The 129,404-nt window shown below is 33.2% G+C and overlaps 2 protein-coding genes across 2 annotated transcripts; one reads left to right on the forward strand and one right to left on the reverse strand.

Moving 5' to 3' along the window:
- Window positions 1-25,141: 25,141 nt before the first annotated feature.
- LOC123714073 (lachesin-like) lies at window positions 25,142-104,054 on the forward strand. Its single transcript, XM_045668167.1, has 9 exons — window positions 25,142-25,293; window positions 60,788-60,870; window positions 63,275-63,396; window positions 69,699-69,884; window positions 73,024-73,213; window positions 100,507-100,638; window positions 100,801-100,920; window positions 102,413-102,592; window positions 102,989-104,054. The coding sequence occupies exons 2-9, from the start codon at window positions 60,792-60,794 to the stop codon at window positions 103,171-103,173; spliced, it is 1,194 nt and encodes a 397-aa protein (XP_045524123.1). The 5' UTR covers window positions 25,142-25,293; window positions 60,788-60,791; the 3' UTR covers window positions 103,174-104,054.
- Window positions 25,630-33,095, reverse strand: LOC123714071. The gene is made up of 2 exons (XM_045668166.1): window positions 32,649-33,095; window positions 25,630-27,571 (listed from the first exon to the last, which is right to left on the reverse strand). Coding segments are annotated over exons 1-2 (1,689 nt in total). The 5' UTR covers window positions 32,651-33,095; the 3' UTR covers window positions 25,630-25,884.
- Window positions 104,055-129,404: the final 25,350 nt, after the last annotated feature.

Genomic DNA, 129,404 nt, shown 5'->3' on the forward strand with positions numbered 1-129,404 from the left:
TACAAACTCTTCGATAACATACTAACAATTTTACAACTTTAAAAACATTTACTTTACACTGAACATTGTAAATGTTGAATCGTTTATCAGTTGAAAAGCGGCGAGCGCATTATCGATCATTTAAAATAAATTATAAAACGTAAACGTCATTAAAATGAAATGCCGTAAGTGAAAATAAAATCGAGCATAATTTACGAGCGTTATATTAAACGCATAATGGTATTAAATCGGTAGAACGTGAAAACTGCCGAGTCGGGAAATAACGCTTGCAATTTTCCTGATATAATACTCTTACTGACAATAACTGTCTCATTATGCAATCTGTTTGTTCACCTTCAGTCATGTCGGTATAGAAAATATATCAATTGATATTATTAGACCACAGCATTACTTAAGACACTTCTTGCCACACTCTATCAGCCGCCACTCCAGGTATTAACAAAGCGTGATGACTTAGTACTCTTCAAGAGAATTCATACTGCCTTAAAGGCCAGCAACGAATTAGCAAGCCGCCAGGTGTTGCTGGTATCCATAATGTAATGCATATGGCAGGATAGCACATTCTAAATCTTGCCCTTAATATCATAAAAAACAAATGCAAAAGTACGATTGGCTATTGTTTTAGTCCCATAGCTTAAGGCAAATACATTTCTGCGACAGTTACAGCAAATCGAACGAACGATCGACGAATCCAGGACTTGCAGTTTATACGGGAAGAAAGACCTGTCTAAAACTGTGACCGCCGGCGAAGATTAATTGTATACAGACTACTCCTATTTCATAATTATTTTCTCAATCTTATTTTATTAAGAGAAGATATAGTCAGATGCTACATGGAGTTAATATTGTAACCATGGCAACCAATATGGCAACTAAGCAACGATAGTTTAGATAAACATTTCTGCCGATTCTTTTGCAGCGCTATTCGTAAGGCTGGCAATGCGTCATATACGTGAACGGGAGCTACTTTTGGTGACTGGTCGTACTTTAATTCGTGTATGCGGTGATGTTAGTTATTTCGACTATGTATTTGCGCGTTGTTCCCACGAGAATGAAAGTGCCTGCTCCTTTTTAAACAAACCTCCTGCTGATAGATGACAAATCTTTGTTTTTAATTTATTTAATAATTTCTTATGATGTCATGTGGAACATGGTGTAATGGTTGCAGCTCCTTACAAACATAGTCCTAACAAAAAACTTGGCGATTCAATACAGTGGCGGAGAGTTTATTGCCAGTTCTTCTCTTATGTATGCCGTTTATTTGAGAACTGGCAGTAAATATAAATTAGAAGCATTTAAAATGTATTTCTTTCTTGACGTTTATAAGTATACCTATACGATTTTGATTTGATTTGGGAGGAAGTACAGTCCATCCATTAAGTTCAGTGATCAAAACGCAATTATGAATGTACTAATAAAATAATACGGGAGTTACGTAACCTAACATTAGTTAAGTGTCATATGTATAATTTAGTTAATAATTACAAACGCAAACAAAATGTAAACTATCATCGCACAGTTGAAGCCAATATGAGCCCATTTGTTTTTACCACACTCATAAATTGTAATTTAACATTCTCGTTTGCGGTAATGTCCAATGACATAAGTGTCACTTAGATTTACTCTGAACTCTTCAATAAGTCAAGAAAGTTTTTGTTAAATCAGTATCGCAAGCCTTTTATTGTTATCTTAGTTATAAGCTCATATTTCAAACAATCAAATCTAGTTGTTACCGGGCTTCAAACAAACTTTTTCATTTAACATATATATGAACAACCAACCAACCGCCTACAAACTGAATTCGGGTCCAATTCGAAAAAAATGGATAAATATGGATACTTTTTATATTTTATATCAATGAAGCAGTAATGTTCTCCGAGTCTTAAATAAACCGGCATTTTGCCCTAATTTCATAGGTGTACTTAAGAGCGTCTTAACTCTGCCTATGACAGTTTAATTAAGTTACCCACTACGGCTAACATCGCTTATCTCTATTGGTACGTCACATGTGATTTACGAGACTTTGGGTATATTATAAATGCTACACTTCAAATGATGAAATGTTTCCATATATTTTAGTTGAGCAGTACAGGCAGAGTCATAAGTAATATAATTTTGTTGAATATGAAAAGTGTGCTGTTCCTCCAACATAAAGGGAGGAAGTTTCTAGAAGACTAATGTCAATATTCATATGTATATCGGTCAGAAATACTTCGATAGCGGTCTTCTGATTAGTACTGATTGTTGAAGTTATGTTGTTCAATAGTGTTGATGGCCGCCGCAACAAAATGTTGAAATTATTTCAATTTTGAGGCTCTGAATGAAAGAAAGGCGTATGTAATTTTGATCAAGTCAACCACTATACCATAATAAATTTTAATTACAAATGTTACGCGCCCTCAACGATTTTGTATTTTTGTCTGACCTGTGTTGACTGGTACCTAGGACCTACCCTACCTACAAGGAACCTATATTTAAGCATTTCGTATATTATTTAAATTTTATTGTTTATTTTTTGTTATGTAGTGCATTTCAAAACAACAACTGCAGATGCATCGTTTCGTTTGACCAATGATACAAAATGCGTGATCATTCGTCTTTTGTCAATATGTTATTATTTGTTAATATGTCTGGTGGGACCATAGTTGTATAAGATACTTTATTTAATTGATTCCAATTAATTAATTACGAACCATATGATAAAACTAAATAAATTTGCTTGAAATGTTGCAATTTAAAGCTTGGTAAATGCGTTTAAATTGATTCATACGCTACATAATTACGTACGCCATTTATTAAAAAAATATTTCAAATGAAATTTGATATATATTCAAAGTAAATAAAGTTGCGGACCGCATGATTCTACTATAAATATACATAATCTAAAATACTTATCGTCGAGCGATATATATAACCAAGAATTTTCAATATGAGAAAGATGCTTTAAAATCTGTAAATTAAAATAGTTATGTACAAAAGTAAAATGTATTGAAGAACACCCTGCTCCTGAATGGGAAGTAAGACGACATCACTCCTTCCTTCAGCATAGTCAACAGCAGAGTCACAGCCGGCCATGGGAATCGAGTCCACTACCATGCAGTTAAATCGCGGAGGTCTGTTCAGTCGCCGCAGCACACTGCATCACCCCGATTCACTGGAGCAACATCTTAGATCAACCTCTTTATTTGTCGAGGATCTTCCCTTTAGATTGGAGGAACAGCGCACATATATAAACTACTACATTTATTTATTTCAGTCGTAAAAGAACGTAAAGTCTTTAAAAAACTTGTATTTTTTAACAACTTACCCATCTTTTTATAATACTTGTTTTTGATTGAGCCACAACAAAAACAGACACATAAGAACAGTTGTATTTGAAATTCTAAGTCATTGCAGTCGCTAAGTAAATATCTTCTTTAAAATCGTAATTTTTCTTAGTCTGCAATAGATAACACATCCCACGGGTTGCGGCACACATCGACAAAGCAATTAAAGTTTGTTTTTAATTTAAAAATAATCGTTAGAGTTTTATAACGCTTCGAATTGAGAAATTACGAGACGTTTCAGTTTCAATAGCGAGAAAATCGAGCTGGTACGTTTGCTATTCTATATTGCCGAGTATAGTTTTTTAGGAGCATGTTGTTCAGAACTTTTTATTCTGGTATGCACATTAGTCATACTTAATTATTTACTACTTCAAGTTAATATCCCTGAAGTCGTAGATTCCATCACGTCTGTACACTTGTTTTTGCCGTTGTGCAACGGCAAGCCTTAGACCCAAAAAGTCGCCAGCGTGTATCGTAAAAAGGCTGATTACCTACTTGCCATAGATATAGAAATCTGAGTGCCGGATCTAAATTGTTCTAGCGCAACTGGTTGTAATATATAGCAACAAAATTCGTTCTCCAGGATCACTCGGCAGTGAGAGCTGGTTTTTATCGAAACTGACCATTTACACAGACGATGTAGTGTACAAGTGTTTGCGCATACGCAAGTGCAGTCTTTATGCTAATTTAAAACCGCGATTTAGAGCTGTGTTGTACTAGTATCTTCAGCGTTCGACTCTCACACCTCAGATCGTAGGTATGATCCCCGAATGCGCACTAATGGAATTTATATCTATGTGCGCTTTTAAAATTCGCTCGAATGGTGTAGAAATCATCGTGAAGACCTTGCCTTAGACCCAAAACGTCGACGGCATGTCAGTGACACTTGCCTATTAGATTAACAAATGATGATGAAACAGATACAGACCCAGACCTAAAAAGGTTGTAGCGCCACTGACTTCATTATTAAAATTTTGACCTCAACATAAGATTTAACACCAGAGACTTGCTAACGTATAATAGCAATACCGACAGCTATCCACAGCAGCTATCAGTAATGAATTTTTGTACTGCGCGGTATCGAGAGTATGTACACAGTACTCGAAGTCAGCGACTCTCGCGTTTAAGTTAATGAATTCAACTCAAAGAACTTAACTAAATTCATTATTACAAATGAGAATTAACGTTGAGATCTAGCTTGGACTAGACAATGTTACGGTTATATGGACATTTACTACAAGGGGCGATGGCAGCGCGTAATGACACACGTTTGTAGCGGCTTGTGGGATGGTTAGCGGTTTGGAGACATGTCACATTCTTGCTGGACATTCAAGTGCTGACGCTTAAATAGATACCAAGTAGGTTTAAATTTTAGCTTAATTTTCCGTTAGAAGGTAGATTAAATTAAAACCTCTGTTAACAAAGGTATTATTAAAGAAATGCTCTTTAATGATTTGAATTTTATTTATTAATAATAACATCACCTGACCACATCGTATCCCTAACTTTCTTACTAATTACTAACTGACGTGAGACTTATCTTAAATTATCGTGATTTGTGTGTCTTTTTACTTTTATTTTTAATGTATCATCTTTTTAGTTTAGTTTGTTTTTTTTTCCTGTTTAGTTTTTTCTTAATAACTTTGTATAACATGTTATTTTGCACTTCTTGCCTATCTTATGTAATTTAATACTTTTTTTCCTTTACTCACAATGGTTGCCTGAAAGAGATCGCTCGAAAGCGATAAGGCCGCCAGTTGCCCTCCTTTTGATTTAATTACGCACAATATTTTTTTATTGTAATGTAACGAAGTGTTAATAAATAAATAAATTTACTAGATATATTTACATGAGGTTGTATAGAGTGTGCTAATTCTATCCGGTTATGTATTTACTTTGTTTGTCTTGGGTATGCTAGAAACAAGTTAGAGTGATTCTATATTTTTGTAAGATCCTTAGTGGTAAATAATGCGGAAATATTGGAGAGATTGGGGCTGGGAGCGCCAAATAATCAAACTCGACCTTGGAAGCGATCGCAAATGGTAGAAGTGCCGAGACCGCGTACACATTTACTTAGGGAAGTTTTGTATAAAAAAGTTTTCTACTTTATTAGTATTAAGTTACTGTAAGAATAGAAACACATAAATTTTTTTAGTTAGTTAACTTAAGCGTTGGAGAATCGGTACGACAAATGAATTATGGTTAATGTAAACACATATTTTTTTAACTAATTTTGTTATAAGGTTGAACTAATTTACTTATTAATTACTGTTTAACAATGATAACATGATGTAATGAGTTTCGTGGCGTCCATTTTAATAATAATAATAATCAGTGGCGCGACATCATTTTTAGGTTTTAGATTTCTGTATCTGTTTCATGATCATTTGTCAATCTAATAGTCAAGTAAGTGATTCTCCTGTGCCTGACACACGCCGTCAACTTTATAGGTCTATGGCAAAAGCTGGTTTCTTTACAATGTTTTCTTTCACTGTTCGAGCGAAAGTTAAATGCGGACTAAGAAAGAAAGTCCATTAGAGTACAGCTGGGGATCGAACCTACGACCTAAGAGATGAGAGTCGCAAGCTGAAGCCACTAGGCCAACTCTGCTCTCACTGTTGTTCATTTTATTTTCAACTTGGTGAAATGATAGTGAACAGCTCCTCTAACCTAGAAGGAGCACCTTTAACCAGTCTAAGCACCTACTAGCCTTGCCGAAGTCTCAAGTAGGTAAGGCCGAGAAGTTGTATATATCCTTAGCCGCCGGAATAGCTTTGTTAGCGCGTTTCAGCGTATGTCGTTGCCGCAGTGATTGCAGCCGTAGAATACAGGTTCTCTAATGACAGACTACAACCACTATACTTCAATACAGTGTAAAGAATCGTCGACCGTCGTTCTACAACTGAACGATTCTTATTCATATCGTTTCCGTTTTCCACTGAAGTATTTCCGAACCAATTCGTCTTAGGGTCCTTCAAGAAAAGAGCGTACCTATTCTTGAAAGGCTGGCAGCGTGCTTGTGAGCCTTCTGGCAGCGTGAGTGTCCATGGCGGTATCACTTAAACAGGTGAGCCTCCTGCCCGTTTATCCCGTTCTTTAAAAATAAAAATTAAAAGGCCGGTAAAGCACTCGCAAGCCCTCTGGCAGTATGAGTGTCCATGGGTAACTGTATCACTTAACATCAGATGAGCCTCCTGCAATATAAACAAAACAATTTACGTCTTTAAGCGTAAGCAAGAAACTAATTTTATATATAAACATACCGGCTTTATTTTTATCCGTAATACATTATTTAGACTTTAAATAACATTTTTAAATATATTCATGTATTATAATAATATCGAAACAATTATACTAATTCCTTTAAACTTCACAGTGAGATTTAATTCTTCCCAAGAATACTTTGAAAGACAAATCCAATCTGAGCTTGCCTGACTACAACGCAGTTGCAACTGAAACAATGAATAAAGTTTAAATGGAGATTGTAGACGAGTCAAAGGTTTTCGCTGTTTTCGAAAAGCTTAACATTATGCCTGAAGAAGGCACGATAGTGGTTTTCTTTGGGTAATATGTAACTAGTATAAGTAAACTAAATAATAAATTAAGTATAATATTTTAGGTAATAATTACCTAATATATTGGGAGAAATTGAGCCCATTAATGTTTTAATTGTTAATGTAATATGTTTATTGTTAATAAAGTTTTTTTTGTATTTTATACAGGGGCCTACCATGAGTTTTAACAAAAATCATCCAGTGGAGATGCTGTAAAGTATTTTTAAACGTTTGTGTCAAATTTTGATAGGAGCTTTCAATATTTTGGTGTTTACAATATTTCAGTTTTATAAATATAGTTTTACAAATTGTTTAACTTTACAAATATGATTTTTCCAAATTTGTTTTCCAAAAATAAATTACTATATCGAAGTGAATTCCTGATATAAACAAACCCCTTTTGTATAAGATATTACAAATACTTATAACTTGAAAGTCATAAATAGTTACTTACATATACAGTTATAATAAAAATGAATTCCTCAAAATTGTACGTATACAAATTTAGTTTATACGTTAACTAATTCATATAATAAAAATACTTTTTTCATAGTTTTAACCTGAACAACTCGCTAAATTAATTGACAGTTTGGGAAAGAAGATCCCCAATAAATATATGAATATATGTTTATACGCGTCGATGGCGTCAGTGTAACTAAATAAGTACTGTTATTTGATTTTTTTCAAATGGCTTATTATTTACATATTATCAATTTGAAAAATACCTGTTTATTTAAACTAATATAAAAATACCGAGGAGAATAATAGAAATCATGTATATTAAGTTGGGGAAAAATTCTTTCGCATGATAGTATGCATGAACTTGTCATAAAATCTCTTTGACTATGCTATTTGTATCTGACTGATTTTGGTGTAATTAAAAGTTTAAATTTTAAAGAAGATTCCAAATTCAAATCAGGAAAATGTGTGATTTTTATTTATTTTTCGTATTGTTCTGATAAGTGAATCTAATGAAGAAATTCGATACATTTTAAAATTTTACTACAAAAATGGGAAAAATGAAACGCAAGCCGCGAAAAAAATTTGCGATGTTTATGGACCTAATGCATTGTCTGTGAGAGTAGCACAAATTCGGTTTCAGCGTTTTTAATCCGGAAGTTACTTACTTACTTACATCAAGTAAGATGCACGTCGCTCTGGTCGCCCTATTACAGATAGAATGGATGCCATTTTTGAAAAAGTGCAGCAAGATCGGCATATCAGTAGTTACGACGTAGCTGAAGAACTGGGAATTGACAACAAACAGTTTTGGCGCATTTTGAAAAGACTGGGTACACAAAAATGCTCGATAATTTGCTCACTGATAGAAGTTTCCACCTGTTTCGGTCTCTTCAGAATTCTTTAGGCAGTGCCAGGTTAATATCACGAGAGGACTGCCAAATCGAATTGTCGAGGTATTTTGATCAGAAGCCCCAAAATTTCTATAGCAATGGGATCATGTCCAACCAACAAGATGGCAAAAAGTTATCGAACAAAATGGTACCTACATACATTAAAAAATGTGAATTTTCTTTAAAAATGCGAAGAAACTTTTTCCTCAACCTATTATAATAAGGAAAATATATATATAGCACATATATTTATATATATATAATACAGATTCTTAATAAAGGTTTAGGTGTGTAAATCATTAATCACGCTTTATTTAATACACTGAACAATCGTTGAGGAAGTCGCAAGAGACTTCGGCAAAATACACGTAATCAACGTGGGCGGGAGCTGGTTTGAAATAAAATATGATATATTGGGGAATTATATTTTGTTATATAATATGCCTAATTAATTAATAATATTCTTAAACATTGTTTCTGCAATTATTTGTAGGTACACTGAAATCTTCAACGAATCAAATTCGTTGATCTAAAGCAAATTAGAAACTTGATATCTTCGAAGTCAGTAGAAGGGCACTGCCGTCTCGTTTCTCATCTCCGTCGATATTTTAATCATTTATTTACACTTTTTAAACTTAAAAATACCCGAAATATACAATTGTTATTTTATTTCCTGTATTAGACATAGTAGACATACATCTTATTATTGTTTACTTTATGAACAAGTTTAATAATAATATTGAATTTTATATGTTCTAAACTATTATTTGGATATTTTGATACAAAAATGTTGGACTAAGCGTAACGTTTTTAGAATCGGTTATTCTCTCATAATTTAAAGGGCCAACGATCAATTTTTTTTGAGTCGAGAGGTCATACAAATTGAATGAACAAAATCCAATTACCGGTAAGGTCACGTGAAAACATAAACTGTCATGTTTTTTCGATGTCATGGAACGAATAAGCGATGCATTTTTATAGGTTGTCAATAGGCTTGCAATAAGAGCTCACGGTAGTCCCCCACATCCAAAATCAAGGGCGAGTAGCAGCCGTGTTGAACTGACAAGATGCTCTCCTCCAATCTCTTAAATATCCAAGTTTTGGTGTAGAAGAAAATTTTAAGAAACGCCAGGCTTCACTTGACATGTTGAAACAGAATAATAAAGTAACAAAAATACGCACTTACATTATAATGGTTGGCTGGAAGTGATCGCTCTTAAGCGATAAGGCCGCCAGTTGCCCTCCTTTTCATTTAATTATATCAATTGTATTATATTTCTGTATGCAACGAAGTGATAATAAATAAATAAATGTAGTGAGAATAAAACACCAACATGTTGTCGAACACAAACGCTTCTTTAGAATAAATAAAAATTAAACACTTAATACTATAAAAATATATTAATATTATAATAATTAATATGAAATTTCCATGCCTATATTTATGTGTCTGATTGTGCGGTTTTTTTATAATTATTCAATATACCACTTTCTTTGCATATAAACGATTGATTATTACTACATTGAATAATGATATAAAATATTTGTCCATACAGATAAAGATTATTAATATTCAGGCGAAAGTCATTGTTACTAACGCTGCCATTTTCATCATTTTACGAATATGACGGTAATGGATTCCCATAAGTATAATGACTAACTGGTTCTATATACTCTATACGTACTTCCTTTAAGAAATAGAAAATATCGTACAAGTGATAAATGTGTAAACAACGTCAAGAAAATATATTTATTGTGACTGTAAAGCTGCTAACAGCGGACTCATTTTAAGATTTGTTAGAGATTTTTAAAGCTACGAAACACTTTGCCCCAGAACGAAATTGTATTCTGTAAGCTGGACGGATAACACTCCTTACAATATTCTAAATTGGAGTAATGCAATTTGCATGTCAACCGCATAACTGCTATTTGTATTGCGATTTGTATTTATACGCAAATCGTAGACCATATTTTATATCCTCAGTTACTTTCAGTGTCTTATTTCCATTTAAATATACTTCGATATTTTCATTCGATTTTTGTCACGACTATTATATTATTGTACTATTTCCGACGACCTGCATGTTTTTTTACCCAAAAAGTCGATGGAAAGTGCCGAACACAGAAGCCGGAAGAATTCAAGGTCAATAATAATAATTAGCCGTTAGTAATATTACATGATCACGAAACCGATCCAGAAATCACTGGACAAGAGCTAAAAGGTTATACCACTGGTTCTTTTTAATGTGCAATAATCGAATTATAACCTTACACTGTGTTTAATACTTAAAATAATATTACATAGTATACGGGATAAAGATAACAATGACACTAGTAGTCACAAAAAGGCAGCTATTTTTGTAATAGTTTTGTACCTAGGTACTTCTTATTATCCAGTCTAGCTAGACCTTTACGTATATAAATTTACAGAAATATATCCATGGTTCTACAACTTTTTTAGGCCTTCGATTTTTGTATATGTTTCATGATTATTTGTCAATATAATATGCAAGTGACTGATCAGCCTCCTGTGCTCGAGCAAACTTCGTCGAGCTTTAAGTCTACCTCACGACGTTTTCCATCACCATTCCAGCGAATGTTAAATACGCACATAGAAAAGAGTCCATAGGTGCACAGCTGGGGTACGAACCTACGGGGTGAGAGTCCCACACTGAAGCCACTAGACCAACACAGCTCTAAGCACACGCAATATTTAAAAAATAGAAATATACAAATATAAACGCTGAATGCTTGTTCTGGAACAAACTGTATCCCTACATAAAGGCCGTTGTATTTTATTGTACAAGTCACAGAGCAAACTTGTACGCATACGCCAGGCGATAAATCTTTTGCTCTGCTGACTTTTACGAAAATTCTTGACTTTTATCTGGTATTAAATAGTATATAATTCTCAGAGCGATTTTTACTACATTTATTACGTGTTCACACACTTTAGGATTAGATACATACAGATATACACACACGATAGGATTTAACGATCACTTACGGTATAAAATAAGATTATGGAGCCTATCTCCCATCTGTCTCACAAACATTCAAGAATCGAACATTAAGTTCACAAGCTAATTGGCACTAGATCGTAATAAACGACTCTTATGACCTATTGGTTTTAATACATTTTCAAAATTTTACCTAATAATTTGGCGCATGAAAGAACACGAATAATAAAAAATAAGCTCAAAGATTGGGATATAACAAAGTTTAACACCATGAAGTCAACTTTGAGTTGTTTAGGAGAGGTAACTTATGGGATTAAACTAAATACCGCCTCCATCAAGCTTAAAACGGCTTTGGCTCGAACCGCTTATAAGGTTTTTAACGTGATAAAGGAGCTTGATAATATATTTATATATATACGAATATATAAATATGATCAATTACGCGTCTTATTATATCTTTTATCTGCACTAATACTTTAATATAAAATACATTGATTCAGACAAAGGTCGGCAATACATCCGCTAGATCCCGGCGTGTCCATGTGAGGTGTTTATTATATTCAAAGTACTTGCTCGATTGCTTTCTGTCCCATAAAAGAAGGCTTATTAAAGATTCTTGGCATAAAATTAATTCAAGCTGGTGTATAGAAACAACCTTTACTCTAATAGCGATACCAACAGCAACCCCGATCCCAATAATCTGTTTATTTATTAACACTTCGTTACACTACACTATAAAAAAATTGAACATAATTAAATCAAAAGAAGGGCAACTGGCGGCTTTATCGCTTTCGAGCGATTTCTTCAACCACTGTGAGTAAAGAAAAAAAAATTATGTACCGATCGTTGCGATATCTGCGCCTAAATATTAAGAGAACTACATCTATGTTACATACAAAAACTTCAGAGTAAATATCCCTGTCGCTATTGGAATGTACTGTCTCCTTAATAAATAGCTCTTTGCCCTTGGTGCGACAGACAATCCCTTATGCAAAGGCTGCTAACCCGCAGAGGAATCAGTCATCCACGTACTGCTGGAATGCGTGGATGTGGCTTCCCAACATAATCCGCGGGGTAGTAGGGTCGCCCCGTGAAGCTGAAGGACGCACAACGGTTCAAAGGTGCGGAAACTGAGTTCACACTACATACGCTATTGGAAGATACAGACTAAGGGCACTGATAACAGTGAGACACAGAAATATGTCTACAATATCTAATATTTTATAGTTGTTTTAAAACAAACTCAAATTTGGGACCTTCTCACTGACAATAAAGCTGTGCTGGTAACTGAGCGAATGTTCTCGTAATAATAATGTAAAATAATTTCAATGTGTTATAAAATCACCCATTTCTGACGCCATAATTTATTAATCCATCCATTATACCTACTTTAGATGGAGCTTTACAAAAAATAGTATCGGAAAGCAATTAATTTGCGAATTGGCCAGTTACCGTGGCAGGATGCTCGCGAAAAGCCGACAAATGGGGTACGTCGTTTAATTCAGCTGACCTCATGTTTGTTCCATATTTAAATTGGACTTGAATGTGTGTAACATTTTGCTAAGTGCGCTAAAAGTATGAGCGTAATTTTTCATTCAATAGTAGCACTAAGCGGCCCCGGTGGGAGTTTCCCTGAGACATACGACCTTCAACTCTTCAAAATTCGAGTGTACTATATATATATATATATATATAAGGCCGACAACGCACCCACTAAAATGGGTGTTTGTGTGCCGCGATGACTTTCGGGCGTCCCGTATGCTCATGCTATTATATAAAAAAATCTTAAATTTACGAATTTTTAAAAGGCCGGCAACGTACTCGCGAGCCATCTGGTATTGAGGATAGGAAGGTGTTAACACTTAACATCGGGTTATTGATCCCTGTTCAAAGAAAATGTATTATTACGAAATAAAGTCTGATACAATTCCTTTGTATTATAGAGTAAAGACGTAGTTAATTTTAAAACGCTGTTTAAATAATACAGGTAATATAAACCTAAATATTCATGTAAAATCTATATATAAATATATATAAATGAATCCCTATTTTCCTTGGTCACAGCATAACGCGTAAACGGCTGGATCGATTTCGCTAATTCTTTTTTTTTGGGTTTGTTATTGTCAAGAGAAGGAACTTATGAAATTACAAAAGTGCGAAGAAAATTGAAAAATTTAAGAATACTTAATCACCATATTAAGAAATCCTGACTTTTGTTACGATATCAAAAAAAAATTTTCAGTGCATAGCGCTTTTACTATTCCATTTTTTTTTGATGTAACCTTATGGCGTTTGATATAACATAGCGAAAATGCGTGCTGTAAATATCGTCAAAGAGGACGTAAGAAAAATGAATATCGTTTAAAACATATGCTTTGATCAGAATTATTATATTGGTAATCAATATTCATAGTTAAGACAGGACAACGTCTGTCGGCTCCGCTAGTAAATGATAAAAATTACTAATTACTAGTGTGCCTTGTAACCGGTATTATTTAACGTTGATACGATATATTTCTAGCAGAATACATCTTGTGTATCATTAATGCAGAGTTTCACTAGCTAACGAGCCAACAAATAACTCTTCATAATAGAGTACATGTACCATGAAAGCCTTCTTCACTCTTACTCGCTTTTTGTTAATTATATTTCCTGCTAAATAATGGCTGGTGTAGTGTGCTATATAATATGCTATTATGTAAGTTCTTTGTTACGTTATCTTAGTCTTCATAGTGTTTTTATATTCTTAAGGTTCATTATATGTTTGCTTACATACCTTAGGGACCAGGTATTAAAGAAAATAATAATAATCTTTATTTATTTCTCGCAAACACTTCATACATAAACAAGTTACAGTTATTTATTATTGTACATAAATAATTGTATTTCTTCTTTCTTCACTCTTACTCGCTTTTTGTTAATTATATTTCCTGCTAAATAATGGCTGGTGTAGTGTGCTATGTAATATGCTCTTATGTAAGTTGTTTGTTACGTTATCTTAGTCTTCATAGTGTTTTTATATTCTTAAGGTTCATTATATGTTTGCTTACATACCTTAGGGACCAGGTATTAAAGAAAATAATAATAATCTTTATTTATTTCTCACAAACACTTCATACATAAACAAGTTACAGTTATTTATTATTATACATAAATAATTGTATTTCTTCTATTGAGGGAAATGATTGTGTGAGACTGATGCCTGCTAAAGGTAAGACTACCCGTGTACTCGACAGAAAGTCTTAAAAATAAGAGAAAATCTATGTTGAATAAACTATTATTATTATAATCATTCATCAACTATGACTGTGAATGTGTGGTGTTTCATTACTTAATTTTTAATAAACTTTACACTATTATGTATTAACTGTTTCAAACAAACGTGTTTCATTAATAGTTTTGTAATTATACAACTGTCTTGTATTTACGCATATTATTAGAGCAGTCTGGGTTGTGAAATTCGTACATTAGTTTTGGATTTTTAAGTTAAGGCCTAAAGCCACCAAAATTTATGATTTTAAGCCGCTCATCTCCCTCCGCCCGCTACTGACAAACGCAATCACCGCAGTGTAAAGGTCGCGCATCTTTAGTGAAGAGCCGAACCATATCTATACTAATCATACTTAAAGCTTATATTATTGAAGTGAAACTTCTTTATCGGCGTTGTGAAAAAAAAAACCGTCACATTTTTGGGTTACGCGACACATTCTTCCGTTACGTGCCATCTTTTTCTTGTCCCTACCACGGTTGATTTGAAGAGATTTAGCAGATCATTTTTTGAAAAATAAGGTCATAAAGAGGTTTCACTTCTTACGCGTGTACACTAGTACACGCATACATTTTTTTTAAATTGTATGTAACAGTAATCTCTAAGTATAACTATGCCACTGTCTGTGTGTTATTTTATGTGGTAACAAAAATTATAAGAACGCGTTCTTTTCATATATTATTATTAATTGTTCGTATCATTTGATTTATTTCATATATTTATTGACAACTAAGAGTGGCAACTAAAATTATGTGGCTATCACACAAAATAAATCATAAAGATATAATTTTCAATAAAATCAAAAAGTAGCACCGCACCTATTTAGTTATTATATATAAAATTAAATATTTATGTATAAGATATTCTTATTAATTGTTCGCGCTCAATCGGTGTCATTCAAAGAAGGATGACACTTGTCGATTTGACTTTGACACACGAACCGGAGATGGTAGGTGTCCCGGCGTAATGGCGCAAGGGAGTTAAATTTTAACCGCTGTCGCGTGCGCACTAAATATATATCGCATGCCGTATAGCAATTACTTTTTTTTATTCATCATTGAAGGATCCAGTGTTTGGAGTGAGATACGCCACCGTTGATGGTAAGTGCTAGTTTTAGTCTTATCGATTATTGGATTCCTTTTTTAATTATACTGACGAGCGACAGCCGAGCCAGCGCATATTATTTCACCGAGGGAAGGGAGCATCCTGGATATAGCTTCCGTATAACCAGGCCCACACCTTTAGTTTTTGCACCACTAAGCACTAACAGTCGGCATTTAGCCGGGAATTAACTTCGTCCAGGGGGTAGGTCGAGAAGAAAAACAATCAGCATTTTTACAAATTCAAATTAAATATAATTATAGCTAGTATAAAATGAATTATATTTTATTTATTATAAAACAATACAAAACTAAACTTATGGAAGTCCATAAAATAATTAATATTCATAGTTAATATAAAGTTGCAGTGAATTGAATGAAAGCGTTGTTTAATTCGACGATAAAATGAGCGAAGTTATTGATACGCGCTCGTTTATTAAAACTTTTTCATTGAGAAACTCGCCATTATTGGATAAACATAAATTTTTTGCACATTATTTATTGTATATTTTTTTCTATGACGACAGAGAAAAAATGTTTCTTAGAATTTGTTTCAGTGGTGGAAGTTTTACGAATAGTTTTTGCGAAGACCCGAAAGTTCCAAATTTTTATAACTCGCTGAAGGTTTCATAAGTTTCCAGTCGAATTGCGGCCTAATGTTTAGAACATTTTATTGTTATACTAACCTTCTGTAACTTATGAACAAACTTATTGTATTGTATTTTTTACTCTAGTAAATCAATTCTCGATATTTGTCTTCTTAAAGCGTTTATAAAATCGTGTCATTTGTGTAAATTTGTTAGGTCTATTCGGGTTCATCTCTACATAAGTACCTAAGTGTTATACGGTTATTATTATTTCTGACGGACATCGACAATTTGTCAACAACACAAACATTAATAATGTTATGCCAGCATTAAGGGTACACTGCTATAGGGACCAAACTTTTTAATATGTTTTAGTTATCTATTCATCAATTTTTATTATATTACAATGTAGGTTAAGATTTCAGTTATATTTGTGTATTGGAATTAATATTATTGTTGATAAATATGAAATTACTTTTTATAGCTTGACAAAATATAAACAGTAAAAGATATAAGCACTGAACTTTAAAGACTTTCGTTTCAATGTTTCTGTATATCAGAATCATTTTATAAAAGTATGTTTCCTTGTAAAAATTGGAGTCGTATCTTCGTTTAATTATAATAAATAACTTTTAAACACAATAATTAAATGAGTTAAATACGCTTGAATAAAACAGTACCAATATGTTCCCATTGCATTCATAAAACTTATAAATAAAAAATTAAGATAGGTAAGCCAACAAAATTGTTAAAAATGCGTTCAACTATCAACTTCAGGCAACTGAATTACATGAAGATAGAGAATGAGACGATAGATGAGAAGAATTCGAACGCATTTAGTTTAGAAAATACTAGACTAGACTTTTTATAAGTAAAAAATAAGCAGTGTTATTATTTTTTACTTATTAAAAAATATTCAATGGCGCTAGAACCTTTTTAGGTGTAGGCCTCAGATATCTGTATATGTTTTATGATCTAATAGGCAAGTAGGAGGTAACCCTTCTTTCTGTGCCTGACGCAAGTCGTCGACTTTTCAGTCTAAGGCAAGCCGGTTTTCTCACGATGTTTTCCTTCACCGTTGAAGCCACTGTTAAATGGGCACTGAGGAAGAAAGTCCATTGATGCACAGCCAGGGATCTAACCCATCCTACGACCTCAGGGATGAGAGTCGAACGCCGAAGCCACTAGGCCAACACTACTGTATAACTATTAACTTAATATTATATATATAATTTTTTTTACTTATAACAATTTTAATATTAACACAAACAAGATGGCTTATTCAAGGATAATACTATATTATTGAGTACTATATTATACCGATTTCGCTTCACGTTAGGCTATTGTTCGTGAGTTTAGGCACTTGGAAACAAACTTCTACACTCGAATGTTTGCGCTCTCGGCTCTGGTAAATTGTTATTCATAGCTTTGTATAAACGCCCCTTAAAAGTGCTTCACCATACTTATCAACTACTTCTAAGTAATTCTTGGTCAGCTTTTGTTTAGATTTTATAAGTTTGTCGAAACATAAGAACCTTATGGTCCTGTGATGTGTATCATTCAAGATGTTCTTTGATTTATGCGATACGCTACAACCCTTGTTCTTAGTCTCAAACAGTTTCTTTGGTCATTTTTTTATTTTATTGACTAGTAGGTGATATATGTTTCCTTTGTGATATATGTCATCGATTTTAAGATTTATGACATTATGGTTTCAGAATGTTTTCCTGCAAGTTCTACTTTCAGTTCATGTACATAGACAGAATACACGTGAAGCGAATTTACGACACCACTGCCTAACAATTTATAAACATAATTATCTAACTGATACAAAGGCATAATGGCATTGCTTGTGGAGGTGTCCATGCGTCGGGTTGTTTTTCTCCCTAAAATATGGCGAGGGGGCCGATGGCTGGCCATGCGTCATACTCGTGAACGGGTCCTACTTGTGGTGACTGGTCGTACTTGAATTTGTGTATGCGGTGATGTTAGTTATTTCGACTATGTATTTGCGTGTTGTTTCCACGAGAATGTAAGTGCATGCTCATATTTCACTACGCCTGCAGCAGCAGGCGGATATCAGCAGATAGGGGACAAATCTTTGTTTTTAATTTATTTCATTATTATTAATTACTTAAGATGTCATGTGGAACATAGTGTAATGGTTGCAGCTACTTACAAGCGTTGTGTAAAATAATAACTTGGTGATTAAAAAGAATGGCGAAAAGTTTATTGCCAGTTCTTCTATTCCGTTCTACACCCTTGATTTTAGAACTGGCAGTAATGTAAAATTTAAAGTATTTTATATACATTTCTATTTTTGACGTTCATAGGTGTACATTGTACACCTATATGAATAAATTATTTTGAATTGAAATTTATTAAATGATTTCTTTAAGTGACTCGTTGAAGAAATATTTTAATAACGTATTGCAAAAACATTGCTGCTACTAATTATGCTACAGATTGATATATTAAATATATATTATATACCTATAGATTTTAAAACACAAAATATACACCGGAAACACATATCATTTATTAGGTATACTGTTCATCGCGAGTTTGGTTGGTTCGGGTTTGACTACCAGCGTGGGTGATTGGTTCAGATGGTAATAAGTGGTTGGTTTGGAAAGCTTCGGCTTTGGTTACACCACATAATGCAGCACCTTCTTGCCAATAGCAAATGAACAATATTAATGGAAGAGATTCAGAAATGCCCCATACTTTCGGAGTTTACAAGTACAGTATCAAGAATCACTTGTTGTTGTAGCTATATCTATATACATATTTTTCAATGTGATTTCATTCGATAGTTTTTCTATTTTAAGTTTAGTACCGTCCTTTTACTCAAGTTCTTGAAGAACAATTGAAAAATTATAAAAATTCATTTCCATAACAGGTCGTTAAATCTTAAGAAAGTAGAGTTCAAATTTCTTTTTAATCCTTTCCGTTTTAATATTATCAAACCAAAACTCTTTTATATTGACGTTTTTAATGTAACCTCCTATAGGAATGATATAAATAAAATATTAAATAAATTCACACAGAGCAGTGTTGACCTACTCGTTTCAAAGTTCGATCCTCGGAACCAATGGACTATCTGTCCAAGGGCGCATTTAACACTAGCTTTTACGATGAAGAAAAACATAGCGAGGAAAGAGTTACACCCAAAAGTCGACGGTGTGTGTCGGGCACAGAATGTTGATCACCTACTTGCCTATTAGAAATGATCGTGGAACAGATACAGAAAGCCGAGTCCCAGTCCTAAAAGGCTCTAGCGCCATTGGTATAGATAAATAGTCACACATCCTCTGACATACACACACAACATACGTAAGCTCAGACCCACTGACATTTATAGTCCTCTTTGGTTAGGAATTTCAAATTCAAATTTGTATTTTTTTTCTGTTTTTTTCTGTTAGCGTCACTCATTTTACAAAATGGAAAACTTAAAGTATCGCATTATTTACGAGTACAAGTTCCGCCGTGGCACTAGTGCTGCGGAAACGACTCGAAGGGTGAATGATGTGTATAGCGGTCATGTTGCAAAAGAAAACACAGTTCGTTTTTGGTTCCAACGTTTTCATTCTGGAAATGTTGACCTGCAGAACAAGCCCCGTGGACGGCCTGAGACCCCAAGTTGATGATGAAGTATTGAAGGCTATTGTAGAAACGGATCCATCGCAAACCACGTCCGAGTTAGCTGCAGGCTGCGGTGTTAGTGATAAAACTGTTAATTCACTTGAAGCAAATTGGGAAGATTAAAAAGCTTGAAAGGTGGGTAACTCACGAATAGACTGAAGCAAACCGGCAAACGCGCGTCGACTGCTGCGTTACATTACTGAACCGGCACAATAATGAAGGTATTTTAAACCGAATCATTACCTGTGATGAAAAATTCATTCTTTACGATAATCGGAAGCGCTCAGCGCAATGGTTGGATCCTGGCCAGCCAGCCAAATCCTGCCCCAATCGAAAATTAACCCCAAAAAAGTTACTTGTAAGCGTTTGGTGGAATAGTGCCGGTATTGTTCATTGCGGTTTTCTCAAATCTGGCCAGACTATTACGGCTGATGTCTATTGTCAGCAATTGCAAACCATGATGGAAAACCTAGCGGATAAACCACCTAGGCTGGTCAATCGCTCCATGTCACTGCTACTTCACGACAACGCTAGACCACACACTGCACAACAGACGGCTACCAAATTAGAAGAGCTTCAATTGGAATGTCTAAGACATTCTCCGTACTCCCCGGACCTTACTCCAACAGATTACCATTTTTTTCGAAATTTGGACAACTTCTTGCAAGGGAAAAAATTTAACTCTGATGGGGCAGTCCAAATCGCCTTCACAGATTTTATTGATTCCCGTCCGACTGTTTTTTTTAGTAAAGGAATCAATGAACTGCCTATGAGATGGCAAAAGTGCATAGAAAACAATGGTTCATACTTTGTTAATTAAATATATTATATTTAAAAATATTCGACTTTTTGTTCCTCCCATACAAAACGCCAATTTCATATGTAGGGACCTAATATTTTATATAAGCTGCTACCTCAATAAATAAAAAATATTTTTACTGTTCAATAAAATAAATCAATGGCGCTACAACCGTTTTAAGTCTGGGCCTCAGTTTTTTGTATCTGTTTCATGATAATTTGAAAATCTAATAGGCAAGTAGGAGATCTGTGCCTGACGCACGCCGTCGACTTTTTGGGTCTAAGGCAAGCCGATTTCCTCACGATGTATTTCTGCACCGTCCGAGCGAATGTAAAATGCGCACATAGAGAGTAAGTGCATTGGTGTACAGCCGGGGAACGAACCTACGACCTCAGGGATGACAGTCGCACGCTGAAGGAACTAGGCCAATACTGCTTATTTTCATTGGTCGTTCGGTTAAAAAAACAAGGCAAAATAATTGGATTGATTCACAAATTTGTCTATCGTGGTTAACGCCCTTTGAAAGTGTGGAATATGTATTCTTTCATCAGTATAATTCACACCTGCTACACGTTGGGCGGGGTTCACAGGTAAACCCAACCGTGTACATCTTTGATCATAACGTAGTTAGAAGCTTCAAAACAATTTCTTTATAAAAGGGAAAATTGTTTACAAATTGGATTTTTAACGATTGTCTTCAACACGAGAAGAGCAGTATTGGTATTTCTTACGGCTCACATCCCTGAAGTCATAGATTTGTACTCCGGGAGTGTAACAAACTTTTCATTATATGTGGACTTTTTATACTCGCTCGTACGGTGAAGAATATCATACGGGAACATCGTGAGGTTGCCGGCATGCCTTATACCCAAGTCGACGGCTTGGGCCAGACATTAGGTCAAGACCAAGAGTTGTACTGTTTTTTTTTTTTAACAAGAACATGTTGAATTGATGGTTGAAGACAATAAAATTAATTCACGTGGGTAATTTATTTAGCTCCTAGTTCTCAAATCAAAGGCGTAGAACGAAACATTCAAGAAATTAAGAAAAGCTTGTACCTTAGAAGGCCGACAACACAATTGTGAGGCAGAATTCAAAATTCTATACATACATACAAAATAATAAAACTGGATCAAAATTTTGAAGCAAAGCCATTTTCTAACGATATCTATGAAATTACTATTATGACTATTATTTATACATTCATTCTTGAAGATCAGAAGGATATTTAATCGTTAGGATAAAAAATCAATAGAAAATGATCTATCACACGTCTGTCGCCTCCAAGCGCCCAGATGGACTGAAAGCAGGTAATGTAGTCAACACGAAATATAATATAAAATGACATCAGGTGATGTATTCTGCTCGCCAATGTCCATTACCATTAACAATATCGTCCCTTATTCATTCTCACGGATCAAGAATCTCCCAAAAACCAAGCTAAGAGTTGAGACACCTCTCAATAGAACTGAATAACCGGGAATTAATAAATAATTCTTCGCGAATACAACAAAATAAGGGCTACTTAGTCTATCAGGCCTATCAGGAACCTAATCTGCATTGATAAGCAACTAAGTATTTATAACTGTAGTGACATCATAGTCAGTCACGAATCTAGATCCATCCAGTGTACCGCTCGCAATAAGCAATATATTTTTGTATACCAATTTTTTTTATTGAAATAAGACACTGACTACATCAGTCTTACATTGTTCTTACATTGGTGACCCTGAGAGGAAAACGTAACCTTTTTAATAATGTAAAAAATTCAGACAGGACCAGGAACAATCACAATTCAGATGAAACCTAGAAGATCACCCGATATGGATCCCAAGTCACAAAACTCTACGGAAATGTCCTCAGTAACAGTGTCTTAGCGAATCCTTGAAGTGTTATTTGATCAGACGCATCAGTTACACTTCCAACTACAAATTAAAATCTATAATTTGATGCCGGTGTTTTATAATAATTTATTTATTATTGAAAATTTAATTTGCTAGAAGAACAGATAGAGGCCATATTCCATTTAGTTTATGATTAATAAAATTTTAATTTTTGCACTTTTACGAGCATTCTAACAATTGTAGTTTGTTATATCTTATGTTTACGATGTAGCTTGAGGTTTTACAATAGTAAGAAATATCACTCTTAGAGAATGTTATTTCATATGATTAGGGTGTAACAATTATTATTATATACTATTAGCCTCCGGACAAAAGAACACAAAAATACTGAGGCAAAAGAAATTTATTTTCGTCCTTTGGCTTCTGCTTGCCAACCGTCTACTTGGAACAACTCCTTCACCACGGCGTCTTTCGATTTGATTTTCAGTGATGTCACGCGCGCAGTACGCATTTGCCAATTGGCACGTCAAGATAACTGACTCGCCGTTTTTACTCATATCTTTTAGATGACCAAGCTTTCTGGGCATTCCTTCCAATAAAATACGATTTCCCAAGTTGCTTTCTTCCGCGCTTGTACCCGCGGGTGGCGCCGGGAGCCCCGTTACGCCCAAGAGCTTACGGGGGGGTATCTGTTCGCGCCCCGCTCAACGGCGGGGCGGTCTTTGAGTTGGGCCTGGAGTGTCCCTAGGTCTCGTAGGTGCTGCAGAGCATCCTCGCTCTCGCAGCACTCGCTGGTGTATATGTTTGTCAATGGGGCTGGGAGGCCCCCGCGACGGCGGTAGTGGGGGTAAGGCGCGCACCGGACTCGCGGTCAGACCACTCTGGGTGAGACCCCCGGTAAACCCGAGGGAAGCCCAAGGAAGGACCTGCGGACCCATCTGTTTTAAGATATACTCGGGTCGAAACCGGAGCTTTAAGCGGTATCAAGATCTTCCGCGCGCACTTACTCGCGCGGGAAGGCTCGGCGGTGGTCGTGGGGCCTGGTGTGATGCGGGGCGAGATGCTGGAGGTGCTGGAAGCCAAATACGATTTTCAACAAGTAGATTTTAAATGCACCACGAGTCTTCCAGTACGATACCGCGTTTTAGACTCTTTGTGGCTCCATCTGTTGTACACTTTTCTAACTGAATCTGGTACTTAGCGATTTCGATAGTAAGTTATGTAGGTGTACTTAAGTAGTATATAAGTTAGTAAATACTTTATATTTTCGTATACCTATATAACATAGTAACGACTTTGAAGTCTATTCTCTCTTTCTAATTACTGTGACATTATACGTAAATGTTGTTACATGGATTTCGCGTATATAACGCGGAAAAGGACCACACTCAACCTATTCGGAAGTCGTTACAGGCAAAGGTAAAGATAAAGACACGTACATGTGTATAGTTTGTATTAATTTATTTAAAAAAAAAAACATTTGTACATAGTTATTTTTTATTAAATGATTGTGTGATATTAGTTAGTTTCAACCACATTAGAAGTGGGATCTTATACATCTTGATGTGGTTTTTCTTAATATTTAAGGATTTACATTCAAAGTTTTCTAATATTTTATCTCGATATTTCCCCATTGTAGATATTGATGAATGGAAAACTTTATATACATTGCACAAATCAGCATTGTTTTCACTGTAATTAAATTTTGATATGATTTCCGTCTTTTCTATAATAGTGAACGTGTTCTAGCAGTGATACTTATTCAAAAATTTACTTTATTCCGTTGCTACTCAGCATATCAGTTTGAAATTGACCCGTAAATTTAACTCTGAAACGTAAACGCTTACACCTACCTACTTAGATGATCAATTACCTAAAGGTAAAGGTCTCCATAGTTGCTGACCATCTGTGTGAACGTTAACAAAAGATAATGTAGAATTCATAAAGGTAAATACAGTTTATATGTTAAAAGGAGGCTGCCCACAACACAGGGAATCCTCGTGTTGGGGCCAGTGCACTTTACTTTATGTAAATACCCTGTATATTATATATAATAAAGTTTTTCTTTCTTTCTGATTAGAAATGTTTGTGAAAGAAATAAATATGTGTGTCTTTGGCGGCTGACTCCACTCGCAATACATGCATGGGATATCGAGGAATTTGTTACAAATTATTCATTAAAAACAGTCGCTACACCCGAGCTCGGCGTTACATCAAAAGTCGCTATACATGAATTGTGTACTAAATTATGCTTTAAATTCCAGGGAATTAGATTTAACGTCGTTATAGCTAAATGGTCGCTACAGCTAAGGTCGTAATGAGATCCACTATTTACTTTGCTATAATTATTTATTTCAAAATCCTACAGCTCAAATAAATTATGTACAAATAACAGTTATACTAAAGATATTGCCAAATATCGAATACATACACAAAAAGGTTAAAATATTTACGAAAGCAAAAAATCTGTAAAAAATATTTAATACATTTGACTAAGTAACATAATATGCAAAGTATTATAAAAATCCTTCAATTTCCATACATTTTTAAGGGACACAACGAAAAACTTAAAGTCAGATACTTTCAGAATATTAAAAGCTAGTGGGCAAATAAGAAACGTACGCAACGAAAATGCCGGCCCGGTTTCCTCTGTTAGTTGCTCGGAGCTAGCCAGTGTACAGTGGCGTACGGAGAGCGATGCTTGTCTCTCGGGTCGTTTTTGCCGCTAAAATTTTCCGATTTCCCGCTCTAAACTCCACGTGTTTTAGTGATGAGGAAACTTGACAATTTTTATTCGATATTTAAATTATATTGTGGACTTTGAGGACTGTATAGTCGTGCTATAATTTTTTGTGAAAGTAAGTTATTAGCTAATTTTATAAACATTTTGAAATCGCGATTTCTTAGTTACGTACATGAATGAATATAAATTTTACACTATTCTTATTTTATTTTAAGTAAATCAATATATTTTTTAATTTCGATAGACTTTTCGCTAATTATTAATTGTTATAAATTACAGGAGAAATAAAACATTTAATATGTTTCAAAAGTCACTTGAACCACAGAACTAAATGTATTTAATTAGCCTTAAAGCGATATTTACAAAGGCTTTATAGTTTAAGGGCTCGTAAATTATGAACGTAAACATAATAGATTGTAGAGAGCAAATTACGAATTCGACAGCCCGGACTCCCAAAAAAAACCAATAATTATATAACTACTTTATTAATTAACTTATAATTAGTTTACAAAAACTACATCCGTTATCGATGCTAGATACGAATATAATGCTAACATATTTTATTGAATTATAATTAATAAAATGCGGTGAATGTTGAAACAGCAGAATGATTCCTCGAAGCCGGCACATTGATCATACACGTGCCGCGACGTCAGCGATCTTCTTTAGGGTACCGTATGTAATTCCTCCATCCTCAGAACAGCAACTATTTGAGCACTTTGAGGGAAAAAGTTGCTGGTACTCCAGGGTTTTCAGAACAATCAGGAACAGCATATATAGGGTTGCTTCTTGGTTCTCCTTCTGGTGTAATAAGGTTCTTTCGTAGGTATCGTCGGAGAATATAGACAAGGAAAATTATAACTATACCAGATACAAGTGCATAGAGAGGCAACGTTGTATGGTATAGTGAAGAATCAAAGCGGGCAAGACGTATGGGATTCTGTAGCATAATTCTATTTTCCAGGTGATGTAATTTATCGAGATTTAAAGAATTTAGAGTAATATGTGGAATCTCATCATTTTGAATTTCAGTGAAATTACTTTGTATCTCGGTAATCTTCAGCGGCTGTCCCTTGACTTCATCTTCACTATTGGTTATCTTAAAGATATCTGTTCGTAGTGAACATTCATGGGGAATGGTTGCTAGGTAGCTGCCAGATAAAGATACATATTCGCGCCGTTCACATCGAAGTTCGACTTTCGTAGGCTTTGGGAAGACAATAGTATAGTGTCTATCATCTAGTTGTTCCATAGCTTGTCTTGTGATGGAGACTTCAGTGGGGCTACATGATTTATCTAAAGATTGATGAATGATGATACTCTGGATACAATCTGCGTGCTCTCGTGGCTGATAATAATTTGAACTTTCCTCACAGAGAAGGTATTCGCCAATCTTCGGGCATTCGGTTTGCAAGTACATGAAAAATTTCCCATTGGTTGCTATGAAAGGATGTATAGGTATAAAGGTCTGGCGGAATTTATTAGGAACAATGGAAAGCCTAAATAAGTCGTAACTATCTTTAGATATTATAGGAATTCTAAAAATTATAACAATTCTCTTACCTATAAAATAACTACCTGGTTTTATAAGATTATAATATTCTCTCAAATCAATATCTAAAATTTCATTATTACTATATATTTCTCTTAATCTACTAATCATATATTCTAAGTTATCTATGCTTATCATACTATGATGCGTGCTCGCTGCACGTATAAATCCTAAGATATTCTCTATTCTGATTAACTCTAAATATAAATCATCTGTATTTTCAGTAATAATATCTAATAATTGAGCGAATTTAGCAAACTTAGCTTCCAAAAAATAATGCTTATCCACAACTAATCGCAATGTTTCATTAATTTTAATTTGGTTTTCAGCTAAATTACTAATAAGTTGCGAATATTGGCTCGTCCAATTTTTATTAATACTGATATGGTTATTTAACTCCGAAACTAATTTATTTTCATTTGCTTCTAACAATTGTATAGCTTTATTAAATCTTTCAGCATCTGCATGATCCAAGTTTCCTGTAAGACCTTTAATTAGTGATCCTAATCCATTAATAAGTCCTCTTTTTACCCTAGAAGGTTCCAAAGTTTTTAATTGAGAATCTATTTTTGACAATTTAGTATAAAGATAATCAATCTGAATTTCATATATAGGCAAAGTAGTATTGTCTAGTTGAATTTTAAAATAGTCTAACTGTTCATTTATAGAATTAATACGATTTTCTAGTTCCGAAAGTTCTAAATATTGTATAAAGGTATGATAATGGGATATTAACTTAGCTTGACCAAGTTTAAAAGGTAAAAGTCCAGGTCCATTGTCAAGAGTCTCAAGTTTTATGTCTGCTGCCTTCGTCATTGTCAGTATCAGTATTAGTCGGTACCTGTAACAATTTCGATGACTTTGGTACTCGTTTCAAACGACATTTAGCAATAGGTCCCTTTTTCTTCGAAGTGTAAATGTGTATGGGAAGGTCTGCAAGGACTGTGTCGTGAGTGTATCGCGGTGCTAACTTCTGTCTACTAGCTAGGGGGTTCTTAATAAAAACTTGCTGATCGGGTACATATTCAGTTTCTGGCTCACGATTTTTATTTCTATTAGTCATTAAATTCGTACGGTCAATAGTTGTAGCTTCATTAATTATTTCATATACTGTCTTCATTTGGTCTCTATGCGTTATAATGTACTGTTGCATAAGGTGTTCGGCTAAATTAAGATCTAAAGGGTCTCTAGGATCAAAATGACCTCTAATTATATCGTGTGGTCTACATTTGGTGAAACTATGTACTGAACTGTTATAAGCTAGGATTGCATAAGGTATTTGATTTATTGCAGGCTCATCTTTATTTTTCAGGTGAAGGATACGAAGGTGCTCTAGTAAGGAGGAATGGAATCTTTCAATAATTCCGTTGTCATTAGGCGAATGAGCTAGTGTTCTATGATGATTAATTTTATGTAGCCTAACAAATTCTGCAAAGAGTTGATTAGTGAACTCAGTCCCGTTATCTGTCACAATAGTCAAAGGTAGTCCATGATGAGTGCTGAAATTTAATAGACCTTGGATGATACTTATAGCTGTACCATCTCGTAAGTGGTATGCTTGGCCGTATTTTGAGAAGGAATCTACAAAGGTAAGGTATTTTTCAGCTTGCGCTGTGAATAGGTCCATATGAACTATCTCAAAGGGCTTTGTTGCAGGTGGTACTATGTTAAACTGTGGTCTAATTGGGTTTCTATCATATTTAGTCTGTCCGCAAATTGTACATTCATTTATGTATTTAGTAATTTCTTCCCTCATTTTAGGCCAGTAATAACGACGTGACAAGGCTAAATAACATTCATTGATGCCTCTATGGTTAGTTTTTCCTTCATGATAGTGTTTAATTATTTCTTGCTGCCGTAAGTACTCCTTAACATCTTCTAGCTCGGTTTTTACTAAAACCAGATGCATAGAATTACATTTAAAGTTATTTTGTAAAATTGGAATTAACGAATACATACCTAATGGTGGAGTTATTTTAATGGCAGTCTTTATTTTAGGATTGATGAATTCTTTTACTGCATTTATAACGTCTTGTTCTAATGAAGATTCTGAAACTTGTATATGTGTACGTGTGTGAGTATCAAAAGGTTTAGTTACATGCGGTCTTCTTTTAATGTCACCTACTATAGTCAAGCAAACCTGTCTATGGAATTTGTTCAGAGGTTCATCTGTGATGGGTATTTCAAGAATAGGATTTTCAGCGGATGTATGTGCTGTTGCAGTAGTAGATCCTGGTGGTTCAGGTCTTACAGACACATCTATACCACATTCTTTGAGAAGTGATTCTATTTCCTCATTATTAATTTGTACACGGGATAAAGCGTCAGCGTTAGTATTAAACTTTCCTTTTTTATAAATCACAGTATAGTCAAATTCACTCAATTTTAGTCGCCATCGTGTCAGTCTCGAGTTCGGTTCCTTCAAATTCATAATCCACTGGAGTGGTTTATGGTCAGTTATAATTTTGAATTTCCTACCAAACAAATAGGGTCTAAAATACTTAGTTGCCCATACTATTGCCAAAAGTTCTTTCTCAATTGTACTGTAATTTGATTCACTATCACTTAATGTTCTAGAAGCATAGCAGATCGGTTTGTCATAGCCTACTGTGCCTTGTGAGAGTACTGCTCCTAAAGCTACGTTGGAGGCGTCTGTTGTCAGAATGAACTCTTTATTGAAGTCAGGATATTGTAGTATAGGATCGTTAGTTAATAAGGATTTGCATTTCTCAAAACATTTTATATATTCAGAATCTAAAGTTATTTTGTTAGTCTTTTTAAGACATTTTGTCATTGGTTTCGTCAGTCGTGCAAAATCAGGTATGAATTTCCTATAATAACCTAATAGTCCTAAAAATTGTTTAATTTCTTTTGTTGTTTTAGGTAAAGGATACTTTTCTATGGCTCTAATTTTATCAGGATTCGGTTTAATACCTTCATTACTGATAATATGACCAAGGTAAGCTGTTTCAAGTTTCAAAAATTCAGATTTGTCCATCTGGATCTTGAAATTGGAGTCTCTCAATCTATCAAATACTTTTTCTAAATTAATTATGTGTTCTTGCAAAGATGTACTAAAGACTATGATGTCATCAAGATACACTAGACATATCTCATTTTGTAAACCCTTAAGGATGTTATCCATTACACGCTGAAATGTCGAAGGTGAATTCTTAAGTCCCATTGGCATACGTAGAAATTCAAAATGACCGTGTTCTACGTTAAATGCGGTCTTCGATATGTCTTCGGGATTCATTTCGACTTGGTAAAAGCCAGATGCAAGGTCAAGAGTCGTGAAATACTGACATCTACCTAATTTATCTAAAACGTCCGTGATATTTGGTATTGGGTATTTATCGTCAATAGTCTTGTCATTTAACTTTCTAAAGTCCACTACAAGTCGCCATTTCTGTCTACCAGAAGCATCAGCTTTCTTTGGGACTACCCAAATGGGTGAGCTCCAAGCAGAGTCAGAGGGTCGTATGATACCTTGTTCAAGCATTTTACCTATCTGTTCCCTAACTTCTTGACGGTGTACAAAAGGATATCGATAACTTTTGGTGTATACTGGGGTTTCGTCATAAGTCCTAATGCTATGTTTGATTTTATTAGTGAAAGTTAGTGGTTCACCTTCAATGTAAAATATGTCAGCGTAGCGCTTGCAAAGAGTTTCTAAATTTACTCGTTCTTCGCTATTCAAATGGTCAGTTCTAAGTCTGTCTAAAACTTGGTTTACTCTGTCTGAGTCTGGTTCACTGTAAGAACTTTCAAAGTTAAATAAGTCAAGTTGTAATGGTCTGTCAATTGGAATAACTGTGTCTTCGTCCGTCATGTTTTCGACTTCTACTATACCAGTCTGATCAGTCACATTAGTAATACATTCATGGATAATACAATTACTTATTAATTGTTCTGGTATAAATACGTCACCATCGTCATTATGTATCGGAATACCAACTAAACGAGATGATTTTGCTGGTATTATTTGATCTTTGTATTTCTTACATTGATAACGTAGTAAAGGAATTTTTGCATTCTCAGTAATTAATACATCATCTCTGAAATCAATTCTACAATTTTCTAACAAATCTAACCCTATTAAACCATCAAAATAATTATGAAATTTATAGATAAATAGTTTAATATTTTTACAATCATTAAATTCAGAAAAACTAGGAATAGATATTGAATGTTCATGAATGCTTGTTACTCTAGAATTAGTTACTTCAAAAGGATCATAAGTTTTCGGAATATTATGAAAATACTTATCCACTGCTTCAGGGCTTATAAATGATTGATTTGCTCCTGTATCAATAAGAAATTTTAATGGTGGATTATTAATTTTAATGTAAGGTAATTCTTTTTTTGACTGTATATTTAACTCTATTCTGGTGCGGATTTTTGTTGGCTCTGTTGAAAATCCTGACCTTTTTTACCATTGGAATGTTTCGGTTGAATATCTCTACTGGTTTTACTAGTACTAGGTATATCATAGCGAACATCCTCTACTGGTGGTAAGTCTCGAAGTTCATAGTACTCATTATAGTCATAGTCACAATTAACGTATTGGTCATTATAGTCATTATAGTCATAATCAGTGTTACAATAATTATAGTCAACATAATTATTATCGTATTCATAGTCATCATAATCATAAAATTCATTAAAATTAATTTCTCTGGACTTAAAGTAATTCGATGGAGGAGGATTGCCAAATTTCTGCCAATCATGACCAGGAATTTTAGGTGGTAATGGTTTTGTCACAAAATGACTCACCCCACTCATAGGCTTAGGGCCAGAACTATTTTGTGAAGGATATCTGTAAGGTATCCTAAAACCACTGTTATGGTTAGGCAACGGTGCTCGGAAAATTTGCTGAGTACGTGTTGGATGCATAGGCATGCGCTGATGATTATTAAATTGAGGATTAAAATTAGGTTTTTGCCAACCTGGTACTGGTAAAAATTTAGAAGGATTAAAATTATTATTTATAGGAGGAAATCTAGGCTGTGTAAGTTGTTGGTGTGAGTTGTGTGGTGTCAATGATGATGATGGTTTTCTTAGATCTGTTGCTAAATTATTTCGCTGTTGCAAATACATGACATTAAGTTCATCTTGAACAAATTCCAAAGCCTTCTCAACTGTTTCAGGTCTCATACATCTTATACGGGACCCGAGAGGATCTTTTAAACCTCTTACAAATGCTTGTAAAGTTAACTTACGATATAAAACTCTTTTAGCTTCTATAGTTGTCTCTAATGTCTCGTGTAACGATACATAAGACATTATAGTGCTAAAAAGATTTTGGCATTTGTCATAAAATTCCTGCGGAGTCTCGCTAGATTGTGTCGCTAATGCTAAGTCATTGTAAAGAGCGGTCTCATCCCTTTGGTCAGAAAAATTATTAATTAATGTATTCCTAATTCCTAACCAATTTTCAGGAATTCCGTTTGAGTTTATTGTACGAGCTGCTGGACCAGTAATTTTGTTTAAGATGCCATTGATAACACATAAATTCGATAATTCATATCCTAACTCATCTTTCACGCATTGAATTACGATCTGATCACAAATTCTAATAAATCTAGGAAGAATATGTGGGTTCCCATCAAATTCAGGAACTGGGCGAAGGGCCTTATACACTGTATCAGGATCCATTTTATATTCTAAATTACTTAAATTTAACTTTAAACTTTGAGGGCAATTCAAGCTCTCAGGAAAATTATTTAAACCTACTGAAGGGCGATTCGAGCCTTCACTTAATTGACGATTCAAGTCTTCACTTAATTGACGATTCAAGTCTACTAAACTACCCCTACGAATTTTATGCCTGGAGGACACAGGACTATTTTTCATAGGATGGAAAATTGTGACGAGGAGAAAGCAACACTGATGGAAAAATGATTCAATGTACTCACATAACTCGTCGACTTCCCTGGTTTTCTTTGAGTTGCACTGAAGTTTGAGTACGCCCCGGCTGCTTCTTAGAGATCTTTGATGCTTCGGTGAACGCTTGAGAGCGACAGCTAGAACGACCGCGCGCGGTGTCGAATCTAGACCCCGGATATCTTCTTTATAACGATCGTAGTAGCCCCGAAACTATCCTACCGACTGCGCCAATTACGAATTCGACAGCCCGGACTCCCAAAAAAAACCAATAATTATATAACTACTTTATTAATTAACTTATAATTAGTTTACAAAAACTACATCCGTTATCGATGCTAGATACGAATATAATGCTAACATATTTTATTGAATTATAATTAATAAAATGCGGTGAATGTTGAAACAGCAGAATGATTCCTCGAAGCCGGCACATTGATCATACACGTGCCGCGACGTCAGCGATCTTCTTTAGGGTACCGTATGTAATTAGCACTTGCAAGTCTTTGTATACAATAATAACACTATACACTATACGAAAATAGAAACACTAATATTTCTCCAGTATCCAATAATATTTATATTTAATCTATAATATATTCCTCCAACTTCAATGACATCTTCAAAATAGCTTTGTTCTAGATCTGATTATTCAATTAAAATTATCTTCGCTCTTGGTATACTATTATTATGAATAGTATTGACAAAATACTTATTTGTATAAATTATATACAATAACTAAGTAATATTCCGGAACAGAATAGTTATTGATCAATACCTCAACAGTACCAATTTGAAGTTCAGTAAACTATCTCGCGTACACATAAGATACGATTCAAGCCAAACAAAAAACTATATAAAAATAAACAACTCTAATAATCTACATCCTTGTAAAATATCTTAAGCGCCAAGCGCAGGCTAAAATAAATGTTTTCACTTTGAAAGTAATTTATAGAGCTATGTAGCATATTAAACTGCTAGTACCTAGAATGACAGCCATAGATAAATAAAACCGATGAAGGGACTCCAAGCCCTGATCGTTGCGGTGAGTCGTTTTTTTTTAATTTAAAACAATTACAGTATACGCCACTTTTCGTTCTCATTCACTTCAATATAAACCTATTTATTCCACATTCTTAATTTAAAATATGGAAAAGCATTATTTTTGTTCAAAAAGGTTGCAAGTGCCACTTTGCAACATTTTTAAGTACAGTACTTTCTATACAAAACCCGCGGCCTTGTTAAACATAATTTACTCGAGCTAAATGATTTAAGAGAGGTATTTAGATTTTTAATCCTCGGTTAAACCTTTTTACAAGATTAGACAACTGAACTTAATCTTTGTGTATGAGATTTCTAGTGGATAACATCTCTTACTTTCAATAAATTATTTATTTTAAATATTTAAATATAGTGAATTTAAATGGTAATTCCTTGGTTCGATTTACGAAACTAAACCAGAACTTTAAATCAAACAAAACTACTTTTTACATTAAAATTCTTTTCCAAAGATACCAAGCATTTTTTTATATTCGAGGTGGAAATGCATGCGCATCCCCGGCCCTTAAAGGTTGCAGGGGTATGAGGGACTCGACCCACGCCAAAATCTCTGCTATTCAGAGACTGGGTGAACGATACCCACTAAAACTACCTCAAGTAGTTCCTACAAAGCCGCGTTACAGAGGCTCTGGGGTTGCTGTTGCATTCTACCTGGACCTTAACGGCAAAAGATACCAATCATAGCATTTACATAAAATTGTTTTTTTTAATAGATTCATGTCAATAACTTACGATTATATGAATTACTCAGGCACCAGATTGTCTTAGTTCTTATCTTTCTCTGCTTTTTCTTTACTTCACTTATTCATATTCATAACAACAAATTTGGTCTAATTAAACTGTTTTAAACTGTAAAAAAACCCAGTGGCGCTACATCTGATTTACAAGGTTTGGACATCAGTTTTCTGTATCTGTTTTTCTAATAGGTACGTTATCAGTTACTAAATTGTGTTACGTTGTTATGAAACGAGATTTATTTATTGTATAAATATGATCTTAATAAAAAGCAAGGTGGTGTGGTGGAAACACAAACTGGACACAGTTTTTCTGTGCACCAGGACATCGAACTTAAATAATTAACGTATATACTAAGGCCAGTGACATATACATTTTAACATTATAAACCATCAAACCATTCATATTGCACGTAAAACGTCATAAACTTGTAGATGAGAACTTAAGTTAAGAGTTAGTTAATCCATAATGTGCTTGGTTGTTATGGTAATTACTACACCACATTACTAAAACAAAGATAACAAGAAATAGTATTAAAAAAAATATATTCCCCCGTGAGTGCCTTATTTCTCAAGTTAAAATTGTTCAGTTGAATATATAAACTTCATCCGTCGTTCCACAACTAAGCGTTTTCTAAGGCAGTTTTTGCTGCGCACCACCACTATGTGGAACCAGCTGCCCACTGAAGTATTTCCGAACCAATTCGACTTAGGGTCCTTCAAGAAAAGAGCGTACCAATTCTTGAAAGGCCGGCAACGCACTTGCGAGCCCTCTGGCAATGTGAGTGTCCATGGACGGCGGTATCGCTTAACATCAGGTGACCCTCTTACCCGTTTGCCTGCTATTAAATTATTATTAACATTTAAAAAAATCGTAGGAGTTTTAGTTGTTTCCCGTTAATCCGTCCGTCTCATCCCATTTTAATTTTCTGAAGGTTTCTTCTAAAACAGGTTTGAATAATTTAGGTGATACATCTCTATTTATTTTTTTTCAGCTTCCTACTTTTTCTAGTTTTAGTATAGCGGTACTATTCGTGTCGTATATATTTTTTATTTTTTTTATAATCTCTTTGTCTATGTCATGTTTGTCTATAAGTCTTGTAGACAAACATGACTTCATGACATCTCTTGTCGGATTAAAAATTCTAAATTCTGGTTATTTTACCAATGTATTTTTGCACTTATTGCCTTATCTAATTTAATTGATTTTATCTCTTCTCACAATAGTTGCCTGGAAGAGATCGCTCGAAAGCGATAAGGCCGCCAGTTGCCCTTCTTTTAATTTAATTATGTTCAAATTTTATATTGCAACGAAGTGTTAATAAATAAATAAATGTGTGCCGAGCGTTGGCAAGATTTATCAATACACAAATAAAAATAATAAATAAGAAAGTTTGATAGTTCTCATCTCATCTTATAAATAAATAAGTATTCTGCTTAATACTTTACTCAAAATTTTCTCTTACTTCCGTTGCAATGCAGTATATTGTTTACTGAAACTCTATTCATCGTAAAAACATTTTATTTTATCATTTAAACTCGCGTGACAGTTCAAAACAAAAATGTCATTTGCATCCATTGCATTTGAGTCACAGCAAGAATGCTTTTGTTAAGGAAACAAAAGCGTATACGATGTTCAAGCTTAACATGTATTAATTCAAGAGAACAACAAAATGTGGTGTTGGTCCAATTATAAGCTATAATTTATTAGGCAGAACTAATCGAAATTTCGGGCATTACAATTTGAACAACAAATGGAATTCGAAATTCGAAATTCGACTAAGTTATGGAATTTAGGATGAAATTATGATTTTGACGGTGTTAGATTATACTAATTTACTCCGCTGAGAATTTTCCAGCGCTCCCTGTCCCGTGCCACCTCCCGTCAATTGTTCAGCAAGTCCTCATCCACTCTGTCGAGTCAGCCGAGTACTAGGCCGGCTCAGGTAAGCCTTCTTTACCGCCCGATATTTGCCCATGTGCTCAAGGTTCTCAGCCAGCGCAGTCGATTGGCCGATTGCCTATAACGTGTAGCTCAGCTAACGACTCTTCTATTTCAGTATTATTTTTGTGTTAGATTAATAATTAAAAATAAATCAATTTCGCAATAACCTTTTTAGGTGTGGGCCTTAAATTTCTGTATCAGTTTCATGATCACTTGTTAATCACACACGCCGTCGACTGTCTGGGTTCTAAGACAAGCCGGTTTCCTCACAATGTTTTTCTTCACCGTTCAAGCAAATGTTAAATGCGCACATAGAAAGAAAGCTCATTGGTGCACAGACGGGGATCGAAAGTCGCACGCTGAAGCCACTAGGCCAACACTACTCTTAATAATTAAAAATATATAGTACCAAATGAAGGCAAAATGGAAATTATATGCAAATACTGTTATTTCGAGTTCTATAAAGTTATCGATTGCTACGAAATTGTTTGATAACTTATTGATTGAACAGAATAAACAGTAATTTCAAAGTGAACTTGTATCCCGTGAAATATAAGTTGCAAGAGATAACAAGAAAAGTAAAGAAAAGATCTAACGATACTTTTAGAAAGAAAGCGACGCAATCAGCTGTTAGATAAAGTTGGAGTTGGCGCAGCGCAATCTAAAATTGTAGAACAGTTTAAAAATTGTTGCCACCTGGTCCATGAAAACTATGTCCTAGAATTTGCATGTATCTAGTTAATTTAAAAATCCACTTGGTACTTAAAACTTGGATCTTTCCGATTAAGTGAGTTTTCTCTTTATATTCTCGCCGTCATACATTTAACCGAGGACTTATTTATTGGAATTTTGATTAAAGCGAACAGTTTCATGACTTCAAATTTAAAATATTAATTAAAGGCTCATAAGTGTTAAGTATGTTTGTGTAGGTGTCAGAGGAAAATTAAGCAACAAATAAATGTATTTTTTTGTCTATTTCGCAAGTATATATTTGTTTATTGCCATGTGGGTGATTAGTTTATTGTTGCTGACATGCCGTTTCAGGGTCCGGTAACTGTTCGGGTTATGGCATGCTGGTTTCCTCACGATGTTTTCCTTCACCGTACGAGCGAGTTAAATGCGCACATAGACAGAAAGTCTATTGGTACACAGCGGGGAATCGAACCTACAAGGACAATAGTCAAACGCCCAGCACTGCACTTAGAATTAAAAAACATGGTGAAAAAATTAAATTACCAAATCTGATATTATTAAACAAGTTATGTAATGAAAGTTCCACGCAAATAACATTATTTATAATTCGTTACATAAGTTACATCGTTACATAAGTTAATTGATTGAGAGAGTAATGCAATGCAAAAATTGAGAATTAATGAATTATAATTTTGTTGTATAAACATTTGGTATAATATTCATTTCAAATTTAGAAATTCATTAATTATATTTGCCTGAATATCTTAAGTTTAATAGAAATTTAGTCTGAAATAAATAATATCTTATAAACAGTGGTTTCACCATGTGACTCTCATAGAAATAGGTAGATTTCGATTTTCTATCGATTTGCACATTTAGCACTCGCTAACGTACGTCGAAGGAAGACAATCGTAAGGAAACCGGCATGCCTTAAGCTCAAAAAAGTCGACACCAAAAGTTAGGCACAAATTATCACGAAACAGATACAGAAAACTGAGGCCCAGTCCTAAAAGGTAGTAGCGCCATTGGTATTTTTGCTTACAAAGGTATTATAATTCACTATAAATTTATTAATAGGTAAGACCTAGCTATTAAGCAGTGTTAGCCTAGTAGCTTCAACGTGTGACTCTCATTACTGGGGTCGTAGGTACGATCCCCGGCTGTGCACCAATGGACTTTCTTTCTATCTGCGCATTTAACATTCGCTCGAATTCGCTTTACCCAAAAAAAAGACGGCGTACGTCATCATTTATTCATATAGGTAACACAATGTACACTTCAAAAAAAAAGAATATATACATTAAATGCTTCTAATTTTACATTTACTGCCAGTTCTCAAATCAAGGACGTAGAACGGAAGAGAAGAACTGTCAAAAAACTCTCCGCCATTCTTTTTAATCGCCAAGTTTTTTTTGTACTACACAACGTTTGTAAGGAGCTGCAACCATTACACCATGTTGCACATCTGCAGGAGGCATGGTGAAATAGGAACACGCACTTACATTTTCGTGGGAACAACACGCAAATACATAGTCGAAATAACTAACATCACCGCATACACGAATTCTAGTACGACCAGTCACCACAAGTAGCACCCGTTCACGAGTGTCACGCATGGCCAGCCATCTGTCCATGAAACATACAGAAATCTAATCATGAAACGTACAGAAATCTGAGGCCCAGACCTAAAAAGCGCCACTGATTTATTTATTTTTAAGTCATAACTATTAATTACATTCCAGAGTCTACACTTTATGAACAAGATTGGTTATAAAAAAACCAATCGCTCAAAGAGGTCTCATTGAAACAAAAGCTTTTATTCAGATAAGTCTGGCTGGAAAATATTTAAATGAATTTCGAAAGTTTCGAATTCAATAGTTTCGAAAAGTGCTGAGTCATAGAGTCAAATGTGGCCAATTTAATTTGCACATAGCACAAACATCATGTCCAATTTAATCTCGATGCGAATTCAGACGAGTCATAGTGGTCAGGACCAACAATGCAAACTCTGAAGTTTCTAACTTTATCCCGTTCCCGCCCCCCAAGGACACCTAACGTCACTATGTGGCTAGATTTCGGAGTCCAATTTAACCCTATTTATGCAACACTCAAAGCGCTCCAATTTATTGAACTTTGGATATCGTCTTGATTGATTTTGAATAACAAATACAAGTTTAATTAATATTTATTTCTAACATTTGTCTTTGGCCACGGTTTAAAATGATTTCGCGTTCAAATCGAACTTTTTATCGACACATTTCTAATACTGTTTTTGATATGAAATTTAGACGATGGACTAACAAGAGCCTAACAGGTCCAGTTAATTCTAAGTGTCTGCTCATTTTTATCTTGACCCAAAAAAAAATTGTTATAGTGCAATGTCCTTGCGAAAGTTGGCGATCATCATGGCTGGTTTAATTTTGTATGTAGCACTTCTTAACAATGACTACTCTGACCAAACCATTGTCTTAAGTTTTTCAACCAAGACGTGCGTCTGCGACCTCGTCTCCTTCTATCTGCCACTTTGGCATTCAATCCGTACCAACCTGAATTAGTATTTTACCATTAATCGAACCATTAATATAGATACCGGCAAACATCTTGAACAAATGTCCTTGTTTGCCGGTATCTGTACCTTCGGTACAATATAACGCCTAGATCATGAATTGGGTACGTAAAAACATTAAAACGTCTAATTAATACATAAGTTTCTTGCTTTTACTGCACTCCCTCGCGAGGTGGTGTTTAGTCCTGTTGGAGGCGTATGCCCCCTTCGGGTGGATCGCGCCGCGGCAGCGCCGCAGCACGCGGAGACAGGATGCGCGACTTGCAGCTCGACCATCATGGAATTTCATATTTCATACCAAGCCAGGAAATATTGGATGCCTTCACATGAATATGAATTCTAATATTAATATTATCTCTGTTTGTATTGAAGCACATATTAGCATTTGAACAGTAGGTTTTAACACCAATTAACAAGAATTTTGAAAATAAGGTCGTTCAGGATTAAAATGTTATTTTACCGATTATAGAAGTGCGTCACTTAAAGCGATTCGTAGATATTACGCTTGATATTTTATATTACAGCAACCGTCTTAGATCCGTTAGTCTGCATAATAAATAAATAGGCCTTCATATAATAATTCCACAATTCAACTGTCACGCAATATAATAAATTAATTAAGGTATAATTCACGTTTCATTTCATGCCGTTATGAATTACTGAAAACGTCAAAGCTAATGTAAATCAAATCTTAATATTAAGTATATTGTTGAAAATTTTAAAAATTGTTTAAGTCGAGAGTTTATAAAACCAAATACCTAACATTTTGTTTGTTTAGAGTACATAAAACTAAAATGCGCATTAAACATAAAAATATACAAACATTTAAATTTAGAATTCAACGGTTGCCATGACAACAATTAGTTGTCATCTGTGCGATGAAAATTCACCACTCACGTCAAGTGATGTGCAATCGCGGCGTTGGCAATAGAGGATGCATTGTTACAAGCGCATTGTGCACCTGGGGCCGTCCCATTCGCATCCCGAACTGGGACATACGGACCACGTCTTTTCACTGCAATTGTATTCTGACGCATTGTCGCATCGTTTCATTTATTCCACGTTGTACAATGTGTTTTCCCTTTCTTGGCTTTTATGATTTATGTGGACGGTGAGCTTTAATTCAAAAGCAAAGACGATTTGAATGTTCCACATAATTTCAGTACACTGCTAAATATAATAATTACATATGAAGTATAAGTTATAATTTCAGTACTTTACAACGACGTGCAACGCTATTATCATTAAAAATATTATAATGTTGCTACGAATGCGTTTGATCATAATTTTTTTAAGCAAAACTTATAGCTGTCTCGCTAGCTTGGACTATTCAAAAAATTCAAAATCATGTATTAATATAGGTAATATAAATGTCAAAAAAAGAAATGTATATGAAATGCTTCTAATTTTACATTTACTGCCAGTTCTCAATTACGGTGCGTAGAACGGAAGAGAACTGGCAATAAATTCGAAAATGGAATATTCGTTTCCGGCCAACTAATTATGATTTAACTGAACAAGTACGATTAATATTATATTGGCTTTTAAAATTAAATGAGACATGAGGTTTTTTACCGACAGCCTTTGTTAATTTAAATACTTTAAATGTCATCATTCGAGTGCATATCACAGCACGTTTTGAATAACTGAACTCTGATATTGCTCATCTATCATCGAGATATGACATACCAGTATATTTGTCCATATATTTTTTACCAACAATACACAGAGCGTCCAAGCTACCACACTTTTATTTTTCTATTTGGAAAACGGCTTTTTAATGCGCGCTCTGCTTTTTGATTTGAAATATTTTTGGCAGTTGTCATCGTTTTCAGTTTTAAAATGTGTAATCGATAAATTGATTTAGTTTTTACTTACCTTTAAAGAAGGAACACTATCTTTACCGAAGGGATGCAGTTTTCTTCAATTATTTTTGGTTGGTTTTAAAATTAGAATGTGTATTCGAAGTTTCATGAGTTTTTACTTGTTTAAAAAGCAAACACCATTTACATCTAATATATCTAGTTTTCTTTTCGTATTCAGCCAATTATTTTTGGCAGTTTTTAAAATTAGAATTTGTTATCGATACCTTTCATAAAGTTTCAGTTGTGTTTAAAAAACGAATACGATCTATGCCCAATGGCAACCTTATTTCCTTCTTCACTCGAATGTTTTTGTCAGTTTATAATTACAATGTAAATATCTTCATTCAATATTCACTTGTCTTAAAATACACACAACCTAAAAGAAAAAAAAATTCTTTACACATTCAAGTTTACGGTCAGTTATGTATGGCAGTGTATCAAATATCTGCACAAAGCGGTCACGACTCACTAGGGATACGTATTCTGTCATCAATCACTTGGATATTGCGGGCGGAATCGAATTAAACGCCAGTGCCTTAGGGATTACCTTACAAAGAAAACTATTTGTAACTGTATGCAAAAGTCGACTTGTCTTCTCTAAAACACACAGCTCAAAGTGTTACATGAACTATGACTTTACAGTTATACATAACATACTATATTTCTTAAAGAATAACTCTTTCGCTTTTAAGATATAAAAAAAAATATTAAATAAAGAAATCTGAGAGACTAATTGTTATTTGTATATGCTAGAGAAACCATATACAAGATCCTTTTGATCACAGCCATTGACACTCATGTTTACAATCTCTATGCTTATCTAGATTAACGCTGACCGCTGACAAAGCAGCGTGGTCAGTTACCGAAGCGTTTACAAATGTAGGGGATTTACTCAGGTCCCACAAGAACAAGACTGTAATAAGATTGTAAATTATCGTCCTAGTATTCATGATTAAATTTAGCCTCTATGGTTAAGACATAATCTTAATAGAAGGAATTTAAAAGCTTTATTAAATTAAAAATAAGTGTTACGGAGGGTAGCAAAATATTTACTCCCTTCCCTTACTAGGAAAACATGATATCGCTTGCCCCGGGGAAGAAAGTCATAAAAGTAAATTAAAAAACAACTATGCTATTATTTCTAGGACATATCAAATGAAAGCTTACTTATCCTATTCGACGATATAGTTAGACTGAATTCAAATACATTTATTACATTTATTATATTAATACATTTATTCAAAAGCTACAGCTGGACTTGGGCTTATTGTAACAATAACTAACAAATGTACAAAACAAGGTGAGTCATTCTTTATGACTATTAGATGTTTCTAACCTAGGGACCTAGAAAATTATACGTTATCATATAATTTAGTATCATTTATCACATGATACTACTACTACTGTCCCCGTAGATTGGTTGCTAACACGGCGTATAATATGGAGTTCCTGTTCTGTTCTTCTTAAAACAATAATAAAACTTACGTAGGCGAAAAATTTCAGTAACTAGATGCCTTATTATAAAATTCTCGTGTTACAATATTTGTTCCCATACTCATCCGAAACGGCTCGACCGATGCTTAAGAGTTTTTTATGCATATTCAATAAATCTGAGAATCGGCTACTATCTATCTTTCAAACCCCTAAGTAATAAGGGGTGTCCACCCCAAAAAAAATCTTGTTTTTATTTTATTATGAAACAGCATACAAAAATACATACATACAATGTCACCGCTCACGATCAACCCCTATTTTTAAGCATAGTAGAAGGTTATTTTTATTGAACCAAAAAAATGTTTTCTGGAAATAACGACGTTTGCCGGGTCAGCTAGTAATATATAAATCACACTGCCCCGTGGTACACATCATCCCTACTTTGTTATGCTCACCTTATGTCCAGTAAGGATCACGATAAGCCCCGATCGAATTATCAAAGTACCAACAAGTATACATTTTTCAATTTCTTTCTATTTACAAAACTAAATCAATATTATAACAATGGAAAATCAAAGGAAATTGTGGTCACAAAGTAACGAAACAAAGGGTATATTTGCAAGTCGTCATCCGGGACGTAGTAGTTCTAGTGTAATTCAAATATACGATAACGACCAGTAATCTAAATAAAACAGATATTATAACGATGTATTATTTGTCGTAGAGAAAATGTAAACGTATTAACAAAAAGTATTCAGAGGGCTTAAAACTAAAGACGAAAACGTGCGGACGAACCTACGTAACATCATGACAATTCGTGTGACCGTTCGTTCAACTGACCAATCACAATGAAACGAAACGCGCCATTTGTCTTTTGTTTTACTTTACCACGATATTGACCATGGATTCGTTTTAATCTGTGACTAAATAATAATTAATTAAGTTTTGGAGTATTTATGAAAAGCATACATACAACTTTCCGGTAGTCCTGAGGCTTTCAGCCGATATCTTCGATATGGGACGATACTCTTTAAAAATCCGTTTGAAAATTTTTTTTATAGAAGAGGTGTCAAACGGGCAGCTCACCTGATGTTAAATGATACCGCTGGACTTTCTCAATGCCATAAGGTTCGGGAGTGCGTAGCCAGGCTACTGTTGAAAGCAGGAAGTTTAGCACTTTGTTATATGTAGTGTGGTACTCGTTTTTAAAAAAAAAACAATTATGCTACAACATTTTTAGGTCCGAGCCTCAGATTTCTGTATCTGTTTCATGATCATTTGTTATCTAATAAGCAGTTAGGTGATCAACCTTCTGTGCCTGACGCACGCCATCGACTTTTTTTAGGTCTAAGGCAAGCCGGTTTCCTCACGTTGTTTTCCTTCACCGTTCGAGCTAGTGCTAAATGCGCACATAGAAAGAAAATCAATTGCACAGCCGGGGATCGAACCTACGACCTCAGGGATGAGAGTCGCACGCTGAAGCCCCTAGGCCAACACAACTGCACACTGGTATTATTTTTTACCATAAATAAATATCGTCTTCATTTGCCATGAATAACGGTATAATAGATTGGAAAATAGAATTGCAACGCAACACAATATTCTGCGATAAATGCAACAATATAATTTCACTAATATTTCAATTTTTTTTAGTTTAGTTTGTTTTCTGTTCCTGTTTAGTTTTGTCGTAATAACTAGTCATCACTCGAAAGCGATAAGGCCGTCAGTTTGTCCTCCTTTTAATTTAATTATGTTCAATTTTTATATTGTAATACAACGAAGTTAATAAATAAATAAAACTAATACGCAAATCTGAAGTACCAAGACCTGTGCTGATCGATGCCAATAGCGTACTAGTCAATTGAAACCTGTACGAAACATAATTATTTTTGCTGAGGCGATAGCTGGTGTAATCTTCTACTGTAAATATATAAAGCTATATGTGGTATCGAGTAGATTGGATACAAGTAACGGAAAGCAAAATTCAAATAAACGCCAACAAGACGACGGACGCTGGAAATCGATTTGTTTTCCCGGAATTTGTTATTTATCGCTGAAATTTAATACTGATGTATTTCATGTTGTTTTAAAGCTGTTTTTGAGTACCAATTTCTATTTTGATAGAAATATGTTGTATTTCTTCAGGCATTGTTGTCTAGTCTACATAAAACATACAGGAGAGAATACTGTCCGATTAAAGCTTGAAAATCTGTGATTAATTATTTATTTATAATAGCTTGCCAACACTCGTCACACTAATACATTGGTACAATAACAATTAAATACAAGTATATAATAACAATACATAGCCGTAATCCGTTTAAAAAGTGTTTTCTTAATGTGTAAAAGCTCTGTTAACAAAAGACAATACTAGCTCGTTTATCAGAATGCTCAATATTAAAGTAAGTAGTCTTGATGAACATTTTCGCTCCTTCAAACCAGTTATTTTTAGTTTATTCAATATGTTTTATATCATATACAGTTACTATATACTATACTAAATAATCGCATCAAAGTACCTTATAATAGAATGCCATTCGTAAATCAAATATTATGAAACGAGATGAGATAAATTGTGTGTTGTACAAGTGTTTCATTTCATGTCATGTGGAGTAGGATGTTTTCAAAAATTTAGCAATAAGAAGACGGGGGAAGGTTTCTTGCCAGTTCTTCTTGTCCGTTCTCCCTCGATCTCAGAATTAGCATACTCATAACTCAAAAACCTATGTATTTAGTATGTATATGGTGAGTATTTTTTGTAAAGTAAATGTTATACTGACCTGTGTCATTGCTCAAAAATAAATGTTTGTTATTATTTAAGTTATAATCGAGACAATATTTTAATTAATATGAAATCTTATGTGTAATTTTAATTGTATTTTACACTTACAACGGTCATTAACGTCTGATTAGTTTGATATCTGTTTAATCAAGACGTTTGATTACTGACCGTATGTTAGTGTGTGAGGCTTATACGACGTTTAGAAACCCTAAGCTTTTGATTTGTGATTTCCTACGTGGTCTTATAAGCGAAGCTTTACAATGTCATATACGAGAAACAACAAACGTTTCGAGAATATTTATCACACTACTAACAACATACATTATACATATTAAATTTACCATATTTTTAGATACTAAGAAGTATATAAAACCTTTGCTTACCAATGGAGGATTACGATTCTTATTTCTTGATTTAATAAGGGCATGATTAACTTATAAACTTTCATCAGCATATAACATGAACAGTTCTACCTACCTACCTACGAATTTAATTCTCCTGTTTCTAGAATAATCAAATATGCAATTTAGCGTTCGTAATTAGTATTTAATGTGAGGTTTAGACTGCGGATCCTACAATTAATTATCATTCGGTTTAAACCGTTAGACACTTAATCAGTGAGCAGTGCTTAATCTCGGTTTTTATAGACATAAGTTGACATTTTTCTATTTAATTCGAGGATTAAGCGGGGATTTATTCATGAGTGATTAGCGGAGATCAGGAATGGAATCACGATGTGGGCCTGAAGGGTCTTAGCAGCTCGGCTATGGTTGTTTTGGCGAATGTAGCTTGACCGGCAATGGGGATTTCTCGTGAAAGTAAGTGCTCGATCGCCTGAAGGGCGGACGGACATTGAAATGTATCTGAGACTTCCTGTATAATGTCCGCCCCGGAATCTTACAAATAGAGTCCAATAACCACCCTATAAAGCGATACTATTCTGTCTGTTTGGCCTTTTGTAGACAACGGGTCTTAGGTGCAGGCCAAATAATCCTATAAAGCGATAATATTCTGTCTGTTTGGCCTTTTGTAGACAACGGGTCTTAGGTGCAGGCCAAATAATCGTATATGCAACATATCTATATAACATATCCTATGGGATAATATTGATTTTACTAGAAATTGTTTGTTACGGTATGGTTTGCACAGCTTTGTACGGTTAAATTAGATAATAATATTGATAACAAAAAAAAAAAACATGTATCACAGGCTCATGTGTTTAAATATACATAGTATATTGAATACTTTGTATTCAGGAGCCTTACCAATTACATTTATCGTGTCTCTCTGTCTCTTCAATCGGCAGCTCATGTCTGAGCGCAGTGGTCAGCAAGGAAGCATCTGGAGCGGATCTGGTTCTGTCCAAGGCCTCTCTTATAATAATGTACAGTTTTGAGAACGATGAGTCTTTCGCTTGTGTGTTACTAACCACGATCAGTTTCTCATTTATTGTGGAGCAATAGAAAATTTTTCGGTATATTTCTCGGTCAACTGTGTGACGTCATTGAAGACCTCTTTAGTTGTTACTGTTCAGTATTATATACTTTAAAATGCTATAGCATTTCTTTCTTTAATCAGGGAATCAGGTAAATGTATACTTACAGTGTCAGTTTACTTGTGGCGTATGTGAGAACTACCTAGTATTTCGGAATTGTTTGCACTAATATTATAAAGATGGTTTTTTAATTGTATGTTTGCAACGAATACACTCCATAGCTATTGGAGCAATTTCTAAGTTCCTTTCGCCATTAGAATCCTACATTATTGCTGATGAACATAGGTTATAGGTTTCAAAAAATGTTATGGATTTGTATGAAAACTTTGATAATGTAACTCAAGGTGTGAAATATAAATAAAAACTCCTACTACTACTTACTATTGACGTGAAGTAAATTAATGTACAACAGTTTTATAGAAGACATCAATATCTACATACACGTCTACGGATACGTGTAACATACAATAACATATCATCTATTGGGGCTTAGTAATAATTCATTTACAAAAAAGTTTCAAGTACGCACGAACTTTTATTAAACGACGCGTAACACGTTTAAGTGTTAGTTTATATTATATATTGTAAACACATAGTTGTTTATTTACACTCTTACACTCAATCAGTTATTATTTAACAAAGCTTGTATTCAGCAATATATCGCAAATGAACAAATCAACAAGAAAATTACAACACCTCTGTTGGGTAGGTTTAATTAACCGAATAACAAACAAGATGAATGAACTGTCAGTCGCTAATGCTCTGCTTGGATAAGAAGTGACAAGCCCCTTTCAACGTGTGTGGACGCTTGTATTGGGGAGATAAGCTGTGTTTTTGCAACTGATTTTAAACGGGAAAATAACAAATTGGAACCTTCATTTGTTTTAAAATTCGAAATTTAAAATTGTAAACTCTAAGTATAAAATGACACGCAGTAAGAGAAAATCTAATTTGTATTTTACTCAATTGTTTTGTTATTCCAAATTTTCATCGAGAGACATAATAAAATTATGTTCGTGCTGTAATTTTGTTTAGTTTATTCTATACTAATATTATAAAAAGGAATTTGTAACCCTTGTAACTAATGGACCGATGTCTGATGAATTATTTATTGAGAGCTGAAACTGTTATCAGACGAAAATTAAAAATATGATGTAGCAATTCAAATAGCTGTGTTGACAACTATAACCTTAATTTCTTAGGTATAGGCTGTTGTAACACAGCGCACGCATATAACTCAACCACACTCTCAAATACATGCGCACACACACCCATTAACAAACTCACACATTCAGGCATACTTCGAAGATACTACGCAAAGATACCGACCTTTGTCGTGGAAAGTCTCAAATATATATATAATAAAGTGTATCAAGATACAGTATTGGATCATGTTATGAACCTATACACTTTTTAAATATACCGTGGACTTCCAGCAGGATTCTGCACTTGGTCATAAGGCACGAACTTTACAAATACAATACATGTACATACAAAATACAATGTTTCTTCTTTATAATATTAGTATAGATAATACCAATAAAAAACATATGTTTGTACTTATTTATGTACACTTCTTTGGCTTAACAAGATATTTTTTTAAATACATTTTATATTTCGCCTTATTCTACGTTTGTAGAAAAAACGACACTAACAATAGAAAAAAGTATTTAAAATTTTATTATAACGCATTATCTAGTTAAATAAAGTTTATTTAAACAAAAATTCTAAAATGTTGACTATAGCTAACTTCAGGGTGTCGGTTTTTTTGTGACCTCGCGCGCCTCATTTTTTACAAATTTAAATCTAACGCGTGTACATTAATACACACACGATTCTTTATTTTAATTGTACATACTTAAAGAAGAAAACCTTCTTCTTTCGAACAAAATTGGCCCAAGAAAGCAGAAAATATTATGCGAATGTTAAAAGAATCTTTAATGATTGTCATTCGTATGTTAGTCAAGCGTTACTTGGAAAGGTTTTTGTAAATAAATAATGAAACCAAAAGTTTATCTCATTCAATATTTAAATTGTGATCCATTCTTAAAGCTTCTAAAACAATACCATTGCAAATAAAGTGTAATAGAATTGAAAGCGATAAAGTAACATTGAAAGCCGATTTCCGTTCAACAGCAACTTGTGAATGTATTATAAGCCCCTAAGCTGGTCGCTTCTGTAATGGAAATTTAGAATTGTGAGGTAGAAGCGATAGTACCATAGTAGTTTCGTGTATTGATTTTCTTTATTTTCGCTCGCAGACTTGAAATATGATTTATGATTCCTAGTGAATGATGCAATCAAGTTTTGTCTATACGAACTACGCGAAAACAAAAATCGCAGTAAATGTATAGAATGATTTTTTATTGATTTTGGCAATTTAAAATTTCAATTATACCGTAAATCTAATCTTAGAAGCGCATGTCGGTTTTGATTTGGGTGTAATTTGTGTGGGTCGTATCTCGTCAAGGCATTACCTAGTACCTTTATGGTAGAGTGTTTAGGCTATATTTTTTGACAACAACTATACATATCTTATTATAATGACATTTGTATGCCTATTTTGTATCGATTATTATATTTAATAATGAATTGATTAATTGACGTATAATGAAAAATATATAATGAATCGGACTTTCATCATCGGACGTCGAGGTTGAATACGAAATTCTATTCCTAGGTGATACCTCAACGTCCACCGTTCCACAACTGAGCGTTATTTAAGTTACTGCCGCTCACCACCATTATGTGGAACCGGCTGCCCACTGCAGTATTTCAGACTTAGGGTCCTTCAAGAAAAGTATGTACCTATTTTTAAAAGGCCGGCAGCGCACTCGCGAGACCTCTGACACGCAGTGTGTCATTCAGAGTTCATTCAGAGTGTCCATGGGTATCGGTAACATTAGACGAACCTCCTCCCCGTTATTCATCAGTTCTATTAAAAAAAAAACCTAAAGTAACAGAGTGCTGGCCTATATAACACAAAATCTCGCCTTTTTTACAGAACAAAAACTCATATATTTCTCTCCTTTTTTCTTCTTCATATTTGTATTAACAAAACCTATAGATAATAATTAATAAAGATTCACACTAGATCTGAAAAATTAATAACATAATTTACTTTGACACAAAGTGCTAGTTTCATTTTCTCGTTGGATTTCAATGCTAATGCGCTGTGCCAGGAAAGTGCTAGCCCTGGGCTATAACCAAACAGTTGACACTTACTAAACATAATTGTCATACATCATTATATATATATCATACATACATTAAATTGTGATTATTACTTAAGTCAATATTTGATTCGTGTTTCACCTTTAAAGTAAAATACGAATTTGTCATTGAGGAAGCCTTTGGCCAAAAAAGGTCACACATCAAGGAATGAATGATGAACACATGATAGAAATGTATTTGATTGTACGTATTGTATGAATAAGAGGCTTTTATTATCACAGTTTATTCTATTATGAGCGTTGGACCCCTAGTAAGCTGTTGACCATTTTTTTACGAACTCGGTATTTTTACAGTACCAAGTTTATATAACTTTGAAGCAGTTATGACTGTAAAAAACCATCCAAAATTGTTCAAAATATTCAAAGAAACTTGCCTAAATATACCGAGGGTTCCAACTGTGGGTCCCTGCATGCTCCACCACGATGTATTCAAAAAATTGTTACGTCATGGCTATAAAACTATTTAATCACCTCAAAACCATAAGTTTGACACCAATTGTAAATAACTTAACTGCGACATTATGTTAATGTTCTTATTATATGATATTGTAAAAATTGATATGACATTTGCAAGCCTATTTATTGTGCGGATATTTGTAGTTGATCGATCTAATTGTTATACACTATAGATCAGTTGGCTACTGGTTGCAATTTCCAACTCATCCTGGGGTCTTAGGTTCGAACCCGGCTGTGCGCATTTAACACTCACTCGTGAGGAAACCGACATGCCTTAGACCCAAAAATCCGCAGAAGGCCACCTACTTGAAATGATTACGGAACAAATACAGAATATTTGAGACCCAGACCTAAAAGCTTGTAGTGCCATTAGCATACATATTATTAATACACACGCATATAATATAAAAGTGTAACGCGAAATTTGTTTATAAAATTTTTACCAACCTTTTTAATGAGTTTAAATGATAACAAAGAGTCATTATAATCTTATTTTATTTAAAATTCATTTTAATTCAATGAAAAAACGGCCAACATAAAAAAGACGAATGTTTAATGATTATTATATTATGCATTGGACTACACACTATTATAATTAACGCCTTTTACAAAAAAAGACAACGAGCAGATTTGGATATCACTCAATGAAAATGGAATGAAATTAACTACATAATGACAAATGTTTCCGAATCCATTCCATTATGATTTATGAAGTCCTTAACAATATCAATATCTACAGCAGATCAGCGACACGCTTATACATATTATCGAACGCAAAACCATTAAAAATTTAAAAGCCGGTTACGAATTATTTCTTTCGCCATCCCTCTAATACGAGAAAGAAAACTATTCACACACATATTTACAAAGCATCCTTCACCGGAAAGAGCATTTTTATATGATTTATTTTGTTTATATAACATATTTAACAAAAGCGCCCAGAGCTTAATCGAGCGAATCTAAATATTATCATTCGTACCACAATTGCTTGTAGGTGATGAAGAAGTCGGTTTAGACCGAATCGACTTAATATAAAAAAATTATAATAATAAAAACTTGGCCCATGACAAATAGGTGGTGACAAAATTCATCTATCGCTAGTCCCTACAATTATTCCGTGATACATGCAGGGCAGCAATTATAGTATATAGTATTGTCTTTTGTTAACATGGCTTTTACACATTAATAAAACACTTTTTAAACGGATTGAAGCTATGTATAATACATAATTATAAGTTTATAATAATAATATATAGCTTCAATCCGTTTAAAAAGTGTTTTCTTAATTATAGTATAACCACAAAGGAAACCTTTAGTGATACAACTTGCTTTAGAAGCCCATAATGTAGGTTCTTTCAGAATAACAGATTTGTTAATTCAATGTAAGTAGAGAAATATTTAAGAAAAACACTTTTTGGACGGATTAAAGATATGTATTATTATTAAAACTTATAATTATTTACATAATTCTAAATTTTTAATTTTTTACCGACGTTTCGCGTGCTTTTCAGCGTGCGTGGTCACGGTGACTGAAGACACCGGACAAGGTGTTGAATGTCAAAAGTATCACAGCTGCAGAGAAAGTTGCTTTATCTGTATTTATTGCCCCGAAGTTGGTATCGACTAAAAGATGACGGGTTTTTGCAGAAATGACTCACGGTGTCCTCTATTTTCGCGGATTGTTTGTCTTGGGGTTTTAATTTGGATATTATTGGATCCCAGGTGTTTTTATTTTAGGCCGTCTTCTCTATTGAAATTGGGGTGTTTTTTTTTTATTTCAATGGCTTCGCGTACCAATCTTGGGAAGAATCTTTTTTCTTTCGCAAGTACTTTCGGTTGGTCAAAGCGTATGTATAAGATAAGGCCTATCTAGTGTGTGTTCACAGACTGCTGATTTTGTGTGTCGTCTATGTCTTATGTCTGCAATGTGCTCTAATCCGTGAGTCTGCTTTAATCCGTTCAAAAACTGTTTTTCTTAATGTGTAAAAGCTATTTTAACAAAAGACAATACTAAGAGAAATATTTATCAATTGTAAAGCTGTTGGTGACAGAAAATTGTGACCAATGAAATATTATGTTGCGAGACACCTTGTCATCACTGAAATAGTTGGGTTCAGCTAAAGCGATATGTCAGTTCATATATTACAACGAATAATCGTCCAAGTTTAGTTTTATGTTAATTTAATACAGAATTTACAACATTTTAACCTACATAGTAATCAAAAATTAAATGATTCAAATGCGCGCTTTCATTTTTATTTTTGAAGTCGCATCTCGCTGTTGGCCTTAAGGGCCTTTACAGCTCAGGTCGGCCTGAATTGGCGTTTTTCCCGCGGCTATCGCTAGAGCGTCTCCTGTCAGACTCGAACCTCGGATTGGGCCGTCGCGGGGTGGTCAATCGCCTGACGGGCATGACGGAAGCTCACTGGAGTGAGTGAAGGACGTAAAGGCCCTCGCCTTCCCTGGTGAAAGCGCGTGCTTTCGTCTAGAACACCCACGACGTAGTTGAGGAAAATGAAGAACGATAATTTTGATACAGATAACTTTACCGATTAAATGCAAAAGCGACCAACTATTTGGGATATAGAAAATCTCAGTTATAAAAATAAAGTTTTGAGAAAACGTAATTGAGAGGAGATGGAGTGAAATTTGTTCAGGAATTTGATGATAGGTGAGCTGCTGAACTGAGCCAGATGTAAACAGTATGCAGGACGTCGAGCGCCTGCAAAGCGCGGTGTATGCGTGCCACCAACGCGCGTCAAACGCAACGCCGAGCGCTCAATGTCTACTCGTTGCTAAGGTTGATTTTATTTGCCGAATGGGTATGTGTGCAGCCACAAACCCGTCCCTAAAAGCCTTAAAGGGCATTAAAATATCATACAAAACCAATGTGTCTTTGTCGAATTTATTTCATAATTTATAGCAACAACAGAATCTGGTTCGAAAGGGATTTATTAAGGTTGGCTTTGTTACAATTTATTGAGTATTGTAGCGAAGAAGTAGAAACCTGTCTCTTGAACAAAATTTAATAACCATCGTTAGCTCTTTATCGCTTTGAAATTAATTTAGTTCGGATAGTGGATTTTTGAAATAATGATTCAAATTTATTCTGGTAGCGTGTTCTTTAGATTCAAGGCCGCTTATGTAAATTTGGACGGCAATGTCTATTTACACACTTTATTATATTTAAGCTATTAAATGACAAAGAATAATAATAATATATAGAATGAAAAATATTAAATATATTAAATAATATTCATTTATAATATATTTATTATTATTATTTTTCTCTATAATGTATAACCTATTTCTAACACATAAATATAAAGTATTTACAATATCCTTAATCTACATAGTAATAATAAAAATGAAATAGCCAAATAGAAAATTAAAATAAATTTGAAAAGTTTGGTCCCTGTGGCAATGTACCATTAAGTCGCTGTATTGTGATACTTATATGTTAAGCGAAGACAGCACCAGCTCTAGTGTCACCGGTACTATCTACCAGGCCAGCTTAGTAATTATTCGACTATGGGTACGCACAACAGACAAACACAATTTTGGAAGTTAAACCTCTTTTGGCGCGTTAGGGAAAAATTATGTGTGTCAATTTTTACAAGTTAGCAAAGTCAATATTTAAAAATAGAATTTATTTAATTATATAGAAATAATTAAACCTAATAAACCTAACCAATGTATTAAATACCTTTTTCTATTGATAGTGTAGTTTTTTCTACAAACGTAGAATAAGGCGAATGCAAAAAATTTAAAATGATTTTTCTTGTTACGCAAAGAAGTATAACGTCTAACGCATTTACATAAGTATAGACATGTTTTTTTTTGTATTCTATCGTGCATTTTCGTAGATTTATTGCGACCTCTTTGTCAACAATTATCATATTTCAGTAAAAAACAGCAGCAGAAACTGGTTGGAGATATATGAAAGTTAACATTTGATGACTATACAAAATTATGATGTACAGTATACAGATGAATCCATTATAAAATACCCAAACCTTCCAGGCAGACGTACCTAGGAAAATTTAATAATATGTATGTAAGGATAATATAGTCACAGAAAAATTTATTACATAACGTTATAATTGTACTTTATATCATAATTGTACTCAACTAGAATATAACCTGGTACTTACAGTTTACGATTTATTAGGGGTCTATAATAATAAAATTCAGAATCTTGCCATCTCCGTTTAAAAAACTCAGTCTAAAACTTTAACTTTGCACGAAATGACGTAGGGAGACGTCAAAATCCCATTTGACATTTGAGTCGAACAACGCTGACTCTCTGAATCTCACCCTAGGACCGTAACCCTTCAGCTGGACAAATTAATTTCACATAAATTTTGATTTAATTGAATCAATCCCATTACATAAATAGTTAATGCATAAATTAACATACACCAGTGATATACGGTAATCGCGTTTGCGGATCAGGGATAGATAATTTACATTGATCCTACTTTGTTAGTGTGCTATCAATACGGATAGGGCTGCAATTAGTTCCCCAGGGTTGCCGCAAGATATTTATTCCTTGATGGGAACAATTTGTATTTCCACGGGGAATGTGTCCTAAATGGGAATGTCTATAATTACACATTTACAGCTAATTTTATTAAGAGTTGACAAATACCGAAATTAACACGAGCCTGGTAATAAATTTAGACACGGGAGAATCATACGTGTTAACGCGAAATTTCCAAGAACAAATTGTGATCTTAGTAAAATGTCATACAACGTAATTCTAAGTTTGCAACAACGTCGTATATTAAAATAACTTCAAAAATTATACAGTGTCGATTATTTTTGATTATTTTATAACTATTTTGAATTGTGTAAACGTAACTGAATATCCTAGTTAAAGAATATAAAATTCCCTTGTTTTAATAGTTTTGGCATAAAAGATATTTGATTGCATGAAAATTCCTTTAAAAACTGTAATGTAAATAATCAATTTTCAATTTCAATCTAAAGTTAGAAATTCTTTTTTAATAAAGTCTCAGAAGCTCTTTTGTCTCTGCCTTTTAATAAATTTAAGAAATGTATTAAAGAAAAGCTGTGTAAAAATTCTTACTATAAAATTAACGATTATCTACTTGATATGCTAAAATTTGCGATATTTGTTTTACAATAAGTGTTGTTTACCATTTTGTATGATGGTTTGCTATTTTAAAAGAGTATCGAGAGCTTTTTGGCCGGCTTTTTCTCTCGTCCTACACCCTCTGTCCTCTTTGGTGATGATGATGTGGAATAAGTCATATCTATATCTTATATTCCATAAGATATTTTTTTAACCGTGCATCTAAAAAGGTACGTCATATTTTCATGTCATTTGTTTTCGGATGAACATGGTACGTAAAACGTTGTAAGGTTGACTCCATCGTGCATAAACATGGCGTGTTATTAAAATGTTGAATATCGAATTACAATTTCAAAGCCAAACTTTACTTATGAATAATTTGAAATGATTTTAAAAACCCTGTTAACTTAAAAAAATACATTTCATGACATGCCAAATTTAACCATATCAGTGGCGTATAGCCGGAATTTAAAACATATGAAAAACGGCCTAAAATGAATTCATTAGTCAACGCTTTAACAATAAATACCAAAACCAACGAAAGAGCACAAATCCCCTAAATTGATTCTATTCCAATTTAAATTTACAACTTATTTGAAGAAACTTGAATCTGCGTTTTGGAGGTTGATGATTATTGCAGAATAATTAAGACGGGTTGCCGTCCAAGTCGGAATAACTGTCTGCCTTTGTCCATAATTGCTTCATAATAGCTTAGATTTACGTACTCTTATTTTATGTAGCACTAAGAAATATTTCGGATATTTCAAAACAACAATTCTTTCGCCAAAATTTATTTTTATTAGAATTTTATGAAGAGTATTTACAATGTTCTTAACTTACACAATAATAATTAATAATTGATAAAAATAAAGTTTAAAAAGTTTGGTCCCTATGGCAGTGTGCCTTTAACGCTGGGAGCATTTCCTCGCTGTATTGCGATACTTATTCGTTGAGAAAGCACCAGTGGTTTTGCCTATTTACTATCTATGATGCGCCAACCTTAATATTTAATTAGCGTCTGTGCACTTGAACACCACGGCCCAAGAGTGTAATCCAATTTATTTATAATTTAATACATTAAATACAAATATTTCTTCAGGATTCATATCAAACTAAATCTTTCGTTTTTGTTTTATTTGAAGTACTCTTTCGTCTCTCTCTCTCTAATATTGTTTCCTCTGTGTGATTAAATATTTGTATATATTTCAAGAATAATTTCCGATAAGTAACCTCTCGCGGTAATTAACAGCTTCAAATTATAAATAAATAGACGTTTAATATGTTAACTATTAACATGTGAACTATTAACAATGAAAGAATGAGCATGTTCTTTACATACATACTCAAACACGCACACACAGAGACGCTTTAGATCATTACAGTTGTTTTTTAATCCAATTAATAATCATAATATAATAATGAGTCTTTATTGAGGCGTACAATCCCAGAACAAATTAACATTGTTTAAAGTAAGGGCCATAGCATTATCGTATCAAAATGTAAACATACAGGCAAGAACTAAATTCTCACCTACGGTTATGTTAACGAGAATCGGCAAAGATTTATCGCTAGGCGGTTCCGGCGTCGTTTACACATCGACATTTTAGTAAGAAGATACTTATTTACGAGAAACTCCACTAGTATAAACATTCATCTAGACCTTTTATCGATTGCATCTAATTTATTGATGGCTGAATCGATGTCCAACTTTTTGGGCTTAGTTTTCTTAGTTTGGATTGGCTTTGATGTTAAATCGATTATATCCATAACGGAGTCTAAAATTTTAACACAATAAACTTTCCATTGCGAGTCAATTCTCGCCAAAGTGGAGATCGAGAGGTCTGAATGTTTAGAGACAGAAACTTTTTTATATTCTTTCGATAACGTACAGTCGAGACGAGAAACACTCTCCATATAAATGGGCCTTAAGTATTGTATATTATATATGTAAAAATGACAAAAATATAATATAAATGATAAAAAATCCTTTAAATTTGGCGCTGCGATACTATTTAGTTCACTGAACTGTATAGAAGTTACGAGTGTTTGCGGAATCCACATTCGTTTCCGTTTGATAAATTCTTGTCTTAGAAGAAAATATATAATTAAATCGCCTTCATGCACTGCACTCATGGTAGCAACTGGCCCAAAACCTCAAAATACGATTATTGGTTTTGAAATTCTGTTCACACGGACACAATAAATTTTCCATTGCGAGGCAATTTTCGCCAAAGTTGTGTTGTATTATAAATTATATACGGAAGAGCGAGAGGTGTGAATGTTTAGACGACGAAACTTTTTTATATTCTTTCGATAATCGTACCATCTGAATGTTCCTTAAGTTAATAACGATGTGCGTGTGAGTTGGCTAATGTTTATGACACACGTATCAGCCTCCACAATTTTATTCTTAATCAGGAACATATCAGACGCGCTGCACAAGACATTATACTTAATTCAAAAGCAAATATAAATATTTGTTTGCAAAGGCACACCAAACTTCCATTAGAAAAAACTACCCGTTTATGTCTTCAAAAACCAAGTAACAGATTGTATTGTCTTTTGTTAAAATATCTTTTACACATTAAGAAAAACACTTTAATAACTTATAATTATTTACATAATTCTAAATTTTAATTATTTTCCGACGTTTCGCGTGCTTTTCAGCGTGCGTGGTCACGGTTGTGAAGTTTTTAATAATAATACATAGCTTTAATCCGTTCAAAAAGTGTTTTTCTTCAAGTATCAAATTGTTAGCTTCTAATATTAATTTAATTAAATTCTAAACATTTTTATTAAACATAGTCTTATGAATCTTGCTACAAGTGCGCATTCATTTGACTCGTTCGGTTGTTTACTAGTTGTTACGAATTGACTCGACCATCTTCCCGAAGTGGGATGGTCGAGTCGGAGGAGGGAGTTGTGATTATAAAAGAGGTTGTGACACATGCGCACGGGCCTTTTCTTTGTACAAGTTTGAAGTCATACAGTTCACGTAAAATCAGTGAAGTAAATTATAGTGAATTAAGTCATCATTGAAGTGTTTAATTTCCTACCCTAAGAACTAAATCAACTACCGCTAACAAGATTCTCAAAGCAGACAATGAATATTTAATTTAAGATATTTTTAGTGTTTAATATATAAGTTCACACTGTATTCCACTATCTAACCAATCTGCACCTGTCATCACAGATTTCATGTAAAGTTTTTAACGCATTCTTGATTTCGTCAGTCCACCTCATAGGAGCTACAGAGTCACGCTTCCACGCATTCCACGCTACCAAACAACATTGCGTTTAAGCATATTCACAATTAATTAATTAATCAATGGCGCTACAACCTTTTTAGGACTGGGCCTCAGATTTCTGTATCTGTTTCATGATCACCTGTTAATCTAATAGGCCTTCAACAGCCTTCTGTGCTTGACACATGCCTTGACTTTTTGGCTCTAAGGCAAGCCGGTTTCCTTCACCGTTCGAGCGAATCTTTAATGCGCACATATAAAGAAAGTCCATTGGTGCACAGCCGGGGATCGAATCTACGACCTCAGAGATGAGAGTCGCACACTAAAGGCACTAGGCCAACACTGCTCGCACATAATATTCCATAATATACACCTTTATAAATATATAACTACTATGATCTTAATCTGTAATCTTTACTCCGACATTTTCAATTCCCCTCGCAAACTCTTCATAAAATAGATATCCTTAGAACACTATCAGACATTAAATGTCACTGAATCACGAATTTCAACACGCTTCAGTACACACAAATACATTTATAGATATGAGTGCAGGACATCACTGTTTGCAACATATTCCTCGCGAGTTGTTATTTAAATCAACACTCATTATTATTTTGCCAATGATGTTCTTGAGAATAACCTTTAAAATTTCATTTCAATGAACTTAGTTTTATATTCGTTCTTCTAAAATTCAATTTTAATAAAAAAACAAAGACAAAATTCCGTGAAAGATGACTTAGTAAATTTATTTCGACATGAGATCAAATTAATTTAGTTTTTATTTACGTTAACTAAAAAAAAAATTAAATGCCTTTATAGCCTTATTAAACGAGGATTATGAGTTCATTGTTATTGTTGCCATGTTACCAGGTTACCAATATTGGTGTTTATTGGCGTTGTGTATAGCCTGAGTCTTGAATTATTCCAGCCTAGGCTTTCGAATTATACGATAGACTATTCCAAAGTGTCCACGTATCTACGCACGACTATGGTTTCCATTATTTGTATTTATGTAAGCCCTTAAATGCACGCATGCTTAAAAATACGACATATTAAGTACACACACAAATTATATTATAACATAGAAATTACATAATTCACAATTTTAATGTATTAAAGGAAAACACAAAAGCAAAAACATAAATATAAAAACAGCAACATTAAAAAAAACTTAAACGTCATCAAGAGCAAAATATACAACATTATTATAAATATTGTCATTAATATTCGTGATATAAGTGTAAGAGCGAGATAGCCTATTTCGTAGCCATGGTAACTCTGCCGTCTTAAATGCTCGTTAAAGAAGAAATAATTAATGTTTAGAGAGAGTGTTGTAGTAATAGTTTCAGCGTGCAACACTTATCTCTAAGGTCGTTGGTTCGCTCGACCAGTCCACCAATGGACTTTGGATTGGAAGGAAAATATCGTGAAGAAACCGGCATGCCTTTCCCCACGGTGTGAGGCATAAAATATAGGATGTTTTAGGAATAATAAATTCCCATACACACAATAAATTAAGAATAAAAGAAGAGTTTAGAAAAATAATACATTTAATTGTTTCAGGTTGATGCTTGAAGACCACATGTACTCATCTTCGACGAAAGCGGCCTGCTGGCTGGCCACATTCCTCAGCGTTTTTGTTACTGGTAATTTTAATATATATTAATGAAAAAACAATCTAAAACTTGATTACTGGCAAATACTTTCCTATGCGGATGATACAGCTGTACTTTTCACGGGCCTTAACTGGACTGAAGTAAAAAAATCAACGGAAGTTGGACTGACAACTATTGCTAAGTGGCTTGATTACCTTTTGTCTCTCATAAAAAGAAAACCAACTACATATATATCAGATTTCACCAATTAATTTTTTTTTAAATTAAAATACATAACTGCGATATGCAAAGAGACAGTAACTGCTTGTGTCCTTCAATTACAAAAGTTAGCTCTAACAAATATTTAGGCATTCATATAGACGAGCGACTATCATGGTATAACCATATAGAGTCCATGACTGGTAGAATAAGAAAATTGACAAACATTTTTAAAATTTTGCGTAGCGTAACATCAAATTTAATACTTCTCAGTGCGTTCTAACATATTGTATAAACATATGGGGAGCGGCCAGTAAAACTTTTTTTTTTAAAATTAGAGCGAAGACATAGGACTCTTTTAAAGGTAATGCTGTTCCGGCCATACAGATTCCCATCGGAAGAGCTTTATCATCTCAGCCAATTACATTCAGTTATTAAGCTGTATGTCCGAAGTGTAATTTTAAAACCACACAGAGCGCTCACGTATGATAGTGGGCTGTTTTTAAAAAGAAATAGGGATGTTGTTATCAGTCAGACCGTAAGTGACTAACTTCTCCAGACGCAATATGTAAGCAGACTAGATGTATAATAAATTAAATAGGCTGCTTAACTGGCTTATGAACACACCTTACGCAGTTTTTGAGATGCTTCTGAGACCTAATACGTAGTTTAAACACATTTCATTCATCACTCACGCATTCACTAATTCACTTGCACCCATACACTTAATCATTCACTCACGCGTGTTGAAAACAGTTAAAATAAAAATAAAAGATGTCATTAAAATATATATTATATATATATGCTATGGAAGAGCTGGGAACCCTGACACAGGTATTTTTTTACTTAAAAGGGTTACCACATCTTCCACACATACTTATTCTTAAAAGGCCGGCACCGCACTTGCGAGGTGGCAGTGATCTCCCATGGGCGGTGGTGTCACTTAACAACAGATGCCACCTGCCCGTTCGCCGTCTGTTTTATAAAATAAAGTTTTGGTAAATGACTAGTAGAACTCGTAAAATCTGCGCATTATATATAATATTATATTTTAAAATAAATTGAACACAAAATACATAGCAAAACGTTCTCCTGTATCACAGGGTCAAATTCTTTAAAGCAAGCAACGAGACTCCTTAAACACTTGAAGCAAATATTCCGCTAATCATTTTACAATTCACGACATCGACAAGTTAAGACTCTTTTCTCAACGAAATTGAATATTAATTTGTTGGAAAATCTTTTTCAACTGGATATTTCGGTTCAGCGCGTTTAATAATTCAACGTCGCATAGAAAATCTATGCTTACCATTTGACTTCCAATATTTAATGCAATAGCTGTACGATTTCTAATATTCCACATTCACATATTTAATTAATATTATATAGTTTTTTGTATGACACCAGATGTAATAATCTTCTAGAGATGTGTTAATAAAGAATATTCGTATTTTGAATCAAATTGATATCTTCAACATAAGGACGCAAGAATATATACGTATGTTTTTATGACAATTATGTAAAACTATGTTTATAATTAATATATTGTTTAAATTATTTATAGCGCCATCTAGTAGCAAGTTGCGTTTGAGATTGATTGTGCTAAACATGTTTTAATGCCATCTACCGATACCTATCATAATATTAAAAATTAACATAATTTCATTTTTAATTTTGTAATTAACAAATTATGTTATAATTATATTTCAAGATGACATATTTTTACTCATTTGTCTTTTGTTTCGTAAATGAAAAGTATGACTGATTTTCATAATACGAAAATAATAATTGGTGAACGATTTGGCCAGCGTGAAAACAACTATTCAGTATCCGATTGTCGGTAAATATGTTTGTTAAAATCTTTAAAGCCTCAAGTTATTAAATATTCATTAATGTCTAACGAAATACGCAGACGTTTATCTTACTTAAGTGCCGACAAAAGTTGTTAAACCTAGACTTTAATATTGGAAAGTTAAAAGGAGATTGTATCCAGATGATTGTACAAGTGTTATGGAATTGGCAAACAGTTATAGACTGATATGTTATAAGACTAGTGAGCTTGATTTAGTTTTTGCAAAAACAATTATATTTTCTATATTTCTTTGGATACTTGAATAGGACTTTTTAACTTTTAAGTGTAGTTGGTAATTATATTTCAATGAAAAAAACATTCCATTTCAAATTAGCAAGTCAAATACAATAACGGTCCAGCCATGTCAATTTATTTTAATTTTAGGTGAAATGCCAATTCAAGCTGAGGTTGAACCGGAATTTCTACAGGCATTGGAAAATCACACTGTCACACAGGGTCGGGATGTGCACTTCACGTGTGTTGTCAATCACCTATCACATTACCGGGTAAGTGTATTTTTATTTATTTACCGAAACTTTCCCTGAGTGTTATTCTATACTGAAAAGAAAATACATTTTTAACAGTTTACTTTATATATTACTATTAAAATATTTTAAAAATAATATCCTATCGTGGAGTTACATTTTAATTTCGTAGTAAATAAAAGGAAACCATGTAATGAGTGTTAAACGTCAATAATGATTTGGTTGTTAACAGAAATATCAAACTGTTTATTTATTACTCTATATATAAATATTCACAATGCAATTTTTAGGCCAATACCGAGGTAAATGCCAAAACGTAATATATAGTTTGAAATATGTACTTTTTAAGACCAACACCATTAAACCAATAGTAGAACGCCACCGCGGCAAAAATCGATTAATAATAAATAATAGTTTTTCTTATAGTTGTCGATTATTTCCTAATTTTAATACTGATAGTCTTATTGATTTAATATTCTGATGTTCTATTTATTCTGTGTATTTTCGATGTACTATTTAGTCTGTACATTTCTCCTTGTTTGTGATATGGCGATAATTTTGAATTACCGATTCTAAGATGTCAAAAAGCAATGTTAATATAAAGATACAATACTAATATTTTTTGCTAATGGTCGACTTTAAAGCTAAAAAGTACCAAAAGAGATCCTTCTGATCCCAATTACGGGCTGATACCAGATTCAACTACGCAATTAGGATGAAACGTTGTGTTGGTATGTTGTTTGATATCGTTGTTATCATTAATAACGAAATTTTGGAAAACGTACAAATTGGATCCTGAATTAAATTTAAGAAACATTGGAGATTAAACTTGTTACTTTTTATAAAATCATTTATTTGTAAGATAAATAATCCAAAATATTATTTATAAGATAAGTAAAATAAAATAAATAAATTTTTATTTTTATTCTGCGGTGTTATGTTTCCGCGTAGATTCTTATTACATACTAGGAACGTCTAGAGCTGTATTTGCCAAACTGTTTTGTGCTTTTTTGTGCCCCACTTTAGCCTTTTTAAATTGAAAATGTAAGTAAATTTTCAAAACACATAATGCAAAAGTGAAATTAGATTTCCCCCCATAACTAGAATTGCTTGTGGGGCGAGATCCCCATGTTGGGAAATACTAGTCTAGAGGGTCATTATAATAAAGTCTCGTATAATTTAAAACATAACGGTAATAATTTAAAAAATACTATTTCTGACGATTTTTTTGCAGAATGTATATCATATTTGTTTAACTTAATGAAAAGCGAAACTCATGTTCGTAACTCGTAAAGAGTGACCTATTAATGATTAATAATAAAATAATTAAAAAGTGAAAATTACAAAGATTGTTTTGTTTAATATATTCATTATAACTTCGGCCATAAAACAATATGCTGAAGTTTAAACAAAATTACGCAAATATTTGTACGTAATGGACGAGAAGAATTTGAAATTATAATTTCGCTTATAAAAGGTAAAAGGCTAAACTTTATTTCGTGTCACGTTAATTACGAGCTTTTTCACTGAGACAAGAGTCATAAACTTATTAATGTAGAGTAATTTATCTCCGGCCATAATGAAACGGTCGTATTGTTAAAAACTGAATAATATTTGCTTATTATGTTACAAAGAGCAAGGATCTCAAGAATGATAACCCAATTTTTATTCTCAAATAAGGTTAATTAGAGTCATAATTTTGTTTTGTTATCTTACAATGACAGCAGTTCTCGGAGGCGTTCATTACAGTTACAAGCCACGCTTAAATAAGTTCACCATAGGGCTTTATTCATCATCAGTCGTTAACTACTCGGATATAAAGTTAGAGTGTACTCCTCTCTTAAAGGCCGTCAACGCACCCACTAAAAAAAAAGTCAATGGGCTGCGATGACTGTCCTTTTTCAGCGTCCCGTAGGCTCGTTTGCCCCCATATTATATAAAAAAAATGTTATTAATACAAAGTTAGTGCTTACACTTATTCCTGTTATTTCCAAAAATACTATACATGTCAGCTGTTATATATTTACTCGCTAATTCATTTTTATGTTCTAATTTCGTTGAAGTATGTGTAAATTTTGTAATGTCATATTCTCTTTAATTTTTTTAACTTATTAAGTTCTAAGACCGAATGCATGCTTTTTTTTAATCTTCACTCACACAAAGAATGAAACGATAATCACTTAATAAGTCAATAATTAGACCCGTAATATTTAAAAAAAACGTCGTCATAGCAACTTTTGCCTGATTCATCCTGTAATACCTACCTGTCTAATAAAAAATCCAAAACTTATTGAAAAAAGAACTAGACAGTTAATCATACGATCTTGAAATAAAAATCTCGTAGTTCTTATTAAATTGTCAAGCGAGAATAACAGCTACGTCTGATTAAATTATTACAAGATTATAAGATATACCTAACCAATATCTAGATACATATATAGTTTAAAAAAAGAGCATGCTCAAATGCATTGCAATTCATTAAAAGGATTATTATTTTAATCCTCTGATGTTAAGCGAGACCATGGTCACACTCCATGCCAGTGGCAGGGTCCGCGAGTTCTTTGCCGGCCTTTGTCCATGCGATGACATTAGTTTTCATACTAAAATATAAAGCTAATGAACTCGCACTCATTTTGCAAAAACCGCTTTTGCGTTGCAACTTTTAACTGAAACTTGATAATCGTAAATGCTGAATATTAAATAATGCCTAGAAATTAAAGTTGATCTCATGTACAAATTGGATAATGGAAGATAAGTGAGCAGTAATTACGCTTCTGCCAACGTCGTCGTTGGTCATTACGTTCTGAATTAAATGAAACCAGATAAAAACTTTTTCAAATAAAAATTATTTTCACAGAAACTTTTTACGTCGTTCAGTCGTTCAGACAGTCGTTCAAGACGCCTGTTGCTTTTTTAAGTACGTGCCTCCGAGTGCTAATAGATCCCTATAACATAGCTAAAGCAAAATCAGTGCGTTTGGGTACGGAAACACGGCTGTCCTCCGAACAGTTCCAGGAGTTAATCTTACAATGGCACTATTTCACACTTAGGCACGTATTTAACAATTTTAATATTTCTTGTCCAGATATACTAAAATTAATAAAAATTACTTTCTAAAATACTATACTTCTGCAACTATATCTGAAAATGTCTTTAAAATTAGCACAGTTAGGTAATTTAAAATATCTCCAGCACATGTACAGAAGAAAACACAATAAATAGGAGAAATTGTACAAAAGACAGTGTCGTAACGGCACACGTCGTTCCAGAACAATACGTTAATAATAACGTTGGTGCACGGAAGCGGGACTGGCTTCAGTCGGAAATAATTTTCACAAACAATGAAATTGTTACTAATTTATTTTCCAACCACAACAAAGCGAGATGTCATATGAAAAATGTGCGGAAACAGTGCGGAGACGTACATTCCTTGAGCGTTTTACTTACAGCAACCTCCATGTTTCACCTCTACAGTACCATTAAGTTTTGCTACAAACAATGTGACCAATTAAAAACTTCGAAGCAAGTAAGTATTAGGCACAAGTTATTATATTAATTGTACATCGTTTCAAGCGTCGTATTTCAAATTATAGTTTAATGTTAATTGTGATTGTAATAAATATAACTTTGAAATTTAACGACGTTACATGGACTATTAGCGGATAAATGAGCAAGATTTTTTTATTTGTACAGTTGGTGTATGGCTGCACAGAGATGTAACTTACGCGTACATTACCTAATTATTTATTTATGAACGCTCTCAATCCCAATACATAAATTGTTGAGGAGGAAACAGGCGGCCTTATCGCTAACAAGCTATCTTTGATGGGCAACCATAGTAAGGAAAAATAAAATACTAAACTTAAAGTGCATATAAAATTAACAAAAAGAAAATAACTTAGAAAAAACTGTGACATAAAATAAATAAAAAAATGTAGGAGTCATAAAATATAAATAAAATACACATTTACTATCACAAAAAATAGTATAATTACAAAAGTCTGGGTAGTTTTGTTAAGTTTAACAGCGACAGAATTCACACGCCGTAAGAGTTGCATTGTCTATTATTTTTTTATGAAAAGGTTCCACTTTTTTATTTCATCAATACTTCGTCAAAAACTTCAGATTTAAGACATGCTTTTCTGTCATTTATTGACATAGTAATAGCTTATTAAATAAATGTATCAAATAAAACAAAAGAGATCCCATATTTATTATAATTGACAGGAAATATTTATGTATTATGTAATATTTATAGCTTATAACGTTATTGAAATCTACTAAATTAAACGTAAATTTGTGAGAAAAGGAAAATCCCTCGGTAACAATACTTTATAATCAGAACGATTTAGATATCTCAGAAGAGTTCAAGCATCCAGCACAGACTAATCTATCTACATAACAAAATTTTTGAGTAAATCTACTACAACTATAACTAACATAAATAAATAAAATAAATTATAATTTATACTAACAAATTCGAGAAATTGTTGACTAAATATTTTCATATCGTAGAAAAGATTCAACTAAACCAAATCAAATGTTTGAATGAATTTTCTCTGTCAAAAATTATTTTACTCAAGTAACGCCACGTTCTTACATGTATACGCTAGTGTGCGGCTCCCGTGTGATAAATATTATCACAATGCCACACGGCAGTAAAGTTATTATTTCAATATATAAATAGGACATGCGACATTTTAAAAGGCAAGGCAATCACAATTTTCACATTTGCGTTGAGTTGACACCCTCATGAAGTGGCAAATTTCGGAATTGAAATCGGAATCGCTTTTGATAACGTCAACGTAGTGAGCCTGCTGTGTTAATCGACTGTGATTTCACTTAACATCGTAGCTTTGTACTATAAAATAGCTTCTTAAACAGAATTATTAACATACACAAAAACAATTATTAACAACACAGAAACAGTATTCTCAATGTATTAGTTACAATGTATATTCGTAGTACAGAATTTTAATACTGATATGTTGTCTGACAACATATTGTCATTGGTAAATAATTGTAAATTTGTACGACTGTCCTGTACAGAAAAAACTATTGTTACGAAGACGGGTCGACTGCATGTTTCTAGATTTTTTCCACTAGTTAGAGAACTTTTCAGCAGGCTGTAATATGATTTCTGACCGTTTCAGGAGAGGGTCAATCACATATTAGAAAATTGTAATTTTCATAATGTTACCCTAGTTTTCAGGAAGCTGAAACATTTTTTCAGTCCGTTTCAGAACATGTGTAGTCGAGTGGTGCAGTTTTCAGGAGACCCGTTTTCAGGCGTTTTCAGGCCTAGTTATACCCCTTTGATGAAGGAATATTCTAGACCGAACTTTCTAGGTGTGAGACAAGGACGAAATGATACGAGAGAGAGAGAGAGAAGATCAGAACTTTCTCAAAACTAGACGAGCACTCTAGAACGCCGTACGACAAGGACGGCGTTCTTCGCTCTTCGGCGTTTTCGCAACGTGCGAAAGAGACAAAGAGTGCGGACGTTCTAGGATTGTGCAATCGCTACTCAGTAGCAAGCCCGCCTAGAAAGTTCTCGAATATTGTTTAGAATTATTCCCAGGGATATATAAGCGAGCCGAAACGCGACTAGTCGCCTTTAGCTTGGAATGCGATAACAAGAGCAAAACACCGAAGCGATAAAGTGCGAACAAAGTGAATACAAGTGATAAATTACAGTGTAAAGTGTGCATAAGTGAAGTAATTAGTGATTGTTTTGTGTGTGTAATTAGTGCATCTCTGCGGTTAATTTGTGCCCATAAATTCCTCATTGATTTACCAAGAAATAAACCCTTGAATAAATCTACGGCATTTTCTATCCGATCCCCTAGCTCGTAACACTATGTTACACTTGGTTTCCTTTGTGTTTGTGGTAGCAGGGTTATGTAAGACGACCCACACCAGAGTTTTTATTCAGAGACTAGGTGAGCAATGCCCATTAAAACACATCAGCTAGTTCCTACAATGCCGTATTAGAGAGGCTACGGGTTCGCTCTCGCAATCTACCGGGGCTAAAAAAAGGCCAGAATGTTGATACAGTTTCTACCAGATATTATCCTTGTTTAGTATGCGGCACTTCCTTAGAAATTCGACCGTGTCCAAGTATGGTTTTACTACCATATCCACCCCTATCTAAGGCAGAGAACAAATTGAAATTTTAATAAACTTTTGCTCCGACCGGGTCTCGAACCCGATACGAGCGATTCAGTCGCCTAATAAGACAGTTACAAGGCCTTTGACAATATACTTCTCTAAACTATGTATATAATAATAAATAAATAATCTAATATTTTCCTTTCTCACAGGTGGCGTGGATAAAATCTGATTCGAAAGCAATCCTCGCTATTCATACAAACATGGTGGCTTTAAACCCACGACTGTCAGTCACATATAACAATCACAACACGTGGAAATTGCACGTCAGCAATGTGCAGGCGAGCGATTCAGGCACTTATATGTGCCAGGTCAACACAGACCCGATGAAAAGCCAGGTAAAATTAGTTCTAGTTAGTGTGGAAAGTGATTCGTAGATCGCTTCTTGGCACAGATTAGAAGGGAAATTCAAATGGTTGAGCTCAATTGTTTTTTATTTACGCTAGTTGAGGAAACACTTTTACTGAATATATTTTTATAAAAAGCTAGGAATTTCTGCCAGCTTAATGCTACACTATAGGGACCAAACTTATAAATTTGTGTTAGTTTTTTATTTGAATTATTATTTATACTATGTAGGTTAAGAATGATATGATTAAATTAAATACCGTTATAATAGTTGAAGGCGATTTAGCAAATATTTTTCATTTATGTATGATGTATGATTAACCTGAGTAATATATTACTTTCTGCATATGTGTACTTATAGACAACATTTATTTGCTTTTGATAGATAAAAGATAGTAGGTAGTGTGTCTTCCAATCCGAGTACAATATTTTTGCACACATAACGAACGGTTTCCAGTGTAATAATGTAGACTATATCACAGTTTTTCACTTTAACTGTGAATATTTATATTTTAAAGTCACAAGTATGGTACAATTATCTATGGTATAACTTACAATTTGAAACTTATGACAAGGTGAAGATAAAATTTACTAAAAAAAAATTGTTATAGATTTAACTTATTATTAAGAAATACTTATTCGGCTCAGGATACTTAAAAAGTATTGAAGAAAAAATGATATTTCTTTATTATATTATCCCATTTGTCTCTTTCCAAAGAAATGATTCCGATTTCCAGACTGAGCATTCTTATAAACGAGCTAGGTCTGGATATACATAGATGCTACCCCCAAAACCTTGGATATAAATTCTCCTTTACTTTTAATAAAATAAAATATTCGTGTTTTGTTGGTGCTTGTGCTACTAAGTGCTTGTCAAATTACATCTTGTATCTAATTTTTCTATATGTACGAATGCATCATTGTGGCAAGCGTTGGCAAGCTTTTGTTAATACAAAAATGCAATTAGGTGTCCAATTTTTGAACCAATTACCGTCTAAAATTCGTAATATTGGCGCGTATAACAATTTCAAAATGGCATTATAGATACGTGTCAGAATGAGCCTGGTAGACAAATTAGGACGACTGCGGGCGACGTGTATCTCGTTCGTATATATTAAGTATAAAGCCGTCACAAAAAGCCGACACCCGCATACCGTCACAGAAAACCGACACCCTGACGTTAGCATAGTTAACTTTTAAAAATAAAAAAATGTCCATTGCTTTAATTATGTAGAAATAATTACTTTGTGATATTTAAATAAACATTATTTAACTAGATAATGCGTTATAAAAAAACTTTCAATGAATACAAACTTTATTTACTTTCAAAATACCTTTTTTCTATTGTTAGTATCGTTTTTTCTACAAACGTAGAATAAGGTCAATGGTAAAATTTTAAAAAGATTTTTATCTTGTTACGCCAAAGTATAACTTCTAACGCTTGTACACACATATGTTTTTTTGTAATGAGAAATAAAGTCTTTAAACATTAAAAATAATTATATAACAACCTACAATTTTTAACCAGCGCCACTGAAATTAGGCTCAACCGCCATTAATGATCTAACATTTACATACAAATATTTGAAGCTCACGATACGATCGCATGAAATAGTTTGACAAATTTTACAGCCCTGTAAAACTTGTACTAAAGATTGTATCGAGATTGTAGTACCATGTTTTTATAGCATGGTAACATATAGTTTTATAATAACTATGAAATTCAAACAAGTTCTATCACAATTTGTTGCTATCGACCCCTGCATTATTGGAGTTTACGTATCATTTGTTAGGCTCAAATCAAACGCAAAATTAATTTTATCATTACAACGTTGTTTTCATTTCGTCGAATTGAACTTGTGTCAATAGATGGTTAATTACTATTCAAAGTTTAGATTGCATTTTGAGTCGAAAGAGTTATTATTTAGTTTTAGAAACTACCTAGTGTGTGTATGGAAAGAGAACAGATCTGAGGTTGTAGCAGTACTAACTTACATCTTTTGTTTAGAACACTGATAATCATGATCATATAAAAAGCAAATGGACATAGTTTTTTAACGTTACGTAACGGACTATTTCATGCATACCCTTTTACTAAAACTTGATTAGTATCCGATATGTTAATCTACTAATTAATATGAATAAAGATCTTCGTCAGTCCATTATCACATATATGATCGTACTAGATCGTAAGAAAGAATTGACCCAAAAAAGCACAGTAATTTAATGTAATAAAAGTTCCGTAAAGTTACTGGCCAGTTGTTGTTCGTTCTACGCCTTTGATTTGAGAACTGGTATTAAATTAAGAGACAAACAAAAAATATAGTATTTACAATATTCTTAACCTACGTATAATAATTTAACATGTATGAATAGAAAACTGAAATAAATTTTAAAAGTTTGGTCCCCGTGGCAGTACTATTAATTGTGTATTGCGATACATATACGTTCAGGGTGGAGAGCACCAGGGATCTACCTGCCGCCAACTAAAATCTTTATCGTCTGTTTACCGGAATCCCACGGCCCAAGAGTCTCTGCTAGTAGATGAGAACAAAATGATTTAAATATTAATAAATAAAGATTAAATTATATTTGATTTTCATTTAATAACTAAGCCGCCTTATTATAAAATAAAGAATCAACCGTTAAAAGCCATTTATTGCATAGTAAATGCCGTTTTAGTAATATTTTTGTATGGCTATCCCAAGGCCAATTATAATATATCGTTAAATAGCCGATAACTTTTTTTGCTGACATCAGATTTAAATATAATTCCTAAATGTTGCTACTGCATATTAATAAATGGAAAAGCTTTTGTTATTGTTTTGCAAATAAACAAAACTTTTATGTAACCTTTTCTAAGTGGTTAATACAAACGATACATCTGTTTAATTGTAATAGTAATCGTCTCGCTTGTCCATCAACAGTTTTGTTCAACAACAATTAAATGTCTATAATTTGTTCATGTTGTTGTATTATTTATAAAATTATGCGTCTATCAACTATACTTTGGATTGTATTGGATCAAAATCATAGCAAATTATTGTTAAAGGTTAACTTTTAGTTACGGCTATGGCTTGTGGGTTTTAAACTAAGACTATGCACTGACTTAAGTTGTATACTTGACAGATGGGTCAACTAGCAGTGCTGATCCCACCAGATATAGTAGACAGTGCGGCTGAAGGCAGCTCAGCAAGAGAAGGTGGAAATATTCGTCTAACCTGCACGGCAACCGGCGTTCCCGCGCCCACTGTCATGTGGAGGAGGGAACATAACCAACCCATCGTCTTTAGACACGACGGAGGAAGGGAGAAAAAAGGTAAGTGTCTTATTATATGAATTTATTTGATAAAACACCATCAGTTGACAATATATAAATGACACAAGTATCGAAAAATGATGCGGTGTTTTATATTACAAACTACCGGATCCGACAGACGTTGTCCCGTCTTAACTGAATATGGATTACCAATATAATAACTCCGATCAAAGCATTTATTTTTAACGATATTCATTTCTTGTACGTCCTCTATGACGATATTTGCTGCACGCATTCTGGCAATGTGATGTCAAACGCCATAAGGTTACATCAAAAAGTTTAAATAGTAAAAGCGCTATGCACTGAAAAAAACTTGAAAGTAATTTAAGTATTCTTATATTTTCCGCGCACTTTTCTTTTTTTTTCTTTCATAAGAACCTTCTCCTGACCGTAACAAGCACAAAAAAAAGAATAAGCGAAATTGGTCCAGCCGTTCTGGCGTGATGCCGTGACCAAGGGAAATAGGGATTCATTATTACATATATAGATTATTAATACATATTAAAACAGCATACAAACAACATACAATATAAGACCCTAATAAAGTAGAAATATGAAAACGATAATCACAAACATCAGTCGCAAATGTTCATAACGCATCAGTGAATTTATGCTAGATTGTAACGCCATGGTTATTGATCAAGGCAAGTCGTTGGCTATACAACCCCTTATGGGCCCTAGCGTCTATACAATCTATCTAATACCTCCTCCACCCAATTTCGAAATATTGTTTCTAAGTCCTTGAATTACTCCAGCTCCAGTCTACCGGTTTTTTTTTGGTAGCCAGTTTGTGAGCTCAATAAGGACCTTGTGGAGGCACATGTACACTTGTACCTATTATATTTATTTGTGTTGAACACTACAGCTTACCGTATTGTATCTTCCCCTGCTTCTGCTACTTTTATATCACGTCCGTTAACTTAGCTACGGAGGCGATTAGATAAATGCTATAATAATTGTTTGAAATTATTTCTAGTTAGTGTCGTTGTAGGATTTTAATCTATACACATAAAAATGTAACCCAAAGTATGTTGCTAAACTCAAAACGCAAATACGGGTGGACCAATTCCAGTATTTTTTTTATATTTCTTCAACTCTGCGGAAGGTTTTTATGGAGAGCTTTATTTAGTACTTAGGTTTTTATTCCGGTAAAGCGAACAACAGTCTATAGGGTAGCATAGTTAAATTTTCCGTTTGTTGTTACTAAAAAGTCTGAAGTGTGAGTGAAAAAATATAAAAGCGAAACGATGTTCGTGGGGCATCTAGTCTAATATATTTATCTAGAAGTGAAATTGAAAAGAATCTAATATTAAGTTATCTGCGCAGGCTACCAATCCTATAATGAGGCATAGACAAAAATTGTATCATTGTAATATCCTTCTCGAAATAATATTTTAATCAAGAAGAGCGTAATGCTAGGGTTGCCTGGAAGAGATCGCTTATTAGCGATAAGGCCGCCCGTTGCATCCCTTGTCATTTTTATGTATTGTGCTTTTTATGTTTTTTGTTGAATAAATAAATAAATAAACTCATCGCCTAACTAGATGAAATAAAACCTATTATAACAAAATATATTTAATCCTTTGTAGGTTCTTGTACTGAATTATAAATTGCTTCATTTAATAAAGGCTCCACTATAACAAGAATGTTTTCGGAAATTTTTTATATTGCGGCTCTCACTGTCCAAACCTGTACCGTAACAACATAGAAGCCCATGAATCTACCTGAATAAAAGTAGCAAACAATTTGTACTCCACAATGGCGTCTAGCGGCGAACGTAATAGCTTGGAAAATATCCTGGATCATAAGGCTGCCTTGTTTTCGAGTTGCCTCAATTGGACGTTGATTTCATACTATTCTACATTTACACTGATACTAGGAAATGTGGGATTGTACGAACATGAATCATGAACAACTTATATGAAGAAATGTTTATCCTTTTTGCCTTTATATTATTACTTTATGTTGTAGGACGTGAACTAGAGACAGAGCCGAATACCAAATATACATATCACCTCTACACCTAAGCGATTCTTAAAACAGATTTTGCCGCGCAACACCACAATGCGTGTTGCCCTCCCCAGTATTTCCGAACCAATTTGACTTAAAGTCCTTCAAAAAAAACGTATCAATTCTTAAAAGGCCGGCAAGGCTTTTGTGAGCCTTCTGGCAATATCCATCGGCGGCGGTATCACTGACATACATCAGGTGAGACACTTGCCAGTTTTCTCCTTGTTATATAAAAACTCTTTTGGTCAAATTTTGTCGAGCTTTTGTTTACATTTCATTCCACGCAAATGTAAAATTTATGAAGAATCATAAATCATGCGTATATTTTGTTATGTACCTGTCTAATAAGTAAGCTGTGAGAGAACATCTCTTTGTCACTATTGTATTACCGCGACCATTATGAGGAACCAGCTTCCCGACGAGATGCTTTACGACTTCCTTCACCTAGAGAACAGACCAATTCTTAAAAATTCGGCGAGAAGCGCGAAGATTCTGGCAGGGTCAGTGTCTATATACGTTCTAATAGAAACGTTGTGTAAACTACCGTAAAATTTATTACATTTGTCAAGTAATTATACAATCTAATAAGTGGCACTTATTACAGCCTCAGCACAAGTACTTTGTCTGTACCTTCAAACTCGAAATAATAACAATAAAAGTGTATACTATTTCTTTTTTAATAAATTTGTGCGAAAAAAAATTTGAACCATTAAAACACGTTAATAGGTATGTATTATTGATTATTCAATGGGTAATTAAATAATAATCTGTGGATCTAGAAATAACAAATGCAACAAAATACTATTTTTGTCCAAGATGATGTCATCTTTTAGTCGATATCAACTCCGGGGAAATAAATACAGATAATAAAACTTTCTCTACAGCTGTGATACTTTTTGACATTCAACACCTTTTGTCTTCAGTCACCGTGACCACGCACGCTGTAAATCACGCGAAACGTCCGAAAAATTTAAAATGAACATGTAAATTAACATTATGTTAACAAAAGACAATACTAATAACAGATGATATGCCTGATTAATTTTTCATTCGTAATCTTACATGACGAAATGTAAGCCGTAGAATTGACGAACATACTGTTGTTCCACACTTGTGTTATTTTCTTACAACACTCGCTTTGAATGCATAGAGTTCTTCCGCTTTATCTTTTCTTTCACCATTTTCTAACGAGAATGTGAATAGACTTTTAATAGATAAGCGTATCCCAGACCATTTTTATTTGCTCGGCTCGAGGGTAAGAGTTCACTTATAAACGGTAAATCTAGCTTACCTTAAAGTAGGATTTTAAAAAATAAAGAGAGTAATGTCTTTAAAATAGTACTTTCGGAGATATATTCAATAGTTGGAAGTCTTTGAAGCTACATTTCTAAACATTCACTTATTGGAAACCAGTTTAAGTGAATCAAGATTTGATATTTTTTATTAACTTATAGTGAAGGTGTCTTAAGTACTTTCCAGACACATTGTTCCGAGAACCGAGTGTGTGTGACGCGGTGTTTGTGATAACACCGAAAATGCTTGATTTATCTTTTAGTGTACTTCGATGTTTGAGATGCACGAAACATAATATGTCGTTCTGTACACTGTAAATTTTAAATTACTTAAGCTGGGAATTTATAAAATAGTACTAATATTTGTCAACTATATACCCAAAACTGGAAACCGGATTTATTTTATAATTATTTTTGCACGTTAAAAAATATCTTAAAAATTTGATATTCTAGCTCGAATTTGCTCAAAATACCGCACAAGACCGACTTTATTTGCGTTCATTTTGTTTTTATTTCTTAATTGCCCTGTTATTTAGAGCATGTTAATATAAACTGAAATTTTGTGCGAATTCGAACTACTTTTATATTTAACGGTTTTTATTTAATCTGATACAAAAATCTTTTCTAATCTCACATAATTCCGTAATATTTAAATTTAAATATTTCGTCTTTCTATCCTCAAAACCTCACATACTAAACTTTCAAAGTATTACCCCGAAGAATACTAATAAAATTTACAAATGTACGGAACATTTTATTAAGAAATATTCATGAGTCCCGGAATCGTTGAATTAATTGTGAGAGCTTTCCCAGTCAGGATCTCAGCTCGTTAGATCCAGGATTCGCATAAAGCAAATACTTTTTAAACACCCTAGAACAGATATTGTTCCGTCGTACTTTCCTTTGTACTAAAGAATTTTTCATTTCACCTTTCTATTGCAGAATATTTTCCAAACGACCTTGCTTATTTTACAGTAAATTAATGTAAAATGTTAGTAAATTTTACGTTTGAGTGTGGAATATATTTAAAAAAAACATAAATGTACGTTAGTCACGACGTATTTTGAATCTGAGCTTTATTGAATTACTGACGTAATTAATTCACACGAATTCAGAGAACGCTTCCGGACCTAAAACTATTTCAGTTGAATTCTTTCTAATGATCCCATATAAACTTAGTCTGGCCATAAATACTGTTACAATTGAAAATTAACAAAATATTACATTTGAATTTAGAAGCTGTCATTTTTTAAAAGATTGTGTACCGGGCTATTGATAGGTACAACGAGACCTCCTCCGTTTGTGACAGAAGATCTGGCCGTCCACGTACTATTTGTTCGAAATAGGTGGTCAAAACAGTAAGGTAAAAAATTCGAAGAAAATCTGTCCGAAAGCAAAAGATTTTATCTCGGCAGATGAATAAAACACCTGGAACCAGGTCGCGTATTTTAAAAGATGACTTAGGATTTGTAGCATATAAGAGACGTACTAGTCATTTCTTAACTGATATTAAAAAAGGAGGTCACAGAATACTTTGGTTTACACATGAGAAAAGTTTTACAATTGAGCAACATTTTAACAAACAATATGACCGTATTTATGCTGAAAGCTCTAAGGAAGCTTTCCAATTAGTCGACAGAGTCCAACGTGGGCACTTTCCGACTTCAGTGACTGAGGTATCAAAACAACGGCACAAGTGTATCAAGACCTTTCTTTAAAAGGTAGTGAAACCCCTTAACAACACCATGTTCATTAACCAAGAATGGTCCTTCCAGCAAGACTAGGCGCCGGGTATAAAGCTCGGTCTACGCAGTCTTGGTTGGAAACGAACGTTTCGGACTTCATCAGAGCTGAAGACTGGCCGTCGTCTATTTCCGATCTTAATCCGCTGGATTATGATTTATGGTCAGTTTTAGAGAGTAGGAGTTGCTCTAAACATCATGATAATTTGGAGTCTCTAACACAATCCGTACGATTGGCATTGAAGAGTTTTCCCATGGAAAGAGTGCGTGCTTCTATTGATATCTGGCCTCATCGTTTAAATGACTGTAATGCAGCCAATGGAGATTACTTCAAATAAGCTTTTTATATTTTAAATTGTTTCATATCTATGTAATTCTAATTTCTACTTCCGTTGATAATTTAGTCCTACTTTGCTATACATGCCATCAATGTTTAGGTCGGGTAATTCAGATTCCTCAAGTGTTAATGGGCATTTGACTTTTTTTTTAAAATTTTATTTTTTGATGAAAAATTAAGTGTTATTGGGAGTAATAAATAAGCGTTAAGTCAGTCACGTGACGTATCAAAGGTCAGAGATTAGTCGAATCGATCTTTGCCTTTCTAATCCTAGCTTTGATTTAAAAGTCTGTTATCAATCGAAAAATAATGTGTATAAGTGTAATTTAAGAATGGTAATTAACACTTAAAAGTTGCTTAGATAAACGTTGGGCGGGTAACTACAATTATGAATGTAAAAAAAGGCAAAGATACATGCAATCTGAAACTTTGTTTTTTATTTACAGCTAATATATTACAGAATTAAAAAAAACATATTTGTATAGGTTCCATAGTCACTAATGAATAGTCTATAATGGTTTTTTAAAATAGACAAAATTTTATCTGTGTACATAGGAAGAAAATTTAGTTTGTACATAGCTGGCGCTCACGTTTAGAGGTTGAGAAACGGTAACAAAGTCAACTTGAAATAGGCATTAGTGCCTGTGTACTTGAACCCCACGGCCCAGTCTACTCCAAAGGAAACATAATCGAAGTTGGAGATAAGACTCTTATATATCAATAAATATATTTAGAAGGTTTGGAAGCGTTGGCCTCGCGCCCTTCCGTCCGATCGAACTAGGCGCAACTTCACGTAAATTTATAATACTATTAATATATATTCGTTATAGATTTGTATATGTTTTATAGAAGTATTTAAAATTAAAAAAAAAAGATAATTTAGAGTCCGATACCAGTGAAGAGCGACAGTCATCGCGATGTCACGTTATAAAAGATATTTTTATAATCAGTTTTTGTGATTTTAATGTAAAGATGAAATTAATGTCAGTTTACGTTTATTAATTCTTTAGCTTAAAATAAGTAATAAGGATTGCTAATTATTAAAAAAAAAAAATTAATACACTCGAAGTTTTCCCTATGATTATAGGGTTACGGCTCATAATTAATAAAAAAAGCAAACTTATGTATTAGTAAATGACTCCTGAATATCAAAAATTGGATTCGTGGATTTCTGTCTATTAATTGTCTTCTGACTACTAAGTATGTAGTCAGAAGACTACATAAATACTATAAATTTTGTCTATATAAATGCTTAACGTAAGTGGACATACATTGGAATAACCTTTCGACATTTATTGAATAAAATTGTTCGTAAAATTATATTTCACGATTCAATCGTTACAGCCTTTATTAACTTTTCCGAGAAGCTTTTTATAACTGAATGGCCGTGTTATAATTAAATATTAATCGACATCTATTACTTAAGACTAGGTGTGGCCTGCGATTTTGCTCACTGGTATGTTTAAATACTAATTTAATTTAAAGAAGTTATTATAAAATATAAAGTGAATTAATAAAAGGCATTTATAATGAAACTACAGTCAAAAATTCAAATTTCGAACCCCTATCTAAAAATAATAGCTATTAGACTAAAATTTTTACTTTTACACACGTATAATTGTTTGTTATACGGTTCCCTGGGGCAATGTTCAATTTTTAACAAGTGTGTTTTAATAATTTCAAATTTGGAACCTGTTTAAATAGATGACGTTGCAAATAATACACTAGTTGAAAATAAGCAACGTAAACATGCTACGAATGTACAGTGCAAAATTGAGTCGTCCTAACGTAAAACGAAACAAAGTCGTGACAAAATTAGAGTGCAATTTCACATTTAGGAAGCATCACGGACATTGTTCTTATTTTTAACCCTTTTTCTTCCCCCGGGTACTGAAAGCTTATTGAGAGACTTCCAATTCAATCTACTTTGCATTGTCCCTCGAATGAAACACCTACTGTCAACTCCATGCACTTAAGGTTTTATACGAGGCAGCTTTATTACGAATCTACGTCTACGCTATATGTACATATCTAACATCGCATACAGTTATCAGGGCAGGATATATATTATATTTTAGTAGCTTCATCTTGCCTAGTACCTTTTTTCGAACATTTTCAACAAGAATTTATATCAAATATATAAATTGTTAAACACCTTTTAACGTTAATATTAGACAAAATGAGAATTAAGTTTTTTTTAATTTGCTTTTATTACCTGTGGTTAAAATCTTGTACCTACCTTATAGGGTACGGAGTACTCTCATTTCTCCGGCTTCTCTATAACATTTACTAACGCCACAGGGCCGCATACGATATTGGCTTAAACACTATTTGAAAGAGGGGAATTCTGTGTACACCTAGTGGCTTTACATATCCATTATGTAAAGTACATTATATGTATACTGAAATTTTTATATACTATTTATATTATAATTATTTATATAGAGCAGTGTTGGCCTTGTGGCTTCAGCGTGCGACTCTCATCCCTGAGCTCGTAGGTTCGATCCCCGGCTGTGCACCAATAGATTTTCTTTCTGTGATTTAAACATTACCTTGAACGGTGAAGAAAAACATCGTGAGGAAACCGGATTGCCTTAGACCCTTAGACGTCGACGGCTTGCGTCAGGCACAGAAGACTGATCACTCACTTGCCTATCCGATCAACAAATGATCATGAAACAAATACAGAAATCTGAGGCCCAGACCTAAAGAGGTTGTAGTGCCATTGATTTATTTATTATTTAATTATTACTATTTTATTTAAAGCGCTCGTTACATTCGCTTCGCCTATCTACAAAGGCTAGCTTTAACTTTAGTTCGGAGTTTCAATTGTATTTTATTTATGAAATATTGTGTCACCATTTGAATCAAACTAAAAGCCAAGAATATTTTGTTTCTATTACATTACTAAAAACACGAGTACTGTTAGTTTTAATATATTTTATAAATTATCCGTTATACTGATTCATGTTGGTTAAAATTATATGCATGTATAGATTACCCAAGAGAGAGGTTTAATACATATATCGGCGAAGCTTGAAGACAATAAGAGAAGACAGATATATATAAAAGCTTTGAGTTACTTTCCGTTCCTTTTAGTGAAATTCCTTTGAATCGAATAATTTGCGGACTTATGTTTATCGTCGGATTTTTATTCGTAAAGTGTTTTAATGACTGAACATTATAAAGAGATATTGTGATCATTTTCCTCTTTCGCGCGATCATGTCAGTGCCCTTGTTTAATATAAATACACAAGATTTTATCTAATAAGAGAATTGTAGAGTTTTTATTACACTTATTGATCACCGCCAGTGAGATTTGCACATGTTTTGCACTGCTTTGGTTATAATGAACCTTGTTAGTGTTCACAATATTAATATTGTGAACAACATAATATCATTAATAGATAAGACGTCTGTTTGAGGTGGTGGTTAACAGAAACTATATTTTATGTTTCCATCAGACTACTTGTACGGTTCTTGCGTCATCAACTAAGAAAGCCAGAGAGTTTATGTAGAGCCTTGGATAGTATATTACTATAAACACTCTTTTTATAAACTACTTATATAATCATAATAAAAAATAAATCAATGAGGCGTTAGGTTCTATTCTTAACAGCAATCGCTTACGATTAGGACGGCGATTTGATCCACAGACGCAGAAAAGGGATTGTCCTATGGTTTGCACAACCTTTCATATATCTAGTTTTTTTTGTCACATATAAGTCTCCAAAAATCATTAATATAAGTTATAGCTAGCTATATTAATTTTCGTTTTATGTTAAACATTAACATTCAAAATTTGTGTTATATTAAGTATACAACATGGATTTATTTGACATTATTCGATTTATTTTTTATCTTCATAAACGGCTAGAACTCATGACGCTTGACAAGTCAATATAGAACAAAATTGTCCAGGTGAAGCATTCTGCTAAACGAGCTAAGTCTGGATATCCATAGTTGCTCCCCTCACACTTCATAATCGATTTTCGTTATATTTTGTATTTTTAATTATTTTGTTTAATATTTGTATCATCTCTTCGTGTATGTCACGTTTGCCTACAAATGCTTGTCACATTAAAAATTGTATAATGTGTATCAGTGTGCCCATCGTTGGCAAGATTTATCAATTTAAAAAAACACTTGCAATTATTGCTATTATTTTGGAGCATAATACGCCACATACCATAATTACGCTTGTTGAATATTTAAAAATGTAACACTTTTAAAGTTCAAAATAGTTTACATTAAAGTCACTAGAAACTTCTGTGAAAGCACGAGCTTTTTAAACATCATTTACAAAACGTAATATAGGCACTCTCGCCTATGTAACTTTAATCGACTTCTTCGAAGTTTCTGTCGGACTTCTACATCGAGCCGTAGTAGACGAAAAAGGACAACTCTGAGAGGTATTTTATGAATTTTTGTTTGCCTCTTTTATGTAGGCGAAGTTACAGCACCGCGGGCATCTGGAATTATAGCGTATAATATAAAATTCGCTAATGATATTTCTTTATTTTAAAAGCCATTTCATTTCAGGGGCTTTACGTTCGTTGCTTCTGTTGAGAATTGAGTTGAAGAAACTTTCCTCTTTTTTATATTAAGTTTTATATTTTGAGATACGTTTTAACAATAGAGTCCTTATGTGTAATGTCGTATAGGGTAATAATAATATGCACTCAGAATAAATAAATACTATAATATATTTAAATAAAACGAAATAGGCAATACATTACACAAATTTAAAATTATTTCTAAAATCATGAACTTTTCCTTATAATAAATATATTCCTTAGTTATTAGCAATATTATGAGTAAATTTAGGGCAGTGTTGGCCTAGTGGGTTCAGTGTGCGACTCTCATCACTGAGGTCATAGGTTCGATCCCCGGCAGTGCACCAATGGACTTTCTATGTGCGCATTTAACATTCGTTCGAACGGTGAAGGAAAACATCGTGAGGAAATCGGCTTGCCTTAGACCCAAAAAGTCGACGGCGTGCATCAGGCACAGGTTTGGTTGATCACCTACTAGCTAGATTAAGAAATGATGATGATAGAATGAATGAACAGATATGTAGGGGTATTTATATATATACTATATAGTTGTATCCATCCATGCCATCCGGGTAGTCACCCGGAGGCAAACATACCCCGGCATCCCCCACATCTACAGATATATACATCTGTGGCCCAGGCCTAAAAAGATTGAAGCGCCATTGATTTATTTATTTTATAAGTAAATTTCGACACATTTTAAGACATTCATATATAAAAATCGTATTAATATTTCACCGTAACAAGTCTATTGTTTCCGCAGTTACGCGTTATAACGTCGACATTAAAACCTATCCAATATATTTTTATTAGCTAACACATTGAGCGAACCCATCTGTAATAGACATAATTCCGGCCTAATAGTGCTTCCTCCATTGTTGTTGGGACATTTATTTGTCACCAGGCCGTGGCGTGACTCGTTACCCAATATGAAACTTATCTTGTCAATGCACAATAAACATTCTTTAAACAATAGCGTAAACCAAACAATCGACTAATAATGTCTCTTAGCAAACTGGAGGACAAAATGGATATTTCTAAACCAGTTGCCATTGGCTTAATGTGTGGCGTTTCCCGACGTGTGTGTAATTCCAAATTGCTTGTTTGTTTTCGTTTGAACATCGGCATTTATTTGTACGTGGATTAAATTTGTACCTTTAATTAAACACGGACGATTTAAATTCTATCTTTTTTATTAGCGAGATTCGATCGTCTTAAAATTGGAAACGTTAATTGGGAATTGTATCATGCTGCAGAAACTTAATTAAAAGGATAAACGATGAGCCTTAGCTATCTTATATCTTAACACTTAAGAGATAATGGGATGGGGAAAAAGCAGTTGGTTCGCCGGTTGCCCGGCACGTTTTATTCCAGACTATTTTGAATATGGTATAGGGTATGGCTGAAGCATCTTCAGTGCCTATCTGAGGTCGTATTGGAAATCACTCTGGTTTTGAACGGTGTACTGTATCTCTGTTTGCTGCGATACTTGAGAAGTTATGCATTACCAAAAAACCGTCTCGATGTTAAACGAGTTGTGTTATTTTCGTGAAAGACGCCACAATTATATATTTAAGAAATGGCTCCTAAAACGTTAGAATCACCAATTTTATAAGTTTCGTATCCGTGCGAACGTCACCGCAGTAACCATAACGTTTTAGTACTCGTTTACCCGTCGTTGGAACACTTCGTATTTTTAATAAAATCGCAATATAGTTTTCCGCGCTAGGAATAAAGAGAAAAGCACGGAGTCTTGGAATTTTCAATTTTAAAAAATTAAATCGCTTCAGACAATTGTCAACAATGATGCGCTCAGCGAATGTTAGATGCTTTATTAGAAATAGCAAGTAAATTACTTCATCTCTTGAAGATGTCGAGATTAAAACTTGTTTATTTATAAAATACAGATTGAAGAATATTTAAATGATCATTTTCAAGCGAGCTTTATAGAATATAAATCAATTAATGTTACTAAGAATTGTATGATAAAATATTAGTCTTAAAAGGCTTTAAAATTAGCATATCTCAATTAGTTTTAGTATATTATTAATTTTAGTTAATCCGTTAAACAATCCAAAATTTACCTAAGTATTTCAGCTATGTATACACGCTTAACAAATATGAGAGCCGAGTAAAACATTTGTTTATATTAAAACACGTTAATTAATGTTATGATTTCCAGCGCATATAATATTAAAGATGTAAGCTGCAAGGGACGTAAAATGGAGCATAAACTGCTACGTATAACAATAAAAATAAATTAAATAAAAGCTCGCAATGAAACTTCACCCATTACTCTGGCAGCGAAACACAATTTCATGAGTGTGTCGGATTTAATTATAGCAAATACTAAAATCTCATTAACTTTTGAGAACTAAACTGTTACTCTGAAGTACTAGGGTTTACGCTAATACTTATCCTATTAGTTATTTTAATTTTAAACCAGCCCCGCATATACCGAGCGAGTTAGCTCAATTGTAGAGGGTGGATCAAGATACAGCTTTTTAAAGCTGCATCTTAAATTCAGTTTTATCCGAGATCTGAGTGACTTTTAAGCTTGCAGTTTTAACATTGATTTTCTTATATGGAAACCTAATCTAAAATATGTAATGAAGATAATTTCTACATGAATTTTATTACTAATAACCAGATTATACTGAGATACTGTATATTATAGTTTGTAATTAATATATATAAAACTAAATAATTTTAATTTTACAAATTCATTGATTTAAATGTATATACAGTCTAAAATATTGTTCATACGTACACTGACATGAACATTATTTTACCGGTTTAGAAATAGTTTCCCGATGTATAGTAAACATACTATATATGTACATCAATGGTGGGATTTTTCTTCTTCTTTGTCAGATTTTTGTGTTTCGCGATTGTTTGTTTTTTTTTATTGGCAAGTAGTTAATCAGCCTTATACATTTGACACATGTCGTCGATTTTTTAATCTGGAACATGCCGATTTCCTCACGATGTTTTCCTCCACCGTACGCACAAGTGTTAAACGCGCACAATATATTAACTTATTATGGCAATATATTAACTTACAAAAAAATTAACAGTAGCTAAAGTGGCCTAGCCTAATTATAAGGAATATATTAATAAACGTTACAGATCATATAATAGAGCCATCATAAACAAGTCAAATTTCATTTATTTATTTACTTTGTTACCATAATATACATAATTATACAAAGAAAAAACAAAAAGTAAGTAGGTTACATAAGTTATTAGGCAACGAGCGGCCTTATCGCTAACAAGCGATTTCTTCCAGGCAACCCTAATATGGGAGAATAAAAAAAAGAAACACCTACAGAGGGTAAAATACAAGAAGTGCATAATCGATTAACAAAAAAAACTCGAATAACATGCAAGTATAACTAAAAATAAATCCAAAGAAAAAATATAAATAAAAATATGTGTAAACAGGTATGTAAAAGCTCTGTCAAAGGTTAATTGACTTACAATTAATATATATAAGTAGTAGCTAATTACGAGGCAGAAGAAAAATTATCAAAAAGAAGATTTTTGAATAAATTTAGAGACTGAGCTCGTCTGATATCAACTGGTAAGGAATTCCAAAGTAGGATACTTTGCACAAGGAAGGAGGAGTGATAGAAATCAGTTTTATGAATAGGAGTTTCAAGAATTAGATTATCTAAGGAACGCAAAATAAAATTTTGTTTTAAGTAACTAGGAGTTTTAGGATTAAAAAGAACCTTATAGAGAAGTTTTAAAATGTGCATCTTACGCCGCAATTGAATGGATAGCCAACTAAGCTTTCTTCGGAACTCCGAAATATGATCAAATTTACGAAATTCCAAATATGAATCTGATGCAAACATTCATGTCATTTATTTATACGTATAATATAATTATTTTCTCTATAATAGCTCTGTATAGTTTAATATTGACTATAATACAATTAGATGTATAGTACCCGCGACCCGAGAGCTGGTGCTTTACTCGTTTAACGAATAAGTATGGCAATATAACGAGGAAATGCTGCCAGCATTAAAGATAAAACCGCCACAGGGACCAAACTTTTTAAATTTAATTCAATTTTCTATTTATCAATCTTTAATTATTATTATAAATGTTGTAAATACTGCATATTTGTGTGTTGCAAAATCATTATGATGACATTAGATGCATTAAATTGCAAGTGAACCATTTGCAGTTGCAGGAAGGCGAGTCTAGCTCCGAAATTACCGCAATAATTGCAATTTCCCGCTGAAAATACTCGTCTTCATTCGCTAATTCTGATTTAGTGTTTCTTATCGTACTGTAAACCTCTCGGATTCCACACACGTTCCATAAAAGCCTTTTCATAAAGGTGCGCTGTAATTTGTTTTAATTTATGATAGTATACAGTAAAAAACTTTATACTCGTCTAGGTTACGACAGATATATGTTCTATATGTGTATGTGTAACTAAATTACAATTATATGGTGCATAAATAAAACAATGTTTTTAATTAGTTTTAGTGTTACAGCTAATCAAACACAAGTCGTATACGACATGAAATATCCGTGAATGTGTGAGTATCCGAATGGCTGTGTATGTATTTGAGAGTGTAACTGAGAGTTGTTATAGTTGTGTGCTGTCTGTGTTAGTTTTTGGAACCTCAGAGTCATGTCAAAATACGTACGCCTTTGTACATTCGAAATCCAATACGGCTTGCGTATTTTTTATGTATTTTGTGAGTTTGTATCTGTTTAGTGTAGATAGTATAATTAAAAAGGTTTCTTCTACAAACAATTAAATTTCATGATTTGCATGTATGGGTTTAAGTTTCAGATTTAAAGTGAAGATTTAACATGCTAAATTGCTAGAAAACATAGTCATATCTACAGTATATTTATTACTATCAACTAGTGGTTGTCTGAAAAAGTTGTCTTTTCATTTAAATTAACAATCGTATTATATCTCTGTATACAACGAAGTGTTAATGAAATAAAACAAAGCCACACGAAGCAGACAGTAGACCTATAAAAGCGGAAATAGTTTTTAAAACTTATTTTTTATACAATTGATTAAACTACAGAGTTTTCTTAAGCTGCTTTGAAGAAAACGTACAAAAGCATTACAATAATATTTCCCGCTACCATATTTTACAAGATCACAAGTAAACTTGAGCCACGAAAGCTTTGAACTTTACTTGAAGTTAAATATAACGACGTTGTTCCACTATTCTCAGAAATATACTAGTTTTCAGAAAATTACCTCAAAAATTGTCTACTAACACACGCATCCAATATACAAGTTGAAGTGGGTTCTATGAATAGTCCATAGAAATTTAACGCCTGTTAGCTTCCATGCTCAATAACCTTTATATACATATAGAAACCATTTACGGGTTTGTTATCATCCTTCACGAAAAGAGCGTAACAATTATTAAAAGGCCGGCAACGCACTCGCTATCACTTTGGCATTGAGTGTCCATGGGCGGTATCACTTAACATCAGATGAGTCTCCTGCCTGGTTACACCGTTGTATAAAAAATAAAATAAAAAGGCCGACCAAGCACTCGCGATCTCTCTGGCGTTAAGTGTCTATGGACGGGCTGTATCACTTAACATCAGATGAGCCTCATACCCGTATAGGGTACTATATATTTTTTATTAACATAAATATATATATTAATATATGTATTAAATATATTAAAAAATGTATACTGTTAAGAATATATATAGGCTATATGCCGTTGTCTGAGTTTAGCCGTGTCCTCCTAAGCGTTACCGGGCGTCCGCGTGTATATCTAATATCTACGAGTATACTGATATTATAAAGAGGAAACATTCGTGTTTTTGTTTGTATGTTTGTAATGTTTTCACACAAGTCACCCTAGTCGGAGCTTCAAAACATGAAACTTTTTTGCTGCCACAAAACAAAACTACGTCAAATGTTGTGTATGAGGAAGGTCTACAAATAAATCTCTTCTCTAATATTATAGAAGAAAGTTTTGAATTTTGAATTTTTATTTTTAACAATTTATCAATCTAAATTCCTGGACTGATTAAAAAATCTTTTATTACCTTGAATCAATAATTTTTCAATACCTGTAAAGTGTTTTTAAATTGACTAATGTCGACCATTCTACGTAAGTTATTTTACGAATTTAAAAAGATATTATTTTATTTTATTTATTAACACTTCATTACACTACAGAAAATAAAAAAATAGAACATAATTAAATGAAAAGGAGCGCAACTGGCGGCCTTATCGCTTTCGAGCGATCTCTTCCAGGCAACCACTGTGAGTAAAGAAAAAAAATGTATTAAATTACCTAAGATAATAAGGCAAGTAGTGCAAAATACATGTTATACACACTTATTAAGACAAAAACGAAACAGGAACAAAAAAAACTAAACTAAAAAAATGATACATCAAAAATAGAAAGTAAAATGTATACATTCTTTAGTATTATTAGATATATATTCTTTGTAAAGTAAAATATGTATTTTGATTAAATTATCAATGTAAGTGTAAATAATCTGAAAGAAAGTAATTAAAAAACTAAGTAAAATAAAAGTTTTATGATAACAAAAATATATCTATAAGTCCACCTACTACCACGACATCGGGATCTAAGCGAGTGAAACTACTGGGCTTTTCTAGAATTTTAATTATTGTTGAAATAAACTTCATAAAGTTGGTATTAAAGTTACTTAAGCTTCTCTCATTAATGTGTTAAATCTACGCGAGAATAGTATTAAGATTTAAGTAATATATTCGCATCACTTATTCATTTTTAACACGCTTAGCCAACTTTGCGGAAGGCTGTATATAAAGAAATTTGTAGCAGATTAATTTTGATAAGCTTAAAAACTTTTAGTTAAATTTAAGCTTATTTAAAATGTAATGCCTTATGTACTACATTTAAATAAAATTGTTAACCAGAAAGAAAAGCGAATTTATTACATTATTTACATAAGTAGACGTTTCGAGTATTCAGAGGCTTTAGAATAAGCTTCAGCAACGGGACTTTTGACGCTAATTTTGACTCCCGTACGTCAAAATGTATGATTATTGGATTTAGTTCTATGACTTCTGTATGAATAATAAAATTGAAAAAGAATATATTTAGAGCGAACTATAGAATTTGGTCAAGTATTCTAAAATTCCGTAGTGTTGGCCTAGTGGCTACAACGTGCGACTCTAAACCCTGAGGTTGTAGGTTCGATACCCGGCTTTGCACTTATGAACTTTCTATCTATTTGCGCATTTAATATTCGCGTGAACAATGAAGGAACAGGCTTATTTTCGATCCAAAAAGTCGACGGCGTGTATCAGGCACAGAAGGCTGATCACCTACTTGCCTGTTAGATTGACAAATGATCATAAAGAAGATGCTGAAATCTCAGGCCCAGACCTAAAAAGGTTGTAGCGCCTCTGATTTTTTATAATTCTTATATTATAATTTAGGCTTTGAAGTGTAATTTTCAAAAACTAGCTATCATTATAAACATTTAGAAAATACTTCAATTTTACGTATTACGACACAATTGTGGTATCGCTTGTTACGGAAATTTAAAAATACAGTCTGCATAAAAATAAATAATACGAAATATTACTAATTAATACTGTGAGAACTTTTCTATTGAACATGGACTGAATCTGAAAACTAGGTGAAACTGAGAAGTAGTTTGTAAAAGAGCTGCATTGAACTAAACAGTCGGTATTACCCCTATAAATGTCCTTACTTTGAGCTCTCAATTTACTAAGTTATAATTTTATTTGCCGAATAAAATTACTTAGTAAGGAATATATCAATTATATCCTCGTGTAATGTTATATGAAAACGTTAATCAGAACCACAAATAAATTTTGAAGAGTATTTTTGATTGAATCAAATATTTTCATTAATAACTTGGACGAAACATAGTGGCCTTGAAAGTACCTTTTTAACATTACTTACCGCTTAGCTTCCCGGTCGTCATAGAGTATATTATTAAACCGCATTCAAGCAAAATGTATATTCATTAATTAAACCTTCAGTCTTACGAAGACACATGAATGATAACAATTTATATAGATCGCTTACAGATTAGGTATTATTAATATTGTCAACAGTAATTGTGACGCGATCCCTATGATTAAACAGTAAAATCCATGTCAAATCTAAATTGTACACAATATTCGGCTATACGTTTGATAAGCTCAGATACATTCACAACGTGACAGGAATGTAATAATGTGTAATGTGTATGTCACCTAACGTTACATTTAATATCAGATGAGAAAATGTCTGCCACGAATAAACAGAATAATATTAGAAAACATATTTTGATACATTAATGTAAAGCAATCAATTGGTAATTCATAAGAGAGCGTTATAATAATGAAAGTCTTTAGGAAGAAAATAATCTTTTTTTAAATCACTATCGTTACAATCCTGACATTTCTGTATCTGTTTCATGATCATTTTCCTAATAGGAAAGTGACACACACGCCATCGATGATTACGATAGCGTCCTTCACCATACGAGCGAGTTCAAATGCGCACATAGAAAGAAAAATCGTCTAGTGCACAGCCGTGGTTAAAACAAGAGTACGTACATTCAAGCCGTTTGCCCAACACTGCTATAATATGAAATTTGTTTTTATTAAAAATATTTTAACGTATAAATAACTAGATTCTAGATCCAACAATATTACTACCAACACATATATATGTACAGAAAGACATTGTTATATACATTACGCAGGCACTTTATTTGATTTTATACATCGAAGCTCTCTCTTGTTAATTTTTTTTTAGTGTAGTAAACGGGTAGTTGGTGTTAAGTGACACCAAGGATACTAAAACTGCCAGAACGCTTGCAAGTTGCAACCTTTTAAGAATTGGTACTCTCTGTTCTTGAAGTACTCTAAGTAATTGGTTCGGAAATACTTCAGTAAACTAAAACTGCCAAACTTCCAAAAGTTGAAGACATCACATTGCTGTTGTTCAACAGAACAGGAACGAGAACGGGATAAACGTTCAGGACGGTTACCTGGTATTAAGTGAACCACGCCCGTGGACACAATATACACATAGAATTGATACGCTCTTTTACCAAGGACCCTAAGTTTAATTGGTACCGAAATACTTCAGTAGCTGGGTTCACATAGTGGTGGTTCGCGGCACCGCAATGCGATGCGCCAAAATGCCTTAAGGCTGAGGGCCTTAAGGCATTGCTGTGTCAGTGTCTCAGGTTGGACTGCGATACGCAATGGAGAGCTGGAGGCCGGCCGTAATAACAATTAGTTATGTAAAACATTAAATGAATGTAATTTGTCATTTTTTTTCTGAAATGGATTCCTTGGCTTGCGATAAAATATATCGTGTAAATTTCATAATCATGTTCGAAGTTATTTTAATCGTGTATCGATCTTTCAAAATAGATACATAAACTACTCAACTCCACTATATATTTGTTCTATTCGCCACACTTCAAGAGACGATGACAAAAAATGGAAAGAAACCATGTGCTTTTTTGGAGTGCAACCGTATAGCATCCTAAAAAACGCTCACATGGAACGAAGGACGTGTGGTGAAACGGGAGGAATGACAATACCCATATTAACCAAACAAACTATAACTCAATGTACATTTTAGGAGATTATTAAAATACATTTAACGTAACAATTTCCGCTGCGAACGGCAAGTAATAATGGGTCGCGTTTAATTTGCTAATTTAAAATAATTAGCATTAAATTTAATTGAATTAACAACCGTGATATCGAAACGTAATTTCATTTGAATTATATAAAGCTTCATTCGATTATTTCGTTTCCTTTACATTTTCATCAATTTATAATAATGATTAAATCACTTAAAATAAATCGCAACAGTGCTCAGGCAAAATTATTACATTCGGGTTTCTTTATTTTGTGCATCCGGCATCATAAAGATGCTGGAGCCCACGAAGAAAGGCTCATCGTCAACACGTGAACGTCAAGGCTATTGAACTCTTTGATACTGACATTCGAATTATTGAAGTAGTGCGAGTTCATGTTGGTCCAAAGTGCTAAACAGTGGAAAGTGAAAACACAGAACACGAGAACAGTGTGTTTCCCTTAATAGAGACTAAGTAATGTTACTGGACTAATCTTATGTTGAATATCCTTTTTAGTAAACTAGGTTAGACTTAATCTACTACTTAGTCTTAAGTGAGGGTAGATCATAATGTCAAATGATGACTTTGTGCAGAGACAAAGAAAATATAGCATCATATATATACCTGCTACCAAGCCAATATCGATAAATAGCGAAAGTTCAAAATTATTTCAGAATTTCCAGATAACATCTTAATATTGATATTTTTTTGGAGATGACGGTAGTTTAAAAAAATACTCAAAGTTCGTGAATCCTTATCACGATTATTATGAGCGCTATCTTAGAGATTTTTCGTCATTCGTGGCTACACACTGAAACGCACTCTAATGGATTTGGCATGTAAATTGCATTTGTTACTTCGCGTAGCAGGAAAATGAGGTCTGTTAGCGATTCTTAGGAAAATAAATTTACAATTTCGGAGGTAGCAGTACCAAATCTGCATACCTGGTTCATTAGCCGCTTTTGAACATTAATTATTAATGACGCGTGCATGTAATACATGCATTTTAGTTTTTTCGACAGTTTTATTGTATGACAAATGTTGTCACGTGTCACTCTCTTAACTGTCATATTATTAATTCTAAACTAACGTGCCAGTCCATAAGCAATAAAGCACAACCAAAACAAGAAAAAAAATTTATAGTCTAGCGACAGCTGAATAAATAGATAGGATCTTACGATTTAAAAGTAGAACGCAATATTAAAATTAACTAGCTCCCCGGTATATCCGAGTTATATGGTTTACTCGTTAATGGGAGTATCCAATCCAGCAAAGTTCAATTAAATCCAGTGATAAATGCTTAAAAAATTCAACCAAATACACAAAAATGTTTCTTTCATTATTTCGAATAATATGGTGGATGAAGTCTTCACTTAGTACCTCAGACATACTAAAACCATTTATTTGCAATCGAACCTTAGAACTTGTACGTATTTTACACGGAGACGATCGTGAAGTGAAGCAGTTGAAATTAGTTTCTTAATTATTTAGGGCAAAGAACGACATGTACGTCTAGTACATAAAGATACTTTAGTGACTAATAATAAGCGCTTTATTTATTTTTATATGCAAACAAAACAATTAAAAGATAAGAACGTACCTTACCTAAAGCACGGCAACGCACTTGCAGACCTCCTGGAGTTAAACACACGTTTGACTCCTGAACCATAAAAAACAGAATCGAGGTATACGCTTCTGAATTCCTTATCATAATTTATTCGCGACTGACAGTTTTTATATTTGTGTAGAGAAATTTCCGGAATTGCGTACACAAGTCACGTACTTTTGGGCAACTTAATACGCCCAACGTATACCTTTAGATAAGATTTTGGAGACTGATTGTCCCATTTTTGCTTAATTTTACCCTCTTTATAAGCGATGAACAACTAAGTTGATGTAAGGCAAGTTTTAAAATGTATTTAAAACTTATTTGTTTAAATTTGTCAACGTATTGAAATTTCTCGACTCTATGTAAAACTCGTATAATTCGGTATATATTTTTTAAATTGTTAAACCATTGAAACTGATATAATTTATTTGCATACAATAAAATTCATCATTTGCGCCAATTAAATTCTGAAAATTTTAAGTAAGAATTTACATTTCACTAGAACAAAACGAATGGCATCAAAACAGCAAAATCCCGCGCATTCGGAAATGCGTAAAAATGTTAATATTTAATATGCCCCATAGATGGCGCGCTTCGTATTTGTGTTCCGATAATTCGCAACAAAAAATTAAAACCATCTCTTAGTTAACTATTAGAGATAAATATTTATTCTGGTTTAATTAATTTAAGTGTTTAAATAAATAATTTTTTGACAACTTCAACGAAGCATAATGCTTTAATTTTAGCTGTCATGAATGCAAATAATTTGTTATTTAAAATAAGCACGAATAAATAATCCTTTTAATCTGCTACTTTTAAGTAAAAAAATTACTAAATGATTAAGTATTAATAAATCAAATAATATCTGAACACATAATTAAAAAGATACATAAAATTACCAAATCATATTTTAATTACTTAATTCGTCCTTAGTTTTAGTTATCTGTAAGCGCACGACTACATATTTTTTAAATTATTATGAATTAAAGTACATGAAAGTATGTGAATATTAATAACAAACAAGGTGCTGCGATTTTAATATATTTAATATAACGTAACACAATTTTAAGTAAGATTCTTATGTATAAATCAATAACTGCCTATCATGTCATCGAGTCATAATACTATAGGCAGTTAGTTTACAATTTCACACACAGATGGCGCCACACGCAATACCCTTATTTCTCAAACGCGGTATCGAAGTATGGGCTTCATCGTATAAGGTATCAGGGTTTCTCAACTTTCTTTATCGCTCTGCGATTTAGAAGGCACAGAAAAAGGCTGATCACCTTACTTGTAAATATTTTTGCATGAGATTATTGCACGATAGTGCAAATCTCTTAATAATTATGTAGTCAAAGTGAAATACACAAAAGTGATTTCGAGGTTTCTCTCAGGGAGTTTGAAAACTTTTTAATAATGCATTACTATATATATGTGTAACATAAGTCTTATAAAAAAAAACATTTACGAAACCTGGAAATTATTAAAAAAATAAGCGCTCTTCAAGTCTGTAGACAAACTACTTAACTGCATAAATTTGAGTAAGTTCTTAAGGCATTATTCCTGGCTCATAATAATTAAGTTGAAACTAATCCAAATCAAAATAAAGGAAAGTAATTCAAGATAAACAGCTTGGGCTATACCATACCCACTTTTATTGCACTGGTTTTAAGGTCTAGAATAAATTTTACGTCTAAATATTTCAATTTCGGCATCGAGACAAGAGTTTCGGCCAATATACAGTTTCGCAGAGTATATCGGATACACGAATTCAAATAGTAATTTCTATAACTATTATATATATATATATATATATATATATATATGTGTGTGTGTGTGTATCGCTTACTGATGTATTAGTAGTAGTAGTAAGCTCCACTCTAACTGTCTAACAATGAAGATACTTTCATTTTTAATTCGTTCGTATTGAATATATAATGATTATTCATTACACATTTTTATGGTACCGGGGGCAAACGGCAGGCCTCACCTGCCCGCCATGTACACACTGTCAGAAAGCTCGGAAGTGCGTTGCCGGCTTTTAGGTATTGGTTTATGAAGGAATATAAGTCGAATTCGTTCGAAATTATGTGTATTTTGTACTTGGCAATGGTGTGAGCCAGAAAGTGCCTTAAAAACGTCCGGAACTACGGACGATGGAGGTGATGATGATGATGAAATTCTGCTGTAGGTCATAATCCAAATTAAATGCGATGGAAGATCTGATTTGATATTGTGACTGTTTTCTTTTTTAAATCAATAAATTTGTTTACCTATCCATATACGTATGTTGTTGTTGTTTGTTGTTGATAATCAGTATGACTTTGCTGTAGAATGGAAGTCTGATTATCCATATCACAATTTCTTACCTAGTTTGGATGGCAGAAATAAAGTACTTATTATTTGGACTTGGCCCTAACACAACACAATGTCATCAAAATCGGCCCAGTCGTCTAGGTGTTAATTTAAAAAAAACACACATTCACTTGCACGGAACGCAAAAAAAAAACTATAGTTATAAGAACGTGATTTAATTCTATTAAGTGTATTCTTACCTCCTTTGGTTAATTGTTTTTTAAATTTACTGGCATTCGAGAAGTGTACTCTAACAAAAAAAGAAAATATTTATAGACCATGGCTCGATACCAGGACTTTAAGAATTTCTTTATTAATCCTCTTCTGATTCTAACAGTGGAAAGAGTTAAAGGAGGCCGTTGCCACCAGGCACATCGAACTCCGAGGTATACTGAAGTGAAAATACATTAAAGATCACAGATCACAGAGTTTCGGAATATAAAGGCTATATTATTATAGCATTCAATTTAATTCCATTTTGACTGTAATGGCATATAAAATGACTATAAAAACAAATTGAACTGAAAGAATTAAATGTATTAGAAATATTTTACGATGGTCTGTCCACAATAAAAATGGACTAAATCAAAAGGTAATTTAATTTTTATTAGCCTATAATAACATAGTATTAAATAAAGTCCCACGATGTCGATCCCATGTCCCATGGGGCAGTCATGATAGTCACATAAAGTTCATGCCGTTGTACGTGATTTAAGAATTGAAATTTTTGCCTTATTTATTTCGTGTAATTCTGTGTTTATAGTCTGGTTTTTAGTCGTTGCATTGCCGGCCTTTGAGCACTCACTTGTACACTCTTACTTTTAACAGTTGTTGGTCGTATCTCTCAGGGAAGACTACCACCGGAAGTCGAATCCACAGCTCGCTAGTTCGCAAAAGACAGTGTCTCGTGATGCGGATTGTGAAAGACTTCCAGCTATCAAGGTGATGCTGATGAAATTTTGAATTGATACGCCTCGTACGGAGTTGAAACGGGACAGGAGGGTTCCACCCAAAAAAAAAATCGCACAAGTCTATTAGTGCACAGCCGGGGTTTTATTTTTAAACAGGGGGCAAACGGACGCTAGTGAGGTTCGAACTACCTCAGGGATATTATTTGAAAGATGCAGGAATGCAAACTGGATTGCGAGTGTGGCCTGTTTTACAACTGGCTAACTAAATGCAATATGTCCAGCAGACTCAAAGAACACATGGCGGACATAAAACATAGACGACACACAAAATCAGCAGTCTGTGAACACACACTAGATAGGCCATATAAGCTTTGACTAACCGAAAGTATTTGCGAAAGAAAAAAGATTCTTCCCAAGATTGGTACGCGAATCCATTGAAATAAAAAAACACGCCAATTTCAATAGAGAAGACGGCCTAAAATTATCAAACACCTGGGATCCAATAATATCCAAATTAAAACCCGAAGACAAACAATCCGCGAAAATAGAGGACACCCTGAGTCATTTCTGCAAAAACCCGTCATCTTTTAGTCGATACCAACTTCGGGGCAATAAATACAGATAATACAACTTTCTCTACAGCTGTGATAATTTTTGACATTCCTTACCTTTTGTCTTCATTCACCGTGACCACGTACGCTGTAAAGCACGCGAAACGTTGGGAGAAATTTAAAATTATGGAAAATAATTATAAGCATAGCTTCAATCCGGTAAGAAAGTGTTTTCTTTAAATGTGTGAAAATTATGTTAACAAAAGACTAGAAAGAATACTATACCTCAGGGATAATATACGGTCGCACCAACACTACTTTTTTATCCTCTTTATAAATTTTCATCATACTTATTAAGGTATGAATTTAAGTTATCATTTCCGTTGAATTTATAGTTAATTATTTGGGGCTGGCCAAACGCACTAGCTTTAAACTCCTTTAATTACGACATCACATACAAAATCAACCATTCACTCGACTCTAACGTAAATCATAGATACATGTCATAGTAATTACAAGCCTTTGAATGAGCTTTTCGAAATCAGTACCTGCGTTTTGCAAATATTCATTTGCTGAATAAATGCTAGCCTCGTCATATAGTAGATAAATGATTATTTATAGACCTCACTCGCTACGGGTCTTTTGAATATTTTCTAGTGTATAAAGGTAAAAGTCTTATCTTTAATATCTTTGGCGAAATGTAAATGTTACTTACTAAAATAGCTTTGATTTTTATTTTGTACTGAAAAATATATTTCTGTGTAAAGTCGTAAAAAGCTTTAATTAATATCTCATCTTTTTTTCAAGGAAATTGTATTTGTAATTTAATGCGACGTAGAATACTATTTATAAAAGACACTCATACCTACTTTTATACAAATACAGCTGTATTTAAGAAGAAAGGCTCCTCCAACCGACTCCATTTCTCTCTAACTTCCCCACCAACTGTAAGCTTGTCGGCCCACCGTGGAAGAGGGCGACCTTGCTGTTGGCCTGAAGGTTGAGCCTGGCTCGGCTTGGTCTTAGAGAGAGTTAGAAACATAAATAATATGTCTTCATATACAGCTACCTTGCCAATCCCATAATAGGCATATATTAGAATAACAATTAACTACTTGAAATGTATCAATATCAGTTATTGCAAAATAACATCCATCCAAGCCTAAGATGTATATAAACACAATATAATATATATAACAAAGCCAAAGAAAATGGGTGATTTGAAAGCAATTAATTTGGTTGGACCCATTCGTCCTGAAGATTTTCTTAAAGAAAATTCCAATACAAAACCACTCAGCATCCGATAATTTTTCTTTCATCATTTCATAACCGGCCTTCACTCGTTCATTTTTTAAAATACGTTGTTCGACAAATTCACTTAATGCCGCGCTAAATGAACCGTTTTCGCATAATAAAAGATTTTGTACTCAAAAGCGATTTCAGAATGGACGTTATTCGCGTGAAATGGTAAAATTTTGCACTCCGCGCTCGTCTCTTCACTTGTTATATTGTATTATTTTTTTCACGCTCCGCTAGTTTCATACGGAGGAAAGCAATAACGGGAATAAAGTAAGAAATAATACGTTAATATGCCGAGGAATTCAATAAAGGAAAATCTATATGGAATATTTCTAAACTGTTGATTTACGAGATAGTTGTGTACACTGATGTTTCGTTGAAAATTTAATTGGTTCAAAACTCTCGAAAGAACAATGGATTGTTAACGAATGATTCACTTAAAGATAAGGCGGAGTTATAAGATTACATTTTTTATATAACAGAATGTATGCATAAATGACTCCATACATTACAGACAGGTCGTGGTTCCGGTGTTAAATGTTATTATTGACCATATTTTTTCAGCATACAATATTAAATTATTAATATAACATTGTTATCTACACTGCTTAGTCATTGGCAATGACCATGGCGTTAGGTCCTGCGGTAATTAATAATTACAGTCAAAACCGTATTGGACATCGTTTAGAACAACATACCGGTTAGATTGAAAAATAGGTCCCGGCTTCTATTGTATTAGGTAGGTACATAATAACAACGTTATCAGCTGTTACGAGTATCGGTTTTTACGGCAAGATTTGAGTAGTCCCTTCGATGTCGTTATAATAGAAAAAATATATGTGTGTTTGACCAATTTGTGTTTGTGCCCTTCAAACAAGTTAATGGCGGAAATAGTTTGTTTTACTGTTTTTATTTAATTCCTATTATTATAATAAATATACATGTCCACTGTAAAGTAAAATGGGTATCTTATTTTACCGAAACCAATATATAAATTTCTCTTGCAGTCGTAGAGATCCACAAAGGCGAAAGTCTTGAGCTGGCTCACGTGCAGCGCACTGACATGGGTGCATATTACTGCATTGCCAGCAACGGGGTACCGCCCACCGTCAGCCGCCGGTATCACGTGCAAGTACATTGTAAGTCATCCACCTGTCATTTCTATAACGATTTTTAAATTTAGAACGTTCAACTTATATAACTTTTAAAAGAATGTTAGTGGTAATATAAAACGTTCTAAATTTGAAAGTGTTAAATTAAATTCTAATTCCGTATTATATTGTTTTACTATTTTATATCAGTTATACCACAAGTCAAAGCTGCGCTACAATTAGTCGGGGCACCGCTTCGCAGTGACGTAGAACTGCAGTGTTATATTGAAGCCTCTCCGAAAGCTATGAACTCCTGGTACCGGGAAGACGGTAAATTACTTACATTAATTAATTTTGTTAATTTGTTTGCCTTTTCTTTCTTTTTATTAGTGTAGTATTAATTATTAATTAATTATTAGTATATAAATAAACTAAAAGTACAGAAAACGTCTAAAACAACTAAGGGGTTAAACCTTAAATACAAAAAAAACATTACAACAAACAGAGAAAAGAACCTTATCTTAATTGTAATTTTATTCTATTTCTTATTCCACAATTATTTCAACAACAAAAAACACATCGTATCGTTCTCTCCCCCCTCAAATAGGTTCCAAGCCATCAAAAAGACTAACCCAACTTTGCTTTGCTTAGTAAAGCAAGCTAAAGTTGATAGATCCACTTAAATCTTAAACGAAACAAAAACCTAAACATACACAGTATATCACCAAAAATACCTTACGCTTGATGTATTACCAAGCAATCAAGTCCTGTCCCAAACTTAAATAACTCGGTAATGGCCGGCCTTGATTACAGTTGCACATGGTAAAAGACATTTCCGTCTACCACGCGTAAGGTCAATTAACATTAGGTTATCTAGGAGTTGGAATACCGCCAGACAATTGAGAGACAAATTACCGGAGACTAATGCCTGTTCTATCGAGAACTTTGACATCTCTATCGCATTAACGCAGCATTCGTGAATCGAACTTCATATAAGACAGATTATATCTAATCTTTGGAATATTACTCGATAGACTAGAAATTTCTATTTTTATCGCATTCTTCTTTTGAATTTTAAATATTTCTTTTCTATTCTGTGCGATTTAATAACGGTACACTACTAAAGTATAATAAGTCTGGACTTATTGAATTTATTGCTCGGATTTTTCATAGAAAACTGTGGTCAAACAAAAAAGGTTTTACGGAAGGTGGTCTGGATTAATTTTATGAAAGAACTGCCACTTGTAATTGACATAGAGGTTGCGGATTCAATTCTAAGCAAAGGGAGCATTTTCTTGCTTATAAATAATTACTAATATTATTAAAAACTACGTTTACATTTCATAACGTTTGAATTTCTTATATTTGCTAAGTTCCTGGTAACAATGCGACGTTCTAAACTGTACTTATTTATTTCTTAATATGATACTTATAAACACAATATACTTATACTCTATGGTCTTGCCCTCTTTGTGGGTAATTCTTCTAAATAAAAAGACACATAGGCGTATACCCACACGTCCTCGCTTCAGTTATCTGTGAAAACAATAACGGTTTCGGCTTTGTATAAACTAATCACTAAATGCCTTAATTATCTGTGTAGTAAATATGTTTGTTGCTCATAGTAAAGGATAAACTTGAAAAAATCATTTCGAGTTAAGTCGAAAAACTTAGTGCCAATACACCAATGGAAGTGGTATTAGCTAGAACATCTAATTTTGGTATATCGAAACAAAAAACGGTGTTATAACTCTTAAAGTCACATGAACAAAATTTTGGCACAAACTGTAAACAAAGAGAATTTATACATAATGCGTTTCAGCGTTGGTGAGCGATAAACTGCTAGAGAATCCAAAGTTCCGTATAGTGGAGCGCTCGGTGAACGAGTATTCTTTATGGATGAACCTGACTATAAAATCGCTGGCTTTCGGCGATTTTGGCACTTACGTGTGCGCCTCAGTCAACGCGCTCGGAAAGATGGAGAGTCAAGTTAGCTTACACAGTGAGTTATTCTTCGTTTGTGTTTGAAAATCGAACGTTTTTTTATTTCATAGAGCAGTTTATTAAATATGATAGGTATTGCGTTATAGTTTATCTGTATTGCCGTTTAGGAATATTAAATTGGCCTTACGTAATAATAAAGCATTCTAGTATATTAGTATGCAATTTTTCTAAACAAATAAACGTGCAATAATGTCCTTGTAACGTCTACTGACGGTTGGCCTGATTTTTATGAAATTAGTTGATATTTGTTAGGTTGTAAACTTTTTTTTTTTCATTTTTACACTTGAATTACCAATATTTGTAATAGCAATTTTAATACTGTAATAACCTTTACAGTTAAATGTTTGCCTAGTCTATTAAGTCCTTAAATACTTATTTCAATAATTTTTCGCAGAAATCGACGTGAATCTTAACGGTCCAGGGGATGTACCCATGGTATCTGGGGCGGCGTGGCAGCGCGCAAGAAATTTACCAGCCCGAGCACGCGCGTCCCCATCACATTATATCACACAACACCTCGCCCAAATACACGCTATATTACTGACGACTTTAAGATATCTGTATAATGACTTTACTTAGATTTCAACTGCGTAATTCAAAAATCGAACAGAATACTTCGAATTGGGTGAATCAAGTTCTCAATCTGAAAATGGAATCAATCCATAGTTTTACAGAATATCCCTCAAAATCTAAATCTAGCACAGATTAATTAGTTAATTAGACTTTAGAGTCATCACTCTTTTCATTACTGCGTAAACAGAATTGGGCAGATAGAGGCGAACGATTACTTTAGTGTAATTTAGTTTTTAAGAGGTTCTTATTAGAGTCTCAAGATTATCTCGTTTTGAGAGACGTAATGTCAAATATGTCAAACTTCATACAGAGATGACGATTGACAGCTTCTGACAGATTTAAGTTTGAATAGCCTTAGAATACAAAACCATTCCATATATAAAACGTAAAAAATAAGAGTTTAATATTTGTTGACTACTAAATTAATTTATCTCGTGTGTATAATAATGTGATATACGTTAGTATTAAATGATATCATTTAATCTCGTAATGTTAAATAGATATTTATTTTATAGATGTTACATACTATCCTATTTTTTAACTTACACGATCTGGATACAAGTCCTTTCGCCGAAATTTTTTTTAAGTTGCCAGACATAATTTGTAAATAGTATCCTACGGTTGTCATATATACTATGTCGCAATTCTATAAGACATTTGGTCTATATCGTAAAAGTAACTGAATTTAGATGAAACTGTTAATTATGTGTGAATGTTTGTGAATTGTGAATATATCGGAAAATTTCTTATAACCCATAAATTAACCCATTAACCCATAAACAAAAAAAAAATTGTGTTATTATTTTTGAATTAATTATATTAAAAAGCTCTTAACTTTTAGTGAGAACACTTTGAGGGGAAGCTTAAAACTGGAAAAATACTCAATAATACAAATTCCCAAAACTTTCTCCCGAGTCTGGATTAGCTTCTGCAAAGTGTAATTAGTTCGCGAACGTTGAACTTCTTAAAACAGACTAGCCATTTTTCAAAATTCGACACGCACGCATCAGCTTAAAAGCCGTATTAAGACCGCGTGCGAACATGGCATGCAAAAAAAAACAATTAATAGAAACCCATAGACAAGAAATATATGTTCTGTGATTTTGTCAAGTGTCATGAAATTTTTGACATTTGTATGTCAAATTCTATACATGTGTATGTGTTAAGTAAAAATCCGTTATTACTAATTTGACTTTAGGTTTCGTTCGTAAGAATGACTTGACGTCAATTATATATTTTACCTGATGTTAAGCACGTGAATATCAAATTGCCAGAAGGCACGCAAGTGCGTTGCCGGCCAAGTCGAATTGGTTCCGAAATACTTCAGTTGGCAACTGGTTCTGCATAGTGGTGTTTTAACTGCCTTACAGAAAGGTCAGTTGTGTAACCACGGACGTCGAAGTGATAGGGGAAATATATATTAGACAGGAAGTCTAACGCCTCAAATGTAGGTTCAAACTATTATAAAACAACTTTAAAATGTAAATGTCTAATAATATCTGTTGTGTTCAATTTGTCAGATTTAAAAAGCGATAGTTAATAAATGTAACAAAATGTAAACTATTTTAAATTAAATCTAAGCGTATGTATCACTATATTAAATATAAGAACTATGTAAGGGATATAAATTCTGACTTAACTTTAATATTCATATGTATATTACGTTGACTTTGACAATAAAATATGTGTAACTAAATAAATGTCTGATAAAACCATTTCTAGTTTAATTTAAAATATATGTTATAAACAAATATTCGCTTACTTAAATATGCTTTAAGAACCCGTTTCGAGTGCTTTTCCTAAAATCCTTAAGTCTCTTACGACTTGAAACTGAATTTTTTAGATGATATAATTTCTTACGGTTCTTCCGGCTACTTATAGAAACTCTTAAGAGTTTAGTTTTTAGTTTAAAATAACGCTTCCATCTGTCCGAAGCGTATGACATCAAACGATATAACTAATGTGGCTTTAATAATGGTAAGTTTACAAGTACACTCTTAGCTGTCAGAGAGAAAGATGTGTGCGGTATCGCAAACAAAACACATAGGAGTTGGAGATCATCGTGGCTTGATTCTTATCTTAGAACTATTATGAAAAAATATTTAATTCAAAGTCTTAACTAGTTTTTAGAATCCTTTGACAGGGCATAGTCTTCCTGCAACCCCTTCCAGAGCTTAGGCTTGGGCTTGACGGGTCCACGTGCCGCAGACCAGCTGTACCAGCGGCGACAACGCCGATGCGGAATGAGAGCTGAGCCACACAAATATTCCCTTAATAATTCAATGACTGAATGATTGATGAATGATGATGATGATGAATGAATGAATGATTAACTTTAATTGGTCATGTACGAATAAACATAATCATAATATGACTTTTTTATTCACTTATGAACGTCAAAAAAACGTTATAGATAGATAGACAAATAGATTTTCATCGAGTCAAGAGTAGTACGGAAAAGAAAGGCAGTAAATATACTGCGCCTGATCCAGTAATACTCCGGACTATTTATAGCATCAAAGTACTTATCCATTTATTTTTACTGAATAACTAATTTATTTCTAAATTAATTGATTTACAAGTATTTAACGAACGAACGCCTACACGTGAAATACCAAAATAAGTTTACTAAGCAAATAGGTTTTAATTAGTCATAATCAAAATAAAAGGTATTGTCTATTATATGTATAGACAAAATACTTATTGTGTAACAGTAAGGATGCTAAACTTGTCTTAGAACTCTATATCTATTTAAAAAGGTGACTAGCCGTCGTAGCCAAGATTTGTGGTCTAAAAATGCCGTTTTCCTCACGATGTTTTCCATTGTAGGGGAATCTATTTATTATGCACAAATAAAAGAACAAACCACGTCTGGGTTGATCATACGACCTCGTGGTTGATAATTAAACACTTATCCAAAACTAATAAAGTGATCAAGTCTTTGACTTACAAATTTTATACCCGGCCTATCGTATTCAACACCCAACAAAGTATAACTATGTCATACTGTAAATCACGCCGAATGTCTAACATATTGTCAAATAGCCTAAAATATAATCAATGAGACAGGCACAGATGTATGACCGCTAATTTGAAATGAAACTAATATATTGTCGCTAGTAACTGTAACTACATTTGATAAAAAAATAGCTATTATTATTATATACTCTGCTTTAAGTAAAATTTGTTTTGTTATAATTACAATTCTTCACAGTGAGTACAATTCATCGTATTAAGTTCGCTATGATATTTATGATACCTGCCTGTCTTTTACTTATAAGGATCCCCAAGTAAAAAAAATCATGCGTGTACATTGTACATATCTATACTTATACTAATATTATAAAGAAGAAACATTGTGTTTTTATATGTTTGTTTGTAATGTTTCCACACAAAAACTACTCTACCGATTTCAAAAATTATTTAACAATCAGAAAGCTACATCTTCACTGACTGGCAAAGGCTTACATTAAAAAAAATGGAGATCCCTAATAAAAATGCAATAATATAATCCAAGATGTGAAAAAATACCCATAAAAAATCTGGCAACACTTGCGCGGTGGCAACAATTGAAAAAACTAAAAAATGCAATAGTACGTATCAATATCTAAAAGTAATGTTTTACCCATGGGCAAAATTGTATGATAGTCTATCCTGTGTCGGATGTCCAAAACATTAAATTATTTTGCTGCCAAAAAACAAAACTACGTCAAATGTTGTGTATGAAGAACTAAGACACTGATATTATAGAAGAATATTATACTTAAAATTCCTAGACTGATTAAAAAAATTTTTATTACCTACCAGAAATCAAGATTTTTTCAATACGTGTAGAGTATTTTTAAATTTACTACTGTGGGACTTTCTACATAAATGATGTTACTAATTTAAAATTGTATTAGATATATTATTTGTAAAGTAAAATCTATACATTGATTAGATTATGAATGTAAGTGTGTATCTATTAATGTCAAAGGAAGTAATTAAAAACTAAGTAAAATAAAACTTTCATGGTAACAAAAATATATCTATAATCTTAATAGACTCCACTACCACGCGGGTATTGCTAAAAGAATGTAAAGATTAAACACATTTTTAAAATTATCTAAGGACCACAATTTATAACGCCTTACAGTTTATCATTGCACACTCAATAAAACTTGTTATATTTTATGCTCAGCAATTATTGTGCAGTTTCGTTAAACGGCGCGTTAAGAAACGTAGGACAATGATGAATGGGACACCATTAGCTTGCTAATGCATTTTTCGTGTTGCACTCGAATTAATGCGTCAATCTTATACTGTAAATACAGAAAATTACTCTTAAAAATCCTTATTTTTCTGTTGAAACTTTGACGAATGTTAGATATATACTTTGTGCTGTGTACAGTGTGCTAAGCGATAGTACGCTGCGACACAAATCAAGGTAACATTTGAACCTCAGATGAGCTCCATTGAACTTATATGGTAAAGGAAAACATTCCAGGAAATGCACATCAAAGTCCCAACAACATGACCAATATTGATACATAGAAGAAACAAATATCCAAGTAACAAAACGGACGAAACGTATTTCTGAAAATCTTAGTATTCCACGAAGATCTCTATAACAAGTCAAGCTTAATGGAAGGTTTAATGAGAATACTTATATTCACGGATATCGCATTGATATTCTTTACGCGGTTGCCCCGTGTTTGGTTGAAGATACCAATTTTCTTTCCGGCTGAGTTGTTACAATTTACTGATAAACTTTTTAAAAATTATGTAAGAGAACTTGTAAAAATATGCTTTTGACTTTTAAAAGTTGTTACGCATCTAACCGTTAAATGTAAAGTGTGTAATGTGTATGTTATCAACGAAGTTAGCTATGAAATTAAGATTTTTGTCTTTACGAATGTTTTGTTACGTTTCATTAGGTTTCAGTGATCCCGCTTACCACCTCTAAAAAGTATTTGTGTCTCCGTTTATATCTGTTAAATAAATTATTACACATAGGTAGTACGTCAATGAAATCAAGAATCTCACAAACTGTATCACGTATGTTGCGCCGTAGTCGTGCAATTGTGTAACACAGCCGGCAGCTACGATATTTTCCAAATGATTTTAAAATTTTCGAACGATGCGTTATTTTTTTTTAATTCTCGTATAGTTATACCTTATAATTGCTAGGATTACGATACACAATATTAAATCGCAAAAGGTTTTTTATTGTAATTTCACAGAATGAAGTCGTGGTTTGCTGGAATGAAATTTTGCTTTTATCTATCAGATATCTTTTTTTCGTTGATGCACAAAACGTGTTCAGAAATTAAAACAGTCTTAAATTTAATAGAAATAATGCCTCAAATTTTACGATCATATCTATTGATATCTATTATGTCATAATTATCATTTTTAATAGGCAATTAGGAGATCAACCTTTGATGTGTGCCACGCTGTCGACTTATGATTTTGTGAAGTTAAAGATGGATGTGTGTGTTGAAGCCTCACCCGTGTAGAAGCCTTTTGCAATGTACCAAATTAAAATCAAAATGCAGAGGACTAGACGCCATTAATATGTTAATATGTTATCCGAAATCAACAGCATATTTGCACGTAAACTCCATAACTAAAGAGACTGAGAGTTTTAGTTTTAAGGTCATGAAAAGACGAAGTCATAAATTATAAAGGTGCTGATACAGTCTATCTTGTTAGAAATTCAAGTTGATATTACGTGATATGATATCGTTTGAATAACTTTGTTAACTTACGCCCATTATTATAAGCGTGTTTATTTGTTTTATTTTAAAGTTATTTACTTAATGTAATTTATAATAAAATAAAATTTATTTATTTTATTAATGTAATGTAGAAACCGACTTCAAATATCTGTCAATATTATTATAGTTCTGTTACATCTTTTAAAAAAATGTACACAGAAACATTTATACACGTATAATATACCTATAATTAAACTCTTTGCATCCACTATTAACGGATACACAACCTTAAAAAAAGAATACAAATAAACAACAACTAATATTTACCTGAGTTGTCTATATTATACATGTTTTAAATAACTTAGAATATTCCCAAAGATACTGTATACATGATTTAAATCAAAATCGTCATATGACTTTTTTTAAAAACATGCATTACAATGTGCAAGATTTAGGAACCCTTTTAAGTAGAAAAATATCTGTGTATAAAAACTTTTTGTTGAGAAATTTGTAGATATCACACTTGCTTAATTAAGCACGAGTGCTTGGAAGAGTAAGAGCAGTGACTAGTGGCTTCACCGTGTGACTGTAATCCCTGAGGTCGCAGGATCGACGCCGGCTGTGCACGATTAGACTTTGGATGTAGGCATTTAACAATCGCTCGTACGGTGAAGGAAAACATCGTGAGTAAAAGCCGGATGCCTTACACCTAAAAAGTTGACTGGTGGCCTATTAAAAATTATATCACATAACAGAAACAAAAATCTGAGGAAAATCATTACAATGAAATCTCAATTACACAATATATGATACTGAATATGATAGTTACTACAATTTTAATTTATTGGTAATTAATTTTTTATCGAAATTAATAACAAGTCTTATTAATTAATATAATTATTTCCGGTAATTGAGCGTTAACAATAATTGTCCATTTCAAAGGGCGATTTGACTAATTACTAATGTTCTATTCAGGATTTGGTATTCCCAATTACTGAATCACTATTAATGTAACATTTGCTAAGCTCACCTAAAGCTTATGCTTTAAAGTAAATGTTAAACTAGAATTAAAATCTTTGGTCTTAAATCAAATTATTGCATCTGCCATTTTGTATAGATCTAACGGGCGAGCCGAGTGCTCACCTGATTGATCACTCGTGAACACGTCTGTGTACGATACAATGTAAGCAGGATCGCGAATGCGCTGCTGGTCTTTTAAAAATAAATATAGATAAATAGGTAGGAGACACATACGCTGTCTTTGTTTGGATCTGTTTGTCAATAAGACATTAGACTTGGACACCCCTTTCCATAGATTATATGAAACAAATATATGTGTACATAAATTAATACATATATATTAATCTTTGTACTTGTTTGAGGAATAAAGGAGGACGTTGTGTGTAAGTTAAAGTATATCAGTACTTACCGATTATGATTACAGGACTAGCTTAGTCATCCTAAACATTCATATTACATTAATTTGTAACTTCCAATAACGAAAGTGATACCCTGTCGCTTTGGCTTGTAACTTTGATATACATAGTTCTCTCAAGATCCGTACCGACGATTTCGCTATATTGCGTGAGTCAATAACTAAATAGAATCAGTTAGATTGAAAACAGGATCATAATCGTAATCGTTCGAGTAGTTGTGTAGTAGAATTATATGTTTTTTTTTATTATTATTGTAAATTATTCGAGATGTCATACGTAGATGGATCTCCTTAAATCTTGCACATTAAAAGGAGTCACGGAGTGTTTTTTAATTCGTCATAGTAACGTGCAAGTCTACGCCCATGACCTGAGAACTGGGTGTAGTTAAAAAAAATGATTTATAAAATTCGAAAGATGTATTAAATATATCCATATAAATAAATGTTAATCTATATAAATAAAAATGAATCCCTATTTCCCTTCGTCACGGCATCACGCGTGAACGGCTGGACCAGTTTCCCTAATTATTTTATTGTAGTGTTTGTTATTGACAGGAGGTTCTTATGAAAGAAAAAATTAAGAAAATTTGAAAATTTAACAAAAGGTAAGTTTTTTACGATAGCAAATTTTTGTTCATTGCATAGCGCCTTAACAATTTAAATTTTTTTCATGTAACCTTATGGCATTTGACATAACATTGACAGAATGCGTGCTGCAAATATCGTCAAAAAGGATGTAAGAAAAATGAGTATCGTTTAAAATAAATGCTTCTATCGGATTTCTTATATTGATAAAATACATATAAAATAATTACAGTCGCTAATTGTTTGTGGCATTAATCTTGAAAATCCATGTTTGTCACATGGCAGTTATATGTCGCCTATTCCCATGTCGGAATATCAACATATACGCGCCAGAAAAACAAACAAAGAATGTTGTTTATCATAAAGCATTTTTAGTTACTTACACCAATTCGAATTCAATATTCATAGTTAAGACAGAACAACGTCTATCGGCCCGCTAGTACTAATTAAAAACTACACATAAATACGTCTATAATACATATACGTAAAAGCCAGTGGTTTGACAGAGCCCTATTTGGAGGCATCAATAGAAAGTTCACGTGCTACCGATAAGGCTCAAGAGTCTAGTTGAGAGTTCCATCAACATAATTTATGCGGAGCAGCAACTAAAGTGCCCCGTACGGACGATACGGTTATTTTTTCCTAACTCGGTGAATTTTGTCCCGCGCATTTTTCACGAAAACTTTGATTGCGGAACGCAGTCACGTAGTTTTTTAGCATCACTTGAGTGGAGATGCGCTTGAGTTTAATAATGTCGTGTGTGATACTGAATATCTTAATGAAATTCTCATTTTCGACGTGTTAGCTTTGAATGAAAATTTACTGAATTACTATGACTCGGTTTAATTATTATGTGGAATGTACGAAGCATTACACAGTTGGTACTCAAATAAAATTATGTATAATTTTTTCGTAGTTACACAATTAAAAATCATAAAAGTTTTTATTGCTTACATTATATACCTAGTCCAGCCATAAGTTCTGTTAGAAATAAAAATGTTTTTTTTTTTAAATAATATACGAGTTCCAAATTGAAAATAATTAACAATTTGAAAAAAGAAATCTTTTTATGTAAAAGTATTTATGACCAGACTAGTTATATAATATAACAAATTTTTAATATGAGTATATTAGTTTTGAATTTGGAACACGTATATTAATTTAAAAACTTCTTTCAATTTTGCGTTGCAAAACAAACATTTGCAGCTGATGTACTGTACTATCAAGTTTATGATATTATTACGTATTATTTATTCTAGTAACGCAAGAAGCTCGTGAATAATTAATGGAGAGGAATTGGTGCAAGAGTTTTCCAAGTGCAATGCGTGATCACAATCACAGATTTTTCATTTAAAGAATAAAATGGTGGGATTCGAATCGGCGAAAATGAAACCTTTCAAATTCACTCAAATGTTTATTTTATCCTTTATCTATGTATGACATAATTCCATGGTTGTAATCTCGCTTATAATAAATTATGGTATTCATCACGACACATATAATGTTTGCACATCGTGAAACGCGTTACTCCGCGGGGGTACACTGTGATGTGACAGCTAGGTACGGTTATAGGGATTTGCAACCACCTAAAACCCAACACTCCTCCAGACTGGATATAAGCGGAACGATGTCTGCGCCTCGCTACGCGATCTTCTGCTTTTGTTAATTATCCGGCCTTGTATAGGCCTTGCACTGGTTATTCTCAATCCCCCAATCAATCCCCCCCTGTCTTAGAATGTTCAGCTTGGCGCCAGACCTTGCAGACATCCAAACAAACCCAAGTCGTTTCCTTGGTTTGGCTGGGTTGTTTGATGAAGAGTGTCTTTGCCAGCCAATTAAATTATTATTGATCACGTTATTTAGTTGGGGCTGGACATAAATAAATCAATGGCGCTACAACCATTTTAGGTTTGGGTCTTAGATTTCTATATCTGTTTCATGGTTATTTGTTAATCTAATAGGCAAGTAGATGATCACCCCAGATTTCCTCCTCCGATTATCCTTCTGTGCCTGACGCACGCTATCGACTTCTTGGGTAAGGCAAGCAAGACGTTTTACTTCACCGTTCGAGCGAATGTTAAATCCGCACATAGAAAGAAAGTCTATTGGTGCACAGCCGGGGATCGAACCTACGACTTCAGGGATGAAAGTCACACTGTAGTCACTAGGCCAACACTGCTTCCGAAATCTATAAAACGATAAATAATAAAATCTATGACAATGCACAACTGCACACAGTCACGAACACTCACGATTCCCAGCCAATAAATCTCTCAAAAAGCCGAAAAAACAAACAGAACCATTGTGATTTGCGGTACACGTTACAATTGTATGCAACGTACATACCGACAATGTGCTAGTGCGCTGTCATGCGATTGTAATTCTTTGAAAACGCTCATGACAGCTTTTTCACGAGAGAAACGGATTTAGCACATCACTCGCGTTAGTTGCTGTCGCTGTTGAAGTTTTATGTGCTAAAAACATAATTTTGTCTTTGTAGTTTCGGAGTTTTACTTGAGACAGCCTGACCATAAATCTGGTTGCTAAAGAGAAACAAAATTCAATTCTTTTTACAAGTGATTTTTAATTAACTTACGATGGATGGAGGTCTAAGGATAAAAAATTTATTGATTAAGGTCTAGTTTTGCTAAATATAGAACACATTCTGTCTTCTTTCGCTAGAGGTTGTTTTTAAAACTCGTAATATTTAAATATTTTAATGTAATGGAAGGCAAAATTGATGTTAAGTGATACCGCCGCTTATGGACTCTCAAATTGCCAGAAGGCTCGCAAGTAAGTCTTGAAGAGTCCTATGTCGAATTGGTCCGGAAATACTTCAGTGGGCAGCTGGTTCCACATAGTGGTGGTGCGCGGCATAAATGCTTAAAGAAACGCTCAGTTGTGGAACGACGTGCCTTGACGTCCGATGATGAAACTCAGCTGTATTAGGCCGAAAAACTTCTCTGAACACTCTCCATGTTATATATATGTATTACACCTCTACGCTACGCCAAGGGAAATAGATCTGATGTGTCTGCATCGCGAGCATCGTACTCCATCACAACAATAATGATTATATATAGAAGTAATAATAGTACAGCTCGTAGTACCTTCTAAATAAACCATAGAAAATGTACATATTTTCTAATACATATTTACATGTATATAACAACTTATCTATGTTGACTCTCTATGTCAACTCTTAAAATGTCAAATTCAAGTTTTTTATACCATTAAAATTACAGCGTATCAAGAGACTCATTTCAGCAGCTAAAAGTAACTTTTTTTATCTTAATAAAAGAATATTTATATTGTCGTAGTTCTGATCTAAAATTAGTTACACGTAGGATATGGGACGCGAGGGCGGGAGTAGGGACCTCAATTCGAAAGGTGATCAATCTACAACTCACTGCGGGACGACGTATGGACAGCCAAAATATCGATGGCCTGCTGAACGCATAATAAGATTTTGGATAACCATTTATTGCATGAGGAAATAGTCTTTTACGGATTTTTTGTTGTTTATTGTTGGTTGTTCAAATGCGTGAGACTTATAACCCTAAGGTCGTCCCACTCACCTATAAATGTATCAGAACAGGAATAGAAATATGGACTACGTATATTATTGGAGAAGTGGCGTCATCCCTTGCGTGAGTTTCATTTCATTATAAAATATATGAATCAAATTAGGTCAAATTTTTACAAAAATCCTAAAGTGTGTGTTTAATCCCTGGCTGTGTATAGTTTTTAGCTTTCTCCATGCTCGTACGATAGAGGAAAACGTCATAAATATGTCTTATATTAAAAAAAACGATGTGAAGGCACGCTCATGAAATAACAAAAGTATATTTGATTTTATGTTTCTTACTTGTAGATAGCGAACCTAACCCGTAGCTTTTAACGAACATTTAAATGAAAAACAGTAAAATGACTTTGTATTTCGGGTCTAAGCGCACAGCTCCAACGACTCAATAAATGGCGGCATGTACCGTTACTAAACAAAACTGCCAGTCATTAGCGTGAACGGAGAAAATATTCCCTCCAATTATCTCCGCGCGGTCAGGAAAAACGTTACGAGCGTACCTAATGACGATGTCAACCAGCCCATCAATCTATTAGGGCCTTAAGACCTAAATATCGTCTCGAAAAATCCGATCTTGAAACAAATTTAACCTGTCTGAGAAAATTATTTACGAGCCGCTCGCTTTTAGAATTAGCGCGTCATATTTTATTTAGTACCCACTTAAACAAAATGGAAATGGGAAATTATTTAGAACAATGAAGTTTCTTAAAGTCTTACACGATTAGTGAATAGGCAGTTTGTTTTAAAAATCGTTTTAGCTTATTCTTAAGTATTGGTTTAATAAATTCAAATTAAACATTCATAACCTCAAGGACCTATCAAAACGCTTCATTCCAAGATGGCGTCGCTTCAGCGCCTATGCTAACCATCATGTTTCTACAGACGTAAAGAAACTACATGTGTTTTATGGTAATTAATTCTCAAATAATATAAATTTATATTTAATTTCCAACGAAATCAAACTTTAAAGTTTGAGTTGCTGCCATAGGATTCAGACAAACACAACTACGTTATCTTCAACTAATTTGTCAATATTTTTAATTCAGGAGTATCTATTAAAATCACGATTATTGAAAGGTATTGAATCACTATCAATTTTCGAAGCAATGTTCTATATAGGTAGAGGACGTCACCACAAACAAAAGCTCCACCAAGACGCGAATGTCGAGGGTACTCAACTTTTTGACACCGCGAGCCTAGTAAGAAGATTGAAGATTGAATAAGGACAAAACTATCGAATTAGTAAATTAGTGTTATTGGTTAAGTAGTTATTCGACACTTTCTTATGTTAAATATCAGATAAATTACTTATTAGTATTAAGTTAGGCTAGATCGTAATGTAAAATGATGTGTTTGTGCAGAAACAATGTATTAAATGAAAATGTCCTATCGAAATTAAATTACTCTCAATAATATTGCTTACAGTTAAATTATGCAGTATACATTATATATAACTAGGAAAGGTCAACGGACATAATTTCTGCTTGTAAGCTAGTGGCCGAGACTCAAGATGCCAGCTGCAAGTTCAAATGAGAAAATTATTTTTCATTAACGCTTCGGTGCGTCCCAACGTACTCCAAGTTGAATTAAAATCAATTACTTCCAACTGAACAAACTAGAAATTTCTCCCGATACTAATGTTCCTTTACTATCGATTTATTTGGATTGGTTAGCGGAATACAGTTGTTGGTTTTGTAATTAGTGGTAAATAGTATCGTGTAGCTGATTCTTTCGGTAGATGAACGTAGTAAACAGAATTTCGGATGGGATTTCTAGACTTTTTGTTATATTGATTGATTCCCCATACTTTAACCGACGACCAGAAACACCTTCGCATGGACTGGTGTTGCCAAATGTAGATAAGTTCAACGGCGGTGACTCAAATGTTGTATTTGACATCGTCACAGGTGATGAAAGCTGATATCGTGATGAACCAAAAGACAATCAGCTCAGTGAGTGTTTCCTTTTGAGGATCGGCCAAGTAAGGTAAAGAAAGGATGAAGTCAAGGAAAAAAGATGATTGCCTTATTCTTTTGTCGGAAAGGTCATTTCACGATTTAGTTGTGTTAGATGATAGAAGGACAGTTGCTGAGGACCGGTATGTCAATAGCTGTTTACCTGTTGTCTTCGACAGCAGCGCCCCCGAAGCAGGATCCCCTCCTTCACCACGACAATGCTTCAGTACACTTCTCACACCGGACTATTGAATATTTTAGTATGGGAGGTCTCGAGATAATGAGTCATCGGCCATGCAGTCCTGACCTGGCGCCCTGCGACTTCCATATATTCCCAAGAACTAAAGATAAAATTCGAGGTATACGCTTTACGAGCCCTGAAGATGCGGTGAAAGCGTACGAAAATACCATAGAAGAGACCTCTAAGGAACAATGGGCCTTGCTGCTTTACTCAGTGGTTCCATCGAATGCGACGATCTGTAGAGAGGAACGGAGGTTTCATCGAAAAACAATAAAAGTATTGGCAACTTTCTACATAAAGCCGTTTTTCATTTTCTAAACATTTTCAGTGTTACCTAGGTATATTATAAAAAGTGAACCCATCTAAAATGCTTAAATATATTCAACATTCTTCTATTATCCTAAGATCCTAAAGTTTTTTGTCAAACAGTTTCCAAGTTATAAATAGTTAATGTTTCTGATACTGGAGTTATAATAACGAAGGAGCTCGCCCCAAGTTTCTAAATAATAGAAACAATTATGACGATGTCTACAATTTGTGCTCTCAAAGTAAACGTTAACTTAAGTAAATTAATACCTTAAGGCTTAAAGCGGGGAGTTTGTTCTCAAAACAAAGCAAAATACAGTAAGTAGCTACTGAATTCCCTTTTTCCAAATTGTCTTTTTAGCTATTTTAGTTCGAGTTCCAGGATTAATAATAAAAAGTAAGTAATAAAGAGTACACTTTTTCCTAATTGTTTTTTAGTTTTTGTACTTCCAGTTTCAGGAACGGTGAAATTAGTCTGATTAACAATTAATTCAAACGGATTTGATCTATGGTATAGTCGTATAATCTACGTAAACTTTTTATAAAACTATAATAAGTTTATATACGACTGTTTCTTAATGTTTATATATTAAATGAGTTTGAAAATAGAACATAATACACTACTTGACAGTTACCCTAAATAGATGTTTGGTATTCTTTATTATGTAAATTCTATATAAAAAAAACTTATCTGTATTATCGTACAAAGCTTTATATGTTTGACAAATGAGTGAATGAAGACAGAACTGTGAGTGATTTTCAAAGTATTCACAAGCTCAAACTCAAAATAACTCTACCTTTATAGCTAAATAAGTACACTTATGACCAAAAAAGATGTTAAATTGATTCTAAATTTACATTTACTACCAGTTCGCAAGTCAAGGGCGTAGAGCGGGCAAGAAGAACTGGCTAGAAACTCTTTTTAATCGCTAAGTTTTGAGTCATACAAATTGTTTGAACTGGAGCAAATCAATCCCAAGGATTAGGATCATTTACAAATTCATCAAATTTATTATTGATTAATTTACGTTTTAGAAGATCTTTGAATTTATTTAGTGATAATTATCTAATTTCGCTTTGGAGTCTGTTGTAAAAACGAATACAATTTTCATATAATGAGTGGTTTATCTTCTGAAGCCTAGTTGGTCGAACGCTTAAATTAGTTCTGATTCGAGTATTATACTAATGAAAGTCACCATTTATTTTAAAAGCGTTTATATTTTTTTGTACATACAACAAGGCTTCTAGAATATATTGACCAGACAGTGAAAGGCTATAAAATATCATGCTACGTCCGAATGTAAGCTGGTGAAACCACTAGCTATACTAGTATAATGTATAATATAATTTTCATATATTCATGAAAATGTTTGCTTCAGAAAACTTACATATTTGTCTCCAGAACTACAGACAGTTCTATAATTAAAAAAGCATCTATAGACAATAGAAAAGAATTTGACTAGAAAAATTACACTTTTTATAAACATATGACCCGTAGAAATTTATATTTTGAATTTAAACGCGGCAAGGTACAATATATTATGAATATGTTATGTTAAAACTCAAAATATTTATGACTGTTTTATTGTGTGTTTCATTAATAACTCAAAAATTGCTTTTAATTAAATATTCTAACAAATAATAATTCCTGTATGTATGAAAAGTCGAAATCATAACGTCAATCATAAAAATTTAGATCAAAACCGATCAAAGGCACAGCGGGAACCCTTTTCGGGGTAAAATTCAATAAGTGGGGACTACTCTGTCCTCAGCAGCCTGGTTATGATATTGTTAAAGAGCCACTGACACTAAAAAGTACGTGACTCGTTTATACGATCTTTTTGGTTCAAATGTTAATAAAGAACAACGTCTACTGAGCTCTAGACTAAATTGAAGTATGTAGTATGTTAGTTTAGGAACGCTAATATTTTTAGTTTACGCATGTTATTGTTTTTATTTAAATAACAATCGATTGAAATATATGATATATATTGAAAATATCTACTAATTCACACTTTTTGCACATAATTAAACTCAAAACATTGTACAATGAGCGGTTTTATACTAAGCGATGAAACCCCAAGTTGAAGAACAATAACAGTAAAAAGCGAAACTTAATTTATAATACAAAAAAGTAATATCAATAAAATACAAATACTAACGAGAACTTTGAGAACACTACCGAAATCCCGATTAATTAGGAGATCAAGTGACCCAAGTAGAAATTGATAAGGTATACATTCTGAAGAGATTGAAACAATATCTCTAAGCAGGCCCTTGATTGAACCCGCAAGAAAATCGGAAGCGTGGTCATACCAAGCAAACCTGACGTCGAACAGTTGCAGATGAGGCAAACAGAGTCAGAAAGACATGGAGCGAAGTGAAACACGAGGCTCAAAACCCAATGCTATATAGACTCACTGTGCACGCTCTCTGTCCCATCTTAGGGTTATAGCACATAAAGTAATTAAGTCAAACCTTCTTGGAGAATCATAGTTTTTTGTCCTTAATCTGGTTGGCTTATTATATTTTTAAATTGGATTAATTTGTAGGTATTAAAAAAACAGTTTTAGGTGAGTATCTAGACTTGAAAATACTTAAAACATTATTAGGAAACTAGGTAGTATAAGACCAATAATTACACATTTGTTAGGTACATTTGACATCGACGAATAATAATCAAGGACACATACAATCAACACATCGGGAACTAAAACGGAAGGTAAACACAAATTTATTTAACATACTATTCCTTAACACATTTACTTCATATACATAATTTTGTGATAATATCAATGGATATAGACAATTCAACCCCTTTTAGGATCCAGTATGCGCCAAGGTTTAAATACGGCTCAACTTTATAGGCTTATCTTTATTTTTCAATCAATTCTGCCTTTTTTAAGAGTAATAACTGTCTTTCCTGTAAAAACCACATTTTCTTTATACATACATGCATTTTTGCACTTCGTATTCATATCCACATGTTGCCACAGCAACTGCAACCTAACCTAACTACGGTGTATATATTTAAATCTGTACTAAACACCTTGGCAAATTGTTCAAAAGTGAGTAAATTCTTCTTAGAGTAATGAAACCAATGACAACTTACTCAATGGCAACAACATGTAGATTTTCTAAAATCCCCGATTAAGTATATTAGTATTAATGGAATTACATTAGTAATTAACTAATCCTTGATTCCTGTTCAAATCTTGTGTAATGTATTTCGATATTGTGATGCATATATCTAATTCAATTCTACCAATCAAAGATTATTGGATATTGCAACCAACAGATAAACCGAATAGGTTGCATAACACTACATAGTCTCCGATTTTTGATACCGTTTAAATAAACTATTAGAGTTCATTTTAACTCGGATCTAATGTAGGAATGTTTGTAAGAACTATACGCCCCATGGGGAGATGTTTCCGCGTCCTTTTTAAATTGTTTTATTTAACTTGAAATGTTTAGGTCCAATCTATTATTTTAAATTTACGGAAAATTCTGTTGACGGATGGATCTGAAATTTTATTAGTTCTAATAACAATATAACTCAATACATTCGTGGGCATTGTAAATCAAGATGGCCGCCGCTTCAAAATGGCGGCTTACATATTTTAATTGTAAGGAATAAAGATTTCAACACTTGACCGAATGAATTAAAAAAAAAAACGAGAAGTACCTACGCAACTTAATTGAAAACTGAACTTATTAATTGTATAATATTCATAATATTTAAACATGGATAGTAGCATTTTTATTTCGATAAGGGCCTACGTAAGCGACCGTGGTGGTATTTGCATTTCTGATTTACTACTAATTATTATATATCGTATATCTAGAAGTTCACCTTGCCACATGATATGATGTTATATAGTCTCTAGGTACAGTTATTTTAACACAACCAACCTTTAAACGTTTGTATTGATACAGGTCCAAAAGCTACACAGAGATGAGAGAAAATGTATTTAACCGAATTTTCGTTTAAGAGCACTAAATAAGGGTTCGTTCCTGTCACATGTACCGCGTGTTATTAAATTTTTCCCGCTTATAGCAATCGTTTCATTCAATTACATGCCAAAGTAGCATAGAATTGTCTGACAATGTGTTCAGGGCGGAAAAATTTATCCATTGAAAACGTTGAGTTTATTTATTTTTGTCACAACAGCGTACTTGAGAATGTGATTTATTGTAAATATAACGAAGAATGCCTTTTATTTTCGATTAAAAGAATGTCAATATAAAAACAAATTTGTGTCTCTTAAAACTTTCGTTTAAGTTAATAATGTCCCTTTTTAAGAAAAGGCCCCCTACCTACCTAGCTACTCGGTCACATATCTAACTGACTAGATACTAGTCTAGACTAGAGTCCTTTAAAAAAAAACTTTCGTTTCATAAAATGTGGATGTGTGTATTTTTTTAAATTAACACATATTTATTTATGACAAAATATTGACTTCAACCGATTTGAACATAATTTATACATTTGAAACTTTTAAATATAATATATAATAAATAAAATAAATGTTGAAGATTACATTTATGCTAAAATAGCTGTTTAGCATTTATTGTGTGAAGTTTCTACTAACTTTAGAAACACATGAACACATTGCGATCAAAAGAATGTCTTTATTGAATTCAACTGAAACGAAATATTCAAATTTAATTCTCAAACAAAAGAATACCATTTAGTACACGAATATATGCAGCATTTTTACACTGAAACTCTTGAAATGGAAAAGTTTTTTAATTACCTGGCTACCGTAAACGTTAGGGTAACTTAAACTGAGCTATTAAATACAGAAAGAACGCCAGTTAAAATTTTATTTGTTTGTGGTAGGGACATAAGTCTTATTCCAAAGCTGTATTTGACATATCTCGCAGTTTTGATCAGCGAAGCGTATCTGTAGGTAACCTTTTTCCGAACATTTCCTATTTGCTCTCCACAAACGTACTTCGTGGCTGAGCGATATTTTGAGTACTATACGATTATAAGTTTTTAAGCGACTCCAAGATACGCTTTGGCTTTACCTCAAAGTACGAAGATTTGGAAATATAAATTCCTGTTTACGTAAATCATATCATACACAGAAACATTCATCGTTATTTTCTATTAAAATATAGCTGGGATTTTGTAGAAAATAATTGTTTTTTCGTAGTAAAGCAAATCTCTGAAGCTTAGAGAAATAATATGAGAGTTATATACTGTAATAGATATTAAATACAAAAATGTGTATATATAACGAATTACTAATTTTTATTAAAGTCGCTAAATTAATGTTATAAATGTTGTTATACCTGTTGATACAGTTATAATTACTGTCATCAGTTCTTACTTTTCTTATTCACACAAATGCATTCAACAGAGTGGGAAATAAAGGATGAATTATAAGTAACTGATAATTTTCTTTAACTAGAAGCTAATCTGCAATTAATTTCACAGGTGATGCAAGTGTTATTTGTTGTTTTTATCATTTATGTTAGTAGGCGAGAAGTCCTATGTAACATGCCGTCAATTTTTGACTGAAAATTGTCATATATATGCACAACCGTGATTGAAACACACAACCTCAGGAACGAGCGTAATGTGCCCAGCCACAGCCGTTCACAATATATTTTACTAACCCAAAAATAGAACTTAAGACTTCAGACTACATTGCACGAATAAATCAATAGATATATAATAAACATAACGATATGATAATTCTGCGTCTATTATATGGGTCGGCTACGGTCGTGATCCCAAAGGGAATATAAATTTTCAAAGGTAAACGCAAAAGGTATTCCTGTGAATCTTTTTATGACACGATTGTATGGAAAAGCTATATAAAAGTGGCAGTCTCGGTACTTGAGCGAAAGGGGTTCAGAGCCAATTACCATAATAGTATTCGAAAGTGAATTTTATATGTTATATGAGACATATTAAGTCGCTTTAACTTATAGTTCAACTTACGCTACAAGATTATATATACGTACATTACCTTGATACTTATTTTCCAATCAATCTTAATAAAGATTTTAGATAACTGTGACAATTTAAATTATATAATAACAGAACAATTGTAAAATTCTTTCTCATTTTTTTATATATTATAGGGGGGGGAAAGAGTCTGCGAGACGCCCAAAAAGAGCATTCATCGGAGCCGATAGACACACATTTCTAGATAGTGCGTTGCCGGTCTTTGAGGGAGTACACTCGAATTTTGAAGAGTTAGAGGTCGTATCTCTCAGATTCATCCACCGGGATTCGATTCCAAAATTCGCTAGTTCGTAAAAGAAAATGCCTTGTGAAACGAACCGTGGAAGATTTTCAGCCATATAGGTGATGTTGATGAAATTTCGACTTCATACGATTCGTACGGTGTTGAAACAAGGCAGCAGGGTTCAACTCAAACAATTATTCAGAACACTCACCGTAGTACACTTTATAGAATAGACGCAATAGAGATAGGGAATCAAGCCAATCAGTGAAACATTGGAGATTAACAATTCGACAAGCCCTTTGCTAAATTTGGAAGAAGCTAGTATTTATGAATATAAAGTTGGAAGCTTAATGCATAGTCATTACAATTAGGCATTTCCTTACGTACGTTTAGGTATAATTTTTTTTCATTAAAATTTAAAAACTACTGTACAGTAATGTAACCCACGAGACATCGTTTTGATTTACTACCATAACATGTATGAGTCCTTAAATACTTTTTTAAATATTAATCTGTCGAGGTAGTCTTTAGTATATTATTACAATTAAATACAACAGTTATAACTACATCCATAAGCCTACTCATAAATGAGGTTTAAATTGTTTGACGATTACATAATAAATAAAATGTAAAAGAAAGTTGCGTTTACATTAAGAAGACCAAAATTAGGACCGAGATAATACGAAAACAATTACGAATTCCTTTGTCATTGTGGGATACTTACGCAGGAGTATAAAAGAAAGCTTCATTAAGCTTTAAGGCATTAAGATGTTACATCGAGCAAATAAAGCTAAGATTACAAGTTAACCTCATGTAGATAAAGCCCCCAATGATAAAGCATCACAGGAAGATCAAGCCGAGGGTCTCTCTAATCCCTCTTTAGCAAAAACGTTTCCAAAAACTGGAGAGTTCCCAGCTAGGACGTCATTACCCGATGTTAGCTGTTGAGCTTAGGATAAGTTGCAGATTTAAATTAAAAACCTCTCCGTTGACCGATAAAATGGCTTTTTTTTCATGTTTTATGAAGTATTACGTATACATTCTAAATTTTTAAGAAAAAGGTTATCAAATTTATTACTCGTATTAAGGTTATTTCTTGATTTCGTGTACGTAAATATTTTATTTGATACTATAGCGAGATAGATGGATGGTAGTAAAATATATCTCTCTGCATAGAAAGATAGTTTATTTGAGATTAGAATTTCAAAGGTCTGTGTATATCTTTGTGTAGTATTCAAATTGAAATAAATATTAACGATACAATTCTAACAAAGTTCGTATTAATATTTCCATATTAAAGTTAGGGTTGTCAATTATTTACAAAGAATTTAAAACTAACAAACAGTTGCGTTGACAATTACTTTTGCGATACAAATAGTATTTGGCGAATTCACGTAACGGATTAGAAACCAATTACATATCTATAGTTTATTTTGAAAAAAGGTTTAACAAATTTAGGCCGGCCGTTTAAGCAAATATTGTTACTATGTTACAATTACGTTATTTATTTATTAAAATTATCATTAATACACAGAATAAGAGAATTGTGAAATTCATTCTCATTATAACTCATTATAACATAATTTTGTTTGCCAATAAAAATTTAAAACAATCGCATTGTATTGAATGACAGTCATGGTTTTATTAGATATTTTGTTTGTCTTCGAGCATAGACAGGTTTATATTTAAAATAAGCAGTTATTTATCTTTATTACAACTACCTTTGTGCTTCAGGTATCTGAAGCCAATTTGCTGGCATTTGTCTGGTCGCCTTCATTTTCTGGCTGAGCGGACGCGCGTGGACCACGATAAATAAGCTTATATTCTATCAAAGGACGTTGTAATTTATCGAATGTGATGAATTTGAAAAGCTCGTAATCCCGTTATACTTAAGAAATATGATATATATATATATTATATACCTAAACGGACATTTCTTCCGTAATCTAATCTGTGTCCTTTACAACTAGTAAGTCTTAAAAATAAAACCAAAATTTGGTATATTACAAAAAAATTACTAATTTACATTCATTTGAAAATTAAAGTAAATAAAGGAAACGTGAGGTGAAAGTATGATAATTCTTACATGGAGTAGATATTGATTTATTCTTCAAATCGAGCACTCATAAAATCAAAAGATTATAAAATCGAATGCATTCAGTGAGAAAATATTTGATTATAACCGCCTCACTGGTCAATATAATCAAGCTAATCATGTTAATTCAGATATCTGATTGTCAGTCGGTATTGTATGAGAACAAGGGATGGCAAAGGATATTAATTCTACTCAAACCTCCTCGCAAACTGCAACTGTTGTTTTAGTACAATTACAGAGTTATACATTGTAGGGCAGTGCACTGTATTTTACGGTCCATTTAGGAGAATAATAATTCTATAAGAACAATAACTAAGGTTGTGTCTCAGCATAAGTGGATTTCAAAAGTACCTAATTGAGATTAAATAATTATAAAGAGAAGGTACATCCATACCAATGGCGTGACGTGTCTGTGAAATAAGCATAGCACTTATTAACAGAGCACAAAATTAGAGTTCTCGTACCACACACAATAGTTCTATAGTTTCTGATAGTATTTAAAAACAGTTCTGATAATAAATAAAAATATTTCATCAAACAGATAAGCTCTACTAAGAGAAAGCAAGAGTTCCAGCCTAGGCTTTAACTGTTTTGCCTAGACATTTAATAGAAACCACAAAGTTTCCATGTCTAGACCCAAATGTTTTAATTTTTTCTATAATAGAATAAGTGAAAAATAATATAAAGATATAGACGAGTATCATTGAGAATTTATGTAATTTGTCAGGAAAATCTACGATTTGTAGAAATGTTTAGGTCATTGGCAGTTTAATGTCGTTCCTTAATGTTATAAGGTGAACCAAAAAAAATATGTACGAAGCAAAAAAATGAATAAATTGTCTATATGGATAAAAATAACTTTGCATCAAATCCATGTAATACACCTTAGAAGCTAAATCAGACGGTAATACAAAATTCACATCACGTATCCGTCGAGTCTATCGTAGTTTTCAATCCGAACTTGGAAACTAGAAGATTTGTCACGTACTTCGCAACTTTTACAAAGGACCTTATCATCTCATCTTATGGTCTTATCTGACTACAATTGATCTAATCCACTTAATATATTGATTGACGCGTGTCATACAATAGTTTTATATGTTGTCTGACAGGCAGGAAAGTAGTGTTGGCCTAGCATCACTAATCGTGCGCTTCTAAACCATGAGGTCGTGCATTCGAATCACGGCTGTGCAATGGAGGTATCTGTCTATGTACACTTTTCACATTTGCTTTGTTAAGGCAAACCACTGAAGAGTTTTAGACCAGAAAATAGACATGACTCAGGCACAGAAGGCTCATCTATTTAATATATATCAGATATATAATAAAATTGATTATAGATACGAATTAGGTAAAACCAGGGTTGTAGCGCCATTGGATTATTGTTATTCTGTCCGAAACACGGGGCGCTGGTGTAAATGCAAGCAGTTATTAAAATAGAATTGGAAACATTTAATTTTGGCTTGTTTTAGAGGATACAAAACGTGTAAAAGTTGCTTCATTGTTTTTAGTTTACTGTCAAGTACTGCGTGTAGGTAGCAAATAGAAAATCTTGTCTAGTTTTAAGAGCAACTCTTAATAAATAATAAACGGTTTCATTTTAATTTGTAGTGGAATTTAACAGTTATTTTTTAAAGATGTGAAATAAATAATGCTTATAAATTGCAACTAAAGCGCTTTTTGGATCTCGTATATATAAACATGCTATTATCAAGTGCAAAACAATTTTTTAATCATTTTATTTTTATTTTATTTGAGCAAATATTCAATAATATATCCTTCTTATGTAACAGTAGTTTAATTATAAAATTGTAAGTGTTATGTAGAATTTATTATGCACTTAAAATTATTACTATATCAAGAGACTGAGTTGCCCACGACATAGGAAATCCTAGTGGTGGGGGCTAGTGCACGTTCACTTTAAACTATACATACTTTTTTGTAATGTGTAATATTTTAACGTTATTAAGACAGTAAACTACGGCTCCTAACATTTATTTAAATGACATGTAACTTGCGCACTCTGGTAATGCGAATATGTTAGTAACAAAAATGACGTAAATAATATTATTTGTACGACTTTAAAGCAACGATCGATTCTAAATACCCAAGAGCGTATGATCAAAAGGTTTTCGATCATGATCCATCACACTGAACCAAAAGCTGCACTAGGCTAGTTTCAGCGATATGAAATACCAAGACGTGACATGAACGTTTTTATATTAAACGTATTTAGTACACCACATAATATCATCACGTCATTTTCTACAGTTTAAGTACAATATATCTACATGTTTTACTCTTAATTAATCACTCGCGTATGATACAATAGAATATGAGCGAAATAATGAAATGTTAGTTGCTATGTACCGAATGAATGCAATTTAACAGTCAAAGAGAGTGCCTACGTCTGGCTATACTGTCGGGACGGAACTCCGACGATTTAGGAAATCGTTACGCTTATAAAACTAAGAAAGGCAGAGTGAGCAAAATGTACAGCCTTGGCTCGTAGATACAGTGAACATACATTTATCAAATAATTTAAAATACTACAAATTTTAGTTTATACTAGTATTTTCCTATTCTCCTAATTCTAAGTAATAAAACTAAGTATTAGGTGAATAGGAAAATACAAAGTATTAGGTGTACAATGTAAAGAAGGTACCCGACAGGCGCTTGACAACGATTAGATACTTATATATAATATCTTTATTAAAAGTAGATATGTTTCTATGTTTTTTTATGGATATCACTTATTATTAGCTGTGAAGAGGTTTGTAAAGTATATAAACTGATCTGCTCTCAATTAAGTTTTAAAAAAGGAAACTTAAATCAGGAACATTCTCGGTTATTTAACTGACTTTAAAAAGGGCACTACGCAGCAGTTTGCCCTGTTTATTATATGATTGGATAATCTTTTAATATGACGATCTTTAGGCTTCTAAGGACGTGTGTTACGTGTAAATGGCTCGAAAACTGAAGTGTATTATCTAAATTATTACAAGTGTCTTACAGGAAAAAAATAAATTGTTTCCTGTTTTTTTAAGTGCTTAATTTTCATCACGTTCGACTTAGTAATTTTTTGCTGAAAGTATATAAATCTGGAAGAGACATGTCTCTAATCTGACTAATATAGTACCTAGATATAAGATACAACTAGTAGATATATATTATATTGTTACTATATTATTTATCAGTTGACAGATATTTTTAATAGATATATGAATTGTACTAATATAACAATATTCCCAATTTAAGGGGTACAAAATTATCATATAAGCGAATTGCAGGAAAACCTGGGGAATAGGGCTTCCTCTCCAGACAAAAGCTCTTCTGTGTAAGCCTCTCAAGGTGACACTTTACCCGGATTAAAGTTATCGTTGACTGCCATACTGAATACAAAATGCAGAATCCCTCAACCTGCGGCCACGACTTTTGACGACCTTAATATTTCTTCTTGGTCTCGAAGGAAAGAAGCTTTTTAAACTTGTTCGAATAAAATAAGCTTTTTATTGTAAATTGTATTTCTTTTCTATTTCAGAATTTCTAGCTGTTTTCGGGGTGATTCTACTGATCTATCTATAAACAATATGCTTGTTACTCAAGTTAGACGGATCTGATTGAAATTGAGACCAGATATTTCCGTTGCGGAAATCGCTTTTTGATGAAAATATCAATATATTGAGTCCTTCACTACAAGTACACAAACAATTTCACTGAAATTACTTTCATACTCGCCAAAGTATTTGCATATTACCATGAAGTATTCTTTAAAAGTATTCCGAATAGTCAACTATTAAAATCTATTCGTTTAGTGCAAACCATACCCCTTATATAGTAAAGATATACTAGGTGAGGTTACATTTAGTACACTAAAGATATACTCGTACTAAATGATTCTCATATTTAAATGAACTAAATGAAGACTAAACAGGAGCCAAGTAACTTTCAAGACATATTAAGTGCACCAAATGTCAATTAAAATATGCTAAAAGTTAATTAATAAAAGAGCAACTCTCAAAATCCTTTTCTATATGAAAATAGAAGTCACAAAAACGAATACGAATGCTTCCAAACCGTCCCAGACGAACGGAGTTTTATAAATTCGCAAATTCACGTTCAGGGTATC

Source organism: Pieris brassicae, chromosome 9 (genome assembly GCF_905147105.1).
Source record: "Pieris brassicae chromosome 9, ilPieBrab1.1, whole genome shotgun sequence".
NCBI lineage: Eukaryota > Metazoa > Arthropoda > Insecta > Lepidoptera > Pieridae > Pieris > Pieris brassicae.

Excerpts from the sequence above, each read along its gene's own strand:
- LOC123714073 (XM_045668167.1), top strand. The coding sequence starts at position 60,792 with ATGCTTGAAGACCACATGTACTCATCTTCGACGAAAGCGGCCTGCTGG. Across the intron at positions 60,871-63,274 it reads CCTCAGCGTTTTTGTTACTG|GTGAAATGCCAATTCAAGCT; the intron begins GTAATTTTAATA and ends TTTTAATTTTAG. Across the intron at positions 69,885-73,023 it reads CAGACCCGATGAAAAGCCAG|ATGGGTCAACTAGCAGTGCT; the intron begins GTAAAATTAGTT and ends TATACTTGACAG.